Here is a 144,179-nt window from a genome sequence, read left to right on the forward strand (position 1 = left end):
GCCCCTCCTACTTGTCAACACTTGGTATTGTCAGTCTTTTTAAATTTAGCAATTCCAGTAAGTGTGTAGTCGTAGTTCGTTGTGGTTTTAATTTGCATTTCCCTGATGATTAATAATGTAGAGTATCTTCTTGTGCTTATTTGACATTTGTATATCTTCTATGAGAGTCTGGATTTAAATTAGTTAAAAATAATTAGCCCTCTTTAAAATTGGGTATTTGCCTTCCAATAATTGACTAGTAAGAGTTCTTTAGGTGTTCTAGATACAATTCCACTGTAAGATACATGTATTACCAATATTTTCTCCAAGTCTGATGCTTTTTTATCTCCTTAATGGTGTTAAAGAGTAGAAAATTTTAATTTTTATGAAATCAAATTTATCAATTTTCCTTTTATAGTTTGTGTCTTTTGTGTCCTATCTAAGAAATCTGTATCCATCCAGAGATGGCTGAAGTTTTCTCCCGTGTTTTCATCTTGCTGTTTTACAGTGTTAGCTTTTACATTTAGGTCTATAATCCATTTCAAGTTAACCTTTGTGTGGTGTGGGGTAAGGGTCAAAGTTTGTCTTCTTCTATATGATATCTTATTGTCCTGGAACCACTTCTTGAAAAGAACATCCTTTCCTCATTAAATTGCCTTGGCAAGTTTGTTGAAAATCAATTGACCAAATAAGTGTGGGTCTATATTTGGACGCTATTCTATTCTATTGATTTATATTTCTGTCCTTATGCCAATACCAATAGCTCCCTGACTGACTAAACAGACCCGTTTTGGCCAAAGAGACCCCCAAGAACCTTAAAAACTAAGTTTTCTGGCCATGATGAGATGGGAGGTTGGTCATGCCTCATTTACCCTCTCCCTTGCTAACCACCATTAGACTTTTTCCCTAAGAGTTAAACAGAAACCAGCCCTGGAAAACAAAGAACAGAAGACTCACTCAACAACCTGGTACCTTGGCCAGACTTCCCTCCCCTTTCAGTTTCAACAGAACAATCAACCAGCATTCCTTCCCGATAAGAGACTGCTGACCACGGACTGGCTCTGGCATGTCCACGGAGGCTGCACACAGAGCACCTGGGTGTCCTTCGTTTTAACTTTTGATGTGTAGAGCCTAATTTTACTGCATTTTAATGTTAAGTCTCCACCCCAAAGTGAACATGGGACATACATAACACGTTTGCTTACTATGCATGCATGCAACGTCCCCTCATGCATATTCATAGCCCCTCCTGTAACCTGTTAAATATGTAGGTCTATCCAATTGACCAAGCATGAGACTCCTGTAACACACTCCCTCCCTCGAAATGCCTGCTTTCAGTCTCTGCCAGAGGCTACACCTCCAAGTCTTCAGGTTGCAACCCTTTATAAGAAATAAAGTTATCCTTTCCAAACTTATAAATTTTGTGATTTTAAGTAAACACTACTATTAAGTCTTGAAATCAGGGCGTCTAAATTATGCAGTGGTATTTTCTTCTCATTTTTTTCCCAGCTAAGGTCTTTAGTGTTTTCTTATAAATTTTAGAATAATTTCCATAAAATAATAATTTTCTAGAAATTTTATAAATTTCTATACAAAAGCCTGCTAGGATTTTGATTGGGATTGCATTGAATCTATAAAGCAATTTGAGAATAACTGACTCTTTTTCTGTTTTTGTTTTTCAGACAGGGTCTTACTCTGTTGCCCAGGCTGGAGTACAGTGGTGTGATTATGGTTCACTGCAGTCTCAACCTCTTGGGCTCAGGTGATTCTCCCACCTCAGCCTCCTGAATAGCTAGGACTACAGGAACATGCCACCATGCCCAGCTAACTTTTTGTATTTTTTTAGAGATGGGGTCTTGATATGTTGCCCAGGCTGGTCTTAAACTCCTGGGCTCAAGTGGTCCACTCACCTCGGCCTCCCAAAGTGCTGAGATTACAGATGTGAGCCACTGTGCTGAGCTGACACTTTAAACACTATTATTTGTATTCATCCAAGTCCTCCAGAGAAACAGAACCAAAAGGATGTGTGTGTGAGCACATGTGTATGTCTTAGTCCTTTCTAGCTGCTATAACAAAATAACTTAGACTGGATAGTTTATAAACAACATAGATTTATTGCTGGAGGCTGGGAAGTCCAAGATCAAGGTGCCAAAAGATTCAGTGTCTGGTGAGGGCTAGCTTTCTGCTTCAAAGATGGTGCCTTCTTGCTGCATCCCCACGTGATGTAAGGGACAAAAAGGCTTCTCATAGCTTCTTCTATAAGGCAACTTTTTACCTTTTTCTATAAGACCTCATAGCTTCTTCTATAAGGTCACTAATCCCATTCAAGAGGGTGGAGCCCTCCTGACCTAATCACCTCCTAAAAGCCACATCTCTTAATACTACCACATTGAGGAGTAAATTCTAACATGTTTTTTTGGGGAAATCAACATTTAGACAATAGCATATATATATTTATTTAGAGAGATTTATTTTAAGGAATTGACTGATGCAATTATGGGGGCTGGCAAGTCCAAAATCTGCAGAGTAGCTTGGTAGGCTGGAGTTCCCGAGAAGAGCCAATGTTGCAGTGCAAGTTCAAAGGCCATCTGCTGCCCAAATTCCTTCTTGCTTGGGGGAGGTTAGTCTTTGTTCCATTAAAGTCTTCAATTGGTAGTATTAGGCCCACCCACTTTATAGCGTATAATCTACTTTACTCAAAGTCCACTGATTTAAATGTTAATCTCATCCAAAAAGAAATCTTCACAGAAACAGCCAGCCAGTACACTACTAGCCCTCCAGTACAATGTTGAATAGGAGTGGTGAGAATTGATACCCTTGCCTTGTTCTTATTCTTGGGAAGAAAGCATTCAGTCTTTACTATTATGGATGACATTAGTTATAGGTTTTCCCTAGATTTTCTTTATCAGGTTGAGGAGATTCCTTTTTATTTTCAGTTTGCTGAGAGTTTTATAATAAATGATGCTGAAATTTGTCAAACATGTTCTCTGCATCTGAGATAACTGTTTTTTATTTTTTACTTTGTAAAGATGACGAACTACATTGATTAATTTCTGAATGTTAAATCAACTCTGCATTCTTTAGATAAGCCCAATTTGGTCATGATGTATTATTTATTTTATATATTGCTGGGTTCTTTATGTCAATGTTTTGCAGGAAATTTTGTGTCTGTGTTTATCAGGAATATTGGTTGGTAATTATCTTACAATATATTTTCCTGGCTTTAGTATTGGTAATGCTGGACTCCTAAAATGAACTGAGAAGCATTCCTTTCTCCTATATTTTCTGAAAGAGTTTGTGTAGCATTTGTATTTCTTCCTTAAATGATGGATAGAATTTCACCAGTGAAGCTGCTAGGGGCTATATTTTTCTGTATGGAAAGTTGTAAATCAAAAATTGAATTTTTTTTTTTTTTTTTTTTTGAGACAGAGTCTCGCTCTGTTGCCCAGGCTGGAGTGCAGTGGCGCAATCTCGGCTCACTGCAAGCTCCGCCTCCCGGGTTCACACCATTCTCCTGCCTCAGCCTCTCCGAGTAGCTGGGACTACAGGCGCCCGCCACCATGCCTGGCTAATTTTTTTGTATTTTTAGTAGAGACGGGGTTTCACCGTGGTCTCGATCTCCTGACCTCGTGATCCGCCTGCCTTGGCCTCCCAAAGTGCTGGGATTACAAGCGTGAGCCACCGCGCCTGGCCTGAATTTTTAATAAATATAGGGCTAATTAGATCTTCTATTTCTTCTTAATTCAATGTTGGTAATTTGTATCTTTCAAGAAATTTATTCATTTTCTCTGCATTGTCAAATTTATTTAAAATTATTCATAGTATTTCCTTATTATTCTGTTTATAAGATCTTTTAATTTATATAGAATTCCTGATACTGGTAATCTATATTTTCTCTCTTTTTTTCCTTGATCAGTCTAGCTAGAAGTTTATTACTTCTATTGATATATACGAAGAAACAATTTTTTCATTGATTTTATTCTATTATTTGTTCATTTCATTGATTTCAATCCATTTCATTGATTTCTGCCTTTATTGTTTCTTTGTTCTACTTACTTTAGGTTAATGTACTCATTTTTCTACACTCTTAAGCTAGAAGTTTAGATCACTGATTTTAAAGCTATTTTCTTTTCTAATATAAGAATTTAAAGCTATAAATATCCTTCAAACACTGCTTAGCTGCATCTCACAAGCTTTGACATGTTGTATGGTCATTTTCATTAGGTTCAAATATGTTTCCATCCCCTTTGTGATTTCTTCTTTGACCCGTGGGTTATCAGAAGTGAGTTTTTACATTTCTAAGCATTTGCATATTTTCCACATCTTTCTGTTACTGACTTATAATTTAATTTCAAATTAGTATGACCATTCATATTAGTATTAGTACTCTGGATTATTTAAATTACTGTAAATTTTTTGAGACTTACTCTCCATCTCAGCATATAGTCTATTTTGGTAAATGTTCTATGTGCACTTGAAAAAGTGTGTCTTCTGTTATTGTCACGTGAAGTGTACTATATATGTCATTTCTGTCAAGTTAGTTGATAGTGTTAAGTCTTCTATATCTTTATTTGTTTTCTGATTATTTGTTCTATCAGTTACTGAGAGGAATTTTGGGGTCTCCAGCTACTTTTGTGGATTTGTCTATTTCTTCTTTCAGGTCTGTCATTTTTTTGCTTCATGTATTTTAAAGTTTTCATATTGGGTACATATACATTTTGGATTGCTTTGTCTTCTTGATCTATTGACCCCTTTATCATTATGAAATGTTTCTCTTTATCCTCAGTACTACAAAATTCTTTGTTCTGAAGTGTACTTTGATATTAACATAGTTACACTGGCTTTTTAAATAATTAGTGTTGTGCATGGTATTACTGCATGGTATATCTTTTCCCATCCCTTTCCCTTAATTTAACTGTATCTTTATATTTTAGGGTTTCTTTTTTAAGAGTGTATAGTTGGGTCTTGCTTTTATATCCAGTCTGACAATCTATGTTTATGAATTATAGTGTTTAGATAATTTACACTTAATGTGATGATTAAGTCAGATATATATCTACCATCTTGCTACTTGTTTTCTATTTGTCCCATCTGTTCTTTTATCCCTTTTTATTCCTTTTTGTCTTCTTTTGCATTCGTTGTACATTTTTTAGTATTCTACTTTATCTGCACTATTGACTTGCAAAATATATCACCTTGTTTTATTGTTTTTAGTAGTTGCAATAGGGTTTAAAATATACATAATTAATATATCACCTCTACTTTCAAATAATATTATACTAATTCACATATAATACAAAAACCTTCCAAAAATATACTTTCATTTTTATATTGTTGTCATACACTTACTTTACTGCTGTATGTTATTAACATCACAATACATTCTTTTGTTTTAAATCATTGTTTTAAAAACTAATTTTAAATAAAGGAAAAGGAAAAAGGCCTTCTCTTTTTATCTACATATTTGCCTTATCCTAGTCTCTCCAGTTCTTTGTGTTGATTCAAGTTTCCACTTGACACCATTTTCCTATTGCCTGAAGAACTTTCATACTTTTTTAAGTCCAGTACTACTGGAAATGAGTACTCTCATCTTTTGTCTATCTGAAAAAGTCATCACTTCACCTTCATTTTTAAATTGGGTTTGTGCCATAATCTTAAAAGACATAATCCTAAATGCCATAATCCTGTTAAAATTCCAAGAGGTCAAAAGCCCTAAAGTCTTGAAAATCATAATGCTGAAAGATCAAAGTCTGAAAATCTAATTTTGGGAAAACTAATTTCAAAAAATTCTTTAAAGACATTTATTTACATTTTTAAAGAGAGATTTACTTGAGAAACATATAAAGACATAACAGAGCACTTCACACTTTACCCAATAAAATAGGGAATCATAACATACATATTTTTATAAGCATAAACACTCAGGTATACTAACAACACATGGATGTAACAGTTATAAGCAGATGAATCATATTCATAAAGGAATAGGTGAAAAAGCAAAATGTATAAATGCATATCAGTATGGTCGGTAATTGTGTGCACCCAGCTTTATAACTGCTGTCATTTGAAATAACATGATGGGCAACCTAAGTCTTTTGATGGTATCAATCAAAAACCTCGGTGGGTCACCATTGTATATGAAGTGGCCCAAAGAGCTAAGATTTTGAGACATTTTATCTTTCTCAAGTGCAGATGTACAAAAAGAACACCTTTTCATTTACTGAGGAAGTTTCAATATTTTACATACATGGACAATGCTTATACAACAAAGTCAATGCTGTGATAATGCACTTTTGTGAAATTACATTTGCGAAAATTTCATAAAACAAATTAGAACTCACTAAAAGTCTTTATACAATTTATACTTAGTACTGGAAATGATGTGAAGATGAAATACATAGCATAGCAAATTGGTGTTATGTGTGAAGGGGCAGAAATCATACACAACTGAATAACTTAGCAGGGGAGATTTCTTGTATTTTTTGCCTGCATTTTCACTTCTATGATCTTTGAAACACTCATTGAACTTGCATTTGGAGAGTGGTTGTGGTGCACAAATTTTGTAAGTATATGATGTCCTTTTGAAATTCTGGTTATTGCTTGGCTGTTGCAATTAAGCAATTTTCTGTTTTTGCAGCGTCAAAAATAATTGTCTCTATTTTTTTTTCTTTTTTTCCCCCTGAGACGGAGTTTCACTCAGTTGCCCAGGCTGGAGTGCAGTGGCGCAATCTCGGCTCACTGCAACCTCCACCTCCTGGGTTCAAGCAATTCTCCTGCCTCAGCCTCTGGAGTAGCTGGGATTACAGGTGCTCACCACCATGCTCGGCTCATTTTTTGTATTTTTAGTAGAGATGGTTTCACCATGTTGGCCAGGTTGGTCTTGAACTCCTCACCTTGGATGACCCGCCCGCCTCAGCCTCCCAAAGTGTTGGGATTACAGGTGTGAGCCACTGCATCCGGCCATAATTAGCTTTTTTTTTTTTTTTTTTTTTTTTTTTTTTTTAGGGTCTCACTCTGTTACCCAGCACTGGAGTGCAGTGAAACAATCTCAGCTTACTGCAGCCTCGACCTCCTGGGCTCAAGTGATCCTGCCACCTCAGTCTCCCAAGTAGCAGCTGGGACTACAGGCTTATGCCACCAGGCCCAGCTAATGTTTTAAATTTTTTGTAGAGATGAGGTCTCTGCCATGTTGCTCAGGCTGGTCTCAAACTCCTGGGTTCAGATGATCCTCATGTCTCAGCCTCCCAAAGTCCTGGGATTGCAGGTGGGATTGCAGGTGTGATCCACCATTCCTGGCCTAAAATTAGCTTTTAAATTTGTACCTTTCACCATTAAGTAGCCTTGTACACTGTTAACTTTTCACTTTTTTTTTTTTTTTGTAAGGAAACAATTTCACAGATCTTTTCCATTGTTCTGTAAGGAATACAGTAAGAAGGAATGATATTTGGCTTCCCCAATACCAAATCTGTATTAGGCAGTGTTCTCCAGAGAGATAGAAGCAATAGAATATGTACATAGGTATATGAGAGGAATTTATTAGGGGAATTGGCTGATGAGATTATAGTGGCTGAGAAGTCCTACAACAGGCTATCTGCCAGCTGGAGACTGGAATATGGGAAGTGTGGTTCAGTCCAAGTCTGAAGGCCTCAGAGCCAGGGAAGCCAATGGTGTAATTCTCAGTCCAAGGCTTTGAAGCCTTGGGACCCAGGCGGAGGCTGCTGAGGTAAGGCCTGGAGTCTAGAGGCTGTCACGTCTGGATCTCTTATGTCCAAAGTGGTAGAAGAAAAGCCTATCCTAGCTCTCAGAGAGAGACTCACTCACCTTCTGTATCTGTTCTCTCTGGATCCCTGGATGACTGGATGGTGCATACCAACAATGAGGGCAGATCTTCCCCACCTAGTCCACTCAGACTCACACAGCAATCTCCTCTGGAAACACCCTCACAGACCCACCTGAAATCATGCTTTACCAGGTTTCTAGGTATTCCTTAATCCAGCTGAATTGACACCTAAAATTAAGTGCACAAGTCCCCTTGTCAATCTGGCACATACACGCATCTCTTTAAACCAGACTTAATTTCTAAATAAAGACAATAACAAGGTAATAGTTCTGCCTAACATGCTGCAACCAACATGATGCAACTATCTTGTGTACAAGTGAAGATGCACTAATCCCTTCTCCAGAATTTGGCTTTCAGAATTTCAGTTTGAGATTTTAACCTTTTAGGATTGTGATTTTTCAGGATTTTAGACATTAGGGATTTTAATCTTTTTTTTTTTTTTTTTTTTTGAGACGAAGTCTCACTCTGTCACCCAGGCTGGAGTGCAGTGGTGCAATTTCAGTTCACTGCAACCTCCGCCTCCTGGGTTCAAGGGATTATCCTGCCTCAGCCTCTGGAGTGGCTGGAGTAGCAAGTGCCACCATGCCCAATTTTTTGTTTTTGTTTTTGTTTCCTTGTATTTTTAATAGAGATGAAGTTTCACCATGTTGGCCAGGCTGGTCTTGAACTCCTGATCACAAGCGATCTGCCCGACTTGGCCTCCCAAAGTGCTGGGATTACAGGCATCAGCCACCATGCCAGGCCAGATTTTAATCTTTGGGATTTTGACATTCAGGATAATGGCATTCAGAATTATTATTGGCAAAATTTTAAATTACATTTTTGCTAGACTTAGAATTCTGGGTTGGCTTTTTTCCTTTGCATATTTTAAAATGCATTCCATTGTCATCTGAATTGCATTGTTTCTGATGAGAAGTCTGCATTAAGTTTTATCTTTTCTCCTTTGTACAAAGTGTTTCTTTTGTCTCTGGATGCTTTAAAGATGTTTTCTTTAGAGCTGTTTTCAGAAATTTGGTCATATATTAATAACATATTTGTGTAAGACATTTGGCTCTATAGATTTATATTTCTCATCAAATTTAGGGGGAAATTCACTATAAAATTTTGAAGCTTTTTTCTATTTCTTTCTCTCTCTTATCTTTGTGGCACTCCAATTTCATGGGTACTGGACTGCTTGATATTGTCCCACAGGTCATTGAGGCTATGCTGTCTCCCCCTACTCCCCTCTCAAATTTTCTTTCTTTCTTTTCTTTGGTTTAGATAAGTTTATATTGCTATGTCCTCAAATTCACTGTTATTTTCTTCTGTAGTGTCAAATACGCTGCTGTTAGTCTCATCCAGTGAAATACTCATTTTATCTCTTGAAGTCCCATTTGGTTCTTTTTCATATCTTCCATTTCTTTCTCATTACATTTATTTTTCTTTGCCTACATAAACTTATTTATAATAGCTGTTTTAAAGTTTTTGTGTGCTAATTTCATCATCTCTGTCATTTCTTAATTAATTTTTATCTACTGATTTTCTTCCTGGTTGTGGGTCACATTTTCCTGCTTCCTTTCATGCCTCGTAATTTTCTTTTGGATGCTGGACATTGCGGATTTTATTTTGTTCTGTGTTGGATTTTGTTATGTTCTTTTAAAGAATGTTGATCTTTGCTCTGGCAGGCAGTTAAGTTACTTGCAGATTAGCTTGACCCTTTTGAGGATTGTTTTTCAGCTTTGGTAGCACTTCCGCTAAGGTGTGACTCTTTTGTAGTCTCTAACTGAATGACCCTGGAGTTCATTGTGGTCTTTCTATTCTGGCTGGTTGAATACAAGTATCTTGTAGCCCTGTGTGACTGCTGCGAATTGTTCAGCTTATATCTCCCTAGTAGTTCTTTATTTAGTCTCATGGAGTTTCATCATACTCAAGTTCAGCTTAGTGTTCAGCAGCAGACTCAAGGGGACCCCTCTGCAGATTCTGAAAGCTTTCTCAGCATAACTCCCTTCTTCATGGTACTTTGTCACACAAATTCTGGCTGACTCAGCCTCCCTGAACTCTGGTCTCTGATAATTCAACTCAGTAAGACCACCATGCTCTCCCAGGATCCTACTCCCTGCAACATGGTCCCAGAAACTGTCCCCAGGCAGAAACCTGGGGCAATTAGAGGGTTCACCTCATTCGTTTTTCCTCTCTCATGTATCATAGCCCTGGGCTGACTGTTGTCTAATATCTGAACACAGTTGTGGTATATAATTTGTCCACTTTTGTAGTTGGTTATGGTAGGAGGCAAGTTTGGTCCCTGTTTCCCCAAAACAATATTTATCATTTTTAAGAAAATGAAAAATTACAAGCACATAGAAAAATATGGAGAAAATTTAACCAGTGAACATGTTAAAATTTGCCATATGTGCTTCAGAATTTCTTTTAAAGAACAAAAGTATTCCAGATACAGCTTAAGTGCTTTAAATCTTTTTTGATTTTTATAACAACCCCTGCCAGGTGGTGATAATTACTTGAATTTTATTCAAGGAAAAAGAAACTTTCCAAGGATGGCATAGCTGGTCACAGGCAGAGCTGGGTTTAGACCTTTTTAGGCCATCTTCAGGCTACAGAAATAGACTCTCAGGTGACCTGCACATAGCATGTTCAGGAGCAAGATGGTGTCTGGGCTGACCGGGTGGCAGTGGAAGGGTCCACAGGGAGTAGTGGGTGAAATGACTTTAGATTAGCTGGGTGTGCCCACTGACAGTCTTGAAAAGCACACAGGAAAGTGGCTTTCTTTCTATGAGTCAACGATATGTGAACCTCTTTAACAAGCATATGACTGGGCTTTTGAAATGAACTCCAAAGCAGTGTGACTTAGCCAGGGCCAGATGGCTGTGGGAGGACATGAATAGCCAGTAGGTATGGATGAACTCATTCCCGCACAGGATTTTTCCTCAGGTGCTGCCATGAATCAGGTTAAATAAGGCTCCCTGAAACATCCCTATTATCACCTGAAGTGACCATCTGTGGCATCACTGCCAAGGGGCTCCTCTCATTGTCTGTGATTTAGTGGCTGCTTTCTTCCAAATGGCTGCCTTGCTGCTCATGTGACCCACCCACAGACGGCATGGCTCAGGTCCATGTTGAATTTCACAGATTGTTTCATTATCAAATTTTAGTAGTTGGAGAGGAGGTGAAAGTTTTCACGCAGGTGTGCAAAGTTCTAAGGAGGATATAGGAGTGGGAGGTGTCATCTGGAGCCCTCCGTGGATGGAAGAACAATTCTTTTTAACCAAAGAGCCAGATTAAGCAAACACTAATAACCATGGATATCATGGAAACATTCTGTTTTGTCTGGAGTCCCCTCCCTACTTTCTGGGAACCATCCCATCCTCTCACTACACAGCTTCGGGGGGAGGGGGACAGTCATATTCTTATGTGGCTTGGCTCCTGGCCATAGTGGTTCTCTCAAGCTGGGCCATGAATCCCTCCCCAGGACCTCTGGACGTGGGACCTAGAGTAGCACTGGTGTCTCTCTGTGAAAAAGGAGCTGTGGGCTGTCAACTCTGTCAAATGTGGGGCAGTCTCCACATTTCCCACCCTGGGGAAGCAGAGGCTGCTGGTCAGCAGAGAGAAAAACAGAGCAGGTGCTTTAAGAGGTACACAGATAAAAGATGGAGAGAGCCCCATCCCATGGCTGAGAGCCTGCTTGTGTCCTTGGATCTTATGACACATCCCAGGTTGTTTCTTTTTTTAAAATCTCCATCTTGTGTAAATTCAATGTGAGATTATTTAACAATAAAATCTGCGATGGGTCTTCATAATAATAAACATTACATACTTAATCTCACCTAGGGCTAACAGCAACTATAACACGGCAGCTGCAACGGGCATTAAGAGAATTGTTGGGGGCAGGTGAGAGGGTTTCCCTGGGGTGGAGTGGGGGCTTTAGAAGAAGGTCCATTTTAGCTGGACTTGTTCAGGCTCAGCATGCCTGGAGGCAGGAGATTACGTGTGTTGATTCCTTGAGACTTCAGTTTCAGTATTGGAACGAATTAATGTGATTGCTAAAATATCTACAGTTCTTCTTTCTGGGGTATTTCAGTATAAGGCAGGGTATCCAATAGAAATATTTAATATAATGTGAACCACATATGTAACTGTAAATTTTCTAGTGGCCACATTAAAAATGTAAAACGATACAGGTGAAATTAACTTTAATAATATCTTTATTTAAACTGATATATCCAAAATATTCTCATTTTAATATAATCAATATATAAAAACTATTGGTGAGATATTTTACCTTCTTTTTTGGCCTTAAGTCTTCAGGGTGCAGTGTGAATTTTACACTCACAGCACATCTCAGTCTGGACCAGCCATAGTGCTACAAGTGCTTGAGAGCCACGTGTAACTAACTAGTGGCTACTGCATTGGACAAAGCAGGTTTCTAGCATTATCCTCAACTAGCCAGTAGACCCGCCCTTGATAAGCAGAGGTTCAGAAACAGAGACTTCTCCTTGGGCTGGCTCAGAAAAGAGGGGCTTTGTGCAGGGATCTATGTTGAAGAGATGGTGTCTCAGAACAGGAGCCTTGGCCTGGGGGGCTCTTGTGGGATCTGGGGCTGAGATGGCAAAGCTGTCCCAAGCTAGGGCCACATTCCCACCTTTCCAGGAACCTGTGGAGCATTGACCCTGCTCTCTGAACATCTGCTCCATTCTCCTGACTCTGCTCCTGGCTCCCTCATGTCCTCGCCTGCACATGACCATCATGGAGATGACCTGTTTCTCTTTGCTTCCCCGCTTTCTGCACCACAATCCTTCTGCTTTGCTCTCACTTCAAATGTCAACAGCCGCTCAGTTTCCCAAACTTACGTCCTGAAGGAGGAATCTTAAGAGGCCTGGATCATCTTGTTCACCAGGCCACAACTCAGTGGCCTTGGGAGAGGCTACCCGTAAGTCACAGCGCACCCTGATCTAGCTAGTTACAGCTAAGAGGGGAGGAGGGGCAGATTCCTATGGGGGTGGTCTCTGGGGAGGTGACACAAGATTGGCCTCTCATCTGACATCTTTCTCCTTGTGGAAACAAAGGAGACAAAAGCCACTCTTTTGAGGCTTCAAAGACAGCCTTCTCACAATACTCTATCCAAAGGGAAGAGAAATGTCCTTTCTACAGGCCAGGTCAATTCAGTGGCAAGTCTAGAGGCTTCACAGGGAAACAGTCTCTGTATTGCAGCAGCTAGACTCAGACTTGAGGGTTTAAAAGGAGCGAGAGATGTGAATTCCCAGTCATCTGTGCCCTTGTGGAGATCTAGGCACAACAGCACGACATTCACAATAGACTCTTATTAGAGAGCTTCCTTTTGGTCTGATTCCAGCAGAAGGGTTTCATAACTTGTATTGTTGAGTCCTCACTTTCCTGGGAGGAAGATGGAAAGGTTAGAGGAAAATGCTGGTCAAGAAAGGTCGTAATTCCCTGGAGTTGTTGGATGTGACAAAGAAGCAGATACTTCAGTAGAAAGGGCACCAATTTGCCTACTCCTTGCTCCCCAGTTGGGAGACTTCAGGCCACTCTAGGATTCGGAGTTTTCCCTCCACATGAGACTAAGCAGGACTGATCAGTGGGGCCAGGCCTGGAAGGACTTGGAGTCTGTGGTGGATGGATGGGGAAGGGTCCCCACTTCCAGCTCCACAGCTAGCCTTACCAGGAAGGCTTGGAGCTGCCCCCTGGCCTTGACCACCCCTGGGGAGCAACAAGCAAAAGGTTCTGAGCCAGGGCGTCGGTGCTGCCGGAAGGCCCCCAGCATCCTGCCAGAACTGAATCTGACATGGCCACCCAACAGCCAACCTCCCCAAGGTTGGGGAAAGCAGCCTCAGAGATCACATTCATTCAGCCTCATAGACTACACTTTATTAGTATTGCTTTCATCATATTAACACAAGCAGTAACAAGTGCTTTCAACATCCTAAACCACACATCTGGAAGCTGCTCTAGCCTATACAGATACAAACCCTTCAAAGAACTGGCCACTTGTCCAGGCTTTAAGAGGCTCTGATGGATTTCAGGCCTGTCTCATTTGATCCTGAGCCCAGCCCCACATCACCATGCTGCCCTGCCCATGCACGGCCAGGCCCCACGGTCATGACTGCCCAGGCACCAGCCGAGCTCTGATGTTCTATCCAAACGTTGCCATCCCTAGAATCAATGGGAAAAAAAAAAAAAAACAGGACTTGGAAATCTCCTTGGTAAAAGAGCTTTCTGCTGTTAGAAAGCCCAGCCGGCTGCAGTGGGGGCTCGGGAGGACAGATGGGTAGAAGAGAGCTGCATCTATAGGCGCTGGCTTTCTGCCCCTGGTGTGGCCAGCCCAGCCCACTCCTGGAATAGCTCTGAGTCCGCCAGCAGAGGGCCGACACCCTTGGGGCCTGCCACAGGAGCGAAGCCACGTTGACAGGCTCTGTGCACTCCCCCAACCCGTGCTACTCACAGCTGGGGCGCTATGAGCACATTAGCCAGCATCTCAGAGGCGGGCATATAACCCTCGCCTTGCTCATTGCACAGGGTGATTTTATCAGGACAAAATGGAAGAGCTATGTAAGTGGCTGGGTGCTCAAAAATGTAATGATGGCACTTGCTGAAATGCCATTTAACCTGGAGAACATATTTTATTAGCTGCAAAAGTGTAGTCTCCTCTAAGGAGTAAGGACAATGGAAATTCCAGGGCAAAAATGTAAAACAATAAATACTGGGCCAAGAGCAAGCCAGTAAATGGCATTTCCCATTCCACTCCTGAAAAGACTTGGCTGAGCCGCTAGGTGAACGTGGCCTCCCTGGCATTGGTCCTGGGGCCCACTGGCACAGTTCCCTTTGCTGATAGAGGCGGGTTCCCAGCCCTGATTCCTTCCCCACCACCCCCAAGGATGTCCACTGTCCCCAACCTCCCTCTTCCTCTCACACCTTCCATGCTAGGCTCCTGCCAGAAATGCCATCTGCCAATCTCAAAACCTCACCTCATCCCTCCTCAAGCCACACCCTGAGTGTCTCCCACTCCTCCAAAACTCAGCTGTGAGCCCCGGTCCCAGGGGGTCCCTCTGGCTCAGATGTGCAAAACCTTAGGATGGGATTGCTGTCTTCCTCGGTGTGCCCCCAGAAGCAGACCCTGAGACGAGGATTCGGGTGCAAGTCGTTTATTCGGAAGCTGATTCCTGGAATCATGGAGAGATGGTGAGGAAGGCAGCCAGGGAAGGAGGAGAGCTGCTGAGGGCCACGCGAGTGAGCTCTGGCCAGGGAGCCACTGCGAATCGGTGTAGGATGCACCTCGGAATCACACCACTAAGGGCACGGAGGCTGGAGTGGTAAGGAAGCTGGGGTATTTCCACTCAATCTGGGCCCTTATTGTTAGAGAGGTGCCTCTGGAAGGCATCGACCCCCTGAAACTTTCAGTCTAACCTGCCCATGTGCAGATGGTGTCAGAGAAAGCCCTCAGGGAGAGAGTCACAGGTCCTTGGGGAAGGAAGTCACCTGCATGTACAGGAACTGTCCTCCAGTAGACCAAGGGAATGTGTGATGGACGTAAACACCACCACACTGACCAAGGCCCCAGAGGAGCTCTGGAGCCGGCAGGCAGGCGCTCAGTGCTCGTACAGGTGAAGGCCTGCAGGATTCAGGGTTGGAAGAGCTGAGTGGGAATCCTGGCTCTGTTCCAGAGCAAATCTTGAGCAACTTCCTTTCCCTCTAAGCCTCACCTTCTTTGTTGAAATGGGATACTCATACTTTCTCCACAGGATGGCTGTGAGCCCTGAAGCCAAGACACCAGGTACTATTAGAAACTGGCTTTCAACCTTTCAGATAATGTCTTTTTGAAGTTACAAGTTGAATGCTTCCCATTCTTACCAAGAATTACTCATATTTCTGACTAACATTACTAATGCCAAAGCAATAATGCTGGGAGTGGGGAGTCTGAAGTTGAGAATTAGTCTTGGAAGTCATGTTTTAAATAAGCATTATTCCACGTTATCCTACAAAGAACTGGCCACCTGAGAGCCTGGTACTAAAATGCGTAGCAGCATGATATGTCAGTTCAGCTAGTGCCCACAATTATCAGTAAATTAGCTGATTCTGTCTCACCTTACTGTTCTGAACATATGATTTTTGCCCATCTCAAAATGGGCAAAATTACATTGGGATTAGTGGGGAAAATGACTAATTTTGCCATTATAAAATTCTTTTGGCAACAAAGATTTCTCATTAGAGGAAAATGGCTATATTTAGAATAAATAAGCCAACAGGTTGAAAATACAATTTGCTAATAATTGATAGACAGTATACTATTGAATGGAGAAAAGTAATTAAAAATATACATACACATATACGTACACATAAACATATATAGAGAGCACGTGTGTGTGTCTGTGTGTGTGTGTGTGTGTCTGTGTGTGTGTGTGTGTGTATTCAGCCCTGGCTGGGAAAATGTTACAGGTTGGATTCTCCAGAAACAGATAATAAGGCAGAATTTCGGGTGCAAAATTTTATTAGGGCTCAACACCTGTGAAGGAAGGAGGGAGTGAGTAGAATGGGAAAGAAGTTGAATGGCAACAAGGTCTTGGCCAGTCTAGCAGGAACTCTGGAGTGGATATTGTCCTGTAGAGCAAATGAGATGGCTGTGCTTTCAGACTCCTGCCTCTCCATAACAGGATGCAAGCTGCCACCAGAAGAGCATGACCTAGTGCAAGGCAGCTCTTTGAGCAAGGCAGCTCTTTGCAGGGAGGCGGCCCTTTGCAACAAGGCAGGCCCTGAAAGAGCTGATAGCTGGAGGCTGGCTGCTGACCAAGCTTTCAGTGGATGGGCAGCCAGTCCTTTAGAGGAAGGGGATCTAGGCTGTGCATCCCTGCGTCTATAAAGGCATTACCTCTTGGTCACTTTATTTCAATAGCTTCTTTTGGCCGACCATAACTCATCCTGGAGTTTCCCTCCCACCTCCCTCTGCTGCCCCCCACCATTTCTCTTGGTTTACTTTCGATCCTCCTTGCTAAACCAAAGGCAAATAGGGTAGGAGAGTGAAAAAGAAAAGAACTATTCCAGTCTGTTCCTTCACCTCTCAGCTCTGGATATGGCTGTCTGCAAATATTCACAGCACCAGTGACCTCCATTCCCTCAAGCTAAGCTCCATCTTCCTGCCTCTGTGCCCTCATCCAAACTAATATTCTCTTGGAATAACCCTTCTACTCTGCTTCTATCTATTTCTATTTATTCTTCAAGGCCTTTTTAAGTCTCACCTCTGTGAAAAACGAAACTCTTTTCATGGGCCCTATTCTCATTGTTTATAACCTACATTCAAGCATTTGGGGCAATATTTAACTACACATTTTCTTAAATCCCAGTCTGGAGTGTAGTGGTGCAATCTCAGCTCACTGCCACCTCTGCCTTCTGGGTTCATGAGATTCTCCTGCCTCAGCCTCACCAGTAGCTGGGATAACAGGTGCATGCCACCACACCCGGCTAATTATTGTATTTTTAGTAGAGACAGAGTTTCACCATGCTGGCCAGGCTGGTCTCAAACTCCTGACCTCAGGTGATCTGCCCACCTCGGCCTCCCAAAGTGTTGAGATTACAGGTATGAACCACTGCGTCCACCCGCAAAAATTAATAATTGAAGAGTAGGATATGCACCTTTTGTATTCCCTTTAGTACCTGGATAGTATGGATGCCTGATATGTACTTATGAATTTTTTACATTGAATCAAAAGAAATTGCTTTTAGAAGCAATGCTCAAAATGTAAAGTGATTAAATTCCAACCATATGCAACACTTCTAATTGCTGCAGTTTCCGCTTGAATGATCATGAAATGATCTGGAGAAGCAACATGTGGGAATTTAAATCCATTCATTTATCAACAGCAAAACAGCTATTTCCAGCTTTTTTTTTTTTTTTTTGAGATAGAGTCTTGCTCTGTTGGCCAGGCTAGAGTGCAGTGGCACAGTCTCAGCTCACTGCAACCTCCGTCTCCCAGGCTCAAGCAATTCTCCTGCCACAGCCTCCTGAGTAGCTGGGATTCCAGGCGTATGCCACCATGCCCAGGTAATTTTTTTTTTTTTCTTAATTTTTAGTAGAGATGGGGTTTCACCATGTTGGCTAGGCTGGTCTCGAACTCCTGATCTCAGGTAATCTGCCTGCCTCGGCCTCCCAAAGTGTTGGAATTACAAGTGTGAGCCACCACGCCCGGCCTATTTCCAGCTTTTTAACAAGGACTGAATCAGGGCTTCTAGACTCATGCTGCAAAGGTAGAAGGATTTAATGGATCAAAATGAGAATTCATGGCTCTTGAACTGTTAACCTCTGATGTCTCTTACTTCATTCAAAGCATCAGCAGCTCCTGAAATATAATTTTAGGTTCTACGAGGTGCATCAAATAAAGAAAGTGTAATAAGCATATTTAAGATAATTTAAACTCATTTAAAACTGATGGCTCCCTAGACCAATGATTCATCAGATGTAGCCTGGGGACTCCAGGGGGCGCTAAGATCTTTTCAGGAGGACTGTGAGGTCAAAACTGTTTTACAATAATATGAAGACATCATTTGTTTTTCTTACTTTCATCCTTTCTCAAGAATATGGCAGAGCTTCCATAGGCTACATGACATAGGATACTTTGTTCTGGCAACAAGTGCTTTTCGTATTCTTGTGTTCTTTAGAATTTTCTAAGGTGGTAGATTTAGAATATATATATGTGCATTTTCGGAGATTAACTCAGTTTGTTCTTAATACTTTGACTGCAGTATCTATCTTTCATTATACCTGCTATAATTTCTGTAACCTCATTATTGTCCAATGTATTGTTGCTTTGAAATCCCGAATTTCCCTTGCATCTATTTGAAAACTCAACAACAAATAATATACTGTGTTGTTTTGCAATATTTTAAATTTTTTTCAAAACTTCATAAATTTAAAAAAAATCATCTAAAACTGTTATTGCTTTAGAGTTCAATATTCTACAATAAAAAGAAAAGTTATTTATAGAATATTTTTCTTATCATTAAGGATAGATCATTGGCTTAAAAACAAAAGAAGGCTTGCTTTCTCAATTCCCACATGTAGCATCTACATATAAGATGCTGACATACCTGAACCTGAAATATCAGAGTTCTCTGACTCATGGAAGGGCGGATCAACTTCAAAAAAAAAAACTGGATGAAGAAATGAAAACACAATGAAAGATATCTTCCCCTCCCTTTGTGGATGCTAATAATTCCCCTTATTGTGTCTTATGCAACAAAACAATTTCAAATTGTCATTTTGAGACTGATAAGAATATAAAGGAAAAGAAATATTTTTAATGTACACAATATGAGCTTTTTAAAAGCTAAATATTTCTTCAGGTTTTCAAACTAGAAATGAAAAAGACACCAAAGCATCCTATAGGGTGACTTATCATATTGCATTGGCTGGAAAAGTACACATACTAGCTGAATGACGAAGCCTTACGCAGCTGACGTTGCTCAATGCCTGCTGAAGGACAAGTTGGTAAAAGAAACCAGTGCCACTTCCCCAAAACATGGTACCTTGTCAACTTTCAGATTTCACTATAAACATGAAGACTAATATACCATCTGCAGAATTGCACTTGTACTTTCAAAATGGACACATCTACAGATATGACTGTATTTGTTATTTTTCTTATTTTTGTTCTTATCAGCCCCACTTAATGATTGAAGATATTTTATTACATAAATGCTTGGCAACAAACACATGTGCTGAAATAGTCAAAGTGTTGAATAACGTTTTGAATCTTATGATTTATCCTGATACAACTGTGTTGAAATGTGCATGGACGGTGCAAAAGCAATTGTCAGCAAAAGTCATGCTTTAGCATCAATGAAATCAGTATACTAGGAGTTAACTGACTGTTTACTGCTATGGCCTGGCAAAAGCAAAAGAAAGCCAGCTTCACTCAAGAATATCCTGGGGCCAGGCATGATGGTTCATGCCTGTAAACCCAGCACTTTGGGAGGCCAAGGCTGGAGGATTGCTTGAGGCCGGGAGTTTCAGACCAACGTGGGTAACATGGCGAGACTCTGTCTCTGCAAAAAATTTCAAAAATTAACCGGGGTTGGTGGCGCACACCTGTAGCCCCGGCTACTCAGGAGACTGAGGCTGATCATGCCACTGCACTCCAACCACTCCATGTCAAGGAAAACAACAGACAGTATTTGTTGCTAATGATAAAATCTGAGTTTTCAACCAAAAATTGGAATTTGGGGGAAATTTGTATCCAATATTATGAGTTTCCCAGTACTTAAGGATGAGATCAGTGGTGCTATTATTAAATAGGACTTAAAAAATATTGTACACTGAAATGACTAAAAATTTGGAAGAACTGTGTGACTCAGTGAACCAGTATTTTCTAAATGATCAACGCAATGCATGATGCTACAAATCCACTCAGAGAACAAGATAGACCAGTGCATTTTAATGTAATACATTTTCACAGTTCAGTGATAGGGTTTCAGATTCTACTTTTCAACTGGCCTTTAAGAAACTATGATTTGTCAAGTTTTGCTCTAATATCACTGAAGAAAACCCACAATTATTTGAAAAGGCTATCAAAATACGCCTCTCATTTTCCAACTACATATCTCTGTGAAGCCAAATTTTCTTCATAGTCTTTAACCAAAGCAATGTATTGGAACAAATTGAATGCAGCGGCAGATAAGAATATCCAGCTGTCTTCTATTGAGTCAGATGTATGTCTGTGTGTGTGTGTGTGTGTGTGTGTGTGTGTGTGTGTGTGTGTGTGTCTATGTGACAGGGTCTCTGTTGCCCAGGCTGGAGTGCAGTGGTGCAATCATGGCCCACTGCAGCCTCAACCTCCCAGGCTCAAGCGATCCTCCCACTTCAGCCTCCCAAGTAGCAGCTGGGACTGCAGCCTCATGCCACCATGCCCAGCTAATTTTTTAATTTTTTGTAGAGACTGGGTCTTGCCATGTTGCCCAGGCTGGTCTCCAACTTCTGGGCTCAAGTGATCCTCCCATTTCAGCTTCCCAAAGTGCTGGGATTACAGGCATAGGCCACTGTGCCCAGCCTAAGCCAGATATTAAAGGGATGTGCAAAGATTAAAACAATGCTGTTTCTCTCATTTGTTTTACAAAATATTTATTTTCCAAAAACATGTTATCTATGTTAATGTATGTTGGGCTTATTGTTATTTATAACCAAATATATTTTTCTAATTTGTGTTTTAATTTTTAATATGGTAAATATTGGTAGGTAAATCCACAAATAAAAGTGTTTTGGGGTCATCAATAATTTTATGGCATGTAATGGGGTCTTGAAACCAAAGAGTTTGAGAAGCACTGTTCTAAACTGATGGGAACCTAGGATATGTTGAGAAATGGGCTCAAGTGACTTGAGGTGTGTATCAGTTAGAGGAAAGAAGTGAGTCCTCCTAATTCCAGAAAGAGACAAGAGAAAAAAGGCACAGGCCAAAGACCACATAACTGCCACACCTGAATGTGTTTCTTGTTACAAATGGTGGGGACTAGAGCAGAGCTTTCAAGGGTTGGGCCAAGTTCTTTCTTGGAGGAGTCATTTACTGGACATAGAGGTGGCAAGCATGAGATATCCTTTTCCTGAGATGTGAGGTTCAGAAATTCCAGATGGATGATATTTTTTTAGCCACTTAATATATTTAACCAAAAAATTCAAATTAAGTATATTTTGGGCCATTAGATTTTATCCTTTCATTCGATAGCAGAATAAAATTACCACAGAATCAAAGACTATATAAAGTTTTTAAACCTAAAAGAACTAGTCACCCAAAGAGCCAGCGAATCAGAGATAAAGGGATTAAGATTATTTACTTCTTTCCTCAAAATTTTTCTGATTTGATTTTGTAACTCACATGACATTAGTTTTCTTTCTTCTTCTTGTTGTTTTGAGATGGAGTCTCAGTCTGTCACCCAGGCTGGAGTGCAGTGGTGTGATCTCGGCTCTCTGCAACCTCTGCCTCCCAGGTTCAAGGGATTGTCCTGCCTCAGCCTCCCAAGTAGCTGGGATTACGGGCACACACCACTATGCCCGGCTACTTTTTGTATTTTCAGTAGAGGCGGGGTTTCATAAGGCTGGTCTTGAACTCCTGACCTCAGGTGATCTGCCCACCTAGGCCTCCCAAAGTGCTGGGATTACAGACGTGAACCACCGCAACTGGCCTTTTTTTTTTTTTAATCGAAGTCTCACTTTGTCACCCGGGCTGGAGTGCAGTGGTGCGATCTTGGCTCACTGCAACTTCTGCCTCCCAGGTTCGAGCAATTCTCCTACCTCAGCCTCCCAAGTAGCTGGGACTATAGGCGTGCACCACCATGCCTGGCTGATTTTTGTATTTTTAATAGAGACAGGGTTTCGCTATGTTGGTCAGGCTGGTCTTGAACTCCTGACCTCAAGTGATCTGCCGGCCTCAGCCTCCCTAAATTTGGGATTACAGGCATAAGCCCAGGAAGAAATATGTGCCTCTGCTGGAATAGCATGCACCTGTGACACACCAGGACCTAAGGATAAACATGCACTAGAAATCACAAACCATTAAGATCAAAAGACCACTTTCTTTCACTTGATCTGTGTTTGGGTGTTTGGAGGCATTTCTTGTAAGTGTAATACAGTTTTCAGGACATCCTGTTAGAAGCCTCCCCATCTAGGTCCTAAGGACAATACTCCAATACTCTAAACGTGCTGCCTTAGAGAAGGAAAGCATGATTCTGGTATCCATCCGGTGTAAACAGAAACATCCAGGAGTGACAGCTATGTGGCCTTTTACCTATGTCCCACTGTCTCTTGTCTTTTTTGGGGGAAAACTTTGTTAATAGGCAGAACTACTTTTCTCCATTTCCTGATACACAACAGGTCCCACTTCTCAACAAATGGTAGGCATTTCAAAGTAAAACAGAGATCTTCTAACTTCTAGCAGTTATAGAATCAAAGGATGTGAATCCCGTTTCTTACGGTTTAAGGGGGGTGTATAACCAGTAGAATGAAGTAATAAGGCCTAAAAAGGATGGGTCTCAATTTCAAAATTAATAAGGTCAGAAAAGACTTTTAACTATAAGGTAGTCAGGTGATTGAATCTAGAGTTAGAATAAAAGAATAAAGCATTACTTTTTTTTTTTTTTTTAATTTTTTGCAACAGAGTCTCACTGTTATCCAGGCTGGAGTACAGTGGGACAATCTCAGCTCACTGCAGCCTCTGCCTCCCAGGTTCAAGGATCCTCCTGCCTCAACCTCCTAAGTAGCTGGGATTACAGGCACGTACCACCACACCCGGCTAATTTTTTTGTATTTTTAGTAGAGGTGGGGTTTCCGCGTGTTTGCCAGGCTGGTCTTGAACTCCTGACCTCAAGTGATTTGGCCCCCCGAAGTGCTGGGATTATAGGCGTGAGCCACCACACCCGGCCAAAGCATTACTTTTAATTAAACTTTTTGACATGAGGCAAGGTAAAACTAGCAGACAATATTATCTTATTCTTTCAATTATTTTGAATTGAAGTGATTTAGTTTTGGGACAAAAGACCATGTTTTATGCCTTTAAAATATTTATACAGTAGATAATTAAATATTACTTTTGAAAATTAATTCATTTTTCAACAAATATTTACTGAGGGCCTACCATAAGCCAAGCACTGGGCTGGGCTCTCAGGATGCAGCAAGAGCCAGGATGGTAAGGTCCCCGCCTTCAAGGAGCTCCCCGAACAACTAGCAAGCATGTAAAAGGAAGGAGGGACTAACAGAAATTAGATGAAAAGGGACACTTGGGAATCTTCCCAGAAATTTGTTGTAAAAGGAAGCACACTGGTTTTCAAAGTCTTAAGCAGCAGCTGAAGACAATGTAGATTTCCCAGAGATGACACACCTGTGATGATTAGTATTCGTGGGAGAAGATGGTAAAAGAGCTCTTAAGGCTACTGTAGCCATGCCCCAGGTCATGTCGTGTGTGTGTGTGTGTGTGTGTGTGTGCGTGTGTGTGTGTGTGTGCTCGTCCTATACTCATAACCAAGGTTACAAAATAGGATGGTGCATTTGGAGAAGAAAATCAATGAAACTTTTATTTTTATGTGTATTGCTACATTTCTACCAGGATGTAAAAGCATAAACTAAATTTATAATAACTATATTTCTATTCATTCCAAAGATAAATTCTTTCACTTGATGGAAAACTAAAACATTTTATGAGTATTAAAATAAAAATTTGAATAGAATTATGGTTTGCTTTTATCATATCTGCTTCCTAGTAATTTTCTAAGTAAGATGTTTTATAGAATTTTTTTTTCCTATGAAGATTTGGAGATAATGTTTCAACATTTTGCCTCCGTCCTTCAATAAAACTCCACAGTAAACCAATAGTATATGGGAGAATTACCTGCTGAATATATATTTTCGCCAAGCCTTAGGTAGAAAAAAGAAAGACTGCAATTTTGATCAGGACCCTTGGATTCCAGGACTGCATTTCCACAAATGGACTAGCATGCATAGATGGATGTAAGCACAAAGAAAACGGTAACATTTACCAAGCACATATGCTATGCCGGGCCCTGGGCTACGTATCTCTCAAAGATTATTCAGTTTACATTTCCACACCACAATGAGGTAGGTGATGAAGAATCCACGCCTGGGAAGAGTTAAGAAACCCACCAGTTAATAAGTAGCTGGGCTGAGCACAAGCCAGGCAGTCTGACAGCAGTTCCACAGCTACGGAAGAAATCTGAGCTCTTCAGAAGAAAAATGTTGCCGAAAGAACAGCTTCTCAGCTCAAAAATTATTTTAAGTAAATCTGCTCTGTCTTAGATTAATTCATATACATATGTTACAAAATGTCCATTCTTCCCAAGTGTTACAGTTCTAAAAACTAATCACTGGTACTTTATCGGTCATTTCTTATCTGAGATGATTTCCAAATAGAATTCAGTGGTGTAGGCAGGTATGAGAGGAAGAAACAAAAGTCATTGGAAACTGTGATCTGATCAAGATGATGGGGGTGACAGCGCCCAAACCTTGAGTCAGCCCAATTTGCCTAACCCCAACATACCTCGATTCCCAAAGATCTCATAAAACTTCACCCAAGGTTTATTCAAGGGTATTGTTTTTCATTAAAAAATAAATAAACGACTTTCAGTATCATATAACTTAGGACCTGTAGTTAGTTTCACAGATACGGTTACCTCTAATTACATGAGCCTTAGTGTTTTCCAGTGTTCATTTGTTCTGTGTATTATCCACAGGCTTCTCCATTCATCACAGGAAGATCAACATGTTAGTTATCTACTTGTCTCTTTTTTAAAGACAGTTTTGTGTCCATACTGCGAGAGGACACAGTACCCATACCTACATTTCATCCATTCAGATGTGAACATAGGGTTAGGGTTCCCTTGAGCCTCATTTATTAAGACTGAACAAAGAGTAAGCCTGCATCCGTCCACCAGAGGTTAAGATCAACAAATTGAGACTATAATCACAATTCACTTGAAAACATCACACCATACTTTTGAATATTTCTCCATTTTCAAAACAGCACTTTTTCATGGTTTTACTGAAGTTCTAAATGGTTTTAAGGTGCTAGTATAAAAGCAATCACTTTTTATTTTTGTATTTATAATACACATACACCGCTCTTTGTGTTGGAAGTCACAAGAAATTACCCAAAGAAATTTGAAAAAGAATATGTATACATAAAAAATCTCTTAATGTGGCCGGGCGTGGTGGCTCACGCTTGTAATCCCAGCACTTTGGGAGGCCGAGGCGGGAGGATCACGAGGTCAGGAGATCGAGACCACGGTGAAACTCCGTCTCTACTAAAAGTACAAAAAAATTAGCCGGGTGTGGTGGCGGGCGCCTGTAGTCCCAGCTACTCGGAGAGGCTGAGGCAGGAGAATGGCGTGAACCCGGGAGGCGGAGCTTGCAGCGAGCCGAGATCGAGCCACTGCACTCCAGCCTGGGTGAGAGAGTGAGACTCCGTCTCAAAAAAAAAAAAAAAAAAAAAAAAAAAAAAAAAAAAAAAAAATTTCTTAATGTATAAAGGAGAAAAAATATGAGTGTGAAAACAAGATTGAGGAAACAGGGGTGAAGAAGGAAAAACAGATTTGTTCATTTAATTTTATCACTCATCGGGCCCTGTATTCTGGATATTCAGGTAGAGAACACAATCTAGATATTTTTTTCCATATGAAATCTCTTCCTAAACACTTTTTTTCTTTTTCTTTTCTTTTTTTTTTTTTTTTGAGACAGTCTCGCTCTGTCATCCAGGCTGGAGTGCAGTGGTGCAATCTCGGCTCACAGCAGACTCTGCCTCCCAGGTTCAAGCAATTCTCCTGCCTCAGCCCCCCGAGTAGCTGGGATTACAGGCACCCACCACCATGTCCAGCTAATTTTTGTATTTTTAGTAGAGATGGGGTTTCACCATGTTGGCCAAGCTGGTCTTGAACTCCTGACCTCAGGTGATCCGCCTGCCTTGGCCTCCCAAAGTGCTGGGATTACAGGTGTGAGGCACTGTGCCCGGCCTATTCCTAAACACTTTCTAAAGTTTCAGATGTGGCAAATTTTCGATTTTCTAACTTCAGTGAAAAATACCACTCTGCATTCTTTTAAATATCTAGTTGTACTTATAGTAGCTACTAAAGTGTATTTTATCTTAAAATGCAGGCTTTTCAAGAGGAACTATTTTAGAATTACCTGTTTTTGCTAGACTGCTGTGGCACATTTTAAAATGCACTTATAAAGATATTTGATCTTATTACCTTTGGGAAGTATTTTGATTACACACACACACACACACACAGGGTTTTAGTTATGTCTGAGACAGATTATAAAGGAAATGGTAAATGATACAATGTTGATGAATGATGGAAAGCTCAGCTATCCAATTCCTATTACACTTCTACTTTTTCTGGAAAAAGGCAGAACAAAAGCTGGCAAGAAGGAATCAATGGTCTGAATGGGTGAAAGGATTCTAGAAAAAAACACAGTTACTATAAATATGTTACAATATCCTGGCCTGGATTAGTTTCTTCCAGAGAACTAAGAGTCTCCAAATGAAGTCTCTGCAGGTTGTCATCAGAGGTGCTGAGGCAAATGAAAGGCAGGCTGGAAGACCAGAGAGAGGTGATTCTTATCTTTAAATAAGGGGAGTCAGGTGGTTCCACAACCTGCAGACTGATGAACTTGACATCATCCTGGGCAGCATTCTGTGATGGATTATTAAAGGTAGGGCCTGTGAGTATTTAGGGGAAAAAGTGTAATCTCCAGGAACCAGCATGGGTTCACCAAGAATAATTCATGTCAGATTAATCTTTTTTTTCATAGGATAAGTGGGAGATTGCGGAAATATGTGAAGCAATCTAGACTTTAGAAGGACAAGTAATAAGGGTTTCATGATTTTGTGGGTAGACAGGAGAAATAAATACAAATGAATTAATTATTCATTCATTTAACAAATATTGGGTTGGTGCAAAATTGTGTTTTTTGAAATTAAAAGTAATGGCCAAAACTGCAACGTTGCACCAATCTAATAAATACCTGCTCTGTATTAAGCACTATCCTAGGCATTGAGGATAAAACAGCAAATTATAGATATGGTCTCTGTCCTCAGAGTTTCTCAAGAGGGACAGTCAAAACCCAAAAGCCCAAATAAATAACATATGCGCAAGTTTTTTGTAATACAGACTATAAAGAAAACAGAGCCAGGGCAGAGATAAGAGAATAGGGGGCAATCTCCTTTAAATGGCGTGAGCAGGTCTCTCTGAGAAGGTGGCACTTAAGCTTAGGTGTAAAGAATGAAAGGAATCTACCTTGCTACAAGAACAGTGGGAAGATGACAGTTTCAGGAGGGGTAGCATGTGCAAAGGCCCTGAGGTGGGAAAGATAATGGAATGAAGGAGGTTTGAAAGGCGGCCAGCGTGTCAGGAGAGTGGTGAGTAAGGGGGATAGTTGTACTAGATGAAGGTTGGAGACATGGGCAGGGGCACTCCCCAAATAAACTGCAGAAGATGAATGAAGGAGATTCTAGTGGCCGGTTCTTTCAACTCTTTTACCAGTGGTTTAGAATCCATTTTTATCAGTTATGTATAGCCTATTGTTTTGAAATACAATAAAAGAGAACAAAGCATTGAAAGAAATGTTAATTTGGTTGATAAAATTAGACTCCAAAGAGCAAAGTACAGTGGATCAGCACTTAGGCTCTGGTCTCAGACCAGTGTTCGAAAACTAGCTCTAACATTCTCTCTACGGCCTTAGACAAGTTATCTAACCCCTCTAAGCCAGGTATCAAAGACAATATAAGGGCTGGCACAGTAGCTCACACCTGTAATCCCAGCACTTTGGGAGGCCAAGGTGGGCAGATCACCTGAGGTCAGGAATTCGAGACCAGCCTGGCCAACATAGCGAAACCCCGTTTCTACTAAAAATACGAAAGTTAGCCGGGTGTGGTGGTGCATGCCTGTAATCCCAGCTACTTGGGAGGCTGAGGCACGAGAACTGCTTGAACCCAGGAGGCAGAGGTTGCAGTGAGCCAAGATCATGCCACTGTGCTCCAGTGTGGGTGACAGAGGGAGATTCTGTCTCCAAAAAAAACAAAAATAAAAATAAATTTAAAAAAATTCAAAGCAGTTTTCATACTTAGTAAAATTGAGAAATGAGAAAAACTACAATTACAATAGTGTTTTGGGGATTAAATTCAGTCACTCCCTCTTAAGATTTAAGATTGTGCCACCCTTTCTCAGCACTTTTGTCAAGTAAGTTTTTTTGATGTTGGTTTAACTTTTCTTCATGTTCCTATTTTCTCACGTAAACATAGTTAGCAGTGATAGTTTTCCTTATTTGATCAAATCTTATATTAATTTTTTTGCATTAAAATGTGCCTTTTAAAATGTTATCCATAATTAAAATGTTATCCATAGAAAAGTCATTCTATTTTCTCTATGTAAGCATAGTTAGTAGTGATGAAGTTTTCCTTATTTGATCAAATATTTTTTGCATTAAAATGTCTTCTAAAATGTTATCCATAATTGGATATCTATAATATCCAATACACGTCTTACTTTACTGTAAGCTTATGATTTACTTTACTGTTGGCTTATGATTTGCTTAAATTTGGAGAAACTATGACATATTTAACTAGAAGTCTCCTAGGCAAGCAAACTGCTTGTTTTTCCTTACTGAAAATTATGCTAATTTTTCTTCTGCATGTGCTCCTGTTTGATTCCAGCGCTAGCGACCTGATCTAGGCAAATTTCACAGGACTTCCTAACTCCAATCCCTCTTGGTTATAGGCTATCTTACACCTGCTGCCATAATTTCTAATTCTTCCTTGCTGCAGAGCCTAGATAATTTCAGACTGTTCAGTCCAGTGTATGCTACAATCACCTGATTCCTCCACCTCAATCCTGCTCCTCTTCTGTTGCCACCTGCCACTCTACTTCTGCACCTGGCCTCTCCATCATCTGCTAAATGAAATTCTCATTCTCGTGATAAAAGAAACCCAATACCTTCCCAATCATCCCTACTCCACTTGGGTCACTTTTCTGTTTTTCCTTATCACCAGTGAAACCAGTTTTTACTTAATTACTTTATTTCCATATATTCTCATAACTATACATTTATATAATTGCCTACATCCCCACCAGTTTATAAACTTAGTAAAATAAGGGTCTTAATCTTCGACTGAAATCCTATTTCAAAAAAACCCTTCAGTAACTGATTCAAGATGTACAACTTTATCTTTCATGTGATTTTTTTAAACTGTTAAAAATACATGAAAAAATATGAAAGAGAATGTACCAAATATTAATAGCAGTTACCTCTGGAAAATTTCAAAACGGGAGTTGGAAGGGGCAGGGGTAGGGTTGGTGGTAGTAATGTACCTCAATATATACCCATTACCTAAAACTGTGACTGGCACATGGGTCTTCAATTAATATTTGTGGAATGAATGAATGGTCAGAGTCTAAATATTCAGTCAACAGTATGAACTTTTTTTGGTAGGTTCTTTTATAATCTTTAGTACTTCTTGAATATTCCATAATGAACTTGGATTTATCATATAAAAACTCAAACTAAAAAAGACACACAAGCAAATTTGACATGGAAAGTATGACAGCCAAATTTGACATGGATAAAGTTTTAAGATTCAGCGCAAGGTCTGATTCCAGTATCTTCAAAGTTTTTGGAAGACAAGTCCTCTATTGAAAGCAGACGGCTTTTAAAAACAACTAATGATACAGAATCTTGAACTGACAAACTAAGAGAAATGTTGTCATAATTATTTCCTCCAAAGAAATTCTTAATCCCATGCAAAATCCCTAGCTGTTGCATCCTGTTCTGTGGCTTCAAATACTATCAATATAGTGACTCCCCATTTCATTTTTAATATTTTTTTAGAGACAGGAACTGGCTCTGTCTCAAGTGATCCTCCTGCCTCAGCCTCTCAAGTAGCTGAGACTACAGGTGCAGGCCAACCCACCCAGCTAATTTTTATTTTGCAGGGATGGGGTCTTGCTACATTGCCCCAGCTGGTCTCAAAATTCGGGGCTCAAGTGATTCTTCTGCCTTGGCCTCCCAAAAGTGCTGGGGCTACAGGTGTGAGCCACCATGCCTGGCCTAGTGATTCCACATCTTAATTTTCTCCCCTTAACTCTACACTCATATATCCAACTGCCTACTATACAATGTCTCTGCTAGAATTAATAGGAATCTCACAACTCAATCACCCTTCTCACACCAAAAATTGGAGTCATCTTTTGATCTTTTTCTTCTTGTTCACATCTAATCCATTGCCAAGTCTTATCAGCTCTACCACTAAAACATACCCCAATTCTGACTTCTCCCGATGACTATCACCCCAGTCCAAGGTCCCACCATCTCTCACCTGGATGACTGTAAAAGTCTTCCTTACCTTGTTCCACTAGTCTTTTCTCCACTGACCAGAAAAATTTACAACACACCACACATCTACTTTGCTTAAAACTCTCCAATGGCTTCCCATCACACTCAAAACATCCTAAATCCCTCACTACAGGCTTATAGCCCTAAATGATCAGGCCCTTGCCAATCTCTAAAACCTCATCACCTAATATTCTCCACACTCAATGGACTTACCTTACTGGCATTCTTTCTTTCTCAGCAAGTAATTCCATATGTGCTTTGGGGACTAGTTTTATTGTTCTCTTCATCTCGAACGTTTGTTCTTTGGTCTTGGTCTAATTTTCTTATATCATTCAAGGTTACGACCCTATAAAATTGTGCCCCAGTCCCTCCACCACCATATTCTGCCTCATTTTACTCATAGCTTCGGAAATTACCATTTCATTGCTGTCTTATCTACTAGAATTCAATAAACTCCGGAAGGCAGTAAAGCTTTGTCTTATACCTCAATGTACACCCATTACTTAAAATAGTGAGTGGCACACGGGTCTTCAATACATATTTGTTGACTGCATGGCTGAAGAGAGTCTTAATGTTTAATCAAGCGTCCAGGGCATGAAAACAAAACAGTTGCTCCAACTCATCTATACTTTGCAATAGCAACCTCTCCTCCCGTCCCCCACAAATAACCAGTTACCTCCCACAAAAATTCCACCCCAAACCTCTTTAGAATATACTATTTTAAAAGCCTATGTTCTGGATCAGCTGTTGCAAAATTATAAAACAAAACCAGAGCCTCAAAAATATGTAGCTTTTATGCACATGGGCCAAGCAGCATTGCCCTCTTTGGAAACTTTCTCACCCTTGAGTCAGCCCTTGGTATGCATTTCTATCTAATTTCATCAAAGTAAAACTGTATGTGCTGGGGTACAGGTAAGCAAACAAATTGGTGCTATTTGCTCTATGTTAACACTCTGAAAGACAGACCTAGCTCTGTATCCTTCTTAGGAGGGTCCTATGGCCAGGCGCAGTGGCTCACGCCTGTAATCCTAGCACTTTGGGAGGCTGAGGTGGGCGGATCACCTGTGGTCAGGAGTTCGAGACCAGCCTGGCCAACATGGTGAAACCCCATCACTACTAAAAATACAAAAATTAGCCGGGCGTGATGGTGGGCGCCTGTAATCCCAGCTACTCAGGAGGCTGAGGCAGGAGAATCACTTGAACCTGGGAGGCAGAGGTTGCAGTAAGCCAAGACTGGGCCACTGCACTCCAGCCTGGTGACAAGAGTGAGACTCTTGTCGCAAAAAAAAAAAAAAAAAGATTCACTCACAGGCTCTTTGGCTCTACCAAAAAACAGTATTTGCTATAAAAATAAGAGATCTAAGACCAGTCTCAATAAAACTTACCAAATTAGTGTTTAGTGCCAGAGAGAAAAGAAAGCTTTGAAATAAATAGCAACCAGATCAAAATGTGAAATAAATTCTTAAGCTTTGGATTTTTGTCAAATGAAGCTTAAAATTCAAGTATCAGTTCTTATGGTTCTAGCCATTATAAATCTTATGTAAACATAAGAGCTAAAAACAGATTGGCGTGTGGAGAATGATTATTTGGGCTCGAGTTTTGTCTAAGAAACATAAATTTAATTATAACTCTTAGTAACTACTTAATCCAAGCTGGTTTTCTTCAAATACTTTGTACTGTGTTTAGCCAGAAAACGAAATACAGATGAACTCTTTCTCTTTGTAAGGTGACTGTATTATAAACAAGGCTAAAGTAGCAAGGCTAAACTTTTAGTGCAGATAATAAAATTTGAATAGTACAAGAATACTGTTTAGGTAATACCTATAGAATAAGATCTCTAAATGTTTTTGTATCAGGTGGAAGTGCCATCTAAAGTAATATTAACAACATAAATGTATATATGTGCATACATAAATATATAATACACACTTATACATATGGGGAAGGGAGAGGTGTGTGTGTGTGTAAGGGAATGAAGAGAATGAATGAGAATGGGTACAAATCAAAGCAACCTTTTCTTGGGTTAATTATTTCAACTATAAAGATGTATCTCAACTTCTAAAGAAATTCCTGGTCTGTATTTAAATGCACTTTAAAAAGACTGTAACACTCAAATTTAGTTGACAGGCTACAGTGGGATTCAGAAAAGGACACAGTGAATATAGACTTAGGTGCAAGTTCATGCTGGTGATTTTTCTTTTTTAAAATGTAAGCCACTAATATTTTAAGAAAAAAATTAAACCAAAAATTGCATATTAATATTATACACAAACTGAAACGTGACTTTTAGCACAGTGTATACATGCTTACATAAACTCAAACACATTTAAAACAATTTCCATTTAACATATGAAAGTTTTAAAATACATAAAAGCATTAATACTTTCTATAAAACTACAGTTAGAACATCAATTTGCTACAAGCATATAAAAAGATCAAGTGCTTTCTTGGAGTTTCAAGTTTCCTCTCTAAAACACAATCTTGCTCACATATATAGTCCTTTTCCAATAATCAGTATGAACTTTTTTTTTTCTCAAGAGGTTTATTTTCCAGGTACATTATAAGCTCAAGAAAACAGACCCAACAATTATGCAATATAATTATGTCATAACAACTTAATTGCACATAATGCTTTAAAGTAGGTTTGGATGAAGTTCTCAAACACTTTGGTATATGATCTTCAGGGACTTTAATTAGAAACGACAGAAATTATAAGTCCCTTCAATCCCCATTTTGCTTTAAAATGGACAAGTCTTTGGTTAAAGTTCTACATTTTGGGCATTTATTTTTAATTAAGATGGTCCCCAAACCAATAAATGGTACTGATCTATTACAAATTCACAAGACTTCATTTAACCTGCTTCTGATGCAGTGGGAGGTTACAGATACTCGTTTACTATAATATGTCATTGGATAGTTTCAATCTTTCACTTATAAGCAGAGAAATCAATAGGTTTATTACTTCTCTGTCAGTTTTCTGTTATAACCTAAACTGTACAGTAATTTGCAGTAACGACAGATACTGTTCCACAGTATATATAATTATGACTGATAAGATGTAGAGCATTAAATTTAGAGTTAGCTTATTCTGATAAGTCAATATTAGACTGTTCAGTAACTCTGCATTAACTATAGAAAGGTTGTTAGTTAATGCTTATTTAAAAACCCCAAACCATTCCATTTACAAGAGAAATTGTTGCAAATGTATAAAACAGCAGATATACAAGGAGAACACCAAACATACTTTATTAGCACAAAAAAAGCAGCCATAACAAGGCACAGCAAGCAGAAACATTAGCAGTCAAAAGGTTAGTGTTGCATACAAATATAGCTTTTCTTTTTTGTAGCCTTGGCAATAGCCATAGGGATGCAAAATAACATCTGTAGCAGCAGGTAAGGAAACTATGGAGCACTCACCAGTGGTACAGAGCACATTAACGAAAAGACACGAGAGTGGATTCGGCTACTTTAGTGCAAAATGTCTAGGACGGAACTGTAAATACAGTTCAGTTACTAAGAAGCAAACACCAGAACTTGATATAACTTCCAAAAGAGCTCACTCAAGTAGTAGTACATATTATTCTAAGTGACAAAAAGGTGCTAAGTAAAGTTATTTACAGATATAATGGTTGTACAGTACCTTTTAAATCTGCAATTTAGGTTTCGGATTTTCCATCAAGAATTAACTGCACTGAAATTCTATAAATTATACTTAAGCAATTCAGCTATGAGAGTTTACAAAAAAAGATAAATTCTGCCATCCAAATTATTAATTATAGTTCAACAATAATCTCAACATCAGCAACCATTGTAGTTACTATTATCTGACTTGTTTGGGCGTCTTCTAGTCTCATGTACTTCATGGTTCACAAAATCATCCTGGGCATAGGAACAGATCCAACTTTTATGAAACAACAATTAGACTGCACATCAACTTAAAAAAAAATCACACGCAAGACTACATTGCAGCAACTATTCCAAACGCCTGTTTTAAGTTAAAGCACTCATTTAAAATTTAGTACCTAGCGCCTTTCAATAAAATTCTACTACTAGCTTTGTGAGTCTGAAATTTTAAGAATGCCTATTTAGAAAATCTGGTTTACTTAACAGTACCTTTTGCAGAAGAGAAAAGGCATCTGATTATAAACTACATCAACACGTAAGTGAACTGCACTATGCCCTTGTGGCCAGAAAATTGCATTTTTTTCTAAAAGGAAGGCAGTCTTTTATTCTTTTTGGACTTCCAAAGCTTGATTTATAGTAACTACAAACATCACGACTTTTGGAAGGTTATAGAAAAACTCTTAGAAAAAATAATTTCAAACATTAGTCACACTGTTGAAATACTCATCCAATATTAATAATTTGTTCTTCAGTAAGAAATAGAATTCTTCATAACAAATGCCCCAGAGTTGCCTCACTCAAATACTACAGCCATTAAAAACCAAACTATTAGCGAAATCGGCAAAATGTTTTTGTAGTCTTACTGAACACCTGTAGCTCTATCCTCTGTTGTTCCAATAGGCACCATGTTTATCTGAATAAGTAACAGCAGGTAGCATCTGACAGATACTAACACTAAGCTTACATACTGTATGAAAAAGCCTAACACTGCTACGTGTGCTTGCTATAGGTGTACTGTCTGATGCACATGAAAGCGGACCTAGTTAACACCCTTTGGGGACCGGAAAGTTTACTTTGCCTTGACTGGTTCTCGTTCTAACCAGCGAACTCTAACTTTTTGTTTATAATGATACTCTTTTAAAAAATCCTGTAACATTGAGGGTAGAGGGAGCCCATCAATTCCATCGTACGTAGTGCACCTGCAGATCACCGCGCGACAGATATACTGCAGGCTAAAAGGGAAAGTCCTGTTTAGTGATATAGTAAGCAATGGTTCAAAAAACATGCACGAACTGGGATCTTTATAATGTTCTAAAAGTCCTGTTACAGTGGAGGAGTGAAATACACACGGGTCATGGGCGTCGAAACTAAAGTTGTGATTCCACTGCTCAATTCGGGCATGCAGGGATCTGTTGTAGCGGCGGAAGCTCACAGAGAAGAGGTAGTCCTCTTGCGCAGAGTCCCTGAGCAAAAACGTGCCTTCAGGTTTCCCTTCGAGAAGGGCTTCTGCTTCATAACGGTCCATCACTCCCCAGTAACAGGGATTCCCTGTAATCTGAAGCAAATCAGGCACGAGGCAGTGTATGTAATCAATCTGTGTGTGGACTTTCCAAGCTCCCTGTCTGCTAACATGGGTATGGCTGTCTCCAGATATCTGACGCTGCTTCTGCCTCCGTGACTGCAGACACAGGGTGGTTGTATCCTCTTCCGAGTCACAATTAGCTTGTGGAATTGCAGAACTGTCCCCACTTATTTCAGTCATTCCAGGAGCTAACTTTGGTCCCAGTTTATATAATGGATTAACCTGTGCAGTAGCTTCAAATGTATGTATTTGTGCATTGGGAGGGGGATCAACCCCTTCTTCAATACTAAGCCGCCTTCTCTCTCTAAGCCTATCTTCTTCATCTTCTGTAGAAACCAAAGATGGATCAAATGTATCAAAAAATGTTGAATGTGGGCTCACAGGAGCTGTATGCTGTTTAATCAAATGCCATTTTTGGGCTAAATCTGAGCCAGCAGGAAAAGGACATTTCTCAAGCATTAATTCAGAGAGATGGATTTTTCTTTTATTGGAAAAGAGAGGCTTTGACTGCTTGCTGTAAGTTCTCATGGGAAAACACAAGCCCACAGTATCCTGCAACCTCTGTCTTAGAGAGCGACTTCCTACAGTTCTGCTGGGAACACTGTCCATGTCGTGTACAGAACTTACGCCGTAGCGCCTCTCTCTCCTTTGAAGTCCACTTCGAGTTCTACCAAACTTTTTATCAGCATCCAATGAACTCTGGGTCTTTGTAGAACAGGAATGTTTTTTCTTCCCACCCCATGGAGCATGTCGAGAGTAGGAATCTCTTCGTGCAAGTTTTGTTCCTGGGGTAACACAAGAATCATTATCCTTTTCGATGCTTATTTCAACAATTTGAGGGATTTCTGTGGCACAATTTTGATTTCTCCTTGAAGAATTCTTTGAAGGGCTTAATCCCAGTTGTAAGGCAACATTTTCTCTTAAGGGACTGCTTTGTTGCTGAGGAGTTGAGTCTCCTATGCTGATGTTTTTCTCTTTGACAGACAAACATCTGTTGGAGTTCATGTCCACATTTTCACTACGGCTTCCTCCCTCATGACCGAAGAGATTCTGACACCTGTATTTGAAGTTATTCCACATTTTTCCCACTTTATCCATTGATTATAAAATCTAAAGACAAAACAGCAAAAAAAGAAAAATAAATTAATCAAAGTAGCATGTGAAGGTAGCTAAGGCAGTGCCCACACCCCTTCCCATTGGGAATTTCAGTGATACTGGCCAAGAGTTCACCTACACTGCCCTGCTGAAGTGATGAGGCCGTGCGTTCTGTTGGGCAGCAGGAAGGCCACCAGGCCTTTTAGGCACTGACCTTGTTCAAGCCAGTCCTTGCTTCCCAAGTCCTTTCAGGTAGAATATTCCGAACTCAGGTGAAAGGAAATAAACGCTCTTAAACTGTTTTCTTTTTCCCGTGCTTCAACCTGTCTCCTTAATTTGAATATTACAAAGGCAAAATATGTTCCATATTGTTGAAACACATTTGTATTCAACTTTTCAAAAGTTGTAACTAGAACCACATTTGTGTAACACATTAAAATTAGTTCAAAAACCTTTCATTAGTAGCAATCTTCCCAATTTTACTTAACTGGTTCCTTGCAATTCTAAGGTTTACAGGTTTATCACTTGTAAAAACCCGTATCTTCCCTCCCACCCTATAATGTATCAAATTTATCCATGATTTTGAAGAAGCAGTTTGAGTAGAAAAGGAAGAAAAAGAATGTAATATTTAGGAAAGGTGTCTTTTTTCTTTTTTCCTTTTTTTTGAGATGGAGTCTTGCTCTGTTGTTCATGCTGGAGTGCAATGGTGAGATCTTGGCTCACTGCAACCTCCACATCCCAGGTTCAAATGATTCTCCTGCCTCAGCTTCCCAAGTAGCTGGGATTACAGGTGCGCACTACCACGCCTGGCTAATTTTTGTATTTTTAGTAGAGACGGGGTTTCACCACGTTGGTCAGGTTGGTCTCGAACTCCTGACCTCAGGTGATCCACCGGCCTCGGCCTCCCAAAGTGCTGGGATTACAGGTGTGGGCCACCACGCCCGGCCAGGAAAGGTGTCTTTAAACTTCCCAATTCTTTAATCCTGGAAGAGTTGGGAAATTATAATAAAGTAATAGAGAAAGGCTATGATACTGTAGTACTCGCAAAAACAAAAACCAAAAACATACAATTTGGCATCTTTATTCTTGTTCCTTAAAAAAAAAAAACTAAAGCAGTTTATAATACTTTACATATAAATTATTTTAAGACTACAATATCAACAGGCACACTGTCTAGTTCAGTAACTAAAAGTCAACATTAGAAGAAATGGAAAAACCTAAACTTAAAATTCAATTGGTTTTGTCACATTATGATGCAGAAAACTTTAGCTGATCTTGCCATAACTTCAACTAAGTATTTTTGTCATAAACGCTTATATTTTCAAGAAGTTAACTAGGAATAAGAGAATAACAGAGAATAAACATTCTTAGAATGAATTATAGGTCTTCCCATTAGTTTCTCACAGAAAAGGCTCTTGGACTAATGGAAACACAACACAGAAAATTAATGTCCATGATATTATAAAATATACTTTCAGATGATTTAATTCTTTATTAAAAGCACACTGTCAGGCACATAGGAAGTTTGCACAGTAGTTGGTATATATTAGAATAAAATGTATTAGAACTGTTAAATCTCAGTAATTTTAGAACACGGCCTCCTCTGTCGTGCAAAAATCTTTCTCGTAAGCATTTTTATGAGGTGTACGCCATTTGAACTTCACGTGCCTTGTTATCATTTATTCTTCTTCTTAAATTAAGATTTCAGTTCCTTGCCCATAGTCGTTAATACAGCTGAATTCCTGCCATATTCTTGGTGACTCCATTATCTTTGTAGATGTTCTCTTCCAATATCCTAGCCCCTTTCCAGCCTAGTTTCTTCTCATTTATTTTAAAGTTAGTTTTTATTTTTACCTAATTCATATATTTGTAGTTTCAAGGTCAAATGCCACTACAAGACTCTTAACAAAAAATAGCACCACCCACCATGTGGCTACTAGAAAATTTAAAAGTGACATATGTGATTCAGGTTATATTTGTATTGAACATTACTGATGCAGAGCAAGGGCCAGCAAACCAAAGCCTGAAGGCCAAATCTGGCCCATGGCCTGTTTTTGAAGGGATCCCAGCTTAGAAAAATTTTTACATTTAAACACACACACACAAAGAACATTTGACAGAGACCACATGTAGTCTGCAAAGCCTAAAATATTTTCTATCTAGCCCCTTTCAGAAAAAGTTTACTGACCCTAATCCACCTATTTGAGATAAACCATGTCACTCTAGACACTAGAAGAGCCATATTCAAGAAGTCCAAGAATTTAACTCTCTTCTCCGTGTTTATAAATTTTGTAGCTATCTAAAGATACTTCTCTGACAAGCAAATTATACCCAAAAAATAACTTTTAAAAAGTGACCTAACCTAAAACCACTCATCTCCTTATATAGTTCTTTATAAGTTGTATGAATTAGTATGATATGCAGAAAACATTTGTACTTGCCAGGGCACAAAACGCAGTTTCTAACACTGAACCCCCTGGTTCAGTTTCACAGAGCATGAAATTTAGTTATTTCTCTATTCTTATTCTGGAGCATGTTATCAGACTGCATCTTACTCCATGCAGAAAGACAGTTGATTTTTCTTGACATGTGGAATGTGATGTGGGCAGCTTTAATATTAGGAAGGAAAAAATACTGACAGTAATTCATAGACTAGTCGACATAACAATCAGGAAGGCATTTCAACTATCTTGGTATTAACAATGTCAGATTTGAAGTTCTTTTGTTTGTTTTGTTAAATTTTTAGAAATGTGTTTAAGATAGAGCTGAAACCCTTTGAGATCTAAATTGCAACTCTACTACTTTATGGTTTTATATGAAATTATACAGGGCTAAAAAAAAGTGTTAAATTTTAATTGCATTGATTCTAGAATAAAAGTTTATCATCCATTACAATCTCTTACATTTCTACACATGCTTGGCTATTCTTAAAACTATCCAAAGCAAATTTCTAAAAAGTTATTATTTCTCCAAAGGAATAATAATTTAAAACTGATTTTACAATGCTTTTGGAAGTTAAAAATAGCTTTTGTTGAAAATTATATTTAACTGGATAAGCTACAAATTAGAATTATGGAAAATTAGGTCAAATTCCATTACTACATAAGTTTACATATATAAAAATGAAATAGTACAGTCAATGGCCCTTCTTAATGCCAAGTAGTATCTATTACAAAATTTACACAAAACAAAATAATTGAAATAGCTCCCAGGAGTTTATTTCAATGGGACTTAACCCATGCTTTATGAGAAATAAATTAAGTTTAACATGTTTTAAGAATACATTGAGAGAGAACTATTATACTTACATAATTATGTTATATTGTTAAAATATACAGTTATAACAGTTATATTCTTAATGCTGAATGCCATAAAGAGGAAGAATGTGACAACTCAAATCCTTCCTCTTCTTCAGTCTATCTAGACTTCTTAGCCATAACACCTTTCCAATAAAAGTCCTTCAGTTACAGTAACAAAAATTGGGACAGGTAGACTGATTAAAAGTACTTCTGTATCAAATTCAGGCGCAAGAGGCAGTTTAGGAGACAAGTTTTGATTGATATTTTGGTGGCATTTCAATAATTTTTAGAAAAAGATAATACAACGTTTGACAGTAAAACTGACCCAGAATTTCAGGAATGTGTGGCTGTCATAACTACAGCTTCTTAAAAGAATCTAAGAATCCCCTGGCCTTTTAAAAATGATTTATTTTTAATTGTTATTTACACACCATATTGTGACATGATCTATTATTATCTAATTGGATGGCCATTTATCCTTTATACTGTTATTTAATATTAGGTTGAACCATATAAAATTGCTATTTTGTGGGTAAAAAATAAACATATAATTCAACCTTAGAGTTACACTATTACAGTGTAGATAATACATTAATACAGTAGACCATGTACACTCAAAAAAAGGTGCAGCCCTCTAATCTAGTATACCCAGACACTTCTGGTTCCCAGCAGTGAGTTACACTTTTAGTTATCTTAGGTTCCAAACCTGTTCATGCGATTTATATTAGTGTCACTATGTGATTTAATTAAATGTCAACTAACCTATGAAGTATGGAAGAGTGGGGAGTTTTATAAAGTTGAATGACTCTGAAATACTCAATAAAAGTGAAATACTTCTGCTGCTGAATTAGGTACAGGCCAAGAAAATAGTTCAAAGAAATGGAAAAAATATTGCAAAGATCTATAAGGATTTTAAACTAAGAATTCATCTGAAGAGCCTAAATTCTTGTTCTACGTAAAAAAACCCAAACTGGAATCTTACATGATACATTATGGGCATGGCTTCCCCAATACAGACAATATGGATCTATGACTAGTAGACCTACTCTGAAAGAAAAGGCCTTGGCTCTTTCAGAGGTGTTTGAACCAGAGCAACCCCATCTTGAATAGGGGCTGGGTAAAATAAGGCTGAGACCTACCGGGCTGCATTCCTAGGGGGTTAGGCATTCTAAGTCACAGGATGAGACAGGAGGTTGGCACAAGATACAGGTCACAAAGACCCTTGATAAAACACAGATTGTGGTAAAGAAGCCAGCTAAAACCCACCAAAACCAGATGACAACCAAAGTGACCTCTGGTTGTCCTCACTGCTCATTATACATTAATTATAATGCATTAACATGTTAAAAGACATTCCTACCAGCACCATGACAGTTTATAAACGCCACGACAATGTCAGGAAGTTACCTTACATGGTCTGAAAAGGGGAGGAACCTTCAGTTCCAGGAATTGCCCACCCCTTTCCTGGAAAACTCATGAATAACCCACCCCTTGTTTAGCAGATAATCAAGAAATACCATAAGTATACTTAGTCAAGCAGCCCATGCTGCTGCTCTGGCTATGGAGTAATCATTATTTTATTCCTTTGCTTTCTTAATAAATTTGCTTTCTCTTTTCTGTATTGACTCACCCTGAATTCTTTCTTGCGCAAGAAAGAACCCTCTCTTGGGGTCTGGATCGAACCCCTTTCCGATAACAGCTCCTTAATCAAAAGACTGGCAAATGAACATAGTTATATTCTTAAAATTAGAATAAACTACTTCAGGTATGTATCCCTTCTATGATTTATTGCTTTATTAGACTTTACAGACAACTGGTTCTGACTGAATCAGATAAGCCTTCCTCAACAATCATAATTAAAATTTATAGTAGTACCAGGATTGAGTAGCAAGTAACAAAGTCCTAAAGATAACAGGGAAACGTGACCTAGTTTCGGGGTTGGGGAGCAAGTAAGACTTTTCTGAGGAGGTGATGTTTCAAAATTTTATCCTGAAGGATAAGAAGAAATGAATCAGGACAATGTTCTATAGGCAGAGGGAACAGCATTTGCAAAGGTCCCGAAGCAGAAATGAGCATGACATGAACAATGGCTGAAGTTAACACAACCCAGTGAGTGAGGGGAAGAGTGTCAAGATGAAGTTGGAGAGGTAAGCCTCATAATTCATAAGAGAGCAAGGGTGGATGCTGATATGGCACTGAAGACTACCGCAGGAGTCCAAGTAAGCACCCGACTAGGATGGTGACAGTAGAGATGGCTATGAGATGTTCAGATGTCAAATCTATAGGATTGAAGATCAACTGAAAATGGGAAATGAGGAGAGAGTGGTGTTGAAAATGACACTAGGAGTCTAGCTTAGGCAAATGCATGAATAGAGATGCTGTTTCAGAGAGAGAAAACATGAAAAAAACAGTTTTTGTCAGGTAGGGGTTTGAAGACAGTCAACAAATTGAATTTTTAAAATGTTGCTGTTGTGGCTGTCATGGAGATATGTAAGTAAATGATAATTAGTCCATTAGTATACATTCATACAATGGAGCACTATATAGCAGAAATGATCAACTATAGCTACTTGCATCAATATAAAACGTAACACTCAAAACATAATGCTTAGAGAAATAAATTATAAGAGATGAATATATCCATAATGAAACAATTTACCTTTTAAACAAGCAAGCCCTCAAATATATTGTTTAGGTATACATACACATATAATAAAGATACAAAAGCAAGGGGATGTCAGCAAAGTTAGGATAATGGTTGCCTATTATGGGGAAGGGTAGAGAATTAGAAGAGGCACTCAGAGACTTCTAAAACAGCAGTCCCCAACCTTTGGTACCAGGGACTGGTTTCATGGAAGGTTTTAGGATGAAACTGTTCCACCTTATATCATCAGGCATTAGTTAAGATTCTCATAAGGAACACGCAACCGAGATCCCCTGTGCGCAGTTCACAACGGGGCTGAATCCTATGAGCATCTAATGCTGCCGCTGACTGGACAGGAGGTAGAGCTCAGGTGGTAATGCTCGCTCGCTGAAAAAAAAAAAAAAAAGAACAAAACACTGAACTAAATAGGTTTCTCTAATGTGGTACAGGGCTCAGCAAACATTTTCTCTAAAAGGCCTGGCAGTAAATGTTTTAGGTTTTGTGGGCCGTACAGTCTCTATGGCAACTACTGAACTCTGCCACTAGCCTGAATGCAGCCATAGGCAACATGCAAGTAAATAAGCATAGCTGCATGCCAATATAACCTTATTTATGGTCAGTGACACTTAAATTTCATATAATTTTCCCGTCACAAAATATTATTCTTCTGATTTTCATTAACCGTGTAAAAACGTAAAATCCATTCTTAGTTCATGGTGGGCTGTACAAAAACAAGTGGTGGGCCAGATTTTGCCCATACGCCATAGTTTGCCAACCTCTGATGTACTACATAAAACATTTAAGATTATGTTTACCAAATCTAACAGTCATTCTACGGAAGAGTCTGAAGATCAATACTCTAAGAAGATTATCTTTTTTTAATTTTATTTTATTATTATTATACTTTTAAGTTTTAGGGTACATGAAGTGCATAAAGTAAATGGATGATCACTAGAGCATAAAGTGATAAAACAGAAAACTTTCTTAGAAAAATAATATACACACAAAATAATTAAAATACTCTAGAAATATTTTTAAAAATCTAACCCTCACTTGAAGTCCCACCACCTAGAGATAATCACTGTTAATATTCTGGTGAGTATCTTTCCATATGTTCTCTTTTATGCAAAACCTGTACATAACCTTCTCTTATAATAAAAAAAAAACGCATGTCTGTGTCTACATTCCTTTTTATTTCTTATAAAGTGTATTTTTTTTAAGTAAACTATGTCAGAGATGGAATCAGACTAGCAAAAGAGAAAAACCTCTGGCAATTACATTTTTTAACGGTAAATCTAAGATTCTCTGAAGTGAGTAATCAAAGAAATAAAACTCTGGAAAAAAGCTGAATCTTGAAAAAAGAGTAATAATCTGGACAGTAATGGCTGTGATGACAATTTACATTATTGGAGGCTAACAATGTACCAGGCTCTGACATAAGCATTTTACTTCTCCCAACAACCCTACGAGTAATAATTATCTTAATTTTATAGATGTAGAAACCGATATAGCTGAGAGATTAATAACAACTTGGACTTCAATTTCTTCTATTATTAGTCTATTCAGCTTCTCTACCTCTTCTTGAGTCAATTTTAGAAAAGTATATTAATTATTCTAAGTCCAAGTACAATAGTGTCATTAATAAGTTCTTTAAAACTTCAGAGAATACATCATATCCATATTTTGAATTATTGGAGAGCATAAAAAGACGGAATGTATCTCAAATTATTATACAAACTCAGCATCACTCCAACATGAAAATTTGACAGAGGTAGCACATGTATACTCAAAAGAAAATTTCTAGCCTATTCTATTTTAATTGTAGTGAAACAATACTCTGACCAAAAGAATCTCAAGTATATTCATGGGCCTACCAACAATGTTTCGGTATCTGTACTTTATATGTCTATCAACTATTAAACCCATGACCCTTGTGTAGGCCTGTATACCGCTCAGAAATGTTCTGGTATTATTGTAACAAATGGTTCTATATTAGTAAGTTCTACTGCTTCTCTGAATACTACTTTTAATTATACGGTCAGTTAAGAATGTATTTTGTAATCAGATGCCTAATTTCAAGGGGATGGAGTTTAATAAGTTCTTGTATTTTTCTCTGTACATTAATATAATGGTCCAGTTTTAAAAAGAAGAAAAAAGAAGACACAGAACCAAATTGTCATGTGTTATATAGTCCCTGCAATCCTACTCTCCAAAAAAGACAATTTTAGGGCTATTTCTTTTTCTAATTAAAAAAAAAAGTAAGTATTTAATTTTACATTTCCAATTCCTAAGTTTTATCCACACAATTCTAACTTCTAGTATCTTGTAGGAGGGCACGCCAAGCCTAGCAGAAATCCTATTCTTAAGCCCAAATCTCACGTACAGATACTGCCTATGCTTTGCTTAGGGCACCTGAATGAAAAGCAGATAGGCAATAAAATAATCAAACATTTGGGAGGCAAGAGCAGAAAGGATGAATTCCGGCATTACCATTTAAGAATGCTATAACCTTGAATGTCTTTCTTCATATTTCTGAACCTAAATTAGCCCCTTGGTACAATGATGATAATATCTACCTTATGGGTTGGATGTGATGACAGAAATAATATACATAAAATGGCTCATAGGAGACATTCAAAAGACAGAGAAGTTTTAAAAATGTTACCAGCATTATCTAGCATCTTTAGCTTTTCTCTCTTTTAAAAAATACTTCTCTCTTTCAGTTCTTCTGGGTCATGCCACAAATGTCATTTTCCTATGTACAGTGTCTGCCAGAGTGAAAGTTCTATCCATGACTCCAACTTCCATATTATATCCTAAGAAACACTATGGACATTTCAATGTTCCTGAGCCATTGACTCTACAGCTCATCTACAAAAACTAAGGATAGCTAATCTGTACCGTACTGGGTAAGGTCCAGGAACACAGTCCTTATTCATTTGGAGGGGCTTCTGATTCCTTTTTAGTCTATAAAACACTATCACAATTTAAATTTTGCTCTATAGATACCGAACACTAGAGAAGCCTAAAATCCTAAGAAGTTATGCTTCATTTTCTTATGGGGAAAATATCTTATGTAATATACTAACAAATACACCATTCATTGAAATGTTTCTTATTTGGCCAGCATTATTGGCAGACTGTGGTATAACATAAATAACATAAGCCTTAGATTTATGCAGGACCTAAAATCAAATTCAAGCTCCCACTAGCTGTGTAAGAGACCTCAGTCTCGGCCTTCCCAGGATAACATGACATAAGGTAAGAACAACTGAGTATACAACAGGGCCTCGAAAATGATAGCTTCTGATATACAACCAATCCAAAGCATGTTAGTTCATGTTAGTGACAGTAACAAAAAGTAAGGCTGTTTTATGTCTAGGGAGAGATTATTGCTGAGTCAGTTCTGCATTGATATCCCATCTCCAGGGAGACTACTTCTGTTAGGCAAACCAACTTAGTAAAGTAAATAACATTTTACTCAGCATTATAACCACATGTGACTAGTACTGTCAGCACTGCCTCTACTGATCACGCTTCCTAGAGCAAAGGGCATCAATGTTTCCCACAAATCTCCCTTAATATAAAAGGTGGTTAAATATAAACAAAAAAACCAACAAAGTAAAACAACTCTCAGTTGAGGAATTTAGCAGACAGCTTAATCCAGAAAAGAGTCTCTGACTGGGGGAACTACTTAACAGTGAGCTCATTATGATCCTGCTAATAATTTACAAATAACGTTCAGTTACCAGTGGTAAGTGAGCAAATGGAATCTGCACCATTTCCTTCTCTAGGGAGGATAATCAATTTATAACCCCAGCAGTTTAAATCAAGTATCACAAGAAATACAAAGACTCTAAGGACTAAAATAAAATAAAATAATGTTTTGATAATAACAACTTTTTTACTTTTTATCTAAAACTGCTTAGACTACATTTACTAATCTTTAACAAACTTAAAAGATACTACTGTCTCCTATGCCAAATTTTAGCTCTAAAAAAAACTAATGGAAAATAATTTGACAACTTGTAATGAATCCAAGAAAGAAAGAAAGAAACCGATCAGGACAATGTGTGCCCGTTCCTGACACCATAAGAAAAAGGAAAATTTGTCCAGACACAGTGGCTCATGCTTATAATCTCAACACTTTTGGAGGCTGAGGCAGGAGGATCGCTTGAGCCCAGGAGTTTGAGACCAGCCTGAGCAACAGGACCCTGTCTCTACAAAAAGATTTTCTAAAATTAGCCAGGCCAAGTGGCATGCATCTGTGGTCCCAGCGACTCGCGAGGCTGAGGTGGGAGGATCGCTGGAACCTGGGAGGCTGAGGCTGCAGTGAGCCAAGATCGTACCACTGCACTCCAGCCTGGGTGACAGAGTGAGACTGTGTCAAAAAAAAAAAAAAAAAAAAAAAAAGAGAAAAGACAATGGAAACATCTTAAAATTAGTCTTTAGCAGGATATTTGAGAAGGGTATCAGGAGAAGAGGCAAATAAAGATAACTTTTAATCACGTAAGAAAACAAATGTAGAGAAGCATATTGAACAAAATCATCAACTAGAAACTCCAAATAATACAGCTTAGTTTTGGTTTTACCAGTTAGCATGTAACATACAAATTTAGTTTTTAGAAATCGGACAATCAAGAAATCTTTAGTTTATTAACAACTAAAATTAAACCTAACCTTTCAAAAGCTGAGAAGCTGAAAATATTTTTTAAATATTCATTTTAACATTTGCTGAGTACCACATGTGGGCAATATGACGATAAAGTTCAAGCTCTCAGATGTAAATATTTAAAGCTCTTTCTCTATGCCTATTTACTCTAAATTGACCTTCAATTTAAGCAAACTTTATTTGCTAGACACCAAGTGCACAGTAGCTTAGAAACTGCAAATTAGAAGGGTTGGCAATGTGGTTATAGAAGAGTACTACGTGTAAGTACAATGACCACAGGAAGAGAAGAACAAAGAAACCTTAAAAAGTGTAACAGCCCAGGGCCACAGACTACATGGACACATTATGCAAGACATAAAAAAGGGAACACATGGAGATATAAAACAGAATTAAAAGAGACCAGCTGGGCATAGTGGCTCATGCCTGTAATCTCAGCACTTTGGGGGGCCAAGGCAGGCAGACTGCTTGAGCCCAGGAGTTTGAGACTAGCCTGGGCAACAAGGCAAAACCCTGCCTCTATATACAAAAGTTAGCCAGGTATGGTGGTGTGCGCCTGTGGTCCCAGTTACTCTGGAGGCTGAGGTGGGAGGATCACTTGAGCCCTGGAGGTCAAGGCTGCAGTGAGCTGTGACTGCACCATCGCACTCCAGCCTGGCCAACAGAGCAAAATGCTGTCTCAAAAAGTAAGAGACCACTATGAACAACTGTAAGCAAATAAATTTAAAAACTAAGAAGAAATGACTAGATTTTTAGAAAAACATAAATTACCAAAACTGACTCAAGAAGAAGTTAAAAATCAATAGCCGTTAAAGACTTTGAATCAGTAATTAAAATCTTTGCTCAAGGAAAACACCAGCCCATGCAAAGTGTTCTTCTAGGCAGAAGAAACAAATCTGTCTAGCAACCTTGATGTGTAATCACTGATGGCCAGAACAAGAGATCAAAAGAGATGCAACAGCCAGCTCAATAAGGCAAAAAAAAAAAAAAAAAGAAAGAAAGTCATGCAAATTGGAAAAGAGAAAATAAAACTCCATTTTCTGATGATGTGATTGTCTACATAGCAAACCCTAAGGAATCTTAGAAAAGAAAGAAAAGTAAACTAAGTAGGTGAGTTTAGCAGGGTCACAGGATACAAGATCAACACACAAAAATCAATTACATAACTATATACCATACTAACAACAAACATGTAGAAACCAAAATTAAAAGAGATGTAACAAAAAAATATAACCTTAAAGGAGACAGGCTGATGGGATCTTTTTTTTTTTTTTTTTTTTTTTTTTTTGAGATGGAGTCTCTGTCGCCCAGGCTGGAGTACAGTGGCGCAATCTCGGCTCACTGCAACCTTCGCCTCTCAGGTTCACACCATTCTACTGCCTCAGCCTCCCGAGTAGCTGGGACTACAGGCATCTGCCACCACGCCTGGCTAATTTTTTGTATTTTTAGTAGAGATGGGGTTTCACCGTGTTAGCCAGGATGGTCTCAATCTCCTGACCTTGTGATCCGCCCACCTCAGCCTCCCAAAGTGCTGGGATTACAGGCGTGAGCCACCCGGCCCTGATGGAATATTTCTATACTCCAAAGGAGAAGATTCAAATGGCAGGAGAGAAAACATGCTGGATATTCTAGAGTTACCACTGCCTTTGTACTCACTCTGGGGAGTGGTGAATAATAAGAATGTGAGTCGATAGTCTACTTCACAACCATATCAGGCCTATCCCTCCTCTCCATCTCCACTGCCCCCTAACAGGTTCAGTCTTCATCATTTGCATGGATGAATCAGATGCCTAAACAGTCTACCTTTCGCCACTCTCACTCCCTTCTGGAGCATCCTTCATAATATTGATCCCAGGATTTCAAGCATCAAAGAAAAAAAAAAAACTCAAAGGGCTCCGTGTCTGGCTACTTCCTCCACCCTTTAAAAACTGGGAAGAAAAAGTACAGCAAAACAACAGTTAATGGTATTATAATTTAGGAATATTGAGATAATATAGCTGGAATTATGCCATCTGGAGAATGAAGGTGATCAAATGTTTGTTTTTACATATACAGAGACTCTTTCTTTAAAAATGGGAATTCTGATTGGCCGCTCTTCAATCCTTCTAAAGACCAAGACAAAGAAACTCTCAGGAAAAAATTAAATTTCAAATGGTTAAAAAGGTAAATAAACAACCGAAAGAGATTTGTGCAGAGTCTTTCATGGGAAATGTTAGAGAGGATAAACAACCCTCTGTCTCTAGCCAGCCCAAGTAGTCCTTCCTCTACAAGCAACTCAATTAGCTAACCTCAAAGATCTGTGATTTTTCTTTTAATATTAGAATTTTTAAAATAAGCAGAGCACTCCACAAATGGAATCAAGTTATTTAAGGTCTAACATAGCACAACAGTTACAACTAATTCTGATCATACTACTCTCCAATTAAATTAAAGAAAAATCCTAATGTAAAATACTGAGTTATTTAAATAGTCTCATACTCCATAGCTAGACATGTTTTCGATCAGGTACAATTTTATGTTCAATTTAAACAATGTAAATGTAGTGTCAGCCCCAAAAATACGTAATCGAAGAAATGCTATTCTTCCAACACAAACTTTCCTTTTCCTGTCTCCCCCTAAAAGAACTTCCTACACAGTTTAAGGTATAGTCATTTCCCATAAACATGGCTTAAAATTGAGACTTCTTTTGCAGATAAAGAAACGCAGGTTTAAACAGTCTCAAAGATGAACTGGTAGTTTAAAGCAGAATTCTCAATATTCTTTGACAAGGATGTAGTGCTACATTAATATCCCCAAAATTCTTAGACATTCTCTGAGATCTGAGATGAATTAAGACTTACTATTAAACAGTTCGCACCATAATTGTTTGAAGTATAGTGGGTAAAAATTCTTTGTTATTGCTTGCAGGTCAATCCTGGAAATCCACTTAAATGGGATAATTCTACACCTTGTTATATAGATTTTCTAATTTTCACAATAAAATGTAAAACTTTCCAGGGGAAATACTTAGGTCTAGTATGGATGAACCATTCCACAACTATTTCCCAAGCACTAAATAGAAACCACAAATAGACGTAAAATAAAATCAGGTCAAAAATCTTGATTACGGCCGGGCGCGGTGGCTCACGCATGTAATCCCTGCACTTTGGGAGGCCAAGGTGGGCGGATCACCTGAGGTCAGGAGTTCGAAACCAGCCTGGCTAACAGGGTAAAACCCCGTTTCTACTAAAAATACAAAAAATTAGCGGGCATGGGGGCATGCGCCTGTAATCCCAGCTACTCAGGAGGCTGAGGCAGGAGAATCACTTGAACCTGGGAGGCAGAGGTTGCAGTGAGCCAAGATCATGCCATTGCACTCCAGCTTGGGCAACAAGAGCAAAACTCCATCTCAAGAAAAAAAAAAAAAGGCTTGATTATTATTTTGAAAGAACTAGTTTGGAAATATCTCATCACCCACACTGATTTGCTATGTTCTAACTGTTATCAAATTACTTCACCAGAAAGATATATATGTGGTTTGTATTATTTTGGCTCCCTACACAAATACTTTACCAGAATTACAACTTAATGTTATGCTCTCAACTTCTTAAGAGTTTATCAAATAAGTGGTCTTGTATTATTCCATGTTCTATAAAAACAGTATCAAAGGGCTGGGTGTGGTGGCTCATGCCTGTAATCCCAGAACTTTGGGAGGCCAAGGCAGGCAGATCACTTGAGGTCAAGAGTTCACGACCGGCCTGATCAACATGGTGAAACCCCATCTCTACTGAAAATACAAAAATTAGCCAGGTGTGGTGGTACATGCCTGTAATCCCAGCTACTCAGGAGGCTGAGGGAGGAGAATAGCTTGAACCCGGGAGGGGAAGGTTGCAGTGAGCCGAGATTGCACCACTGCACTCTAGCCTGGTGGACAGTGAGACTCCTTCTCAAAAAAAAAAAAAAAAAAAAAAAAGTGTAAAAGACATCACCACCCCTGATATAAAGACCCACACAAAAAAATTCCTCTTTGACTTTACTGCCAAGGTTTCTCTTTAAAAAACTGATATGCTTCCTTTATGCAGAAAATGAGAAAAATATAACTCATTGTGTTTCTCCTTTTTTCCTATTACCAACAGAAAATACAAATGGAAGGCCTTTGTTTAAATTTCGGATACATTTGGAGATGCCCCCCAGTCCCTTGTATGACACTTAATCAATTATAATTATACTAAATGTTCAAGTATACATATGTTTGCCAGAGGCATGTGAACCATCCTGAGTAGCAGTTGGGTAAAATGAGGCTGAGACCTACTGGGCTGTATTCCTAAATGGTTAAGGCATTCTAAGTCACAAAATGAGATAGGAGGTCAGCACAAAATACAGGTCATAATGATCTTGCTGATAAAACAGGCTGCATGAGAGAAGCCAACCAAAACCCACCAAAACCAAGAAGGCCACAAGAGTGATCTCTGGTCATCTTCACTGTTACACTCCCACCAGTGCCATGACAGGTTACAAATGCCATGGCAATGTCAAGAAGTTACCCCATATGGTCTAAAAAGGGGAGGCATGAATAATCCACCCCTTGTTTAGCATACCATTAAGAAATAACCATAAAAATGGGCAACCAGCAGCTCACGGGGCCGCTCTATGGAATAGCCATTCTTTTATTCCTTTAACTTATTAATAAACTTGCTTTCACTTTACTCTATGGACTCGCCCTGAATTCTTTCTTGCGCAAGATCAAGAACTTTCTCTTGGGGGTCTGGATCAGGACCCCTTTCCTGTAACATGTTGAATATAATATATATACATAGTGGAAAGAGGGAGGGAGTAGATGAAAAACTCATAAAAAGTTAACAGTCAAATTTTCTGAAACTAAAAAACCATACTTTGGGGCCTAAAATTAAGTAATCTCAAATGTTCCCATAAGATGAATAGGTAAGAATTTCAACGGATTGTAAGAACATAAACCTTCCATTAAAAAAAGTAGTAAGTAGGCCAGGCGTGGTACATCACGCCTGTAATCCCAGCACTTTGGGAGGATGAGGTGGGCGGATCACAAGGTCAGGAGTTCTAGACTAGCCTGGTCATCATGGTGAAACCCCGTCTCTACTAAAAATACAAAAATTAGCCAGGTATAGTGGTGTGTGCCTGTAATGTGAGCTACTCGGGAGGTTGAGGCAGGAGGATCGCTTAAAACTGGGAGGCAGAGGATGCAGTGAGCCAAGATCGTGCCATTGCACTCCAGCCTGGGTGACAGAGCGAGACTCCGTCTCAAAAAAAAAAAAAAGTAGTAAACATAAAAAAACTTATGACTTCTCAAATAAGAGATGAGAAGGTGTACTTAAGCAAAATGCTGAAGCAATAAACCAAAAGGCAATGATCAAAAGACTAAATGACATAAAATTTAAGACTTCTGTATATCAAAAAATGTCATAAACAAAGATAAATGATAAGCTGAATAAAACATTTTCAACATATGACAGACATATGGAGACATGATATATGACAATGTTGTCATATGTTGAAAATTAATATATATAATTTTAATATATAATATATAACTTATAAGAAAAAGATATGCCGGACACAGTGGTGTGCGCCTACAGACCAGCTACTAAGAAGGCGGGGGTGGGGGTAGGGGTATGGAGAGGATGCTTGCTTGAGCCCAGGACCTCAAAGTCCAGCCTGGGCAACAAAGCAAGACCTGTCTCTATTTAAAAAAGAAAACAAGACAAAGAAAATGGTAAAACACAACAACTCAATTAAAAAACAGCAAAGGATATCTCTAGAATAATCACAAATCAGATGTATACTTGGCCAATAAAGGTCATTCTTGGAATTTGTCAAAGACATCCAAATTAAAATGTGATACAAATTTATCACGTATCAACCTGGCAAAGTTTGCTTTTATTTCTTTTACATTTTAATGGTATTATCTAGTATGGGTATTGAGAAAGTAGCATTGTCACACACTAATGTGAGAACATAGATCCACATGACATTTCAAAAAGGAAATTGTATATTATGTACTAAAGCTTTAAAATTATGCACATCTTTCTATCCAAGGCTTCACAATTAGAAATTTATTCCAAGAACATAATCAGATAAGGATGGAGATTTATATGCAGGAAATATTCATCATAGCATTAGTTATATTAGGAAAAAACGCAATAATCATATTGCTCAGTGCATAGAAGACTGGTTAAATAAATTCTGGTGCCTTTACATGCTGAAATAATAGACATAAAAAACCATGTTTCTGGAGCACTTAATATTCTGGTAATGTTCATGATATTAAATAAAAATGGTTATAAAATAGTACAGCTAAATAGACCTCAACACACATATATATCACAAACATTTAAAAAAATATATAGTTAGGAAATACCACTGTGGTTATCTCTGGATAGTTTCTATTTATTGTAATTTCATTTTTTTTCTTTGTTGTACTTTCCAAAATATTAGATACAATATTGTTAAAATGTTATTTAAAAAGGAAGTAGATCTTGGGGCCAGGTGCAGTGGCTCACGCCTGTAATCCCAACACTTCGGGATTTGTAAAAATACAAAAATTAGCCCAGCATGGTGGCGCACACCTGTAATCCCAGCTACTCAGACACTGAGGTAAAAGAATCACTTGAACCTGGGAGGCGGAGGTTGCAGTGAGCTGAGATCACGCCACTGCACTCCAGCCTGAGCGGTAGAGTGAGACTCCGTTTCAAACAAATAAAAGAAAAAGGAAGTCGATGTTGAAAAACATCAATCTAATTTCATATTATAAACTCAAAGATATATGCAGAATGCAGAAGAAATGAATAATGAAATATTTTAAAAACTTTGTAAAGATGAAGCAACGGTGAGGAAGGAAAGCGACACAAATAAATGGGTTAGAGGGGCAGAGAACACAATCCATGGAGAAAGGAATCGCAAATACAGGTCTCCACTCAAGCCAGCGTGACTTTCTCAAACAGTATTAGGAATTAGTGGTAAGTAATATCACGAATGAATTTCAACTCATTTATGAGTCTCTTCTGGTTGCAAGGTTCTGACATACTCAAATGTAGGTGTGTATGGCTGAGGAAGGATCCTGATTAATAAGCATGGATTTGATAAGGAAAACACGTCAGAAGTCCAAGAACAAAATCAGTAACACAACTGGGTCTGGGCCTCAAGGATACTGGGACTGAGAATGGGTCTGGTTCCAGGGCTGCCCTAGGAAGCAGCAAGAGGAGCAGTAGGCAGTGGCAGATCCTCATTCTAGAACTCTGGTTCTTACTGGGACCCAACAACTCCCTGGGTATCAGCTTTAGATATGTGATTTGCCTCCAGCCACCAGCTGGTATCTCTGCTTGTAGACTCTGTATTCTTCTTCTTCCTCATAGGTGCCACTTTCTCATACTTTTTGCTAATTCTTGGTCTATCACAGGCCCCTCCTATCTCTCTCTTGATTTTTCAAAATTCTGCTTCCAATACTTAACTGCCAATCTCTATTTCTTTTTGTGAGTTTTATGATACACATCATGCGTATCCTTACAGTAACCAGCACTCCACCGTGTCTATCTGGAGTACATCCAGACAGAAAATTAGAAGCAAAAGCTATATTTCTTTAACCAAATATAGCCAATTGTAAGGCCTGTCAGAACCTGATTGGTTAAGCTCATTCCCATGTGAAGACAACTTTCTGTGCTTCCACCTGGTTGGGCAGTGGCTGACCAATCACTGGTGACTTTAATTTGGATACCCATGCCAGTCCAATCACCTACGGCCAGGTAAGGTAAGGTCATTCATGATCGAAAGCACAGCTACCTTGGTTTACTCCCTCAGTGAATGTTCTCCTTAGACATGATTGTAGGAATAGCAGGCACTGAAATTACTCAGTGACAAAATGTAATAACAAAAGGTCTTATCCAGTATTTCATAACTCATGTTCCCTAGAATTCTAGTATACCACATGATATTAACAAGTATTCTACAAATAAAGGTTTCTATTTGAATACGTTAATACCTTAGTTCTCTGAGAGAGGAGATCCTCCTGGGCATTATTGCCTAAACTGGTCACAGCTGCATTTTTCAATATTATAAAGTAGAGCAGAATACATATCTTACAGTATATTGATACAATGGAATAGTATATGCACAATGGATTAGAGAAATAAAAATATATACACAAATGCTGTCATGTACACGTATATGTGTACACATGTGTACAAAAGAGGCAAAACTAAACTATACCATTTAGGGATGCACATATAGATGGTAAAAGTTTAAAGAGAAAAAATGATGTTCACAAAAGTAAGAATATGGTTACTTCTGGGGGATGAGATGGGGTGGGGACAGATGGAGTTTGACTGGGAAAGGGCACACAGCAGGCTTCTGGTTCACTGGCAATATTCTATTTCTTAATCTGGGTAGCAAATATGCTTTATAATTACTCATTAAACTGTACCTTTATAATATATTCATTCTTTTATATACGGGTTACATTTTACTACAGAAAAGGAGAATAACCAAAAAGCAGCATATGCAAGAGACAACGAAGAAAGCAGAAAGCAGTACTGTACTTGTACTTGGAGGCACTTGCAAAGTGCTACTAACAACCACCTCAGGTATCCTTCAGTGAAACCCCAATAATAGTTCACCCCTACACAAGACTATTATTTCTCTAATTATATTACCTTTTGAACTGTCATTCCTGTAAGATATTACATCTTAGGACAATTTACAATCCAGTAACAATGGATATAGTCTTCTGCCAAGTTTTTTTTCTCTTTGACTCCATATGGTTATGTATGTTTTGCTAATTACAAAAAGAGCCATTCTGAGAGAGATAGCCACACATAAAATTGGCACAGTTGACCCAATTAAATATTCCACCAAAGAAAAACATGAAGCACCCACTTTCTACTGGTACATACTTCAAATGTTGTAAAAATTAAATGTGTTAACTAATTCAATAATTTACAATATTTAAGAATATAATGCTCCTTGATATAACATTATTCTGCCACAATGTTTATTCTAAGATGTTCCTTAAAGAATCTGAGTTCTTATCCTGGTTCTGCATCTTACTTACTGCTAGCAAGATGCAGCTTACTAGCTTTCTTATTTCACTGTATGGGAAAAAACTTCAGTTTCCTGGATGTGATTGATGAACTTCATCTATTTAACCAACCTAGTTCCTTCAAGTGAAATGATGCTAATGGGAAAAAAATTTTATTTGACTTAAAGATTTTTTAACATATACATAGAAGCTATGAGAACATATGTTCCTGCCTTTACAGTTATAAACAAATATTCTCTAGGACCAATTTTCACCTCCTCAAATACAACTGGATGTGTATGGGAAACACACTTGAGTCCACACATTCAACACACTCTTCAGTCCACTAACAGCCTAAAAGTCTGTCCCGATCTGGCTATTCTCCATTGCACCTCAAATTAACTATATCCAAAATTAACAATATGTCTCCCAGGTTTGTACTTGAAATGTTATTTACCAGGTTTGTACTTGATTTCTTGGGAAAATCTTAGAGTATCTTGCTCTTCCTCCACTTAATACCACCATATTTAATGTTACCTAGTTCAACAGTTTCTTTTTTCAAGATGTCCCTCCAATGTACCTTTTCTGTCTACTTTCACTGCCAGTAACTTTGTCCAGAATTTTTTTGTCTCATTCCTAGATTTCTACAACATCTTAGTCTCTCTACTGTCTTCCTGGACTCATAATACTGCCAGATTCTGTTTCTTTTAGGAACATTCAACAGTTAGAGCATCTTGCGCCACGCATTCACTCATTACCACCCATTATCAGGCCCTGCTTTATCCAAACTAATTTCTCCTTACTCTGAAATACCTCCCTTAGTTGGCCCTCTACCATTCAATTCTATTTTTAACATCTACATCAAGTTCAAATGTCTCCCTGTTGATTTCTCTAAAAGGGTTTATAGTTAACATCACAATTTGTTCTCATCTTTTCAGATCATTTCAAGCATATCAATTTTATCTCTACAACTGTAAGATTCTAAAGATAAAAAATGGCCTTCTATTGCTTCTTAAAACCCAAAGCACATAGGAGAGGGATGGAAATTTACATCCCAATTTTTTTTTTTTAGAAAAGACAGAAAGGTATCAGAGCCAAGGTACTATCTTCTATTCTGCTGCTTTGATCTTGGCTCAGGTAACTGATTATATCAACAGCTGGTGTGTGAGTTGGCCAGTAAAGCATGACTCACCATTTTGCCAAACAATCAGCTTCAATGGGAAAGCTTCTATGAAATTCTGTTTAAGCCACTGGATATATATTTTATGTAAATGCATGAATTATTTGAAAGCTTGATCAGATAATTTTAGTAGAAGAATCTGATTGCTAATTTGGGCTATGTGCCCACTAGAATACAGACCCCAAATCAGAATTTTCTAGGCATCAGGCAAATTATTAGCAACCAAGCATCCAAAAGTAATTATTGTCACCAAACTGATAATAATCAGTTATCAGATTGCAGTAGGAATGGAGTTAATTTTTCTTACTTTACCCATTAATAATCTTTTTCTCTTCAATATCAGAAGAATTTTATAAAAGCAAAACCATCAAGCTACAGCTATAATATTTCTTCTCATTGACCAGTCATGATAAAATCTCCATAGTTCAAAAGAATAGAAATTCACAGATTGTATTGTCCTGTGTCTCTCACCAAATAATTACGAGACTCTTAAAATCTAGTCTTTTATTGTGAAAGGCCACTGTATTTCTCTAATTCCACTCTTGGATCTACTTTTAAGATTTAACACCTGGATAATGTTCTTCATAACTTTCTTAGTTTACATTTCAGAAGCTAAGATTGGGAGAGGTGATAAATTACTTGCTAGAAAAATAAGTTCTTAATATAGGTGAGTGTACTTTTCTTAAATTTCCTTTCAAGAAGCTATGTGAGTACAGGTTGGGCATCCCTAAACCCAAAAATCTGAAATTCAAAATGGTCCAAACTCTGAAACTTTTTGAGTGCCTACAAAATGCTCAAAGGAAATGTTCATTAGAACAGTTCGAATTTCCACATTAGGGATGCTCAACTGGTAAACATAATGCAAATATTCAAAAAAAAAATCTGAAATCCAAAACACTTCTGGTCCCAAGCATTTCAGGTAAGGGATACCAACCTGTATGTGGCTTGTGTTTGTGGGTAACAGGTGTTTGGGGGTAGCACAACAACCCAAGCGTCCATCAACATATGCATGGACAAACCAAATGTGCTACATACATAATGGAATATTATTCAGCCTTAAATAGGAAGGATATTCTAACACATGCTACAACATGGATGAACCTTGAAGACATTGTGCTAAGTGGAATAAACCAGTCACAAAAGGGCAAATACTGATGATTCTTCTCATGAGGTTCCTAGAGTAATAAATTCATAGAGACAGAAAGTAGAATGGTAGTATCCAGGGGCTGGGGAGAGGAGGAAATGAGGTTAGTTTTTAATGAGTACAGAGTCTCAGTTGGGGAAGATGAAAAAGTTCTGCAGATAGATGGTGATGATGGTTGCACAATAATGTGAATGTGCTTAATGCCACTGAACCATACACTTAAAATGGTTAAAATGAGCCAGGTGTGGTGACTCACATTTGTCATCCCAGCATTTTGGGAGGCCACGGCAGGAGGATCGCTTGGGCCCAGGAGTTCAAGGCCAGCCTGGGTAATATAGTGAGGCCTCATCTTTACAAAAAAAGTTAAAAATCAGCTGGGCATGGTGGCACACACCTACAATCCCAGCTACTTGGGAAGTCGAGGCAGGAGGACAAATTGGGCCCAGAAAGTCGAGGCTGCAGTGAGCTATGATGGCACCACTGCACTTCAGCCTGAGCCAGAGAGAGAGAGACTGTGTCTCAAAAGAGGGAGGGAGAGAGGGGGAAAGAGAGGTAGAGAAGGGGAGAGAAGGGAAGGGGGTCGGGGAAGAGGGAGAAATGGTTAAAATGGCAAATTTTGTGTTTTGCATGTTTTACTACAATAATAAAAAAAGTATAACACAGAGAATCATATTACCTTTTAAATAACTCTATGCTCTGTGTGGTCAATTTTGAGGCATGCCCTCTACTATTGACTGTGTCTATTCTTTTCACATAATGGAGAAAATAGGAAAAAAATTAAGTGTAAGACAAGACATCAATGTCTACATAAGCAATTATCTTTGTACACATGGGTATTTAAATACTGCCATCTGCTTATGTCTGATATTTTTGCTGTACTCTTCCCAAATGTCTTTATCCATTCATTCAACAAGTATGAACATGGACTATGTGCTAAACTTTATGTAAAGTGCTAGGGATAAAAAGATGAAAACACAGTCTCTGATAAGTCAGAATCCAGCAGAGAAAGCAAATGACAGTATAGCCTAAATGTGAAATAATTAGAGTGCTCTGGGAACACAAAGCGCAAAGCAACTACCTCTAGTTGGAGTAATGTGGCAGACTGCCAATTGTCCCCATACCTGTTCTCTTTTCTTCCATAATAATATAATCTTCCTTGCGGCCATGGACTAAGTTCTGGCCAATGAGATGCAACCAGATACATGGTGTTGGAGGCTTTAGGGAAGCTTTTTAAAGAAATAGCTGGTGTATGCCCTTTGTCTCTTTTTTCTTCCATACTGCTGCTTAAAATAAAGATACTTCAATTTTGAACCATGAGGACAAGGGTCAAATCTGAGAGCTTCCAAAGCCACGAGCTGAAAATTACTTCGTGGAGTAGAGCTGTCATTTTAGCCCTACACTGCAAACTCTGAACTTTGACAGGAAATAAATTCTCATTTTTAGGCCATCCTTATTTTGGAGTTTCTGTTACTTGCTACCGTACCCAACTAATCCTAACTAATGCAGGGGGTCAGGAAAGGCTTCGCAGAAAAGGTGATCATGAGCTAGGTTTTAATGACTGAATAGCTATGTGCCAAGTGGAAAATGGAATTTCAGGCAGATACCGCAAAGGCATGGGGTGGATGATGTCAAGTAAAAGAGAAAGCAACCTGAAAAGTGGGGAAGAGAGAGACTCTCAAGGGTCTTCCATGCCATGTTTAAAAGGTGCTTTTATTCCTGGATGTGGTCTTATTAAATGACTAAGACTTCATTTCTCTGCATATGCTAGAAGAACCAAACGGCTCAGCTGGAAGACAATCAAAGCAGTATGGATTAGGTATGATGAGGACAGGGGTTCAGGAAAAAAAAAATCTTATTCCTGTAAGAGAAGGGTACATTATTATTTTAGTAAATATTGAGGACTAGAAGAAATATTATATGACATGAAGAAAGATGATGACTCTGAGAGTTAAGGGAGAAGAATATGGATAAATGTATACTTTGGTAATGGCTAGATTAAGTAAAGATTCAAATATCTGCCTATTAAAATGAACTAAGGCCAATGAATTATGGTATAACTGTAACCATCTGGCAATAATAAAACTCCTTTTTATTATATGCCTATACCTATATGCAGGTTTCCTTTCACAAATGGCTGTCATAGGTTAGTAAGTGATAGCTGAATAGTACCAGAAACTTGGTGTTTGATGATCTGACCCCTATCAAAGAGTTATAAAGAAAAATCAGTGCTTTTAAAGGTTACTAAGAGCTTTAATTTTTATTCATACAAGTGGCATTCTTTTATTTTCCACAATGATTGTATATTATTTTTGTAAATTTTAGTTTTCTAATTAAAAAAAAAACCCCACCAGTGTCCTATTAAGAAAATAAAAAACAGCACCAACTATTGCTCCACAGAAGTATCAGAGACAAATTACTGAAAGGGTATATGGCCTCTGTGAATCCATAATCCATTAATTATACTCTCCAAAGTGTCAAAGATCAGAAAATTTGAAAAAGTCCCACAATGTTTCCATTATTTCTTTCTAACTCTCCCTTAAGTACTACATTTCAGTCTTTTAATAAATAGTTACTGCATACTGATTACATCCTAAATAGAGTGTGGGATAGTTTATTAACTAGAAAACTGTAGGACACGGTTTTTATGTTTTAACCTGATATTCCTGCTTTCAATTACTTCTGGTGTGTCATTAGTATCTTCAACCAGATTATGAGTTTTCTCAGCACCTTACTCTGTAACAGGCACCAAAACACTTGCTAAGGAGCACTGTGGGAAAATACTGATTTTTTAAAGAGTGAGATATATGGCTTTCTTCATTTAGATGTGTTATTCAAATCATTTGTATCTAACTGTAACTTTTGCTTGAAAGAATGTTATAGCTTTTTTCAACCTTGAATTTTACTTGCTTATTATTTATTCATCCCATACAATGGTTATTCCTTTTTTTTTTTTTTTTTTTTTTTTTTGAGACAGGGTCTCAGTTTCACTCTGTCACCTAGGCTGGTGCAATCCAGGATCACCGCAGCCTCGACCTCCTGGACTCATGCGATCCCCCCATTTCAGTTTCCCACAGTGTTGGAATTACAGGCATGGGCCCCACACCCAACTAGTTATTCTTTATTGTAAAATAATCCGGGACTGGGCATGGTGGCTCACGCCTGTAATACCAACACTTTGGGAGGCTGAGATGGGTGGATCACCTGAGGCCAGGAGTTCAAGACCAGGATGGCTAACATGGTGAAACTCTGTCTCTACTAAAAATGTAAAACTTAGCTGGGCATAGTGGCATGTGCCTGTAATCCCAGCTACTCAGGAGGCTGAGGCAGGAGAATCACTTGAACCCAGGAGGCGGAGATGGCACTGAGCTGAGCTCGCGCCACTGCACTACAGGCTGGGCAACAGAACGAGACTCTGCCTCAAAAAATAAATAAAATAAAAATAATTTGGGCAAAAATAGGAATCTAGTACATAAAGAGGCCTTTGACCCATGTAATTATTTGCCAGTGGATACACATTAAGATGTTAAAATCTCTCCAATTATGATTCACCACACAATTTTTAAACATTGTAAGAATAAAGCTAACAGTGAATAAAGCTATTGTGAAAGCTGATTATAAATTCACCTGACTCATCACCATATAAAAGGCTAACTCGCATGGCCCTGGCCCTTAATATCAAAAGATGAAATTACAGTGATAATGATTTCTAGGAACAAAGAAAGGACACAGTTGCCGGTGAGCATCTATAGCTTTTATAATATTCTCAAAGGGGTCAAGCCTATTAAAGATACACATTAGTTCTTCCTTACCTCCAGATTCTCAGAGCCCAGCTGGGCCTGCTTCAAACTATCTTCCATACTGTCTGCAGGAGTGCCACATTAATCAGCACTGGGAAATAGTTTCTGTTCAAAATTCCTCAGTGGTCTCCACCCCTTGAAGGATAAAATGTAAATTCTTTCAAGTGGCACACTGGGCCATGATGAATTTGGCTCCTGCCTAACCACTAAGTTTCATTAACAGTGTTTCTTTTTCTTTCCAAGTTCAAACTACATAGGAGTTTTCTGGAGACACCAGGCTTCCTTCTGCATGCTATTCCACAAGCTGCTGTTCCCTCTGCTTGGAATGCCCTCCCTCTACTTACACTATACCTGGCAAAAACATTACTACACTCATTTGGCAAGTCTCAGTTCACTCATCATCTTTCCTGTAAAGGCATCCAAGGCTCCTCCAGGCTGACTGACAGCTCCTTCCAGTGGTGTGCTCTCGGAATGGAATAAAAGCCCTGATACAGTCAGTTCCACTATAACGTTTATTTTGAAAACTACAATTTGTTTCAATGTGCTGGTTACACTAGGGCACAACATGAGCACATGAATCCCATTTGCTTATGTGCCATTTAACACTAGACGGATGAAATAAAACCGCATCCAGCCACAGAGCCTGAACATAGGAATACACAACACATATACTTCAAACATCTCCCAGCTACCTCAGTACATCTCTTATGTTACCAGCCACAGCCATCCACATCTGGTGTTAACTTTTCCTCAGATTTCAGGCAACTGTCCTTCCACCATTTCATAGTAACTCACAAGAGGCAACTTTTCCCATGACTACCTTCACAAGCAAACTTCAGGTCTTTTTTAAGGTAAAGTGCCATATTTATTGTAGTTTTTATGTTTCTCTTATGTAAAACTGTTAAAATGGTGCTATCATTTTTATTAGGTTCCTACTTCTTTTAAAAATGTGTTACTGATGAAACTTTTATGTGTTGTGCCCCAGTCTTATTTCTCCCTACACTTGGTGATTTTTAAGAATGTATACATCTCATTACAGCAGAACTGACTGGACGCAATATTTTGCTGTTTCTGTGGTATATGTACCACCAACAGTTCAGTTCTACTGGCCAAACCTGGCTCCAACATACCACATCCACAGTCCTTTGTACATATCTGTGTCATAACAATCACATTTTTGCATAAGGCCTTTCCTGTTTATTTCAAGACAGTAAACTCCTTGAGGGCAGCGTCCTTGTCTTAGTATTAGTATTTTCTGGCTGTCATAACGAAAACACCATAAACAGGGTGGCTTACACACAAAAGAAATGTATTTCTCATAGTTTTGGAGGCTGAAAGTCTAAGATCATCATAGCACTGGCAGATTTGGTGTCTGGTGAGGACCTGCTTCCTGGTTCAGAGATGGCCATCTTCTCATTGTAATCTCGCATGGTGGAAGGAGAACTCTCATCTTTTCAGCTCCGTAGAAAGGCACGAATCCCATTCATGAGGGTACCACCCTCATAACTTAATCACCTCTCAATGGCTCCACCTCCTTATACAATCACACTGGGGATTAGGTTTCAACATATGAATTTTGGGGGGAATACAAACATTCAGTCTATAGCAGCCCTTTCCACCTTAGTACTGATACTCCTTGAAGAGTATCCAGCAGATAGTATGCATCTTGCTAATGCAGACACAATGGAGTAATGCACTTAAAATCGAATACAAAAAGAATGGCTATAAAGCCTATTTCTACAATGGAGAATTAATAACATCTGCTCTGCTCCAAACCCCCACCAACCTTATTAGTAAAAGGAGAGCTCGGATTTAAACAGAAGTGTTTCTGACCCCAAAATTTAACACAAAAGAGACAATGGTCCATAATTAACCTTCGTATCTGAATATACCTACTAATGCAATATACTAGCCTACATATACTTCAAGGTAAATGAGAATTATAGACTAATTAATAAAGCAGACTCTGGAAATGTGGTTGACAGATTTTTTTTCCCATCAATTGGCAAGTGTATATACGATGTCTTATAAGAATATGCAAATTAAATTTAGTTATACATTAAATATTTTGTGGGAAAAAATTGTATGAAATAGGACCCATTCTCCAAATATGGGACATTTAATCTTTTTGAGACAGAGTCTCACTCTGTCGCCCAGGCTGGACTGCAGTGGCACAATCTTGGCTCACTGCAATCTCCACCTCCTGAGTTCAAGCGATTCTCCTGCCTCAGCCTCCCAAGTGGCTGGGATTACAGGCGCCCACCACCACGCCTGGCTAATTTTGTATTTTTAGTAGAGACGGGGTTTCAACATGTTGGCCAGGCTGGGCTCAAACTCCTGGCCTCAAGCAATCCACCCACCTCGGCCTCCCAAAGTGCTGGGATTACAGACGTGAGCCACCATGCCTGGACAACCTAATCTTAATCTGAGCCAATCTCAAAAGTTACCCTGAAATCTAGGACAAACAGTATTAATATCCTGAAACTTAAAATACAGGGCATTACATGGCATAGAAGTTACAAGACGTGAAGTGATTTGTCGGCCAAAATCCGTATCTAAGATTGATTTCTTCACATATACAGTCATGTGCTGCATAATGACGTTTGGGTCAATGAGAGACGGCATATATGATGGTGGTCCTTTAAGATCATAACAGAGCTGAAAAACTCCTATTCTAGTGATGTCTAGGTGATCCTAACCAAGTGTATGCTCAGGACAATGTGTGTGTTTGTATCTTAGTCTTTAACAAAAAAGCTAAAAATTTAAAAACAGAAAAAAGCTTATAGAATAAGGATATAAAGAAAAAACATTTTTGTACAGCTGTATATGTTTGTGTTTTAAAACAAGTACTACTACAAAAGAGGCAAAAAGTTATAAAGAATTAAAAAGTCTACAAAGTAAAAAAGTTACAGGAAGCTAAAGGTCAATTTGTTATTGAAGAAAGAGATTTTTAAGTAAATTTAGTGTAGACTAAGTGTACAGTGTTTATAAGATCTACAATATAGTAATGTTCTAGGCCTTCACGTTCACACATCCCTCATTCACTTACTCACCCAGGGCAACTTCCAGTCCTGCAAGCTCCATTCAAAATAAGTGCCCTATACAGGTGTGCCATTTTTAAATATTTTATACTGTATTTTTACTGTACCCTTTCTGTGTATAGATGCTTAGATACATAAATACTTACCATTGTGTTACAACTGTCTAGAGTATTCAGTACAGTAACATGCTATACAGGTTTGTAGCCTAGGACCAACAGGCTACGCTATACAGCCTAGGTGTATAGTACGCTATACCATCTAGGTTTGCGTAAGTCTTGTCTATGATGGTCGAACGATGAAATCGCTTAATGACATATTTCCCAGAACGTATCCCTGTTGTTAAGCAACATATGACTACTTTTGGATCCCCTATTATATGCCTACATTTAAATTTTTTAAGTCACAGTATTTATATTTTAACTACTGTTGTCTTGAGTAACATAGAAAAGTGTGAATTTCAAGCTGTATGTCAGTGATGTTAGTAAAAAATTAGATTTTAGCATACTAGCATATGTCTCAAACAATAGTGAAAAACTAGTTTCTTATATTAAGGTTTTGCTAAGAAACTAAACCACATATAGTGCTTGTGAAGTTATACAGCATGGAGAAATGGTTCTCAAATTAAGCATGTATCAGGATAACAGAGGGCTTGTCAAAACAAATTACTGGGTCCCACTCCCAGAGTTTCTGATTCAGTAGATCTGAGGTACAGCCAGAAATTTTGTGTGTCTAACAAGTTCCCAGGTTGATTCTGATGATGCTAGCCCTGGTACCACACTTTGAGAACCACTGGCATAGAGGCAAATGGCAAAGCTTTGGGGGTCAGAAATACAAATCCCTGGCCAGCGCGGTGGCTCATGCCTGTAATCCCAGCACTTCGGAAGGCCGAGATGGATGAATCACTTTGAGGTCAGGAGTTCAAGACCAGTCTGGCTAACACGGAGAAGCCCTATCTCTACTAAGAACACAAAAATTAGCCGGGCATGGTGGGACACACTTGTAGTCCCAGCTGTTCGGGAGGCTGAGGCAGGAGAATGGTTTGAACCCAGAGGTGGAGGTCGCAGTGACTGAGATAGCAGCACAGCACTCCAGCCTAGGCGACAGAGCAAGATTCTATCTCAAAAAGGAAGAAATAAAAATCCCTGCTTGTATTTAACATCTATGGACACAGGTTAACAGTTTTACCCTTCAATTTCCTCATGCCTAAAATGAGGAAAATTATTGGAGAATTAAACAAATAATATATGTAATAAGTGCCCAATACATAGTAAGCACTCAAATGATAGCTACGTGTGTTGGCTTATGAACAAATGAATGTCATACTTAACAGTACACATTGCTCCAATGCAAACCAAGATAGAGTAAAAACACTCCATCCTGTCTCTCCTACTGAATATAGCTATAAAACCCCAGAATGCTTGGAGCAGCTATTTAAAGATTCTGAAAAGTAAATGGTGGGAGGTAGATGGCAAAATATCAAAATTCAGTGGTAGCATGGAACCAGTGGTAAGTTTACTTTTTTCTCCTCTTGTATCCTGCCACCTGGACTTGGGGGAAACCTGGAAGTGGAAATCAATGCAGAGATCCAGGAGAAGCCCTCCAGTTCAGGCTTAAGAAACTGGGAAAAGGATCCTGGCAGTTAACAGTTGGGCGCCCACAGGTACCTAAAACTCTGAGGGAGAGAAACATTCCTCCACAATCCCAGAAGCTGTCGTTTCAAGAGAGTAGGCAACCTCTTTCCATCAACTTTTTTTTCCTCTCTGTACTCCTACCACTTAGCCCTGGATGTGGGTGCAAACACAGGAAGTGAGCAGAGTAGAAAAAGACCCAGCTTTTCCTCTCAAGGACTGAAAAGAGGTCGGGAGCAGAAAGTATAAAGGAAATTGCTGAAAGGGAGGAACTCACAGAAAATTGAATCCATAAAGTTGATTATAAACTCCTGGCTTCATCGCAGAGCTGAACATGGCATGGGTCTCAACCTAAACAGCAAACCAAAAACTATGAGAACTGAACTAAGAGAGAGATTACCACCTATCTCAAACTGGAACAGTATCAAACTGATACTGCATATAGGACAGACCCAAACAGCGAAGCACTACAGGCTTTGAAAACAAACTGACATTGAAATCACCACCCACAGAAAGCTGGCTGCAACTTGAAGGTTGAACCCAACAGACTCAACTGACTGCTAAAACACAAATAGCAACATTCTCCATGGAATTTAAGTAAGATCCAGAGTCTTATAATGTAATATTGAAAATGCCCAGGATGCAATCTAAAATTACTTAGAATATGAAGGACCCAGAAAATATCAACTTGCATGGGACAATAAACAGACACCAACGCTGAGATGACACAGTATTTGAATTATCTGACGAAGACTTTAAAGCAGCTATTATAAAAATGCTCTGCTACTTGGGAGGCTGAGGCAGGAAAATGGCGTGAACCTGGGAGGCGGAGCTTGCAGTGAGCTGAGATCACGCCACTGCACTCCAGCCTGGGCTACAGAGCAAGACTCCGTCTCAAAAAAAAAAAAAATGCTCCAACAAGGGAAAACACTCTTGAAACAAATAGGTCTCAACAAATAAATAGAAGCCATTAAATAGAACAGAATGAAAATTTTAGGCTGGGCACGATGGCTCATGCCTGTAATCCCAGCACTTTAGGAGGCTGAGGTGGGCAGATCACCTGAGATGGGGAGTTCGAGACCAGCCTGATCAACATGGAGAAACCCCATCTCTAATAAAAATATAAAATTAGCCAGGCATGGTGGCAGGTGCCTGTAATTCCAGCTATTCGGGAGGCTGAGGCAGAAGAATTGCTTGAACCCAGGAGGCAGAGGTTACGGTGAGTCGAGATCACGCCATTGCACTCCAGCCTGGGCAACAAGAGTGAAACTCCACCGCAAAAAAAAAAAAAAAAAAAAAAAATTTAGAACTGAAAAATACTGTAACTGAAATTAATCACTGGATGGGCTTAATAAGCAAAATGGAGATGACACAGGAAAGTCAGTGAACTTGAAGACAGACTGGTAGAAACGATCTAGTCTGAACAACAAAGAGAAAAATAGTGAACAGAGAGCCATAAGGACCTTTGGGATATCAAAAGATCTGACATTCATGTCATTGGTATCCTGAAAGGAGAGTGAAAGACAGCAATGGAGAAAAATATTTGAGGAAATAATGGCTGAAAACTTTAACAAACTTGGTAAAAGATACAGTGTATATCAGATTCTAGAAGCACAGAGAAACCAAGTAGAATAAACCCAAAGAGGGCCAGGCGCAGCGGCTCATGCCTTGTAATCCCAGCACTTTGGGAGGCCAAGGGTGGATCACAAGGTCAGGAGTTTGAGATCAGTCTGGCCAGTATGGTGAAACCACATCCCTACTAAAAATACAAAAAATTAGCCGAGCATGGTGGTGCACGCCTGTAATCCCAACTACTCAGGAGGCTGAGGCAGAAGAATTGCTTGAACCAGAGAAGCAGAGGTTGCAGTGAGCTGAGATTGCACCATTGCACTCCAGCCTGGGCGACAGAGTGAGACTCCGTCTCCAAAAAAATAAATAAATAAATTTTTAAATAAACCCAAAAAATCCATGCCCAGACATATCATAGTCAAACGGGTAAAAAATAAAAACAAAAAATTTTGACAGTAGCAAGAAAAAAAAAAGTGATGCATTACTTATAGGGGAATAGTAATTTGACTGCCTATAAATTTCTAACCAGAAACAATGCAGTTTGAAAGGAAATAGCACATTTTTAAAGGGTTGAAAGAAAATAATTGTCAACTCAGACTCTAGGGAAGTAAAATGAGGACACTTTTGAATAAAGGTAAAATTATGAGAATTCATTACCAGCAGATCCACTCTGAAAGAGTTACTAAAGGATAGAAGAGAAATGATATCAAGGGAAAAAAATGTATTATCTATAATTAAGGCAGAACAAAGAAATGGTAACCATCCAATGGATGCTGAGGTTTAAAAAAACAAAAAACAAAAAAACAGTAACCATTGGGTTCAAAGCAGAAACTATGTAATTGTCTGATGGGGTTTTATATGTATATAGATGTAATATAAAAGACAATACAACAAACAAGGAAGAAGGCAGAGAAATACATATGGTGTTAAGATTTCTACAACCTACTTAGGTGGAAAAATACTTATTTTAAAATAGAATACTAAAAACTGTTTAAATAACTCAAAAGACAGCAGGAAGGGGGAAAAGAGGAACAATAAACAAAGAACAAACAGAAAGCAAATAATAAAGCAGCAGAGCTAAATCTAAACGTATCAGTAATTATATTAAATGTAAATAATCTAAAAATATCAATAAAAGACAGAATTGTTAGATTTTTTTGAAAAGGATGACCCAATTGTATGCCACCTACAAGAAATTTATTTCAAATATGATGAGATAAGTAGGTTAGAAGTAAAAGGATGAAAAAAGATATACCATAGAACTATTAATAAGAAGAAACCTGAACTGGCTATATCATTATCAAATAGGTACATTTCAAAGCAAAGAAAATTACCAGGAATAAAAAGAGCCACAACATAATAATGAAAAGGCCAATTCACCAAGAAAATATAATCCTAAATGTGTATGTACCTAACAACAGAACTTCAAAATATATGAAGCAAAAACAGACAGAACTGGAAGGAGAAACAGACAGATGTACAATGATAGTTGCAGATTTCAACACCCTCCTCTCAAAAAACTATGCAACAAAAATCTAACAGACAAAAATATCAACCAGAAGATAGAACACCATCAACCAACTGTATCTAGTTGACATCTACAAAACATTCTACCCAGCAAGAGCAAACAAAATACACTTTCTTTTCAAGTACACGCAAAATGTTCACCAAGACAGATCACACCCTAGGCCATAAAACAAATCTTAATAAATTTAAAAGAACTGACGCAACATAAAATATGTTGTTTGACCATAATGAACCTAAACTACAAATAAATAACAGAAATAATCTCCAAAAATTTAGATATTAAGTGATGTACTTATAAGTAATCCACAAGTCAAAAAGGAAGTCTCAAATGTAGTTACAAAATATCTCGAACTGAAAAGGAAATAAAAATACATCATTTGTATGATGTAGTTAAGCAATGCTCAGAGCAAAATGTATGGCATTAAATACTTATATTAACAAAAAAGAAACTTATCAAATCAGTAATCTAACTGTCCACCTTAAGAAGCTAGAAGAAAAAAAGAGCAAAACAAACCCAAATCAGGTAAAAGGACATGCCTAGAGCTAGCGTCATGCTTAATGGTGAAAGCCTGAATGCTTTCACTCTATAATTGGGAAAAATGCTTTCCCCTCTATAATTGGAATCAATGATATTTATTCTCGTCACTTCTAGTCAACATTGTATTTGACGTCCTAGCCAGTGAAAGGAAGCAAGAAGAAAAAAAAAAAGCATACAGATTAGAAAGAAATAAAACTATCTCCATTTGCAGACATATTTATTTACACAGAAATCCCAAAGACTCTACCAAGCAAACCTCTTAGAACTAAAGAGTAAGATTACAAGGTCACAGGATACAGGTCAACACACAAAAGTCAATCATATTTTTATATATTACCAATGAACAGTCAGAAACTAAAAATTTTAAAAACCAATCATAATAGCTCTGAAATACTGAAATATTAAATCTAACAAAACATGTACAAGAGCTTGTTTGCTAAAACTAATAACAGTATGAAAGAAATAAGAAAAGATGTAAATAAGCAGAGAGAGATACCACATTCAAGGGCTGGAAGACTCAACACAGTAAAGATGTCAATTCTTCCCATCTGATCTACAGATTTAACACAATTCTAACCAATCCCTCCCCAGGACATTTTTCATTGATACAGACAAACTGATTCTGAAACCAAAGGCAAAGGAACTAGAATAGTCAAATAATTTTGAAGAGGAATAAAACTGAAAGAATCATAAATCATGAGGTTTAAAAACATAATAAAAACCAACAGTAATTAAAACATTCTGTAGTATAGGGAAAAGACAGATACACGAAACAGAATAGAGCTGAGAAAGAGATCCACACAAATGCGACCAATTGATTTCTGATAACAGTGCAAGATGACTCAAGGCAGAAAGGGTAGTCTTTCCCTAAACAATAGGTGTTGTAACAACTGGACACCCATATACCAAAATACATGAACCTTAACCTAAACTTCACACCTTATACAATAACTCAAAATGGATCACAGATCTAATGTTTTGTAAAATGCAAACCTATAAAACTTTCAGAACATGAGATAAAATCATTGTGACATGGAGTGAAGCAAAGAATTTTTAGACATGACACTGAAAGTACCATCCATAAAAGAAAAAAAAATTATGAACTGGACTTCATCAAATTAAAAACTTTTGTTCCATGAAAGACAATGTGAAGAGTATGAAAAGCAAAGTCTGGGAAAAAATATTGGCAAATGACATATCTGACACAGGATTTGTATCCTGGATATGTAAGGAACTCTCAAAATTCAACATTAAGAAAGCATATAACAGCCATTAAAAAATGGGCAAAAGACTTGAACAGAGTTCACTGAAAAGAACAGATGGAAGGCAACTGAGTACATAAAAATATTCAACGTTATTAGATATTAGAGAAATCCAAATTAAAGCCAAAATGACATAAGAACAAATAAAATAAAAAGTGGTGATAACACAAAATGCTGGCAAGGATGCAAAGCAACTAGAACTCTCATAACATTGTGAGTGGGGCTGTTTTCAGCTATTCTTAAAAACAGTTTGGCAACTTTTGGTAAAGTTAAACATATATATGCCATATGACCTAGCAATCCCAACCGCTGGTATTTATCCTAGAGAAATGAAAACTGTGTTCACACAAAAACCCATATATAAATGTTTATAACAGTTCTATTCACAATTGCTTCAAACTGGAAATAACCCATATGTCCTTCAACAGGTGAATGGATAAACAAACTGTTAGTGCAGCTATACAAAGGAATACTCTTGAGCAACAAAATGGAATCAACCATTGATACATGCAACAACCTGGTTGATTTTCAAAGACATTATGATGAATAAAAGAAGCCAGCTTGAATATACCCGCTAATCTAACCTACTGGCCTACATATACCTCAAGTTAAATATGAATGACAGACTAATTGAAAAAGCAGACTCTGGAGACGTGGTTGACAGATTTTTTTCCCCTTTGACTGACAAATGTATACAAAATGTCTTAAATCTTTTGAGTATGTGTGCATCAGTGAAACAGGAGAATGAAGATAGCTGGAAGGAGACTTTAAAAAATTACTTACAAAGATATGACATGGGTATAAACTCTAGACTGAGACACAAGTATATCTTTCAACCACCCACAGAGGCTATTAATATCAACTAAACACAAATATTTAATATCACCATGTAAAAAAGAGAATTTAAGACAAAGCAAACAGAGTATATACAATCAAGTAGAAGTTTAAATAAAGATTATATGTTCATACTAGATATTCATTGGGTCCTTGAAATAGAAATGACAATACTGTCCATTATTAATATGGAATGTGCCTGTTTTTTCTAATAGTAGTTACAGATTTATACTAATCTATCCATATTTTTTTCACCCAATTCCCTCTGACACCAAAAACATGCACTTTGAATGCGGACTGCGATCAAGTACTAAGACTGGTCACAGTTGCACCCCTCTGTAAAACCATCCTAAGAAGGCATGAAATATTTCTTTTTCCTTCAAGATAAACCCACAGCAAATCAGTAAAACAAAACACACAGAGGATTATAATTCAAAGAAGACAGCTAATTCGTTATTTGTAACTATATATATTTTGGGATGATGCCATAAAAGTTAGTAGACTAACCAGATGACTAAAAACTATTTAAATAAGTGACCTATCTCACTCTTCCTAATTTTAATTCTTAACGTATTAAATATAAGTCTAATGTGGAAGCACTAGGCTCCTTTTAAATGACAACAGCACTAGATAACTTCTCTATCTTAAACCTTCTGAGGATATGAGCTTTAAGTGGCAAATCCAGCTCTTCATATGTTTTCCATTATGCTAAAATGTAAAATTTGGTGCAATTAAAAAACTGATAACAAATATTTACCTACTAATCAAGTAAATTATTGAATGTTTAAAATATCCCATGCATTAAGGGTCATACAAAAGAGAGATCAAAATGATACAGGGCCTCAGGGACTTGGCTAAGGAGACAATGCAGATCTGAGATAATTAGACACCAGGACTGTGCATAATAAAGTACTATGGAGTACAGTCAGGGAATAACATCTAAATAGATGTCAAAACATTCTTTAATAAGTCTCCCATATAAATCTCTTCCATGGAAGAGAAAATAAATTCATTTAAAGTAGACAGGCACTGCGATACAAAGGAGTCTCAGCTCTGCCATGAAAATGCTCTTAGATAAGTCTCAACTGCTGTAGTGTCTAGGTAGTAGACATGACACCTGACACAAAAAGGACATTTGTTCATTCACCTCTGATTTGGATTTGGCTAATCAAGAAAGCAGGGGCAGGCAGGGGTTCCCCGTAGAACGGACTCACTCAGGACGTCTGCACCTCGGGACAGCAAGCTCGCTGCTTAATTCAATACTGCTTTCTCAGAACCGTGTGAAAGAAAGGATGCTGACACCCAAAGGAGGACTTGGCTCCTCTCCTTGCCTCCTCCAGAGTACACACACTTATATTAAGGGCTTCACTGTCCTAGGCCCAGCTGCACTGGCACCTCACAGTCCCAGGGACCCCCTATGATGCATCGGCTGTCTAGCTTAGTTGCACTCTGGTTCTCTGTAAACTCATCTGAAAAACAGGGAATTGGACCAGATCCCTTACAATACCACAATCTACAAATACAATGAATTAGAAACACTAACCACAGAACACTAATCTTACAAATTTGTCAGCTATTAGTAAAAACAGCTTATTAAATTTGCTACCTGGATTTTACTTCTGGTTTTATAAGAAATATCAAGCTGTTTTAGAAAAGCCAAATTGGAAAAGCAAATACTGCTGAATTCTTTAAAAGAGATTCTAACCATAGACACAAAGTAGTAAAATAGCCAGCTCTCACAGTAGGACATAATCTATGCAAAAACTCATCATAGTTTAGTATTAAAGTTTTACCATTCAGAACAAGGAATGTACTAATCACTTTACTTGGATTATCTTTAGTTCTCACAATAATCCTATGAGGTACAAGTTTTTATCACAGTTTTAATGATGAGAACATTGAGGCTCAGGTTAAATAAGACTTCAGAACAACATGCTCTGATCAGTGAACCCAATCACTCACATCCTTTCAGCAGATATAACCCTACAATGAAAAGATGGGCCATCAGACTATCATAGCTTGATATTGTTTCTTAATATAAATTTTTAAAATTAGCTTTGCTTTATCAGTTTTCCATAAATCTGCTTAGAATAGAATCAGTTCCCTGACCAAACTGAATTTCTGGATCTACGACTGCCGAGGAATAGACTCTAGACCACTTAGGTTAAGGTCATTCTTCTTTGAGGTCTGGTATGAATGATGCTTCCCTGAAGGATGCACCTATTTCTTTGTTCATTCACCACAACAATGCTTTGACTTTTAATCATCAATTTTCTGCTATGGATTTCCAACAAGTTCTATATATAGCAAAATATGTGGAGCTGAGTCACTACAGTGAGTTCCTAAAGAGCACCAGGTCCATATGCTTAAGATGCCAGGGATACAGACAGCAAACATAATATTTTACTGAGAAAACGAAGACCATGACGTCCACTCTTTCTTTAACATAAGGACATCCACACCTGCAAGGAAGTGGGCAGGAACACTGGCTGAGAAAGCAAGATCAAAACTTCTTTAAAACCAGCTCTAGAAAAAAGAAAAAAGGAACGATAGCAATATTAAATTTATTCAAGTGCATAAAGAACTGTTTGATAGAACTCATAATTTTAAACTACAAAACATGAGAGACTGCCTTAGTTTGGAAAAAGTTTAGGATACATATTACATGTACAGTGTAAGAATAAGTGTTCCTTTCATTAAATCTGGTTATAAAGCTCAATAAAGCTCAGGCTAAAGTATTTGCAAAAATGGAAAAAAGGATCGGACATGTATCATCCTGCTTTTATCATTCACTATATTGTGAACAGTTTCTTATAACCCTCAAAATCCAAAAGCTCATAATTTTTCATCTCCTGCCAGTTATTTTTATTATAATCAGTATAGTACACTAAATAAAAATTTTAAAGAACATATCTGTAATAGTTTTATGGTATTTGGTTACACAACTATAGCATAACGTAATCATTTGAGGCTTCTAATTTTTTCAACACTATAAATACCATTGTAATGAATAAGTAACATACACATTTGTGTGCATCTCTTATTTCCTTATAATAAATTCCTAAAAATTAAACTTGGGCAAAGGGTATGAACATTTTAAGGATTCTGAATATTGCCAAACTGCCATTTAGAAAGCTGTATCACTGTATGTTCCTACCAGCAACAGATATTTGCCAATACTTTATTCTTTTCTATGTGAGAGACCTATTGGAGCACACAATTATTGTTATCTAACTCTAAGCTCTTTGGCTTTTTCTGTAATCTTATTTCTTAAGCCTAGAGAAAAATCTTTTAGAAAGTATTATCTCTGGTAGTAAATATTTATCTGTGGTTGAGCAGTTTTTCCCGTATTGTTTTCATTTAACAAATTTAGCTCTGTTAATTAAACTTAAATGCCTTATATCAGAAATAGTATGAATGGCATTTTAAAAATAAAATAATTATCCTTCTATGAGTAGACGTGCAATAAAAGATGCCCAAAATGATGTTCATATAACTGGTAAACTTTGGGTTTGGGGATATTGAGTTATTTTTCCTTTTTTAAAAAATTTCTGTAACTCTCTATATCATTTGAAAATTAAAATATGAGCTGACATGATTTTTAAAAATAAGGCCATAGTCTAAAAAGTATAATATACCAAAAACTGTAAAGAGTTTTTAAAAAGAAGAAAAAGTAAACTCCTAAACTTCCACTTTCAATTATGATGGAGTAAACTGTATTGGGCTAGATCTTCTGTAAACAACTATAAAACTCAGCAATATACATGAACTATTATTTTCAGATGTTGGACAATAGGCAGCACAGGACTGTGATTCCTGAGAAAAGAGAAACAAAGACTCACAAATGCCCTGGCTTTCTGCTTATACCCCATACAGGGGAAACACACACACACACAAGAAAAAACAATCTCACTGAGTTGAGGAACTAGAGCTTGAAGTTTGAGGCTACTGAGGTTGCTGGAATTTGAGCAGCAAAACTAGAAGATGGGAGCCGTGGAGACAAAGTTTCAGAAATCTTTAAAGAGGTCTCCTGAATCTTTGCCTAGAGACTAAGTTGCACATGTGCAGGCGATACTCCATCAGTCCAGTGAAACAATAACATCTAGGGAAAGAGCAACTAAACAGTAAGAACCAAACAACTACCGAAGCTTGTAAGCACAGGTCCGGGAGACATTAAAATTCCTAGCAGCTAAGCTAGAGTGAAAAGACCTTGTTGAATACCCCATGCTTTCCACACAGACTCAGAAAAGGCATGCCTCTATATTAGAGGTAACCTAACCCTAAAATTTACAAAATTGCATAAAACCAAAGATAAAAAGAGAAATCTTTAGAGCAGTGGGATGAGAAAAAAATACATACTGCATTAAGTGAGCAATTGTAAGAAATGCCACTAACTTCTCATCAGAAATAATATAAGCTGGAAGATTATGAAATGATGACCTTAAAATGTTGAAAGAAAAAAAGGACTGTTAACCCAAAATTCTATATCTGGCATGAATATCCTTAAAAAATGAAGGCAGAAGACTTCTGACTTCTAGTCATGAGCTAGAGGCAAAGTCCAGAATTGTCCTGCTGTTATAAACAAGTAGAAAACTAGACAAAATATCAAACAATAGTTTTCACACGAGATAAGAGGCAATATGAAAATATGATCCCCTAAAGAAGGAAAACAAGTAAGGGGAAATCTATGATTGCTCCAGCTTTCTGCCTAGAACCAAAACACAGGGAAAGGAAGCCAAATAGTCAGTAGTCTCACTAAGTTGACGTGAAAGAGTTCAGAATTTGTAAAGTCTGAGGCAGCTAGAATTTGCAGGGCATCTAACCACAAAGGAAGAAGTTACACAGAGAAAGTGCTCCAAAAACATGCAAAAGGGGTCTTCTTGATTTTCTGGCCAAATACCAATCTGCATACATGTGGTGTGTAACTCCATGAGGCTACACAAAGAAAAACGTCCAAGAAAATAAATACTGGGACACTCTCCAACAATTTAGAGTTCACACAGGGCCAGGATCAATAACCAGCTGGGATGAATAAACCTTCATGAATACATGCGGAAATTAAAGGAGACACAAAAAAGTGCACACCTCAGTGGTGGGCCCAAATAGGCCCTAAACTAAAAGCTATTCCATATCTGTCCAAAAACAAAAATTCCCCAAACAAAAAACCCTGAAAACAAAACTTGGAAGTTCAAGTTGATCCATAAAATTGGCCAAGCGCAGTAGCTCATGCCTGTAATCCCAGCATTTGGGGAGGCTGGGGCAGAAGGACTGCTTGATAAAAGTTCAAGACTAGCCTGAGCAACACAGAGAGGCCCTATCTGCACAAAAAAGTAAAAATATTAGCTGGGTGTGGTGGTGTGCACCTATGGTTCCAGCCACACAGCACGCTAAGGCAGGAGGATGTCTTGAGCCCAGGAATTCAAGGGTGCAGTGAGCCATGTTTGCACCACTGCACTCCAGCCGGGGTGAAAAAGTGAGACCCTGTCTTAATTAATTAAATTTACTAGTTAATTAAATAAAAATGTTTAAAAGTTGATCCATAAATAAACTGCCTCCCAGGACAAAACTCAACAATCAAGAAACACCATACGCAAAAAAAAAAAAAAAAAAAAAAAAAAAAACACTCAACATCATGAAATCCATTAAAAATTACCAGGTCTATGACAAAGAAATAATAAACTATAATAGGGACCAAAAAATGGCTGGGGTAAGTAAAGGACATTTGAGTACATGACCTTATAACAGATATTAGAAAAGAGTTTAAGGACATAAAGAAAAACATCAACACAATGAAGAAAAAAGGAAATACTTCATAGAGAAGTGGAAACCATATATATGTAAGAGGACTTCTAGAACTAAAAAAAAAAAAAGGGGTATCTGATATGAAAAACTGACTGGACAGACACAACAGCAAATTAGACAGAGAAACTATTAACAAAAAAATCAGTTACCCTGAAGGCAGGGCAGCAGAAAATTTCCAACTAAAGGAAAAAGAAACAGATTGGAAGAAAAATGGACAGGGCCTCAGTAACCTGTGAGTTAATATTAAGTGGTTGAACATAGGTGGGATTAGAGTCTGTGGGAGAAAGACACCTGAGAAGAAAAAAAACTTCAAGATAGATGGCTAAAAATTTTACAAATGTGATGAATACAATACACCCACAGATCCACGAAACTCAGTAAACTTCTAAAAAGCCACACCAAGGCTCAACATAATAAAGTTGCTGTCAATCAGTGATACAAACACAATCTTTAAAGCAGCCAAAGGAAAAAAACATATTATATACAGAGAAACAAACACAAGGATTACAACAAACTTCTTGTCAGAAACTATACGAACAAGAAGAGAGTGGAACAACATCTTTAAGATGGTGGGTGGGAGGGGGATCCTAAAAACCTAGAATTCTATATCCACACCAACAACTTTCAAAACTGAAAACAAAATGAGAGGAATGTTGAACTACAGGAAATGTATCAGGAAGTTTTTTAAGCAAAGGGAATATACTAGACACAAACTTGGATGGATACAAAGAAATAAAGATCTAAAAAAATGGTTAAATGAAGGTAAATATTAAAGATATTTTTCTTTTTTTCGACAGGGTGTTATTCTCTGTCACCCAGGCTTGAGCGCAGTGGCATGATCTAGGCTCACTGCAGCCTCGACAGCCCAGGCTCAAGCAATCCTCCCACCTAAGCTTCCAGAGTAGCTGGAATTACAGGCACGAGCCACCATGTCTGGCTAATTTTTGTTATTTTTTATAGATACTGTGTCCTACTATGTTGCTCAGGCTGGTCTTGAACTCCTGGGTTCAAGCAATCCATGCACCTCAGCCTCCCAAAGTGCTGGGATTACAGTATTTTTGTCACTTTTAATTGCTTGAAAAGGTAACTGCCTGACAAAGCAAAAAGAACACTTAAGCTCAAAATGCATGACAACAAAAGCACAAAATATGGAAAAGAAGAAATGGAAATAACTATCATGATTCTTGAACTACACATTAAGTGGTAAAATATTAGTTGAAGGCAAATCACGATTAACTAATTAAGGCTGCCAATAAAAAAAATTGAAAGAGATATAAGTTACAAACTAACAGGAAAGATAAAATAGAATCATAAAAAATAATCCATCCAAAAACAGGTAGAAAATCAAGGAAAAAAGAAACAACACCAACCAACAGAAAACAAATAGTAAGATGGCACATTTTCATTCAACTATATCAAAACTACATTAAGTGCAAATGGTCTAAACCACTGGTTGGCATGGGGGCATGGCTGTGTTCCAATAAAATTTTATCTACATAAACAGGTGGCAGGCCAGATTTAACCTGCCAGCCATAGTTTGCCAACCCTGGTCTAAACACATCAATTAAAGGAGAGATTATCAGAATAGATAAAAAAAAGCGAGACCCAACTACATATTCCCTACAAGAAATCCACTTTAAGTATAATGATATAAATAGGTTAAAAGTAAAAGGATGAAAAAGATATATCATGTAAATACTAATCAAAAGAAAAGCTTGTATCAGACAGAGACTTCAGAACAACGAAAACTACCTGGGATAAAGAGGACCATTTCATGATGACAGAGGGGTCAATTCATCAACAACACTTAATCTTCAATGTGCATGCACTCAACAGTGCTGTAAACTATGCTTGCAATAGGAAACAAAACTTAATAGAACTGAAAGAAGAAACAGACAAATCCAAAACTGCAGTTGGAAACTTCAACCCTCCTCTCACAATAGTTGACAGAACCATAGACAGAAAATCAATAAAGATGTAAGATATAAGAATATCAGACTAAACCTAATTGGCATTTATAGAACACCCCACCTAGTAACAGGAAAATAAACATTCTTTTCAAGTATACATTGAACATTCACCCAGACATACCATATGTTGGGCCATAAAACAATCAAAAAGTTTATATTGGTTGAACTTGTTAAGAGTATGTATGCTCTCTGATCACCATGGCATTAAATGAAAACATAGTAACAAAAGGATACCTGAAAAATACCAAATATTTGAAAATTATTTGGAAACATTCTTTCAAACAACCCATGGGTCAAATAAATTACAAGAGGAATTTAAAAATATTTTGAATGGAATAATAATTAAATCATATCAATATCTGTGGGATGCAGCTAAAGAATGCTTACAGGGAAATTTATAGCCTTAAATGTTAATAATTGTTTTTTAAAAGGAGTTTCGAAAATCAATGATCTAAGCTTTCACTTAAAACTAGAGAAAAAAGAGCAAATTAAACCCGAAGTAAGGAGAAGGGAAGGAATTAAAGAGCTCAAATCATGAAACAGAAAACCGATAAATCACAAAGAAAAAGCAATGTCAAAAGTTGGTTCTTTGAAAGGATTTATGAAATTGATATTCCTTTCTCAAGTTAGATTAATCAAGGGGAAAAAAGGAGAAAAGGCATTCAATCTCAAGAATAAAAGAAGGAATAGATCCTACTGACATAAAAAGGAAATACTGTTTCATAAAATTTATAATTTATTTTCATGCTGATAAATTCAACAGATTCTCCAAAACACAAATTACCAAAACAGACATAAAAAAGAAAAAGAAAATCTGAGTAGTCTTATATTTGTTTTAGACCCAGAGACTCACTCTGTCACCCACCCTGGAGTGCAGTGGCGTGATCACAGCTCACTGCAGCCTCGACCTCCTAGGCTCAAAGGATCTTCCTGCCTCAACCTCCTGAGTAGCTGAAACAACAGGTGTGTGCCACCATGCCTGGCTAATTTTTAAATTTTTGGTAGAGATGGGGTCTGCCTATGTTGCCCAAGCTGGTCTCAAACTTCTGGGCTCAAGTGATCCTCCTGCCTCAGTCTCCCAAAATGCTGGGATTACAGGCATAAGCCACCATGCTGGGCCTATATTCATTCTTTTATAAATTAAATTCCTTAATTAAGAACTTTCCACAAAGAAAACTACAGGTCCAGATGGCTTCATTGATAAATTCCATCAAACATTTAAGGAAGAACATCAATTTTACCCAAACTCTTCCACAAAATAAGAGGAAACGCCTCCTAATTCATAAAAAAAAGTCATCATAACTCTGATACCAAAACAACAACAAAAAAACTATAGACCAAGAGTAATCCCTCATTGAATCTAGAGGAAACAAAACAAAAAACAAAAACAAAAACAAAAAAATGACAATACATCTCAACCAAGTTTATCTCAAGAATGCAAGGTTGGTTTAACAATCAAATACCAATCAATGTAATTCACCATCTTAATATAATAAAGAAGAAATACCACATAAGCATCTCAATAGCGCAGACTCATTTTTTAAGAAAGCTGAATAGGCCGGGCGTGATGGCTCACGCCTGTAATCCCAGCACTTTGGGAGGCCAGGCAGGCGGATCATGAGGTCAGGAATTCGAGACTAGCCCGGCCAATATGGAGAAACCCTGTCTCTACTAAAAATACAAAAATTAGCTGGGTGTGGTGGCACGTGCCTATAGTCCCAGCTACTCGGGAGGCTGAGGCAGAAGAATCGCTTGAACCCAGGAGGCGGGGGTTGCAGTGAGCCAAGATTGCGCCACTGCACTCCAGCCTGGGTGACAGAGCGAGACCGTGTCTCAAAAAAAAAAAAAAAAAAAAAAAGAAAGCTAAACATCCACTTGTGGGGAAAAAAAAAGCTCTAAGCAAAGAGAACTTCTTCAATCTGACAAAGGGCATCTATGAAAAATGTATAGCTAACATATACAATGGTGAAAGAGTTCTCTCTACACTAAAAAAGATCATCTAAATAGAGCTATATTATGTTCATGTTAAGATGTTAATTCTCTCCAATTCATAGATTCAAATGCAACCCTAATAAAAATTCCAAAACGCTTTTTTGTAGATATTGATAAGCTGATTACAAAATTTATGTGGAAATGTACAATACCTAAAAAAAAGTCCAAACAATCTCAAAAAATAAGAACTAAACTGGAGAAGTTCTATTACCTTATTTCAAGACTTAATGCTATGGTAAATCAAGACAGTGTCATAGTGGCAAAAAGACAGATGAACAGAATAGAGTTTAGAGACAGATCCACACTTACTCCATTAACTAAGCTTTAACAAGGTGCCAAAGCAATTAATGGGGAAAGGAAAGTATACTGTGTTGGAACAATTAGCTATCTATACGGGGGCAAAAATCAAATCTTAACCAATAACTCAGCCTCAATACACAAAAATTATCACTATAAAGCATCTGGAAGAAAACACAGGATATCTTCACAACTGTGGGGGTGGCAAAAAGACGGGACCCAGAAAAACAGTAGCATAAGAGGAAATATTGATAAAATAGACCACTAAATTCAAAACTTTTGTTCATCGAAAGATGCCACCAAGACAATGAACAGTGAAGCCACAGACTGGGAGAAAAATCTCTAACACATTTATGTGACAAAGAAGTTGTATCCAATTAGTATACAAATCCTAAAACTTAACAGTAAAATGACATAAAATTGGTAACTGGTTAATGTCTTGAACAGACATATCACTAAGGATGATACGCAAAATAGCCTATAAGCACATGACAAAATGCGTGACATCAATAGTCACAAGGAAAATGCAAATTCAAACCACAATGAGATCTCCCAGTAAGATGACTAAACCAAATATTGATGATAATAAGAAACAGAACTCTCACAGATTGCTAGTGGGAATGTAAAATGGTAAAACTATCTCAGAAATTAAATTGTTCTGCAAGTTTCTCATAATGATAAACATAGACCTATTTTAAAACCCAGCAATTCCACTTCATGTATTGACCGAAGAGAAAAGAAAACGTGTCACAAAAAGACTTAAACAAGAATGTTCATGGTAGTTTTATTCATAACAGTTGAAAACTGGAAACAATTTTTTCCACAATAACAATATTCATATAATGGAATACTACTCTACAACTAAAAGGAACAATTATTATATGTAACATGGATGAACCTCAAAAACTTGCTGATAAAAAGAAGTCAGACTCCAAAGAGTATATACTGCATGACTCCATTTATAAAAAATTCTAGAACAAAGTTAATCTTCAGTGAAATAAATCAGAACAGTGACTGCAGCCATGGAAAAGGAGAAACAGCAAGGACTCAATGGGAAGGGAGCACAGGGGCTCTTTCTGGATGACAGAAATCAAAAATTACAAAGATGTATTAATTGTCAAAACTAATCTTGAACTTAGGTATATCCTGAACCTGGTATATCCCTATTTAGATCTTTAAATTTTCTTTTTTAGTGTAGAAAGAACTCAGTCTTTCACCACTGAATATGTTAGCTATAGGTTTTTAATAGATGCCCTTTATCAGACTGAAGACTGAAGAAGTTCTCTTCTATATTTAGTTTGCTTAGAGTTTTTTTTCACAAGTGGACATTTAACTTTCTTAAGGTTATTAAAGATATTTGGTGTATGGAACTGTACATACACAATATCTGTGTATTTCACTATATGTAAATTATGCTTCCACTTTTTAAAAAAATTACAGGAGGCCAGGCACTGTGGCTCACACCTGTAATCCTACCACTTTGGGAAGCTGAGGTGGGTGGATCACGAGGTCAGCAGTTCGAGACCAGCCTGATCAACATGGTGAAACCCCGTCTCTACTAAAAATACAAAAATTAGCTGGGAGTGGTGGCACACACCTGTAATCCCAGCTACTCAGGAGGCTGAGGCAGGAGAATTGCTTGAACCTGGGAGGTGGAGGATGCAGTGAGCCGAGATTGCGCCACTGCACTCCAGCCTGGGCAACGGAGCGAGATGCTATCTAAAAAATAAATAAATAAATAAAATAAAGGAAAACAACAACCAAAAACTGAAATTCTATCTTCTTACTCTTTGGCCACCCTCTAGAACAGTATCTCCTAAACTCTGGTCTGAGGACCATATATATCAGAATCACTTGAACCCTTGCCTTAACTTTTACTGAACCAGAATTCAAGCATGGGGGTTGGAGACTGGAAATCTGTATTTTAAAAAAGAGCCCCAGGTAATTTTCATGTCCAGGAAAGTTTAAGAATTGCTGTTATAGAAGTATGTAAGGAGAAAACAAAAAGATACAAGGGATTTAAAAATAGTATGTAAATTAAGTAATCAGTGCTACAAACATCATAAACTATAACAGTTGTCACTGAAGTCCTAAACTGCTATTTAAATTATGATATAGTATCCTCTGTTCACGTTCAATTTTCTACATAGCGCTTTAGGGAGTTGCAATTCCAAATTTTAGTCTTCAATCATCTAACTACCCGAATTTCTCATTAATCCCAACTCAAAATATGCATTTTAGATAAGAAATCTTGTTCACCAGGTCCTTCACTTCCCCCTGCTGCCCCACCCTTAATGTTCTATTACTTTCTTGGTACTGTTTTTCCCAACTGTTAATAGTGTTATTCCTACTTTTCTCTGCACAGCCTTGTCTTTCTACCTCCTTTAAAACCGAACCCAAAACTCATCTTTTCCACTAAGTGCTAAACACCACCTAAGTCAGATTCTTTCCAAATTCCCTTCAGCACTCGAAGATCTTCCTCCTAACAGACATATTTATTTTACTGAAATTGGACACCTCATCTTTATGACAAATTAACTCCATCCCTTGCTTAGAAAGTAGAACCTCTGGGGGAGAACTGAAAAGATTACAGCCTCTTCTCTCAAGCTGTTTTTATTTTTCCCTCTTTGAGTTGCTCTAAGAGGCTGGAGAGGTAAAGAGGCAAAGTGCTAGTTGCTTAGGGATGCTCTGGAATAGATACTAAAGAAGGTGAAAGCCTGTAATAGCAGCACTTTGGGAGGCCAAGGCGGGTGGATCGCGAGGTCAAGAAATTGAGACCATCTGGCCAACATGGTGAAACCCCATCTCTACTAAAAATACAAAAATTACCCGGGCGTGGTGGTGTATGCCTGTAGTCCCCGCTGCTACTTGGGAGGCTGAGGCAGGAGAATCTATTGAACCCAGGAGGTGGAGGTTGCCATGAGTTGAGATGGCACCACTGCATACCGGCCTGGCAACAGAGCGAGACTCCGTCTCAAAAAAAAAAAAAAAAAAAAAAAAAGACTTCAGGATTCAGTATCTGTTCAGAGACCACTTCACCAGCCCAAAGAAGCAAACACGGATTCCAAAAAGAAACTCTAGTTGAGGGATAAGGAAGAGCATTTGTCTAAGAATCCTGTGTTGTACTGGATGGCTAGCCAGGATTCTGAAGGCAGGAAGAAAGATCCCAACTGGTACAGTGTTTCAAGGACACTCAAATATTTCTGGCTTTCTGGCAGCAAATATTTTTCTATATTTTTTGTAACAGAGTTTGGGGTGGCAATGGGTAATAGGTAAATATTATGAAATGTCTACACACTCTTGAACTAAGTACCAGTAATGGCAGTTACTTTTTGTTCTGAACGCATTATCATTTAGATATTATGGGCATTACTCATCTATTTTCATAATTTTCAGCTACAAAGTATATGCCTTCAAAATCATATCTATAAACCTGACCACACTCCTGATCCAGACCCGTATTTCCAACTGATATTGTGGTATCATTACTTACCTTAAAAAGCATTATTACTTATCTGAAATTAAACTCAGTATTCTCTCTCTCCCAAACTCGCATATATTAGTCTATTGCCAAGCCAGGAACCTTAGACTCATACTTAACTTCTAACACCTTCTAACATTAACAAAATCTGGAGGACTCAAACTTTTACGTATCTCTGAAATCAGCAGTGCTCTTGTTTCCAACCCCACTACAAATTCCTTAATTCAGACCATCATATAACTAGTCTCTTTCTTGAACTAGAGCAGAGCCTTAAATGTCATCCTTGACTGTCATCTATCTACCACAAGCCAAAGAGAATTGCTTCATTCACTCACCTTGCCATGTGTATTATAGCCTCTGACTTACAATTTGGTTAAACTCACAACCATTCTGTTTTTCATTTTCAGTACAGTATTCATTAAATTATATAAGATATTCAACACTTTATTATAAAACAGACTTCATATTAGATGATTTTGCCCAACTATAGGATAATGTAAGTGCTCTGAGCACATTTAAGGTAGGCTATATTATAAAACACACTTCGTGTTAGATGATTTTGCCCAACTATAGGATAATGTAAGTGCTCTAAGCACATTTAAGGTAGGCTAGGCTTAGCTATGGTGTTTGGTAGGTTAGGCATATTAAATGCATTTCTGACCTAATGATATTTTCAATTTAGGATGGGTTTATCAGGACTAACCCCATTGTAAGTCGAGAAGCATTTGTATTTGCTCAGTAATTATTTGGTAAATATCTCCAATCTTTTCTCCTCCAGACTATTCTCTTTATGACTGCTATGATCAATTTTCTAAAACACAAAACTGTTTGTGTTACTTCCCATCGATAAAACTAAATAAAAATCCAAACTCCTATATGGCTACATACAAAACCCTTCACAATTTGTTCCCCTCCTACCTCGGTCCTAGTCTGATTTCCTAATTTTCTTTTGCACTAGTTTAGAAAAATCAAACAGCATCTTCCTCCTTAAACACTCTATGTCCTTTCATTTCTAATAATCTACAATAAATAGTAACTCAGTCCAGCTTATTTCGTTTTCATGAGCGCTCTTATACTATTTACAATCATTAGCTAAACCTATACAGAAGGAATGAGTGAAGAAACAATCAGACAACACGCCAACTCTCAATTAGCTTATTTTCATAGCCTTATTAACATGGTCAATATAGACTAAATGAAAGTGATTAAAATGTTTCAACTATCTCCTGAGCTTCCACTTCATAGTAAATTGATGTTAAAATTCTTCCGTTATAGATGTAATACCTACCTTTTGATTCACAGGCACAAAGAGAACTATAATTCCACTTTCTCCACATTTGTCCTTTTCCTCTCATCTTTAACACCTCCGTTCCCCACTTCTCCTCCTCTACCTTCTGTGCTAGTCCTGCCACCTAAATTTTCACTGCATCCTCTTTGTCCACTCTTCAAAGGAACATCAGTATTCCTCTATCCTCATTTGTACAGCATTTAAAATTTGTAAAGCATTTTTACATATACTTACTCACTTGATCCTTACAATCTTACTTTTTGAGATTCCAAAATCAAATGCTGCCCTTCGTACTTTCTTATATTTTATCTCAATTTTGAGGAAACTGAAGTTCAAAGAAGTTCAGTGACTCATCTAATATACTGCTATTCCCTCTGCCTGCAACTCCACAACCCCTCTTCACCAGCTGATCTCTCAAGACAGTTCAAGCTTTCCTCTACCTCCAGGGCAAGAAGAATGTTATGCTTATTTCCATGCCATCCTAATGTTTTTCACATCACTACTTTATACCACTAGAACAATCCAGGTCTCTGGACTCCTATTCTGTTGACTTTTCTATTAAACAGTATTTTCCTTGTTAATTAATGTTCCTTTTATTAATGTAACCATTCAGCATTTTATAAAGTCAAGCGGAGAAATGTCAGGGGTCACCAGAGGTGACTAAAACTGTACACCAAGACATTCCTAGCTTTCCTTAAAAATCAAGAATTTAAGGAATGTCTCTAAATCCTCTCAAAGTATTTAGATACCATCCTTGTGGTAAAATGACATCCAAAGCCGACCACAGCAAAGAGTAAAAGAGCACTTCACAAACCTTAAATTAAATTACTACAAGTTTTAAGTGCTGCCTCCTAATATTCTGGGAAATGTCTAGGATTAACAATCAAAAGACTAACACATTCGTCCCAACTCTACCACACATGGGCTGACTTGGGAAAGTCACTTAACCTTCCTGTGTCAAACTTGCTCTTCTATAAAATGGGATAATGCCACCTACCTTTCTGAACTAAAAGAATTAAATGAAACAGCGGTCATAATAAATCACTTAGCCTGGAACATAATAAACAGTCAAAATATGATAACCCCTTTATTATTTTTATATAACATCATTTTTGTTTTCAGAACCACGCCCACCAATGTTTAACATATTCTTAGACTTCCTGGCCCAGCAACAACCACAATAAATGCCTTCAAGGAAGTCATCTACATAACTTCTGGATCCCCTTCCTGGGTCACAATTCAGGTCCTATAAATATAATTTGGAGTATCTTCCCCTAAATGCATTATCTTGTTCTGTGCCACATGAAAACTCATCAGAGGATATTCCTGTAGCTTCTCCTTGCTGGCTTGGCTTTTAACTACCTGGAACGGCACATAGAGTCAGCTGCAAATCTGGCAACTGTCACTGCCAGTCTGTCTTTTAAATCATTTATAAAAATGTTAAATAAACTCATCCCAGTACTGATCACCTGAAGGATAATGGCGTTGGACTGCTGTTCTCACGTAAATAGCCAATGTCAAAAACTAAATAATTAGATAAATGAGCTCCCCTTTGGTCACATGCATATTTTAACCCATAAGAAAGTGCTTGAGCTTCTCCTTAACAGATTATATTTAACATTCAGTGGGTTTATCCTTTAGCGTTAAGTATATTTCAGACGCTTTCCTGTCTGGTAATCTGTAGGAAAAAACAAACTCAGTTTCTTCACACTGTCCCTCAACAGTCAACACAGAAGACTTTTGTGACCTCAAAACGTATGTGTAGGGATTTCTCTACCGAAAAGCAAGTAATCAATTCTAAAGCAGCTACCAACTGGCTGTCCTCTAATTCAAACCAATTCTGACACCAGCTACACCTAGACATAGCGTGAGATTGCACAGGTTGAGGACCCAGACCCAAAAGACTGAGCCCCACTTCCAATGCCAATCCCAAGCTCCATTATTTTACCTGTGCTTCTGACCAACCGGCTATAAACTAGGGTTCCCTACAACCCTCTCCTTGAGTTTGATTAATTTGCTAGAGCAGCTCACAGAACTCAGGGAAACACTGTAAAGTAAGTAAAAGTTGCTGGTTATTACAAAACATATTTTAAGGATACAAATGAACAGCCAGAAGTAGTGACAAATACAGCAGGGTCTGGAGTGCAGGAGCTTCTGTCCCCATGGGGTTGGAGTGTGCCATCTTCCCAGCACATGGATGTGTTCTTGTTCACCTTCCTGGAAGCCCCCACATGTCTGGCCCTTCTCTTCTCCCCTGTGGTTGGGAGGTGGAGTTGAAAGTGCCAACCCTCAGAGCCCAAGGCTGATTTCCCTGGAGGATCAACACCTCCAACCGGTGCTTACCTAGGGACTTTCCAAAAATAGCCTCATTAACATATGCCCAGGTGTGTTTGAAAGGGCTTGTTGTAAATAACAAAAGACTATCTTTCACCTTTATTGCTCAGAAGCTGTTTCAAGCTGCTTCAGGAACCAAGGATAAGAGGCCAACTACTTTAACAAAAGATATTCTTACTGCTCTAGTCACTTAGGAAATGAGGAGGCTTACAGGAGCTGTGTTGAGCCAGGAACCACCGCCGAAAAGCAAACTGTATACAGTACATAATAATATTACATCCTGATACAAAGACGTGTCAACCTGTGGGATTCAGGATTTACACTAGAGCTAAATTCCTACAAAATCCAGTTTACCTCAACACTTTTCTCTACCCAACCTCCGATTCTTATCCTAACTCCCCTTCCTCCAACTACCTACCATATACACAGGTCTAACCTGCAGTTTCCGTACCATTTCTATTCCATCATTCTAGTTCTCATTGTTCCATTTTCCCTATATCTATTATTTAAATAAGCTTCCACCCTTTTAAATTGCTTGAAATACTTCTAACTCAAGGATACTGCTCAGAATAGGAAGACTGGACATTGTTCCTGTTTATGGTCATCTTCAAATAAAATAAGGAAGTCAATTTAAAGACAATCCCAGAGCACATAAGCCCATTTCAAATACAATTTTAAAAATATTATCTTCATTACTGCTTCCTCTTACTAGCTTTGATAAAAAGATTACTGTATGAAAGCTCATCAAAGTAAGGTAAATTTAATTTTGGTGTTAAGCAGCATATGAAACTGTGAAAATATATTCTTGCTATATTATATTTCATAATACAGTATGGTCTCTGAAATCATTCCCTACAATTTTTCACCTACATGTAAAGGCAGGCAACTAATTTTCAGGTCACTAAGATGCAAATTTATCCAATATTAACACGAGTCAACAATCCAGCCTAATTACCCTTTCAAGATTACTTCTGCTCTAACCAGATTCAAAAGCCCTCCTCGCTCCCCTTAAAAGTATGATAGCTGGCTGACTCAGATGAGGAATTTGTTAAGATGGACAATGAAAATAATTCATATTTTCCCTCTTTCATTCTCTAACAACTGCACTGAAGCTAGGAAAGTGATTTGTACAGTCTACACCTACTCAGTTCACATAACCATGAATTTTAAATATGAATAACAGTCCATTCACAATGGCATAATTATCTTTAAATGTATAAAGAAAACTCCAACCTAATGAAAAAATGAGCAATGGTTGGTTATATTTTAACATGACATGCCTTCTAAAACCATATTTAACTAATTTATTCACATGATTAGATTATGTAATAGACTTGAAGAAAGTACCTATGAAATTCCTAAAAGTATGTCATGAATGCAATAAATGTCCAATAAATTGTGGTAACTTCATAATCCTTATTATGAGAGTTAACCAGAAGAATATTAGAAATTGGTCACTCTTCAAACACTAAAATTCTGTATCAGTGAAGAAAAAAAATAACTGTGGAAACTTGTGATGGCTACATGTGACTTTCTTAGCCCTGCTAGCATCACTTTGGACTAAAGAGTTGGCCCAGGTATTTATCATCTGAAGTACCACCAACAGCATGCCTGCCTGAGATCTAAAACAATAGCAAGACTATTACTAGTACAATAACATTGCTTTTGAGCTATAGCTTGTTTCTAATTTTAATCCCTCACCTGTAAAATACTCACTTCAATGAAACTCTACAAATAAGGGCAATTAAAAGACATTATGTGAGATACATTGAAAAAATAATGAAAATGAATGTTAAAACATAGTCATTAAAGAAGAGCTCTTGCATGACAGATAAGAAGTTACATATTGTGACAGAAGGCAAAGATGCTGTAAGGAAAGACCACAAAGATGCATGAGAATCAAAGTTAAAAGGACTACAAATGGAAGAAGGGCTGTTACAAGAGCAACAGAAAAACCTGAGAAGGCAGAACCACAGAACACCAGAGAAATTCACCATTCTTTAAGTGATACACCATTAAGGATTCTGAGATAACTTATGACTCAAACTGTCACCGTCAAAAACGTTTGCTAAAACACATGGTCATGACAATAGTTGGACCTGGGTTACAGCAAATTAAAAAGAACCATATGTTATAAAATTGGAGTCACACACATTTTATCACTAAAATCTCACAGCTTAATGAATGAAGTCATCAAAATATTCGCTTAATAGAAAACAGGGTTCAATGATTTTCCCATGGTTCCACTGGCAGAGAAGAGCTAAGATCAATAATAGACCTTATAAATTCCTGACTTCCTCACCTACGTGTACCCAGCAGGTCTCTAGTACTCTAGTACTGTATTTTCACTAGAAACCTGCAAATCAATTATTAATATTTTTGTTCTAAAATAATGAAACTGCAACAAGGATCTCCCAATGACATTCAAAAACACTAACACATTCACTCCAATTTGATATGCAGACCTAATTAAAGGTCCAAGGTAAGCAGAGGAAGGAGAGTAATACCAAAAATCAGAGCATCATTTGTACCAAGTACCCCCTTACCGAAGAGTATGATTTGATCGTGCATTTTTCTAGGAATTTTTGTAACTTGAAAGTGCGTGTACAGCAAGGAAATAAATGGGCACACAACTGCCTGCTTACATCTAACGAACCACAGAGAATAATGTCTAATATTTGCTGTACCCTTTCTATGTAGTAGGTAGGCACGGTTAAACCTCACCACTATGCTGTGAGGTAGGTACTTTTAACACCCTCCCTTTACAAATGAGTAAACTCAGGTACATAGTGGTTAAATCACTTGCCTAAGATCATGTGAAGGGGCTGGGATACAAATCCTGTCTTTCTCTATTACAACTATGATAGGAATGATGTATTCATAATGATCATGTAATTCTACTCTCTTTTTAAAGGTACTAAACACATTTTAACAAAACCCCCACACTAACTGAAAATAATAATTTTCATATAATTTACTTTCAAAATATAAAAGCCTTCTGAATTTTGAAAATCTTTTAAGCAATTAATTTTAGCATAAAAATTATAGAAAGCTAAACTACTCTAGGGCATTCATTTAATATTTTCATCTAAATGACAGTTTGTTTTTTTCCAATGACAGGGAACTATCAGCACTAACAATGCAGCATATTGTTTTAAACTTTTAAATAAAAACTCACCCAGTTTTATAAAATTTCATGGATAAAAGTAGTCAACTCAAACTTCTTCATCCTTAGAAGGGAACAATATCACAAATAATCTAAAAACCATTAACAGTTGGCACGAGAATGCTTTAGAAATAAACAATGTGAAAGTGATAAAGAAATCTCTGGACTGGAGTTCACAGACCTGCCCACCAATCCTGGCCCCACCATTAAATAGCAATTTAATCCCTTCAACTGCTCTGGGCCTTGGTTTCCTAATCTGCAAAATATCATCTCCATGGTCTACCCTTCCAGCTCTAGAAGAAATGTGACTCATACACATACATCTTTTTTCCAAACCTCCCATTCTCATTCTGTTTAGTTATTACTAGTACTTCACAGCCAGTAAGTCTTACTTTTCCTTAGTTCTACAAAAGGAGAGAACAGCCCAATCTAAACAACGGTGATAGGGGAAAGCTTTCCTAACCACTGGTTTGCCATAGATGATTCTCAAGGTGAATAACGTAGAAGCTATTATAATGTTAAAAGGTGTTAGGTTTCAATATTTTAGGCTACTGTTTTGTAAGCCAGTACATTCTCCCTGAGGACGAATAGTAAAATTTAAGGACAATAGGGAGAAAATATATATAATTATCCATTAGTTATTCAAGAACTAAGAAGGTGCCAACTGAAAATATTAACACCTTTTTGCAGAAATGTTTTCTCTGATGGATAAAAGGGACAAAATATGATATACAAATTTTTCCAAAATATGTTTAAGTACTAATCAGCTTTCATTTTGTAAACTGTAAAGTACTCTACAAATGTGAAAAATTACTAACATATATAAAATTAAGAAAATATTCATAAGATTAAAGAACTCTTCTCAGTGAAATGAAGAACCGCCACGGACTGCCACAGAGGTGCACTCTGGGGACCACCACTGCCTAAACCCGGAGTGCATTTTCTATGTTCTCAAGAGTGCTATATAAATGAAAAATTATTAAAATTAAACTAAACAACTGACATTAAGATTACCAATTGTTAGGAAACTCAACCTGATTTTAGTATTGCTTAATAGAGCTGCTAGCTTACCACCTTCTTCCCAGTCAACACAAGTTAAAATACTTTAAAACTTATATAGAATCCGTAGTACAATTTGGCATGATCTTGTAGAGAAACGAAAGTGAGGAAAAGAAAGAATGTGAATTACTTATGAGTCTTCTAGAATAAAAGTCAGTAGTACATAATAGCACAACACATTCTAAATGTTAAACGGAAGAAGTAAGCCACCACTATGGATAGAGAGGTTGCTACAAGAATTTCAAGGTGTAGTTATGAGAATTTCCAGGAAAACTTGTGACTGATAGAATACCATCAAACATACACATACATTTTTCAATAAAAGATAATTGACAAAGTCCAGCAGCCAGGCACCCTTCAGTTGGAATGCCACAAGAAAACGTCAAAATTTCCTTGTGACTCCAATCCCTCAAGCCTTTCAAAGTTCGGAACCAAACCAAGATGTACCTACACGGTGTTTTAGCATCCTTCTTTAAATGCAATTCCCTCTCCACAAAAATCACTCCGCTTCTGCTACTCGGATGCCCAAACCCCACATCAAAGACTCTTAGGAGCCCAAGTAGTTGCAGAGGGGTCTTTCAGCTCCCGCCTCCGCATCCCTTACCCACCTTGGTTAGTTAAACCTCCCGGGGCACTCAATTCATTTCCCACATCTGTACTCGTTGGTTCCCTCCCTCATCCCCAAGAGGATCTTTTCTCCTCGACCTTGAAGACCCCCAGATCGGGCTCTTGGAGCCCCAAGTGACTTGGTCGGTGCTCCCTTCCCTGCAGCCTGCGTTAACTGCTTCAGTCTCCGGTAGCCTCCCCGCGACCCACCACGACCCGGATCACGAATGCCCTCCTACTGGCCCCAGACGACCCCCTTCCCCTTAGGAACCCCACGTTCCTCCAACCAGAAAAACAATTCCACAGAAATGCATCGAGAGCCTACTAAGCGCAAGCTCCCACTGTGAGCGGCGTGGTCTGCACGGGGCTCGCGGCCCGGGCTAGCAGTCCTTTTCCTGGCCAGCCCATCCCAGCCCGAGGCCGGCGCTGCCTCCGCCGGGGTGCGGGGGCGACAGCCGGGGGCGGAATGCGCCGGGCGCGGGCACTGGGGCACCGAGAGGCGGCCGCGGACGACGGCGCGGGGGCCGGGGAACAGGCGGTGGGCCGGGCGCGACCGCGGGGACACTCACCGTTCGGGGCGCGCGGGGCGGCCTCATCCAGGGCACCTGCGGCCAGGCAGGACGGGCCCGGACGGCCCAGTCACCGACAGGGCGAGTCCGCCTGCCCTCCAGTGCGTCCCGTCCCCTCTGACTGCCCAGCGAGCGCAGCGTCGCTTCCTCCGGACGGAGCCCGGGGACCCCAGCTCTGCCGGATGCCCCCGCCAGGCCCCCACCCCCTTCCCTGCCGCCTCCCCCTCTTCACCCGTTTCCCCTCCCCCCTCCCCCCAACCCCCACCAGAATGGAAAATACCTCCCGGGGCGGGGGGCGGGGGGCGGGGGGCGGGGGCGGGCAGGGGCACGCCTCTCTGAAGGGCAGCCTACCGTGACCAATAGCAGGCGGGGCTTTAGAGGGGCGGGATTCCTAGCGGCCAATCCGGAGGCGGGTAGGTGAAGGCCGAAGGAGGGAGGCAGGGCGCGAGACCGGGGCGGCCCGGGAGTCAGGGAGGTCCGGCCGCTTGGGTGCGCGCTGTGCGCGGCTGCCATTTTGGAGTCGGGCAGCTGCGACGGCGGCCGTGTCCGGCCGGGGAAAGGGAGGAGCCAGTCAGGTGGGAGAGAGGCGGTCACGTGGACTTGAGAGGCGGGGTAAAGCGGGCTGCGGCCCGAAGGGAGGGGTCGACGGCGGGGAGTCTCGGGGGTAGGGGGGAAATGTCACGTGGTCGGAGAAGGGCCAGCGATGGGCTTGTGGGTGGAGGGTGAACCTGAAGTAGGAGTTGGAGGAAAGCTTTGTGCCTGGTGTCAAGTCTTAGGGAGAAGGAGAGGAAAGTGCTGAATGGAGGGCGTGAGTGCCGAGTAGGAAAATGTGAATGAGTCTCCCTAGCGCCCTTCAGCATGGAGCCACCCAGTTAGCAAGTTCCAAGATCCACGGGAAACCGGGCACCTCCTGCAATTCAAGTATTCCCATCCCCGCCCCCAGCTGCCACAAAAATGACTCACAAATCGGAGGGAGGGGTGTCGGTCTCCCTCGTTTTGTCTGTATTTTATATGGAAGGGCCCCCTCCCTGGAAATGGCTGAAAGGGTGGAGGAAGAGAAGCATAGTTCACGCCTGCAAGGGCTCTTCCCGCTGGCTTTTTTTTTTTGGTAGACAGTGTCTTCCTGTGTTGCCCAAGCTAATCTCGAACTCCTGGGTTCCAGGGATCCTCCTACCCCGGCCTCCCAAAGTGCTGGGGTTACAGGCGTGAACCACCGTGCCCGACCCCACTAGCCTTTTAGAAACCTTGTCGTCGTTCACAAACTTACTGGTCACTTCTTAAGTGTTAGACATAACCTTGATCATGTTCCAACGCCTCAACTTAATAAACCAAAAAGCTCTCCTGTGAGACTGTCTGGCTCTCATCCTTTATTTCAATTCATCCCTCAAGTACTGGCTAATTTATTCTCCAAACTAATCCACTAAAAAGTGCTTCTGTTAAGGCTCGCAGTGACACCCGTATGACCGGGTTCAAAGTTGGATTTTTAGTCATCCTGCTTGGTCTCCTGCAGTGGATTTTGTGGACTACATGAAGCCTTTTTCTGTTCCCTGATGCACCCCTCACCCCACTTTTCCTAACACCCTAAACCCTCAGATTGTCTTTCTGTTCAGTTAGCCTTTCTAAATCTGTTCTCTGTTGACTCTACGCCCAAGGATCTGACCCTCAGTCCTCTACTTAGTGGGCATGCAGTCGTTTCTCTCTCTGCCCACTGGGTGATCTGACCATTCTGATGGCTCAACAGCTGAATGTATGTTTAATGACGTCCAGATCTGCAGGTATAAGGGCCTCTTGGGCATCTGCACTTCCAAGCCATGATGTCTCCACGTGGGACCTCATATACCCTCTGAGGTTCACAAAACCTGCTCCTGCTTCTCATCCATTCCTTATCTTTTTTTGTTGATAACAACCATCCACTTACTTGCCCAAGCCAGGAACCTGGGAGTAACCTTTCATGCCACTTCCTCACTGCTCTAACATCTCCCTACCTCTTCTAACTTTATTGTGTTGGTAATATTTGCTAAATGCTTTCTCCTGTTCACTTCTACTGCCACTGCCACTGCCTCACCTGCATCATTTGTTTATTAGGCCAGTACTTAACTGGGCACCTTACTATGCACCAGGCATTGTTTGAGATGCTCAGGATGTAGTGGTGAACAAAACCGAGAAAGTTCCTGGTGGGACAAGACAAATGGTAAGAGTAAATTAGTAAACAAATGAGATAATTCAGGGAATGATAAGTATTATGACGACAATAAAGCAGGGAAACCGATAAGAACTTCCCAAGTTGTTGCTCTGCTCTTCACTGATGTCCATTCCCCCTTCCTTCTGCTTTCTTCTTACTCTCCAAGAAGAAATTGCCTTGATCCTTTCACTTAGTGTGTTGATTCCATGCCCTTTCATCAGCCAGGACTTTCCTCTATCTTTGTATTTTTATATTACAGCTACCTGAATACAAATCCCTCAACTAGATGATAAGCTATTTGAGGTCAAGGATCATATCTTACACATCTTTGTGCCCCCACAGTGCCTTAGCTCAGAATAGGTGCTCACAAAATGAGTGTTGAATGAATTGGTGAGCCCCCTGACACCTGAAACAGGCTACCACAAAAGTATCTCCAGCCCAAATCAGAATGAAAAGGTCAGTGAACTCGCCTACTTGAGTGTAGTGGCGGTGATGCCTGAGGGCAGGGGACAGAATTATGAATGATATCACCTGTTTTGGTCCCTTCCGGGCCTGGGACTCCACGATCCTGTGCCCCATGTGTGGCAGTAGTTGCTTCATAAACGCTACTTTACTTGACAGTGCCAAGGACATGCAAGCAATTTAAAAGTACTCTTTGTTTCTGATGATGAGCTTCAAACCCAGAGAACCCTGGGTGAACTGCCAGGATAGGCCCTGCAGGAGAAGGCTGCAGTTGCCACTTCATTTTGTATTTCCAGGCCCTTGGGTATTGCACCCCAATAGGGAGCAAGATGTTGCCAGTTCTGTCATAGTCATTGTAATTAAATCCAAGTTCTGGCAAAGGGCAGTACGTAATTATGAAGTATTATTATGGATTTTATCATTATTAGGCACCCAGCTGCCCAGCCCAGGAAACCACAGTAGTAAAACACTGAGAAGCCAAGCTCCTTTCCCAGCTGGCATGAACCAATACCAGGTGTACTGGCACATCATCCTGCAGCTTCACACTCATCAAGATGAGACTTTCTGTCCCCTCTTTTTGGCAAAATAAAATTGTAAATGAATGGAAAGAGGAAATGTAAAGAAAGACCTTTGCCACCGCCTCTGAATCAAATTCCTTTTTTTCATCCCCTAAGAATGTTCTCTCCTCATCCACCTATTTATTGCATGAATCTTTTTCAATTTTATCCTTGACCTGCTAGCTTTGTAAACATCATTCCACAATTACTCCTGAGAATATACTCCACTGCATTAGGGTGAGAGTACAAAGCACAGGAAAGAGTGCTTTCACGTTCAAGAAACTTAGAGACTAAATATTTAGGAAAGGATAGTCAGGTTTGACAAGAAATTTGCCACGTATTGAGCACCTACTCAATGCCGCCATTGGCATTTTCACATATATTATCTGACTTAATTCATACCACCCTGCAAGGTAGGTTTCATTATCCCCATTTTCTTCAAGGTCACAAAGACTTATTAAGTGATGGAACCAAGATACCGACATACTTATATAAGTTTGATGATTGTATACTCACAGTGGATTTGTCCATACTGGTAGCTGAATAGAGGTAACAGATTTCTGTTACCTCTTTCTATCAAAGTGAAAATGGTTTCTTGTACAAAATAGATTTTAAGCTGAGCACTGAAAGGACAGTTCATAAGTGATGCTGAGGGAATTATGCCAAATGAGGAGGCCAAATTGGCCATAAGCCTAAAATTAATCAATAAGGAAAGATTTCTTGTTCAGCGATGAGTCACATTGTATTCTTCAAGTACCTTTGATGTCTCAACCACACCAAATGGGGAAGTCAACCCATGTGGCACTGAGTTGGCAGGCATAGGCTGAGGAAGAGTGTGCTCAGGGTGGAGGCAGGTGGTTTGGGGAGGGAATAGGTCTTTGAATGGAAGGATCCCCCAATGGCCAATAAACTGGCACATCTAGCATGGCTTCTGAAACAACTGAAACCATGGCAACTTTCTTTGCTGCCAATCACTTGTTTTTAACTGATGTGTGTAGAACAATTTCCCCTTAAATAGTTATATAGTTAAACTTAGTTAACTATATAACTTCAGTAGTTAATTTCATCTTTAAATAGTTTAATGTTTGTCAATTTTTTAACTATTCAGTACTTATATGTTGTACAAGGCAGTTTACTTCTACTAATTTTAGTGGGGTTTTCTAAGGAATTTAAGTTTCAGTAAAATAGACACGTTCTAAGTGTACCAGTTTAATCTGTTTTGAGACATACATAACCCTGTAACTACTACCATAATCAAGAAATAGAACATTTGCATTACACCAAAAAGTTTCCTTGTGCCCGTTTACAGTAGAAATTTTAATAAAACTTGTATTTTGATGACTCTAAAATTTAGATCTCTAGCTTAAACCTTGTTTTCGAAGTCTAGAACCATATTTTTAGCTACCTGCTCGACATACCTACTTACCTATTACAAACAAGCATCTCAAACCAAACATGGCTAATGGTAAATGCTTTAACTACAAGAAAACTCCCATCCCCCACCTACCATTTCCTTCTCAAACCACTTTTTCTGTACTCTCCGATATGGTTGAGCTAATCATCATTTATCAAAGTCACATATGCTAGAAGTTGTCTAAAATAATCTTCTCTTCCCTCTCTTCCACCTCCCAAGGTCAGTAAGTGACTAACTCACACATACATGTTTTAGTAAGTATTTTCCATTTTCACTATCCTCATTCAGACACTTACCTCGCTTGCAAGATCGCAAAAACTCCTAACTTGTTTCTTCATGCTCCAATTCATCTACCAATCTGCCACTCCAATTTTCTTTTGAAAGCCGAGATCTGACTGTTTCAGTCCCCTGCTTTCATGGACTACCCAACTGCATACAAAATGGCACAAAATTGCCCCAACCTTCCCTACTGGACCTCTCTGCTACCCACTATATAGAATGTGCTGTTCATTTTCATCTTTCTGTGCTTTTTCATCAAATCTTTGCTTAAAATGTGACTCTTTCTTTACCTGAAAAACTCCTGTCTGTCCTTCACAGTCCCATTTAAATGACTTTTCCTCAGCAAAGTCTTCCCAGACTTTTCCAATAAAAATAGTCCTCTCAGTTATACTTAACCTCCTATAACAGGTTGCACATACATTTATCATACTAAATAGACATGGTGATGAAGTAGAACAGGAGACCTGCGTCAGAAGATCTGGGCTTAAATTTAAAATCTCAGTTATTTGCTATGTCATCCAAGACAAATCACATAACCTCTCTAAGCCTTGGTTATTTCACATATAAAATTGTAATAAAACCATAGTAATACCTTACCTCATGGGACCCTTGTGATCAAATAATTATAAATATGAACATGATTTGCTCTATGCAGATATTAGATATTATAATTACAGAACTATATCTCCTGATAGATTTTGAGTGCCTTCAGTAAAAAACCAGTGTCCAATTATCTTTGCTTTTTGTTTGTTTGTTTGTTTGCTTTGTTTTTGCTTTTCTGTTTTTTGAGCTGGCATTTCACTCTTGTTGCCCAGGCTGGAGTGCAATGGCACAATCTCAGTTCACTGCAATCTCCGCCTCCCAGGTTCAGGTGATTTTCGTGCCTCAGCCTCCCGAGTAGCTGGGATTACAGGCACCCGCCACCATGCTCAGCTAATTTTTTGTATTTTTAGTAGAGACGGGGTTTCACCATGTTGGCCAGGCTGGTCTCGGACTCTTGACCTCAGGTGATCCACCTGCCTCGGCCTCCCAAAGTGCTGGGATTACAGGGGTGAGCCACTGCACCCGGCCTGTCCAGTCATCTTTACATGCCTTCTACCTGACATAGTGCCTGGGCCTCCGTAGATTGGTTTATGACATAAATTATTGTTTTTTGTAGAATCATATTCTCCCAACTAGTCCCTCAATTAACTCTCTTAGCCTACTTTCTTTTTTTTATTTTTTGAGACAGGGTCTCACTCTGTCACCCAGGCTGGAGTGCAGTGGTGCAGTCACGGGTCACTGCAGCCTCAACCTGCCAGGCTCAAGCATTCCTATCTGCCTCAGCCTCCCGAGTAGCTGGTACTATAGGCACATACCATCATGCCCAGCTAATTTTGGTATTTTTTATAGAGACAGGGTCTCCCTATGTTGTCCAACCTGGTCTCCACCTCCTGGACTCAAGTGATCCTACCGCCTCAGCCTCCCAAAAGTGCTGGGATTACAGGCATGAGCCACCATGCCCAGCTTCTTAGCCTACTTTCTACAGTGTTTCTTCAAAAACCAATCATGACATCCTCATTTATTTTAATAATTGTTTATTGCCTTTATAATTAAATAGTGACATAAAAAGGTCTCTAAAGAAATGAAATAAACATTCTATCCATGTTTAATTTTAAAGGCCTTTATTTACTCAACAAAAACTTTTTAGAGCATTATATACCCGGCCCTATTCTAGGCATCAGGCATGCAAAGATGACCATGAGTCTTCATCAAACTTACAAGATAGTGGGGGCAATAAGCACAAACCAACTAAGATTTTCATCTATATAGTTAAAGGTGCTACAAATAGCACAGAACAATAATGTAACTGGAGTGGTCATGGTGGGCTTCGCTAAGGAAGTGGTGTTTGAGCATCGATGACTAGAAGGAAGCAACTATACGAAAATCAAGAGGAGGGCATTTCAGGCAAAGGGAAGAGTGCAGAGACTCTGAGACAGGAGCGCGCAAAGTAGATTTGAGAAACTGAAAGAAGATCTTTGTGGCATGACAGAAGCAAGGGGCAGTGGTAGGAATTGAAATCAAAGAAGCAAGTGGGGCCAGATCATGCAGAACTTTGAAGGTCAGGGTGGATAGTTTAAATTTTAGTCTAATTGTAACAGGAAACCATTGAAGGGTTTTACGCAGAGATGTGATATGACTTATTTTTTAAAAGAGTGCTCTGGGCTAAATAATTCCAACACTTTGGGAGGCCTAGATGGGAGGATCCCTTGAGCCCAAGAGTTTGAGGCTGCAGTGAGCTGTGATCACACCACTGCACTCCTTCCTGGGTGATGGAGCAAGACCCTGTCTCTAAAACAACAATAAAATTGCTCCATCTGCATATGGAGAATGCATCCTGGGACCTTTGGGAGTGAGGATCAGAAGGAAGATTAGTTGTTTTGGTTCAGACTACAGATGTCAGTGGTCTGGATTGGGTGGTAACACTGAAAATGGTGAAGAGAAGTGAGTTTTAATGTATGTTTTGCAGGTAGAACCGAAAAGTCTTATTTAATGCGGTGAGTGAGGGAAAGACATTCAATATGACTCTTAGGACTTTGGCCTAAGCAATTCAGTGAATGAAATATCAGTTTGTAGAGTGCCAATCTTGTGGCAGGCACTGTGATAGGTTCTGAGAATACAAAACTCAATGAATAAGACACATTGCTTGCCCTCAAAAAACTCAGTCTAGTGGAAAAGACTGCTTCATACCCCAGTGATTCCCCTGGAATGTTTTAAGCTCAGTAACAAAGCTACACACAGGTGACCATGAGGGCATGGAGAAGGAACCCAGTGCAGATATGTGAACCAGGAGTCTCACCCTCTTGGGAAGATAACTAGGGAACTTTCTTGGCATTTATGAATACATGCAATAACCCACATTCTTAGTAAAGCTTTAACTCTTTATTATATTAATAAATGTATAATCATTGTCATCAGCATCTTCCAGAATCTCTGATTTCTTAGAGGAAAGAAAGCGATGAAAAGATAGCCAAGCGCACTGAAGATATTAGGCCAGGTGCTCAGTGAATGGGACACTCAGAGAATGGGAATCAGTATGGTCTGGGTTTCTGCTGCAGCCCCCAACTTGACCCCTACCGACAGAATGCCTTTTGTTGTGGAGGGTGGATTCAGGTTTTTTGTTGTGGTTTTAAAAGCAACTACAGCTTTTGTGAAATTTCCCTCTGACCCCTTTAATGACTTCTCTCAAGCATTTTCCTTTTTAATATTTATTTATATTTAACCAGCTGATACATTCACATTTTACAAATCAAAACCCCATCCATGGTTTTGCTTTCTGTGATTTGTTACCTCTAGTCAACCGTGGTCTGAAAACATTCGATGGAAAATTCCAGGAATAAACAATTCAAAAGTTTTACATTTCATGTCGTTCTGAGCAGCATGATAAAATTTCCCATCATCCCACTCTGTCCCATCCAGCAGGATGTGAATCATCCCTGTACCCACCCATTAGTCACTTAGTAGCATCTCGCTTATCAGATTGACCGTTGCTGTATTGCAGTGTTTCTCTTCAAAGAACCCTTATTTTACTCAAAAATGGCCCCAAAGCATAAGAGTAGGGAAGCTGGAAATTCAGATATGTCAAAAGAGAAGCTGAAAAATGCTCTCTTTAAGTAAAAAAGGTGAAAGTTCTCAAAGAAAGAAAACAAAATAGTAGGCTGAGTTTGCTCAAATCTGCAGTACAATAAGGTATTTTGAGAGAAAAAGAGAGACCATTCACATAACTTGTATCACAGCATATTGTAATTGTCGTTTTATTATTAGTTGTTCAAATCTCTTACTTTGCCTAATTTATAAATTATAGTTTATCATAGGTATGCATTTATATGAAAAAACATAGTGTATATAGGGTTCGGTATCATTTGCAGTTTCGGGCATCTACGGGGGGTCTTGAAACACATCCCCAAGGCGGATCAGGGAGACTACTGTAAAAAGGTGGAGTGGAAAGTCTCTCTCCTTCTTTGTAAGAGCTGGCCCTGAAAAATAAAAAAAGTCTCTCTCCTACGCTGCCCCTTTCACTCTGTTCTCCCCCTTAACACACTCTCATAGGTAGAGCTATCTATTTATATTGGTTTATCTGTATATCCTTTCGGTGTTTCTTCATACAAGTACAAGCAATTCTTACATTTCTTCTCTTCCCCTCTTCTTACATAGGAGGTGGCATATTGTATCCCTGATCTATATCTTGCTTTTCTAACAATGTTCCCTGGGGATCTTTTATATCAATACTAAGAGAGCTTCCTCATTCTTTCAACATCTGCATGGTGTTACACTGCATGATATGCCATAGTTTATTTAATCGTTCCCCTCTTGACGAACACTTGGGTTGTTTCCAGTCGTTGCTATTTCTTACAAACAATTGTGTAGCGAATAACCTGGCACATCTCTGTGCAAATATATCCTTATGATAAATCCCCAGAGGTCTCCCAAACTTTAATAAACTGATAACATCTTCCAAAGGAATGTTCTAAGATGTTGGGACTTCAAATTAGAACTTCAGTTTTCCAAGAATTAACTTTCTCATTTCATTAAGAGTACCCTGTACAGGCTGGCACGGTGGCTCACACCGGTAATCCCAGCACTTTGGGAGGCTGAGGCAGGCGGATCACGAGGTCAGGAGTACGAGACCAGCCTGACCAATGTGGTGAAACCCCGTCTCTACTAAAAATACAAAAATTAGCCGGGCGTGGTGGCGTGTGCCTGTAATCCCAGCTACTTGGGAGGGTGAGGCAGAAGAATTGCTTGAACCCGGGAGGCAGAGGTTGCAATGAGCCGAGACCGCGCCACTGCACTCCAGCCTGGGTGACAGAGTGAGACTCCATCAAAAAAAAAAGAGTACCCTGTGCATTCTTTGTGGGTTTTGTTTTGATTTTGTTTTGTTTTGTTTCTGAGACAAGAGTCTTGCTCTGTCATCCAGGTTGGAGTGCAGTGGCACCATCTCAGCTCACTACAACCTCTGTCTCCCAGGTTAAAGTGATTCTCATGCCTCAGCTTCCTGAGTAGCTGCAATTACAGGCGCCCACCACCATGCCCAGCTAATTTTTGAATTTTAAGTAGAGACAGGGTTTTGCCATGTTGGCCAAGCTGGTCTCAAGCTCCTGGCCTCAAGTGATCCACCAGCCTTGGCCTCCCAAAGTGCTGGGATTACAGGCATGAGCCACCGCATCCAGCCATATTTTTTCTAATAAGGAACATTTAAAAATATTTAATCTGCCTCTCCTGCAACCAATAATAGTTGGAATGATGCTTTAAAAGGGAAGAAAAAAAATACTCAAAGAGAATAAAATTCAATTTGATTATGCCCCAGCTAATGAATTGCATCCTCTAGAAAACTTGCATTTTCTTAATTCAACATATAGAAGCATCTCTGGAATGAAGTCTCAAATAGGATTGACGGGTTTGGAATTGTAAAGTATTCCCCGCCCGAAACAGCTCTAGTGCTACCCTAGCCCCAGGGCCAAATACCCTTTGACCATTTTTCATTAGCATTGCTTCTCATTTCTCTTAGTAATTTTTCACTTTCCCATAGTTGCTTTTGGAAAATAGATTTTAGGGCTTGGTGAAGTGGGTAGACTTTTGTAAATGTGCTTTATAACTGGGCCATGTAGAGCAGGTGTCTATCTTTACATTAGTTCCCCCCTCTACTCCCAAAAGACCTTTTCTTATCAGATTCCAGATATCCAAGATGAGGATAGAAGGATCCTAAACTTACATGAGTTCTTTGCGAGAATATATACAGATGTAGAAATGTGTATGAGTGATGTGGTAGCGTGAGCTGCCATTTAAAAAATATATACATCTTAAGAAGCTAGCCCAGCCACATCACTATGATTTTTATTTTATTTTTTATTTTCTATTTTTTTTGAGACAGAGTCTCACTCTGTCACCAAGGCGGGAGTGCAGTGGTGCAATCATGGCTTACTGCAGCCTCAACCTCCTGAGCTCAGGAGGTTCCCTCCCTCCTCTGCCTCCCAGTAGCTGGGACTATAGGCACGTGCCTCCACATCCGGCTAAATTTTTGTATTTTTGGTAGAGGCAGGGTTTCACCATGTTGTGCAGGCTAGTCTTGAACTCCTGGGCACAAGTGATCCACTCACCTTGGCCTCCCAAAGTGCTGGGATTACGGGTGTGAGCCAACACGCCTGGCCACTATCATTATTAGAAAATAAAATTATCTTTCCACATAGAATTTCTCTTTGGTTCTGTTTCATGTGTATGGAGGTTTTTTTGTTTTTGTTTTTTCTTGTTTAATTATAGCATAAGAGAAAGTATTTAAAAATAGAACATGAAGTTAACAAGATACAGCAAGTAACCATCCAGGAAGTTTTTCTTAGCTCCAGTGCACATCAGGAATCACAAAATCTACAAATTGTAGAACTGTCCAAACTCTCTGAAGAGTATCTAGTCCAACTCTAGTTGAAACTGTCTTCCATTTTTTAAATGGTACAGTCTCTCCTTTAGCTATTACCTTTTTTTCTTCCTCAGCTGGTAAGACTTGGACTTTATCTATCCAGAATTCCCTCTTATGTGAAAAATAATATTTTCTGAAATTATTTGTGCGCATGGTCCCAATGTCTGTTGAGAACATCAGTTCTACTGACCACACTCTCATGGTCTTCAGGGAACTCCCTTACTCTCAGTCCATGGGATTGACAAGGGGAATGATGTTCCCACATCTAATGCTTCCCTGCCTGCCTTAGGGGTGAAGCATGTGACTTTGGCCTATACCATCTAGTGTGTCCTATTCCCCCAGTCACAATAATCCATTCTGGACTCACAAGAAAAAGTCAACTTGGATCTGAGCCTAGGTGCAAGTAGTCCCTGGAGTAGCTTGCATCCATATTGGGCGTACAAAGGGTGAACTTGCCCAAGGATGGAACCAATATTGAAGATGCTGAATTGAGAATGGAGAGAGAGAAGTCAGGTCCTGGGTCACACTGTTGGAGCCCTAGATCAAGCTTCACCTCAATCAGATGCCCTAAATTGTTCAGTTACAAGAACCAATAAATTAACCTTTTTGAACTTTTTTTCTTTTTAAATTTTTATTTATTTTTCTTTCTTTTTTTTTTTTGAGATGGACATCTTGCTATGTGGCCCAGGCTGGTCTCGAGCTCCTGAGCTCAAGTGATTCCCCAGTTCTTGGCCTCCCAAAGTGCTAGGATAACAGGCACGAGCCACTGTGCCCGGCCAAATTCACCTTTTTCATTAAGTTAGTTTGGATTACGTTTTTAAATCTCTGGCAGAGGATTTTTAGTTGATGTAATATCTTCAAGCAAAATTAGACAAACTGAACTCATGGTGTTCCCATGGTTTGACAAATGATTTCTCTAGTTAATTCCCAGAGTCTGCTTTTCATGGTAGGAATAATGCTACTATTGCAGCCCTACCCAAGGACTGAACACTAACCCAAGCCAGAATTCCTTCCCCTTCCGCCAAGGACTCCTCCAGGTCTATGATTAAACTCAGCCCACTGGTGAAGTTAAAGAAGGAAGGGAACAGATGGTAACCTGAGGGAATTAAGCCAATTTACTTTAGGGGTCAGTTGCAGTTCACATTCAGCAGTGAATGAAGTTGTTTGAATCAGTTTCTGGTTCAGGCCTGTACTCATCTGGACAGATCCAAAATTCTTCACATGGGACAAATATTTGGAGGGTTAAAATGTTATTCCAATTTGAGAGAACTATGAAACATGGAATCAGGTAGCACCTGTCTTACCAGGTCTTTAGTACTGAAAGAGGTAGCATATGAGCAGGGTAGAGGGACATTGATAATATAGTTAACACTTTAAAAAGTGAGTCTAGACTGCATCCAAAATGAGCAGTGTCATAAAGCCTACCCTTTGGATTTACTTTTAATATTTCTAATCCACATGAGAGCATACTTTGAAATATATCCTATAGTGACCACTAAGTTACTAAAATATAGATTAAAACATCTTTTGTCATTTTTGCCTCTTTTAGAGGAACAAGAATTGTATAGGTGAAACATTTATAGCCTGTATTTGAAAATTATTTCTAGTTAGAGTGATATTTCGTATCTTAAGGCCTTAAGACCTAGTGAGCAGTCTTGGGACAGAATTATTCTCTGGAAAATGTCATTAAAAACATAGGCTCAGAATATCAAATAGACCACTTTAAACTACTTCAGGTAATCTATTGAATATGCTCTGATATGAAGGATCATTTGTTCCATTGCTTCCATAATTTTTTTAAAATTTCAAGACACTTACAAAATGCTCAGCTTTTTCCAGCATATATTTTGTGAGTGGGTGGTATGCAAACAAAAGATAGAATGACAGATGCCATCTATATATTTTACAAAAACACCTCTTGCTTATGCATGTGTAAGCAGATGTTGGATTTGACAAGATGCAAAAAGATGTCTTACAGATGGTACATGTGAGCAGGACAGGTCTTCCCAAACTGATGGAGCCATCAAAAGTTGTCATGAATATGTGGACGTCTGTCACACCTGTTCTTCTACAAAGAAATGCCCTCTTGTAAATATGACCAGATTTTCAGAGGGGCCCAAGGTTAGCTAAGCTTAGTTCACTTTTCCATTAGCTCAAGAGAGACTATGGCTACCAAAGTGGATTGCATGTCTTTCTGTGGTTCTGAGATTCTTATGTGTTCCTTGGTTTTGTATTATTTACAGTTAAAGTTTAAGATTTAAATTCTTTTACTTGGCCCTCAAAAGAGTAACCATAATTAATCTTATAGCATTAAATTCATTGGAAATCTGCTTTGGAGGGAATAAACTCATGTTCTGCAAAAGGGCTTGGATATACAGAATTTCAATGCTTCAAATGATGTAATTGTCTATAATATTTAGCCTGCCATTTTTAGTTTGGTATTCGTATAATATGAGATTTCGAAGAAAAAGCTAAAGAGAGGCTAATTTGCCTGGTAGTGCTTCTGTTCTTTTGTTCTTTTAGAATCTAAAATTAACCAACATCTGCAGTGTCAACAAGGACTCCATATGGCATTCAAGTTTGTACTTTTCCTAAATAATGCATTTGAGGCAATGTAATCTGAGAGGAATTCTGAGGTAATAATGAGCAGAATGTGTTATATTGTATAGCACTTTATAGTTTCAAAGTGATTTAACAACTAGGACCTTATTTGATCCTCACAACAACATTAAGAGGCAAGGAGGTGTAGGATATTTATCATTTCTGTTGAACAGATGAGAAGGCAGAGATCCAAAGTATTGAAGAGACATGACCATAGTCACAAACCTGGTAAATAGCAGGGTGAAAATAAAACCCAGGTTATCTGATTCCTAATTCAATGCCCTTTCTACCATATTACTAGAATCAAGTTATTGACAACCCATGTTATGATAGCATGCTTTGAAAATAATAGATTCCACAAACAACTCTGCAGGTAGATAAAAAGAACTCAATCATGCATGTTTGATTTTCGAAAGTTTAATGGATTTCATTTGCTCAATTAAGTTAGTAGATGATTTCTATAGGAGTTCATCTATAGTTACACTTGTGATTTTCTATTTTACCTCCAAAAAAAGTTTTCACTCAAATCCTTTTTCTCCTTGTGAAGTTGTACCTCCTAAATTGTTATTAGTCATATCTAAAAAATTCAAAAACTTTCCTGTAAGAGATGTTACAACTAAGTATTTCCCTCACAGTAATAAATATAATTTATGTCCAGCTGAGTTTTGAAACTTTTTGTTTCAGTTCAAACTTCTGTAAATTTCTGTATCACAGCAATCAGAATTTCTGGGACAAAAAGAAAGTTGTTTGAAGCTAAAGAACCTTCTAGAAACATAACTTGTGACTGGCACACAAATGTAAATTTAGAAGGACTCATTTTTTTAAAGCATAAATAATGTTACTGCCAATACATACCTGATAGAAATTTCTAGCTATGTAATAGTACCATTTCTACTTTTAAATGCAGCGAAATTCAATTGCTTCCATTTCTTGAAAGTTTGAGGCTTAAAAATTATGAATGCTGGCATTCTGGAAGAGGAGCACTGTGAGTTCGTAACATCAAAAAGGTGCTGGCATTCTCAAACATTGACAGGCAGATGTATTTCCAACAAGTGGAAACACAGGACTGCACTGGCAGAAGGAGCAGACAACAAGAATTTTCATCATGATTTGGCTTGGTCTATGCTGGTTCCGCAGAGACTTCACAAAGTGCATCTTTAGGAAGCATCTTCTACCAAGTGGAAAACTGGCAAGAGGCAGCAGTAGAGGCTGCTGACACCAAAGCAACAGAGCTTACTTAAAACTTAGAAAAAAAATTGTTTCCATTAGTTGTTTGGATATGTCTCAAAGAACCACAAACAGAAAAGCAATATTTAAAGTTGCTACTGTCCAAACATTCTTGCAACTCTAGTATCCTACCTACTCAGTGTCTGAGATTTGTGGAAATACACTCCACATTTTTGAAAAGGAGATCATCTAACCTAAGTAGAAAGTTGTCTCTCCACACATGAGCATACCTAGACATGGGAGTGGTAAAAAAGAGAGAAAGAAAGTGACAAAGAGAACAATATGGAATGTACAAGGGAGTGAGAGGAATTGAGGGGAGGTGGAGAATTTGGGGAGGAAAGCCTTGAGAGAGGAGGTTTAAATCATTTGAAAAGGCAATAATTCTGTCTGGCGAGTCCTGGGAATCTGTGAGGAGGGAGCGAAGGGTGACAGAAGAGAGTGGCTGCGGCGGTAGCATTCAGAGGGACTCCAGTTGCAGAGAGACGGCAGGGGCAGAGGCGGGGCATGAGGAAGTACCCGAGCCACCATGAGAACCTCCACTGTGGCTGTTTGCTCTTCACTTATTTGGTTAGGTCTAGTTTTGGCCTCCCTTCCCACCACACCTCTGCCCCCGACTGTAAGAAAAAATTGTGTTCAGTAGGCTCAACTTTGTTTAACTTAGTTTTAATTGTCCACCGAGTGATTTGTGGAGATGGGGACTGGTAGTAACTTAGCAATGACTTCAGAATCCAGAATCAGAATTGGAGTGATAGAACTTTGTTCCCAGTCAACCCACTCACAACCACAGACCTCTCTGTTCTACAGCAAAGTAATGTGGTCCCTTGACTATTCTGCTGCTGGTGAATGGATTGGACAGAAAAGCAATGGAAGGGCCGATGCAACTCTCACAACAGTCCAACTCTTTTCTGCCAGATTGGCTTAAAAAAAAAAAAGGCAGTTGATCATGGCAAATCAAGTTAGCCAATACCTGTATTGTCTGCCTGAATTATAAAGCATAACAGTACATCCTGTTCTCTTGCAGTCTTCCTCTTAAAAGAAGAGGAAGAGGAAGTATTGGACCATGCCTATAATAGACAAAATAACTAGAAAACCTCCTACACTACCCACTGGAACTTGTCATTTGCACACTGACACAGTAATGATTACTCTCAAAGTTAGACACAATATCACCCCCTCTTCCCCTCGTTGCTTAGACACAGCTAAGCAGTGACTCTCAGAGGCAGTGGGATGAGGACATGGCCTTGCCAGCTGATGCTGAGAAAGACTAAACACTTAACTACACAGAAATAGCTCATGAACCTGCCTTTCCCAAAACTCCCAGGCCACATGCATCATTGCCACAGGAAAAATCAGGTCCCTAAAGTCATCCTAGAGATGTCTGTGGTGGGTGGCTGGACCCATAAGACTTTGCCTTCATCCCTTAGGATGGCCTTTCGGAGCCTGGAGACTCTCAGGAAACTGATTTCTTATGTGGGAAGATATTGAGAGCCAGGAAGAATGGAGCACAATGTAATTTATTTCTGAATCTTTCATCTTGTTGGATATGCCCCAGGGTGGAGTAATTCTTTCGATCATGGATAATTCAGCCCTGGATGGATCAACATGCTTAAGAGAAGTTTCCAAATATGTCTAAGACTCTAGTTGCAGAGACTTAAGTGCCTATTAACAAGGGCAGTTTAGAATAGAACAGAGGTTGGAAATTAGAAAAAATGAAGAGGTACCATGGTATAATAGAAAGAGCCAGCTATTGTTGGCTGTTAGTATCTGTCAGTAACTAGTAGCTGTCAGTAACTGGTTGTGTCACTGTATGTAACTAGTTGTATGCCTTTGGTCAGTATGCCCATGTCTCAGTTGCCTCAACTCTAAAATAAGCACTAAAATGAAAGGAATTTCATTTTAGAAAAAACTTAAGAGGAAAACCTTTGAGATACTGATTTAATTTCTCTCTCTGTATTTTCCCCTTTCCCTTTTTCATTCTGGCTGGCTCTGTGTCTCAGCCTCAGGAGAGACTTGTGGCTGGACTTCCAGGCTTTCATTTCACATAAACCTGCTGAGAAGAATAGGGTTTGAGGAGGGCTGTATTTTCCTAAACTAAAAAGGTCTGTGAATCCAGAAGCCTCAAGGATGTCACCTGCTTCTTGGCGGTACCCCCTTGCTGTATGTGCCTCAGGGAGGCTGGGTCTTTGCCAAAGAGTCCTTTTTTTTTCTCCAGAAAATATTTAATAGCAGAGGGGTAACCCCAAGGAGACCATGCAGACTGGGACGTGCTCATGTGAACTAATGATGGGAAGGGCCTCCGGATGACCTAGTGCTTCTTAAGATGCCTGGTTCCTAGCAGGGCCCTCAGCAAGTGTGTGAAAGATGTTCCAGGGGTGACCTGGACAGCTGCACTTCATACACGGGAGTCATGACCTGGACAGTTCAATTTCCTGTCAGTCCAGCAGGGTAGGGGCTCTGCGTTTAAATTGAATTACCATGTTCTAAAGATCCTAAGGAGCCATCTGGGGCAAGATCACCTTTAGTTTGTTTCATTGTGTCTCTTTATTATTTATTAAAACTAAGCCTAAGCAAAGCTTGCACACTCCAGGAAATCTGCTTTCTCAGGGTTGAATTCACCATAGGTTTACTTTGCCGGCCATCCTTGTCATATTTTTCCCACACCAGCCCTTTCTGGGTTCCATGTTTTCCCATTGGAGATGTTTTATTGAGAAAGGCTGGTGGCACCTTGAAGAATATCATGTGCCTGATCCCCGATCCCTGGACATTTTCTTCAAAGTTGGAAAGGAGTTTCTTTCATCCACAAGGACAGCTATCTGATGTCTGAAAAGCAACTCAGGTCTGTGGTCCTCTTATTCTCTGGGGCCATGTGTGTTTTGGGAGTTGCTAATAAAACAAACAATACAAAGCAAAATACAAACTTAAAATAAAACGTCTCTTATACAGTTGTTTTTGTTGTTGCTGTTTTATGGTTTGATTGGTGAACAGTATTTTCATAGGCTGGGTGTGGTGGCTCACACCTGTAATCCCAGTACTTTGGGAGGCCAAGGCGGGTAGATCACCTGAGGTCAGGAGTTTGAGACCAGCCTGGCCAACATGGCAAAATAACCCCATCTCTACTAAAAATACAAAAAATTAGCCGGGTGTGGTGGCGTGTGCCTGTAATCCCAGGCTGAGGCAAGAGAATGGCTTGAACCCGGGAGGCAGAGGTTGCAGTGAGCCAAGATTGCGCCATTGCACTCCAGCCTAGGTGACAGAATAAGACTCTGTCTCAAAAAAAAAAAAGCAGAAAAAGAAAAATATTTTTGTAGTTTCAAGACTGTTGCAGTTGGAAAGGGAGAAAATACTTAGCAGAAGTGAAAACCCAGGTCCCGGGCTGCCAGCTTTTTTGACTCTGAAAGCACTTATTTGACATTATCTCTTGTATCTTTTTCTGGGTAGAAGACACAAATTGCCATGTTCTTCTAAGAACATTTTCCTACTGTTCCTTGCTTCTCTCTTTAAATAATTTCAGGAGGAAAAAGTAATGTCTTTTTTGTTTGTCTTGTTATTATTCTTTTTTTCTTTTTTTGTAACTTAGGCGCCTATGTTGTTGATTCAGTCAAAATAATCTTTGGATCAATTTGTATTTCCTGCCAAATAGGCTTTCTCAGAACTTGGAAAACAAAGTAAAATGGTACCCCAAATCTTCTCTTTCCTTTTATCCTCGAAATTCTCCCATATAGCCAAGGAATTGCCATTCTGGAGGGGTGGGAGGAAGCCTCCCTCTAATTTAAGTCCTTCTAAATCTAGATTTTTTTATGTTGTTCAAGGAACTAAGTAATCTAAAATTTCTACCGAAAAAAATAATGCAAATAGTCTTCTCCCAATAGAAACTACTAAAATAGTCACATGGCCTACCTCTCAAAGTAGAATATATTCCTTCTTTCTTAATTAAATGAGAAATAAAAGGAAGTCAGGCACAAGCTTTCAGAGCAATGACTATAATATTAAAAAATGTAGTTCTGGTCAGAAAATAAATGTTGAAAATGGAAACAATGTGAGATTGTACTCAAGTAGATCTTTATACTCCAACCAAATGCTGGAAGAATCAAGAAAAGCTCTAAAGCAAGGTAGAAGAATGTGAATGGAGAAAAGCAGAGGAGTATAGAAAATCACTAACAAGTGCATAAAATCATAAAGCAGAGTCTGAGGTGGCTCTTAAATTACTCTCAAAGTTTTCAAATAAAACATGAGATTGAAAAAACTCATTGCCAGGAAAGATAACATCAATATATTTTATTTTATTTTATTTTATTTTACTTCATTTTATTTTATTTTTGAGACAGAGTCTCACTCTTTCACCCAGGCTGGAGTGCACTGGCACCATCTCAGCTCACTGCAACCTCCGCCTCCAGGTTTCAAGCATTTCTTGTGCCTCAGCCTCCCGAGTAGCTGGGATTACAGGCGCACACTACCACACCTGGCTAATTTTTGTATTTTTAGTAGAGACGGGCTTTCACCATGTTGGCCAGGCTAGTCTTGAACTCCTGACCTCAGGTGATCCACCTGCCTCGGCCTCCCAAAGTGCTGGGATTACAGGCATGAGCTACGGCACCTGGCCAACTGGAGTGCAGTGGCACAATGTCAGCTCACTGCAACCTCCGCCTCCTCCTGGGTCCAGGGGATTCTCATGCCTCAGCCTCCCAGGTAGCTGAGATTACAGGCTCCCACCACCACACCCAGCTAATTTTTGTATTTTTGGTAGATACGGTTTTACCATGCAGGCCAGGCTGGTTTCAAACTCCTGACCTCAAGTGTTCTGCCCACTTCAGCCTCCCAAGTGCTGGGATTACAGGTGTAAACCACTGCACCCAACCAGAAACAGAACGTTTTCTTGCCACATAAGAAGCCAGAAGTTCTCCAAGTGCTCTGCTGTGAACATGACGGTCTCCCTCCCCTATAAGTAACTACTATACTGACATCTACAGAAATCACTTCCTTCTATTTTTGTGTGTGTTCTATTTTTGTGTGTGTGTGGTTTATCACCCAATTGGCATCCCTAAGCACTGTAGTTTAGTTTTGTCCATTTTTGAAAACTTTGATATGTCCTTAATATCTCTTAAACCTACAGTTTTCCTCTTCAAACTTTTCTTTTCCATGCAATTTATCTGTTGAAGTACCTAGAGCATTTGGCCTAGAGTTTCCTGCAGTCTGGATGGGGCTGGTTGCTTACTCCTGATGCAGTTCGACACATTCTTCTGTCTTTTACATATTTCTTGCAACCTGCCGCTGGATTCGGAGGCTTAACCAGACTGAGGTTTGATTCCTCTGGCAAGACAGTGATGGGTGGTACCTCTAAGGGCACACAACATCTGGTTGTCTCTCTTCATGACATTAGCAGACATCAGTGCTCAATGTCTGGATCTATTAATTTATTGTGGGCTATAGAATATTCCAATTCTGTTATTTCTTTTTCATTTACTAGTTGGGATAGTTCTATAAAAAGATACTTCCCTTCATCTATTATTTGTTTAATCATTGGTACAATTCAGATGGGAAAGGCAAAGTAAAAGCTTGATTTTATTTACCAGTTTTCAAGACAATGAATTTTTCCTGTCATCCTACAAAGGTGACCTTTCATTTTAGTTATCCTGATCTCACGTATGTATGTATTCACACATGCATTCAACATATTTTATGGGTTTTAAGCCATTGCAATCATTATCTTTATTGCAGCTCAATTTGACCTATCTTTGGATAGTAAGAGCCTCTCCCATTGGCACTTGAATCCTTTTGATTTGACCGTAGTAGCCTTTGATAGCTGCCTTGCTATCTGACATGACCAGATATTCGAGGCTCATCTTGTGCAGCTCACACCCCAGACCTGGAATCTGTCATTTCTCCAACAAACACTGATTTCTTTTCATGGGAAATAGTATTTCAAAACCAAAATCCAGGCACTAAACATGTTCATCATTACTATGTTAGTTATAGTTTCTAAGCCTTTTCAGTGGCCAGAGCTAGAAAATCTCTCTCTCTCTCTCTATATATATATATTTTTTTTTTTTTTTTTGAGATGGAGTCTCTCTCCGTCACCAGGAGTGCAGTGGTGCGATCTCGGCTTACTGCAAGCTCTGCCTCCCGGGTTCAAGCAATTCTCCTGCCTCAGCCTCACGAGTAGCTGGGACTACAGGCACGTGCCACCACATCCGGCTATTTTTTGGATTTTTAGTAGAGATGGGGCTTCACCATATTAGCCAAGATGGTCTTGATCTCCTGACCTCGTGATCTGCCTGCCTTGGCCTCCCAAAGTGCTGGGATTATAGGCATGAGCCACCGTGCTTGGCCCAAAAATATCTATATGTTTTTAAAATATAAAATACCTTTTGAATTCATTTTGATATTCCAATTCAAATTTAGTCCCATTGGTTTTTATAAATGCAACAAGCTCAAAACAACAATGCTGCAGTACCTCGACCAATATGATTACTAAGAGTTATGCCCAGGTGTGGTGGCTCATGCCTGTAATCCCAGAACTTTAGGAAGGCAAGGTGAGAGGACTGCTTGAACCCAGGAGTTTGAGACCAGCCTGGGCAACATAATGAGACCCTGTCTCTATTTTAATAAAATTATAATAAAATTTTTTTAATTATTAAGAGATACATTTTTTCATTTGCTGTCTGCATTTGCCTCTATTTTCTAAAAGTAACTTTTACTGTATCTACATTATCAGAGTATGTAGCCATTACACACAATACTTGATCTCTTTTATCCCTCACTTAATCTTTTTTTTTTTTTTTTCTTTTAAGAAACAGGCTTTTGCCTCGTTGCCTAGGCTGGTCTCGAACTCCGGGGCTCAAGGGATCTTCCCACCTTGGGCTCCAAAGTGCTGGGATTACAGGCGCAAGCCACCGCACCTGACCTTAATCTTAATTCTACAAATAGTTACATATTTAATGCTCACCAGGAGTCTTTATACTGATGTGTCTCTGGTCATTCTGAAGTTTGTTTTCCAGTAGATACACAGGAATAGTTCACAAGAACAATATTTCCTGAATTCTTGCATATTGATAGCAGTTTGTATTATGTGTAACTGAAAGTCAGTTTTTCCACATATAAAATCCTCAGATCATATTTTCTTATGAATCTTAAATATGTTACTCCATTTTTTTAGACATAAGTGTTCTTGTTAAAACATATGAGGCTAACTTAATTTTCTTTCCCTTACAAGTCACTGTCTTTTAGAACCATATACCAAAAGACTTTTTCCTTTTTTTAGATATTCAGTAATTTTATTAGAATGTGTCTTGGTTCATCACTCTAAGTCAATTCTCAGGTACATGGTGTGCTCTTTCTACACGTAGTTTTAGATAGATAGATAGACAGATATCTTTTAATTTCAGGAAAGTTTCTTGAATATTCCTTTTAAAAATATTTATTCTGTTCTCATGCTTTGAGTTTCTTCTTCAGAGACTCCTATTATTGTATGTTGTGTCTTCTTTGCCTACCATGGATATTTGTCACTTTCTCTTGGATCTTTTTACTTCTTTCTTCATTTCATATGGATTATAAAGATTTTCCTCCTTTTTGCTTTATATGTATTTTAAAGTATTATTTGTTGTATTTGTTTGCTCTTTTGTTCCTTCTTATTTAGTATTATTTTTGAACTAAATTTTTCTTTCATTTCTAAGTCTTTCCTGAGTTCTGCCTCACTTCTGAGCTTTTCTAATTTTGATTTGTGTTATCCTTTCATATGTTATATAACTTTCCTAGTGTCTTTCATTTCATTTTGAAATGGTAGGTTACAGTTTTGATCTTATTTAATATTTGAGGACTTGCCTTATTGAGCTCCTTATTCTCTTTTTTCTAATAAAACTTGTATGGGATTTAACCTGGATGCTTTTCTGTTGTTCATTTCTATGTAAAATTAGTTTGCCTAAATTTTTATCCGGGGGCATGTTTAGTTAAAAGACATGGATCAGGATGGGTGCAGTGGCTTACCTGTAATCCCAGCACGTTGGGAGTCCAAGGCAGGAAAATCAAATTACTTGAATCCAGAAGTTCAAGACCAGCCTGGGCAACATAGTGAGATCCCATCTCTTAAAAAAAAAAAAGTCATGGCTCAGAAGTTAGAAAAGCTAACTTCACAGAGTTAAAACAGGGACCTGTTTTGTAACCTTTGTGAGGTGTTCAAAAACACAGTGGCCAGCTTTCTGAGATGTCTGGCTGTGTTCTTCTCCCCTTTTTAAATCAGAAATTTATCTTCCTTTGTCTCTATTATCCTAATCCAATTTTTGGTTCTACTACAAAAGTAGTAGAACCACAATTTTGGTTCTACTCTCAAAAGTTTCTCCTCAGTGTGCGGCCCTGCCTTGGAAAGATGCTCTGACTTTTCAGTCTTAAGAGTTCATAGGGGTTACATTGCTTCAGCCCCCTTCAGTTCTTCTCACTGTGGACTCTATGCACTCATCCACTATTGAAAAGGGTGAAATTCCTCCAGATTCAGCCGCTGTTATCACACCGGCCCACTGTGCCTTCCAATGAATACCTATCATATTCATAGCTTTCCTGCTCCCAGATGTTTTAGATACTCTATTCTTTCCCTCTGCTTCTTCCTGCACAGGTGTTAACAGCTTCAGGTCTTGTGGCCATCCCCTATTGCTAGTGTTTTGAAGTTTATGGAGACACTCTGTCACCTACCTTTATCATATATATTTCCAAGAGTTGTGGGCTTTGCTATTTAGTTACTCTTTTTGTAAAGGGATCTGGGGAAATTTACACTGATGTTTCCTCCTCTGCCATCTTCCAAGAATCCTCTCCTGATTTAAAAATTTGATAGGTATTACCAAACTTCTTGGAGGATGATATGCTTCTTGTGGACATTTGCTTTAAATTAATAAAGGTTTCCTATTCCTAAACAGCAAAAGGAAAACTATGAACATTCCAGGAAGAAGCCACATGTCCTATGCTTCTCATTCTGAACCCAAAGTCTGCGAATAGTATCAAAGAGCTTTGCAAAAAAGGGCTGGTAGGATTGTAAATTCTGTGGAATCTTTATAGAATCTTTTTGGGCTGCTCTGAGGTGATTAACGCAGCTGGAGGACAGGGGAACATACTGACTTCCAGAGTCCCAGTCAGAGGAAAATGTATATGAATCCTTCCATGAGCCATCACATCTACGAAACAGAAATCGCAAATCTCCGTAGGGTCAAGTTTGTATCTAAATACATTCGAGGAGTTTATTTGGGAATCTGTCAAACCACAGGTCACATGTCAGTGTTTCTTCAGCTTTCTTCAAAAATTAAGTCAGCTGAGAAGGACAGTTGGTTTTTATTATATTCTTCTATTCCAACAGGCTTTTCATTAACAACAAGCAGCTTCTGACGGGGACTTTTAGTTATGTTCTCAAAAAAGCTAGCTGTTTTGAACCTCATATTTAGTTTATGCCTATACTGTAAAAATGAGTCCAAGGCCTCTAAATTTAGGAACTGACAGTATTGTCTAGTCAACTAGTGCAGATATTTAGGTTACAAAAAGAAAATATTCTGTATGTGACTTATCTTTCCAGACTGATATGTGGATTCTTAGTTGTTGACAAATTATATATTTTAGAATATTAGATTCAACAATCTTCTTCCTTATGCTTGGGTCAACATTATTCCTGTGAATTTCATGTTTAGTTCAAATTCACTGAAATATAATGCCACCTACTAACTCAGTGGCCTGACTACCTAGAGGTGAGGATCCCACCTACATCTCCGTGCAGCCCTGTGGCATTGAACCTGCCACTGGCAAATTCAGGAAGAAAACTCAATAGAGGCTTTCTTTGGGGAGTTCTAGGCCAGTGATGGTTTTGCAGACTAGGCTAAAAGTACTTAGAGTGGACCAGTTTAATGAAAGATTTAAGACCCCTGGAGTCCCATTACTATCAAGTTTCATGGGCTTTTTTTAAGCTTCTCCAGTGAATGCGTACAACAGCGAATGAAATCTTTTTGAGGACACGCCAGTGAAACATTAAAAAGCATCAGTTTCTAGAACTCATTAATTTATTTAAATGTATATTGCTCCCATATTTGCATGAATTCTACAGAACACTAGCCCACAGACCATCTGGATGGTACCAAAGGACTATTACCTCCTAAAAAGGGAAAACCCAAACACTCCATCCCATTCTTCACCAGGCCACCACATGATTCCCATCCATTCATCAAAAACATTCACAGAGCTAACTAAACTTCCACCAGATATCTGCATTAAAAAGTACAACCTACAAGATAGTGGGATATTTTTCATGTAGTCATCAGAATAAAGACTGATCAAGTATTTAATATATATTTCCTGCACCCGAGGCATCATCATAAATCATATCCAATGTTGTAGAGTCTAGTTTTAAAGCAGTTAATTATTACCTAAATACACGTTTGCAATTGGCATACATAAAATATGAAATGTCAAGAGGTTTTTTTTTTTTTTTTTTTTTTTTTGAGACATAGTCCGTCTCTGTCACCCAGGCTGGAGTGCGGTGGCACAATCTCGGCTCACTGCAACCTCCGCTTCCCGGATTCAAGTGATTCTCCTGCCTTAGCCTCCCGAGTAGCTGGGATTACAGGGGCCCACCATCATGCCAGGCTAATTTTTGTATTTTTAGTAGAGGCAGGGTTTCACCATGTTGGCCAGACTGGTCTCAAACTCCTGACCTCAAGTGATCCACCCGCCTCAGCCTCCCAAAGTGCTGGGATTACAGGCATGAGCCACCGCGCCCAGCTAAAAGCTATATTTTTAAGTTCCATGCACAGAAGATACTGTTGATTGCTAAAATTTCTGTGGCTTAAGAGACCTATTCACTCCTCATTGCATTAGCTATGCATTAGCTGGGGAATAAGCAGTCTTTTCTTTTTGTTATGTTTTTAACATACACTACGTGAAAAAAAAAGATGACAAAGAACCCCTAAAGACCAGAAGAGAAAATGGAGTTTAGGGAGGGAATAGAAATAGGTTAAAGAGAAAATAAGGGATATGTAAGGAATAAGGAGAAGGTTTGTTTTTTGGTGTCTTGCCAGGAGGAAAGGAGGGATATATTATGTTTTGCTCTGTTTTGCTCGTTTGTTTTAAGTACATAGATGAGTGCTGAAGTGTACACAGAAAACCAAAATCAGGGAAGAGAATGCAACAACAGACAAGGAGTTTTAAAGGAATGTGCTAAACAGGTGTCTGTTACATTAGGGCTGTATTATTTGTTTGTTTGTTTTTGCAGTAAGGAAGTTCATATAGCAAAAATGTGTCTGGATCAGAAACATGAATTAATGATAAATAATTGTATGACATACTGACCTATGTATTATTAAGTAATCATGGAGACATCAACCTAAATATATACAGAATCACACTGTCTACATTTGTGTGTTTATTGCCTACTCTTTTGTCAACCACACACATCAATAAAAACATGAAAAGCTAGAAAATTTTCAGGATGGCCTCAAAAATGACTTAAGGACTGATGGCTTACTGCAGGGGATAAAGCATTTTGGAAGGAAGACCGAATAGGAACATGATTACATTTCATGAAAATATGAAGTTTATATACTGTGTAATCAGGAATGGTTCACCAGATTATGCAGCACTGAAACTGAAGGGGAGAAGGAGCACTTGCGTGTTGAAAGAAGTAATTTTAGAACATATAGAAGGAAATTCTACTGTACTCTTTGAGTTATACATTCATCATACCAAGCAGTGCTAGAGACATGAACAGAATACATGCTGAAGGGATTCAGATAACTGCATGGATAAAGTACTCACAATGAGTTGTTAAAGGGAGATAGAGCAGTTTAGGATATGTCTACACTTTTGTAAAGATGATTTACTGAAGATTATTTTTGTTCTTCCACAAAGACATTTCTTAGCTTGTCTATCACAGTAGTCTTCTGAATGAATTAAGTGTCACAGTACCTAGGACAATGCCTGGTAGGAAGTAGGCTACAGGTCTTTGCTTGATTTGTTGAATCCCTTTTGTACTTCAGAGAGATATCACCTTCAGAAGACTGATGTTGTTGACTTAATATGCTAATATTTAATTTGGATGAGGAAGTTATTTGAGCAATGCATATAACTGTCATTAATAAATAAACAAATGGGATGAATTACTATTAGCAATGGGATATTAATGCATAGGATGCCAGACTTGGTTAAGACTCCTGAGTTTCTCTGTGGCTTCTGCTACTGCCCAGGGAATGGTTCATTCCCTTTGAAGTAAATGGATACAGATAAGCAAGACTAGACCAAGACAGACAGCTGTCTGTGTAGGCCAATTTAGTATTGCTTCAAGCCCATATTCTTTAAATATGTGCTTATTATTTATTTAAAGACAGCCTGATGAGCACAGAGTAAAGAGGATAGGATGGGCCTCTTCTCCACTGGCTTGAACAATTCAGCTCTGACTCAAACTTGTACCCTCTGCTCAGCAGAATGTGACAATAGCAGTAACCAACACCCACAGCCCTCTTTGAAGGCAGGTAGGTGAAGGGAATGTCTGTTGTTACTTGAGCAGGCCCTTGGAAGTCTCAGCGTTCCATTGCTACCCCAAACAGCTTCCTGAGAGGCTCCTAGTAAGCATATTATCTGTTTTATTACATATCAGTATACAGATTGATTCAGTATACTATTTCCATTTTCAATATATGTTTCATTTACAGAATGGTGCCTGGAGTTCCTTTAATTCAGTTCTTCAGCTGAAACAAAAAGAAGAGTAAGAACGATTATCCAGTAAATTTGAGAATTTTACTTAAATTGTTTGCAGTGGCCACAGGTGATCAGTAGATTGGGACTCTATGAGGGTAGAGATTTGTGTTATTTCTGTATTCACATCATCTAGGCCAGTGACAGAACACGCTTAGTCAATGCTTATGGAAATAGTGAACGGATGACTGACGGAAGACACAACACCAGGTCACTCCCTCATTCTCCTCTTCATTTGGTCCATGGATACACCCCAACGACCACTATACTTTATTCTCACACTGCTCATGGTGAGAACTAATACAAGTTTATATGAAAGAAGGAAGCCTTCTTGGGAGGGGATACCCATTTAATGCTAGCCAACGATAGCACAGGAAGTTCAGTTTTCAAGCTCAGCCATTTAAACTATCTTATTCTGTCCAAACAGTTCAATATGCATTGGGTTAGACTGCACCATATGAAACAGCCTATTTTCAACCGTGATTGGCCTACAAAGAGGCAAATCATAGTAGAAACTGCATTGCTTTCAGAATGACTTGGTAGAAGAAACATGGAGATCAGATTCTGGGGTTCTGAATTCAGCTCTCAACACTGAAAATCACTTTCATTGACTCATTCAATAAATATTTATGTCATACGCAAGACTGTGAGGAATACTAAGATGTGTGAAATACAGTTGCTGCCTTCTTCAGGCCCACAGTTTACTTGGGGAGATAAAATTCACCAACAAAACACTATGATCCAAGGCAGAGTACGATGGCACCAAAGTTGCCCATTTTTTTAATTAACTGCATTTCGAGCAAGAGAAATTACTTCCTGCTGTAATAATCAGCAAGGCAATATAGAAGACAGGACAGTTGAACTTGGGATTAAAGGATGATTAAGTTTCATTAAGCAGAGAGTTGGGGGAGGGTGGTTCAAGCCAGCGACAAGGCAGGAGCCAGGGTGCAGAGGCTGGAAGCACAGTGCTATTTTGGTTTGGCTGGACAGATGGTTTGTGTGGGCGGACTGTGAGAGATAAGACAAGAAGCCTGTTTCTTCCATGCCATGTAGTAGGCACGTTTTCATTTGAGTTGGTACATTGAATAAATGAAATAAGAAAGATCAGTAGAAAGAATCCCAGAATGGAAATCAGGAGACCAGATGTCAGCTTTGTCACCAATTCTCTGGGCTTCTTCAGACAAGTCACTATGGGGCTGCATTGTTCTCGTTTGTCAAATGCAGGTAATTTGACTAGTGTCTACATGGTCCAAAGAGGTACAAGGACAAAATGAATAATGATAAGGAAAACTCTCCAAAAAGGAAAACTGGTGTGCCATTTCCCCTAACACGAGTTGTTATGGATTAAAGTTAAGTTAGACATTCTTGGTAACAACAAACATATGTACCTTCTTCTTAGAGTACTTATTGCATGGTAATCTAATTTGTCAGTAACAGGCGATTGTGATCACCTGGGTCAACCAAGCATACAACAAACTCTTAGAGATGGAGGCATGGACAGAGACAGTGTGGAAGTAGCTGCTCAATATCAAATGAAAGGCCCATCATGGTACCTGGGGAGAAACCAGGGAAGGAAGCCTCCTGGAAGTAGGAGACTGGATGGAATAATTCCTCGAGCCCTAGGAATGTTATCAGACAGCAGAAACCTCCTGGTGTCCTTCCAGTCTACCCTCGCTCCAGCAGCTCATAATCCAGGCACAGGTTGCCGATGCAAAGCAGGAAGAAGTGCTCTTTTCTTTGCCAGTAGCCTATCTGGAACTCATCTACAGTGCCAGCCAGCCATTAGGGCAGCATGGGCATGCCTCCATCGCAGCTTCTTGGGTGAGTCTTGCTTTTTTTAGCCAATTTTCCTCAGCTCTTAGGTCCCGGGATGGACCCTACCAGAACAGCCTTGCATTTCCAAAACAGGATTTGTTTTGACAGATTCTCCTCTGATGACTCCAATCCGGTCAGATGCCTGCTGAGACATTTCCTATGCAGGTCCCAGGGACTGCGGCTTCTTTTGGTGTTTACATTCTGTGTATTTGAGAAGGCTACCAGGTAGACTGACCCATCTGTGTGGCACTGCCACCAAAGCCACAGGGAGGAGCAGCCATTTTCTGGGGAATTGTCCTTGACACTCCTGATCAGTCACTGCCATCTGTCTGATGAGTGACTGGATGAGCTCATTTTCGCCAGTGCAGTGAGTTGTCCTAGAAAATCTAGGCCAAACCCCGAGGGGGCAGAGCCTCAGGGACTCCAGTTTCTGCAGAGTAGCTCCCCAGGCATCTGCTTTCTAAGTTTGGAGTCTCCATCTTACTTGGAGCTCACAGGCAGTTTCAGGAAAGGAAATGAAGACTAGGTGGCCATGGAATTTGGAATTGCGCAGATGTGGGGCATTGCTTCACACCGTAGGCATCTGCTTCTTCTGTTCCCTGGGCAGGGTGAGTCTTAGGTGTCTCTGATTGGGAGAGCCCCATGCTCCTTCATTCAACCTGGGTCACGTTGTGGAGAAGCAGGAGTCGCAAGGGGAGAAGCCCAACCACAGTAGGAAAGTATAATATCGTGCAGAAGAGCAATGCTGCCACTTACCAGGTATAGGTATGATGAGAACAAGCAATGTTGCTGCATACAGAGACTTAGAGCAAAACAGCACTTGTCTGGACCCCTTGGGAAAGTTTCTCTTAAAATTCAAGTGAGCAAGAAACATCCAATCCAGGGAAATTCTCCACCATGTAAGTTTCCTGGTCTGGAACAGAATACCAAAAACTCTCCTTTATGTCTGGAAGTAAAAAATACCTGTCATTTCCTTGCATGCCTGTCACTTACAACATAACTTCAGGAAGATTGGCTGGTGCTCATGGTGTGCTTCTGCTACCACGAGGTGGATGAGTTTCAGAAGAGTATTGTTTATAGCATTTGAGAGTCTTTCAGTGTTCTATTATTGTAAAAGGAGATAAAGGTTAGGCCTGAGTTATAACTCCAAGTCGACATGAGCCCAACATTGAGCTATTAACAGGGCTGGCATTTCACAGCAGAGCTGCCACGAGTGGGATCAACATTAATTAATAATACGTTGGCATATAGCAGGGAATTGTTTGGCAGCTCAGAAAAGTCCTTGTCAAGACAGGCAAAGGTCTAAGTCTTCAGGCTGTAGATCTGCATGCTGAACCATCCAGGAGAACCAGGGTTGAATTAGGTCTCTGAGTGATAGGGATAATGATGCTCTTGTGACTCCTGAGGACATAGTGAGATTGGGCAGTTGGGAGTGCATGGATATGCTGCATAAGGATGTATCACCATGTGTTTGCAGTCTATGGACTTAGGTATGTGATTATTCATGGCTTGTTTTCGTGCAATGATACATAGTTACAGTAGATATTTGTGTATTGGGTGTTATTATTTTCTACCAGTGTAGACTAGGCCAAATATTTTCTATTCCTCAATCAAGGCACACTTGGAGAATTGACTGGATGTGTCAGATTTTCATTTTCTGACACATACTTTCTAGATATGTGTCCGCATAGCTTCACTGAAGTACAATTCTAATAGCCACAGAATTGAAATTGGAATGGCTGGGCAAGATCTGTACCTGGGCTTCCTTTGTGTATGACTATTGGATTGGAAAGGGTTTTCTCTTTTAGCAACCTTTTTCCTTCCAAATAACCCCAACCTATTCTGTTCACTCCTTCACTGTGTCCACTCGATATTTTTAGACTCTTTTCCCTTGGAACTTTCTAGCACATGGTGCTCTGTGACTATTCTTTTCTGGTAAGCCAAAAGCTCGCCAGCACTAGGACCTACCTATGCCTCATAAGTTGGGATTTCCTAAGAGCAGGAAGGGTTTCTCTCCTTTTTGACCATGGGCACTCTTGGGGTAGAGGCTCCTGCCTCTCGCCTCCCCTCAGGTCCTTTGGAGAAGGGGCTGCAGTTGGCTGACTCAATTCAGGTTACTATTCAGCCACGTGGTTGCAAGGGACCTGCAGGCCAATAGACCTGTCTTCACAATAAAGAATTCTGTCGTGGCCAGAGCAGGTTCACAGACCGTGGAATTTTCAAGTGGCTCAGTGGGTCTGTTCCTGCTCCCCTCTCTCTCTCTCACATACTCTCTCTGTCCTTCCTCTCTGTCTCATGCTGATTTTCCATAACTTAGCCTGAAATCCTTGAATATAAGAGACAATCTTCCACATCTGACTTGTATATTTTGTGTAAGCTAAAACAAAACAAAACCAAAAAGTAAAATATATTGCAAATCCCTGGCATTGCCATGGAGTCCCTGTAGCGGGTGGCATCACTGCCAGCTGGTGAATTTGGAAGGTGGGGAGTGGGGTGATGATCAGATGCCTGTTAGTTTTGGAGGCTCTTCTCTGAGCTCCACTATATCATATAGCCCAAAATTATTTGGATCCACTTTGGGGCAACTGCTTGGCCTAGAATGTTCCCCAAGTGCTTTTTTTTTTTTTTTTTTTAAAGAAATGAATTGGCTGTATTTCGCAGAGTAGAGTTAGTGTTTTTAAAAGTCTGAAAAATGATATCCAGATGTTCAACACAAAGTTGGGGGGTGGGGGCTTTCCTCCAACTCCAAGCCTGCCACAGTGATCCTTATTTTGGTTCCTCCCATCTGGACAGCTGCCCTGAGCTCTCTGGGGGGCTACCTTGGGAGACCGCCCGGGAGCTCCAACTGGCCCCAAACCTAAAGAAGGAAGGCAGGCCATCTGGAATGCATCGTCCAGATCGGCTCCACGCTGCCCAGGCACCCTGACAGCTTTTTGGGACTGCGCGAAGCTTGGATTTAATCCATCAGGCTCTCTCTCCAGTCGGAGGCCTCCAGACTTCTCTTTGTCTCCTTCCAGAATTTGGATTCCATAGAGGCATGATTAGACCTGCTAGTCACTTCCAAGTTTGGCTTTCTCAGGAAAAGGACCAAGGTGTACTCTGAGAGACACTGTCCAGCAGCCCTTGGGCTGGGAACAAAGGAAGGGGAATGGTTTAGGCAAGAACCGTCTCGCCACCTCCTTTTATTCCCACTGCAACATCTCAACCATCCACTTCAGTCCAATGATCGACGCTTATTTGGACAGGAGAAAGAAAATTTGTCCAGGATACTATGGGAAGCCTTACAAAAAATGGCAACCTGACTTTCCATATCATTTCCACACCATGGAAGGCCTGGTTGGGAGAAATAAAGGGATGAAAGTTATGGGAGAGAAAGCGGTTAGGAAGAAGTTTAGAACTGTCCTCAAACCAAATTGCAAAAAAGGATTGAGGGTTTCACATTTTAAAAATCCATAAATTCCTGTAAACTATTGATGGATTTATTGCAAATTATTTTTCTAGGGCAAAAAACACTTTGTTAGTATGCAAAAAGTACTGACTTGTTCCTTTACAAAATCTAAACCTTCTCCCTCTCACTTTGTTTCTACTTCTGATTTGTTTCTTCATAGACAAGACAAAAGATTATTTCCCCCAAACTTCTGACCAAGGAAGCACAGATTCCAAGTTAATTGGATCTAAATGAAAGAGAATCTACCGGCTGGGTGCGGTGGCTCATGCCTGTAATCCCAGCACTTTGGGAGGCTGAGGAAGGTGGATCACTTGAGGTCAGGAGTTTGAGACCAGCCTGGCCAACATGGTGAAACCCTCGTCTCTACTAAAAATACAAAAATTACCTGGGCGTGCTGGTGGGTGCCTGTAATCCCAGCTATCCAGGAGGCTGAGGCAGGAGAATCGCTTGGACCTGGGAAGCAGAGGTTGCAGTGAACCGAGATTGTGCCACTGCACTCCTGCCTGGGCGACAGAGGGAGACTCCTTCTCAAAAAAAAAAAAAAAAAAAAAAGAAAATATACTGTGTCTCACATCAGGCTAGTTCTCTCAAATGGCTAGAGTGTGCTGACAATAAATTCCAGAATTATCCTGTACTGTCATCTAAGAGTTGCCTTTGAAGCCTCTAGTATGTTTGGCAAACATACTAGAGCAAACTAGGTGTATGTTTCATGCATCTACTCAAGTCACCCATCTGCTAGCTGCCAGTTGCATTAAGCTCTCCTTGCTTCCTCTTCCAGCCCCATTTCCAGCCACTGCTCACTCCTCCAGGTTCACCATCTAGAACTAGTAGAGTGCAACCTAGAACCAAGTTACAATGCTGCTAGTTACACGTAGGTCTCAGCAGAGGTGAGTGGAGCAGGCCACACTTCTATATATGGCCCTGCTCTTTCACCTTCTCCCCCAACCCATGCCACCACCACAAAAGCTATACATATGTATCAAGATTTGGAGCAAGAAGGAGGTCATATTGTCCTACAGTGGACAAATTAAAATTGAGCAGCAAAAGTCCTCTGGTTATTCCACATAGGGAATTTTTTATTCTGCTTTCCCCATCTATGTTCCAGCCTCCTGCATCATTCAAACTGCTCCAATCTTCTCCAAGATTCTCTGTTGTATTTTCTCCATTACCTCCAGTATCTACCAATTCTTTATGCAGAACAATTGAGTCAACCCTTTGTCTCCTTCCAGATGACCACCTCCCATATCAAAAGAGACCTGCAAACTATTACAACAGACAGGTTAGTGTACTCCTTCCCCATGCTGGGAAAAAATCACTTGAAGCACTTGTCCTCTGCAGGACATCTTTGTGTTAGATCTCATTGGCAGATGAAGGCATGTGGCCAGGGTGAGGTGGGGCTGGGGAACTGATCCAGTGCAGAAGTTGGCCCTGGAAGTGCCAGTGACAGGTAGACAAGCATCTCAAGGTCAATCTCAGCCTTGATTTCATACCAGGTTGAGCCTGAGGTTTCTAATCTGGCAGGCAGAGCATAGCCCAGGGAATTCGAGAGGCAGTCAGAGCTCAGAAAGCCTCTGGGTGGGCAGATACCACATGGGCAGTTGACCCGTGGGCTGCAGGACTCAGCAACCAAGTTTGGGTATAGACCAACACTCCAGTTCAGGAACGAGGACCAATAGAAATAGAGTCTCCTATCATGGGATCATCATTCAGAGTGGAGCTCTAGCCTTAGCAGAGGATTTAGGTGCTAGGCAGAATAATGAGCTGAAATGTCCGACATCAAGGTCAAAGCCTCAGGAGAACATGGAGAATGTAGAAAGAGCTATATATAACTCAGGGCCAATATGCACACCCAGTAGTCACTACAAAGGCCTCAGATCTCCAATTCATTTACCAGCAATAACCCTTGGACAGTAACATAGACACCAGGTGCTTAGGCACCTGGCTGTGGGGCATGACCTGATTCTAAGCCCCACTGGTTGGTGGGTGAGTGGGCTGGGCTAGGCTATTTCTGTACCGAGCCAGCAGGGCGGGCTCTGTTGGACTGGGGAAGGCAGAGGAAGAAGAAACCATGCAGGGAATGGTACTCTTCAACCATGAAGGCTAACATGTTTATTATTAGAATAGCAACTCCCTGGCATCCTGGCCAGGTACCAGCCGGACGTGGTGGAGAAAGCACCAGATTAGGAGTCCAGGAGTCTGTTCTAGTCTGGCCTTAGCCAGTAACCAGTTGTGGGTGCCTGAGCATGTATTTTCATTAACTGTTGGGCTTTTGGGCTTCAGTTTCCTCATTTTTGAAATCAGGAGGTTAGACCAAATCACTGGTTTTCAAAATGTGATCCTCAGACTGGCAGCACCAGTGTCACCAGGGAGCATACGGGAAATGCAAATGATCGGGCCCTGCCCCAGACCAACTGAATCAGGAACTCTGGGGGTGGAACCCAGTAACCTGTGCTTTAACATGCCTCCGGGGGTTCTGATCTACAAGATTGGAAACTCAATAGGATGAATAATTTCTAAGTCATCATCTGTTAGGAGAGATGAAATCAATCTCTGTTTCTCTATGTCTTCTCTCTCTCTCTTTTCACACACACACACACACACACACACACACACACACACACACACACACACCCCAAGCCACATATAACTTGGCCAGTAAGACAACCCATCTTCTAACATCTTGCAGTTAAAAGCCCCATGAGCAGGTCTTGGCTGCATGTACCAGAGACCCAGCCCACAGCTTCTCTCTCCTCAGCCTGTCCCTAAAACCACAGCCTGCCTCTGCAAGGGCTACATTAGCGTTCTAGCCAGCAGGAGGCAAATTGTACAATAAATTCTTGTCTCTTCTACCTCCTGCCAAATTAGCCAGAGGTAAGATAGGAAGATTTAGTTTTTTCCACAAGCAAGGTCACAACCTGAAGTCGTAATAGAAGCCAGTTTCCATCCTGGCTCTCCTGAGGCTGCGGCAGCGGATTGGCTGACACACAGATGGCTCTGCCTGGTAGCAGGGATTTAATAGGCAAAGCGATGCAGGGAGGAGAACTGAAAGGGAAGAATAGCTGTGCTAAGCCTGTTGCCTTCTGGTTAAAAAAATTTATAGACCTATTTATAACCTGCCTTGCTCCACAAAGGATTTGAGGCGGCTGCCTTCTTGTTGGGAATTCCTTGATGCCAATACTTGGCATCTGATACCATGGACTTCCTGGCCCACAGCAAGGGGCCAAGTCTTCCTTGTTCAAGAAACCTCTGTGGAGGATAGAATGGCTACTCCTCCCAGTCTGTTGTAGAATATTCATCTTCCTGCTCATCCCCTTCCTTCTGCCTGCCTCCCCTCGGAGAAGATATGGTCACCATGATCCTGTTTGGTTTTTGTTTTTAAATGATAGAACCTGACTCCTGGCTTTACATTTTTCCATTCAGGCCAAATAAACAAGATCCACAAGGAAAATGTTCAAAACCCCAGTTTGAGGAGTGGTTGTCAAAGGTCTATACATAAAGGGAATTCTTTACCTTTCCTCAGTGATTTATTCCCGATGGGAAATATGCCAACCGATCAGTCATTTGTTGGATACATACTCTGAGTTGATTTGGATTGGCAGGAGGCATGGAAATAAGTTAATACATATTAAATGCTTAGAAGAAAGCCCGGCCCATAGTAAAAGCTCAATAAGTGTTATCTTAAATGAACAACAAAACCAAACAACAAAAATAAACCCCAGTAATGAACATGGATTTGTACTGAAACCACCTAAATTCCCTTTGGGAAAAAGCAGGCTGGAGCTATGGATTCAGCTAGGTTTGTCTCTTTGTGATACTAATTGATCCCTGTGAGTCTGAATTCCCAACTCTGGCCTCTTTTCCATTTTCACTTATCTTCTTAGCCTAGAGTAATATTTAACAATTAAGTCCTTCCTAGCTTTTTTCCTCTTTCAGAATAAATAATTCCATTTCCTTAATGAACCTCCCAAAGGAGGCTTATGATAAAGGTTTAGTATCTTTGTGATGTCCTTGGGCCACTGGGATAATAGTAAGCAGAGACTGCCACCCATCATGTTTTGACATTGGCTGAGCCTCCCTACATGGGGTGGCCTTGCCCTGGACTGCAGACATGCTGTGGTCTCTGACACTGCTTTGCATGGTCTGGCCCCTCCTCTGCCCAGCACTGCTGCACCGGCATTATTGATCTGCACGTAGATGCTCATCCCTGCCCTTGCTGTTTACCCATGACACTGCCTGCTCAGGCTCTTTTTGGAATCTGATAAATCATTTAAAAAATTTCACAGGGAAGAGTCAAGGGCAAAGAATAGACAAGATACTTCCAAAGAAGAAAAAAGACTTATCCTGACAGTTATCAAGACTTATTTCTAAGCTATAGAAATGGGAACTGTGGGCCGGGCACGGTGGCTCATGCCTGTAATCCCAGCACTTTAGGAGGCCGAGACAGGCAGATCATGAGGTCAGGAGATCAAGACCATCCTGGCAAACATGGTGAAACCCTGCCACTACTAAAAATATAAAAAATTAGCTGGGCGTGGTGGCATGTGCCTGTGGTCCCAGCTACTCAGGGGGCTGAGGCAGGAGAATCGCTTGCACACAGGAGGCAGAGGTTGCAGTGAGCCGAGATCATGCCACTGCACTCCAGCCTGGGTGACAGAGCGAGACTCCATCTCAAAAACAAAAAAGGAAAAAAAAAAAAGAAATGGGAACTGTGTTGTTGGTGCAGGGACATAATAATACACCAGTGGAATAGAAGAGAGAGCCTAGAAACAGACCCACATATTTATAAACACGTGGCAGAGGAAGCAGTAAAGATGGGCAAGCGGGGCTGGGCGTGGTGGCTCACACCTGTAATCCCAGCACTTTGTGAGGCTGAGGTGGGGGTGGATCGCTTGAGCCCAGGAGTTCAAGACCAGCCTGGGCAACATGGTGAAACCTGGTCTCTACAAAAAATACAAAAATTAGCTAGGTGTGGTGGTGGGTGCCAGTAGTTCCAGCTTCTTGAGAGGCTGAGGTGGGAGGATTGACTGAGCCTGGGGAGGTTGAGGCTGCAGTGAGCCGTGTTCATGCCACTGCACTCCAGCCTGGGCAACAGAGCGAGACTCTGTTAAAATAAAAAGAAAGAAAGAAAGAAATATGGGCAAGGGGGCTGATAGTCTATTCAATGAATGGCACTGGAAACTTGGTTTCCATGAATATGAAAAAAAAATGAATCCCTGCCATATACCAAAAAATGAAACTTAAATGTAAAAGGCACAATTTTAAATATCTTTTAAAAGAAACTACAGAAAAACTTTATGAATTCAGCATAGGAAAGAATGTCTCTGATAAGTCACAAAAGACACAAACCAGAAAGGAAATGGTTAATACATTTTCTCCATTAAAATTTTAAATGTATATTCATCACAACTCATTTTTAAAATAGTGAAAAGACATGCCACAATCTAGGAAAAAATATTTGCAGTTTATGTAACTGGCAAAGAGTTAACATCTAGAATACATGAAGGCAACTAATGAATCAATAGGAAAAAATGAAACACTGCAATAGGAAAGTGGACAAAAGACACAAACTGGCATTCACAGAAAAGAAAACCAAATGGGCAATGAAGAAGTGGAAAGATGCTCAATCTATCAGTAATAAGCAAAACGAAAAACAAATCTACAATGAAATACCTTTTCCATACCTACCAGACAGACAAAAATTTAAAAAGTCCAGCAATAACAAATGCTGGAAAGAATGTGGAGCAACCAGAACTCTCAAATCCTATTGGTATGAAAATAAGTTGGTATCATTACAGGAAAACAATCTGGCATTTTCTAGTAAGGAGAAAAATAGGCATACCCTACAATACAGCAATTTTACTCCCAGGTTTGTACCCTAGAGACTCTGTATATGTATATTATGTATATGTATATCTGTGTCTTTACCAAAAGATATGTACAAGAATGTTTTGTGCCATGTGTTCAAAATAACCAACCCAAATATCCATCCCCACCACTAAACAAACTTGTAAATTTGTGTATGTTCATCCAATGCAATACCATATGGCAGGAAAAATGAACAATAACTACACGCATCAATATGGGTGAATCTCACAAATATTGACTAAAGGCCAAGAAAAAGAAAAATATACTGTGTTCCTTCACTTAAAGATAAAAACCTGACAGAACTAAAATATTGTTTATGGACACAGTATATTGTTATATTATTTATTATATGTTTAACTAATACATATACTATAACAATATGTTGCATAACATATTGTTATATATGTTGGTGTCTTGGCAAGAAAGAGATAGCACACTGGAAATGGGTGACTGAAGAGAATGTATTAGAGGGAACTACACAAATATGAGCTGGGTTAGGGTATACATTCCTAATAAGGTCAGTATCACCCTCAAGGGGTGAAATTGCTTCTTGGTGAGCAAAATATAGTATTCTTGTCATATATAAAACACAAAGATATCTACAGTACATAAATAGATCAACAGTATATGTGTGGTACTAAAATTTCATGGCAGGGAGATGATTGGGGGAAAAAGTCTGAAACAGGTATTTAGGAGAGTCATGATTTTTAAAAATGATTAAGAAACACTAGGTTTGGGAAACCACCAGGGAATGGTTCAGCACCCTAGGGCTCGCAGAGCAGCCAGGAAGCTTTATCATCACTAGACCTGAAGAAGCCGGGGAGGGCAGGGAAAGGGGTGCAGGGTGGAGGGGGCTACCTGCCAGAGCCAAAAATGACCTTGGTAGATGAACACAACCGATTCATGGTGGGTGCCCCAGCAGAGAGGGAGCAGACACCCTGGCCTCATTCTCATCCTCTGCTTTCCTGTCAGTGTTTCACTTTGGCCAAACCCACCAGGAAGCCAAGGATCAAGGGAGCTGCCTGGTGCAGTCCAGATGGGCCAGCCGCATGGGACACGTGGCAGTATGGAGAAGCCTGGAGATGGAGCTGGAGGGGCAAATGGAAATTATTCAGCAGACGTATGTGGCAACATTGTAAAGGGTAAAGGAGTCATCAGCAGACATTTCAGCATCATGATCGCCTCTGAAGGGTGACCTTCACGCTACCTTCGATAGCAGTGGTAATATTCTATGCCTTAAACTGGGTGATGGGGTCACAAGTGCTTATTTTATTCCTCTTCAGCAAGACACATATATTATTTACATTTATTTGCAGATAGAACCCATTTCATATAATATTTTTAGCAAGTTAATATGGTAGCAACTAGGTAGGCGAGGTAAAATGAAAAGAGCATTCACTAGGCCTGGAGACAAAAGGTGGATGGAATCTAGGCTTTACCACTAAGTAGCTCAGATTAAGCAAATAAATAATCTTTGACGAACCCTGTCAGAGGCTGGGGAACCACTGTCCCTAGCCCCACCTGAAATTAAGTACTGTTGTATCAGCAGCCTTTTTGGGGCCTAATCCTCAACTGAAAGTCAAGATATAGTACTCTTCTCACATGGTTGCTATGATTAAATTAAAGTATATACAGGATATGAAATCATGTGCTACACTAACTGGTGCCTACTTACATATTTTTGCCTCTTCTCTATCCTACCTATGTCCTGTTGTGTATTTCTTTGCAAGCTCCTGTGCTCTGGCCAATCTGATCTCCCTGACCCCCGACCCTGTCCCACTTGGTGCTGTATCCAGACAGAAGTCCATGCCCCAAGTCATTCCCTAGCCTGGTCCTCCCACATGTCCATCAACCTGGCTCAAGCCCCACCCTTCCAGGGCACTCAGCACAGTGTCTCCGTAGTCCTTTACAAACTAGATGTTAATAAAAATAGGAGTTAAGGTATCATCACACACGCTCTCATTGAATGCAACTGGGGCCGGGTGCAGTGGCTCACGCCTGCAATCCCAACGCTTTGGGAGGCCGAAGGTGGTGGATCACCTGAGGTCAGGAGTTTGAGACTAGCCTGGCCAATATGGTGAAACCCGGTCTCTACTAAAAATACAAAAATTAGCCGGGCATGGTGGTGCATGCCTATAATCCCAGCTACTCGGGAAGCTGAGGCAGGAGAATTGCTTGAACCCGGGAGGCAGAGGTGGCAGTGAGCTGAGATCGCGCCATTGCACTCCAGCCTGGGCGACAAGAGCGAAACTCCATCTAAAAAGAAAAAAAAAAAAAAAAGCAACTGGGACTGTTGACCAGTTAACAGACAATGAAACACACCAGCCTTCAACATCTTATTTTAACTTACAATGTACAAATACGTGCTTCTTTGCCACTGTTTTGGTGAAAGATCCAGGCATTTTATTTAAGCATGAGCTTGTCATCATCTTTCTCGCATCATTCCAGTTTCTGTAAGTTGGAGCAAGAACATAGTCAAGTGTTCTTGTCAAGTCTGTGACCTTGAGAAGTGCAAGAGCTTGCAACAGACCTGGTACCAGAAGGACTTTGTATTCCTAAGCACAGTGCTAACTGGAGTAGTGTCCTATAAACTTAGTTGAATTGCACAGAGCTTCTTGGATGGGGGCCGGAAGAGGATTGGGACAAGAACAAATAGGAGAAGCTGTAAGATATGGTGAGTGCCAAAGGAAACTCGTCTTAAATGATAACACTGCCTCTGGTGGTCAATCTCTAGATCAATAACTGGGCACAGTTTCACAGGTACCAAAGCCTTCCACCAGGTCTGTCCCTCTCATATTCAGTTGCTGAATCCTCTTTTCGGGTGTGTGTATAGGGGCTGGGGTTTGGGAGGCTGGGGAGAAGAGAAGGACAAGGATGGTGAGTGGGGTAGGCTTCACTTTCCCTCCTGAACTCAGCTTCCTTGGCATCTCTGTGCCATTGTTTGTCCACTCTTTGCTCCCAGGTCAGAATTCAGTTCTCAGCAATTTACAAAAGTCTTGACTTGGCCCTGGAATGCTGGCAAGCTCCAGTGGAATCAGAGACCTGAGCACAGTTCCCTAGGACTGTTGAGGCTTCATGTGAGAGGCTTGGCAAATCCCAAGGAGAGAGTCAGTATACACACGTGCATATACATATGTGTGTATGTGTGAACAAGTATGTATGTGTGTGATTCTTCCCCCACCTAAGCCAGGTGAGTAAAAACTGTAAATTGCAGGGATTAAAGAAATGCCCTTCCAGTTTATGGCCCCAGGAATTTCAAGGTGTGCACATGGCTGCTATAGATTATATTTTTTCAATAAATACAATCTTATTTCCCCCACATGGACAAGGATCTCCCAGGGTGCAAGGGAGGGCAGGAAAGTCCAGCTTGTCTGGTGGGGATCAGTCCTTCCCATAGTGCAGCCAGCTATGGGGGGCATGCCGGCTGCATAGGGAAAGACAGCCAGGTGGAGGCATGCTGGCTACAGTGGCTGGGGCAGAGGGTGGGCAGCGGTGGTGACATAGAAATCCAGGCCCCTTTAGCACTGTGTTTCTCATCCTCCTGCCCACCCACAGATCCTGATTTAGGAGAGCTGGGGCATGGCTGTGAAACTGCTGCCTGGCAGGAAAAAGGAAGGGAATTCCTGATGTGCTCCTGATTAGCGCTCCCGGGGTGCTAGTCATTTATTTCTTGTTAGCGTGACTTGGGTTCTTTAAAGATTTGGACTGGACACGAAGAAGTCCTTTTTGAGAACAAGGGCAATTACAACCTGGGTTAAAAGCTTGTAGGAGTTAGAACCTTCTAGGACAGGCTCCTGACATTAAAGATGTTCAAACTATAGCCCAGAGAGGTCCACTGACTTGCCTCAGGTCACACAGCTCATTGGATGGCATGCTTCATGTTTTTTTTTTTTAAAGACTGAAACATTCAGAAAAGTTTCATTGATTTTTACACTAAATGAAGAGCAAATTTGTAACTGGTTTCTTTGTTGACCAGCTTTGGAACTTTGGGCAGTGATTTTTAAAAACTTATTATTTTTTTGTAGAGGCAGGCTGGTCTCAAACTCCTGGGCTCAAGCAATCCTCCCGCCTTGGCTTCCCAGAGTGCTGGCATTACAGGCGTGAGTCACTGTACCCAGACTGTGTAAGTGATTTAATTTCCTTCTCTGTAAAATGGAGTAAATAACACCTCCCAAGATCATTGTGAGGATGCATAAGTTAACGTGTATGAGGCATCTATCTCAAGAATTCCAAGGACTCAATAAATGTTAGGTCTCCTTTCCTTCCCTCAGTATTCATTTTCTCCTCCCTGCCCTTTAAAATCACAGTAAACAAAAAATAAGTTCACAGCTGATTTCATAGGCAGGCTCACCTCAGTCCATATTGCAATGCAATGCAATGCAAATAGAGATGTCCTAGCCAGTCTGGGTAAGTCAGTGGCATAGTGAAAGGGATTGTGAGCAGGACGCTGAGAACAAGGGATGGGATTGGGTGGGGCGGGGATTGACTGAAGAGAAAAGGTCTCCAAAGGGAAGGTCGGAGGAGACTTTTACCAGTTATTAAAAAGATGTACTACAGAAGGACAGGCCTTGAGAGAGAGAAAGGGAGATGATAGTGACAGGACCAGAAGAGGAACTACTCAGATGGCATGGGTGGAAGTCCAATTAAGCAAGGAGGCCTGGGACGACTGTGGAGCCCACAGATCCCAGGAGCAAAACAAGCAGTCATTCAACTCCAGTCCCCCAAGGCAGACAGGTGAGCATCAAAGTGTGTGGGCTGCCTGGGGATGAAGTCCAAAGAAAGACACCTCCTTCCTCTGCAGCCATATGAGCTAAGGCAAGGATATGCCCGACCTTCTGCAGCTTTGGCAGAAGGGGCCTTGTCAGCTTCACATACCAGCTACAAAATGAGTGATTCTAAAAACTGTTTTATGTTCATTACACTTCTTATTACAGCTCCTGTGCCAAAGATGGTTGGCAATGGAAAGCAGAGTACTTGATTTGTGTAATAGATATTTTCATATGCAGCGTACAGAAAAACAAAAACAAAAGTGTCATAAAATGTTTGATCTGGTCTTTTTGTAGCAGCAATGGAAAACACAAAGGTTTCATCATCATGATGTTCCCCTATAGGATCTGCAGAACACAACAAAACATGAGTGGAAGAGGGTGTTACTGCTGTGTAAAATTGGACTGAGGGAACACTGGAGCAGAAATGCAGACCTGAGTGCTCAGTGTGGGTGGCCCACCTTTCACACCCAATGGAAGTCTAGCCTTTTCTTGGAAACTTTCCTAGCGAAATCTTAGAGGCACATGATGACTTTAGGGGTGTCTCTCCAGGCCACATCAGCCCTGAGGGGTAACCCAGTTTGTGCGAACAATTCAATCACCTTTGGCCTCCTGGGTTCCCAGGTGCTCATTTCCTCACACAGAAATCCCTCCTTACCATTGGAGGTAAATCTCCTTGTTGGGTTCCACCTGCCACATCCCAGCCACAACCTCAAGACCCAAGAAACCAGGGTTGAAATGCAAGGCACCAAGGCTGCTGCAGCCATCATCCAAATGCTCCACACAGGCCAGGGGCTGCTAGGCACTGGCCCAAGGCAGGGTGTAGCATCCAGACAAGAGGGGAATGGAATTTGCCAGATAATGGATGCCAGTGATTTGAGGAAGGCAACAGCCAAGGGAGAAATGAAAATGCAAACCAGGTACTGTCCAACACAGCCGTCTACCTGAAAGGGCTCAGGAGAGGGAGGGAATCCATCTGGAGGCAAAGCAGTACAGTCAGGTAGAACTCCCCGAGCCTGAGAGCACAGCTCCAGTCTCTTTTTAAGAGGTGGAAGAGGAGGAAAGGGATCATGGCTTGGCTGGATGATCACTGTCCACTCAATGCTTACTGCTGTTATCACTTGCCCTAGAGAAGAGTTCTTGTTCTCTCCCTGCTGCTAATTACAACTCTTAACAGGTTTCCAAAATGCAGCTAATACACCCTCTGATGAAAAACGTGGGGTGAGTTCCTAGGCCTTTGCCAAGAATCTAGAGCTATTAGTGAGTAGCATTGCTATATCTCTTATCACAGATATTCCTTTCATCTCACCACAATTCCTCATCCCTGGCCAATCCTCTTTGCTGACAAGGTTCCCAGATTGGGGCTGATGGAGTGAATGGAATGTCTTTCCTGGAATCAGGGGGGCACAGTAAAATAATAGAGCAGGTGAAGGGAGTGGGCTGAGGTCAGTGAGCCAAAGATGATCTAAATGGATGAAGTCAGGGAGATCATGTCAACAAACAGTGGTTTCAAGCTGGCAAGCAGGAGGGTGGTCATGGCAGAAATCTGGAACGTGGGCTGGAGCTGCGGCCCTGCCCAGGCTTTCTGCAGCAGGAGTCAAGATGGGGCGGCACTGATGGCCCTCCACAACCGGCCCAGCCCTGGGCCTCAGTGTGGGCTTTTCCAGACACCTCAGCTCTCCTCTCTGGGCTGCTGAGGGCTTCTTCCCAGAGGTGAGGGCTTGCTCAAGGTCCCTCTTAGTTCAGGGAATGAAAGCCTGGAGTTTGGTGGCCAACTCTCCATCCTTCAAGTCCTCTTCACAATCTCTCCAAAGGCCTACAAAGTGTCTCATGCAAAACAGATTCTTCAGACCTGACCCCCTGTTCCTCAATTCCTATGGTATTTTATGTCCCCTGCCCTACCCTAGACTTTTACTACCTTGCACATTTGGCCATTTTCTTAAATTACCAGCTATATTTTTGGTAATTATAGCCTACGTATCTTATCACACCAATTACCTAGTGAGTGACTTTGGGTTTAAGTATGAGTGCTTAAAATGTTTCCGATCCTTTGCTAAGTGCTGTATATAGACTATCCCATCTAATCTGCATAACAAATCTATGAGGAGATGTCATAACTTATCACCCTCATTCTTTTGAAAGGAACTAGGGACTAGAAATGTCAACAAACTTGCCCAAAGTTCTAGCTCGCTCTGAGTTGAGCAAGTTATAGCCACTGTGCACCCCAGTCTCTTCATCTGTAAAATGGGGTGAATAACAGTGCCTACTTCATAAGATTGCCGGGAGAACTAGATGAACTAATGCATAAAGTGCTCAGGACAGCGCCTGGCCCATTGGTGTTTGTACCTGGTTTGCCTTTCCATTTCTCCCTTGGCTGCTGTCTTCCTCAAATCATTGGCATCCATTATCGGGCAAATTCCATTCCCCACCTTGTCTGGATGCTCCACCCTGCCTTGGGCCAGTGATTGGGCCCCCTGGTCTGTGTGGAGGGTTTGGATGATGGCTGTAGCAGCTTTGGTGCCTGGCAATTTCAACCCTGGTTTCTTGGGTCTTGCGGTGGTGGCTCGGGTATGACAGATAAATAAACATCTAAGAGGCAGAGCTGGATGTAATCCAGGGAGTTTGATTTCAGAGCACAAGTTCCTACCTACTATCTGTGACTTCTTTCCTTGTTGACTGTGTTTTGTTCTGTTTCTTCTGAAAGCTTTGGCAGGGACTTTGATTATCATTTTACAGATGGGAAAACTGAGCTCTCATAGACATGATCCAGCCAGGGCCACACATCTGTTTCTCTTCCTGAGAATTCCATGGTGATACTTCCTATATTCATATGGACCAGGCACCATTCTGAGCACTTTACACTTATTAACTAACAGAGCTTACATGCAGTTTTAGGCACAAAGTGCTATTTATCCCATTTTGCAGATAAGGAAGCTGAAGCACAGAGTAGCCTGATTCTGCTGTCATACTTGTCCTCTGCCTGAGCCCTCCCTCAGAACTGGGGCCAACTAATTCTGCATGCAAGGCCTACACCAGGTGATCTGGGTTGGTAATCTAGGGACTGAGTACCAAGGTACTCATTGTACCACCCTTTGCCCACCTTTTGTGCATTGGTCTGTGGCCAAGGCCTCAAATTGACCCCAGATTTCAGTAAGTGTTTCGGCCTAACTTCCACAGGTACATCAGATCCTCCCAGTCTGGCTCACTGCCAGGTGACCAATCGTCATAGTTTGCCATGAGAACGTCCCAGTTTTGAAGCTGAAAGTCCTGTGTTGCAGAAAACCTGTAAGTCCTGCAGCTATTTTCTGACCCAGCGATGTTTTGCTCCTTAGCGGTTATTAATCCTTGCAACTTCCTATAGATTTCCAGAGGATAACCTCTCTTCTCCAAATGATCCCCCAAATCATTTTAATTTAGCAGCAGCTGCAACACATTTTAAACCACAAGAGTATAAGCAACATTACTAGGGATACGCTCTTTCCTGATGAAAGGGATCTCTTGGGTTTACTTTCCTAAAATCACACCAGAGGAACATAACTAGCCAAGTCAGCAGTTTCCTCTCCGCCCTTCACACATGACCCACTGAGCTGTTATTTAATTTTCCCTCCCTCCCTCTGCATTTTCGTTTTCCCCAAGCACTTCTCCTAATGGTTTCCTTTCTGCCAAGGCAAGCAGCATAATGCAAAATAAAGATATCTGGGCTTGGCATCCAGGAGACAGCTTCAGTAGAGGAAAGAGCATGGGCGCCGTGAGCAGAAAGATCTGGGTGTGAATCTTGACTCTGACATGTCATTTTATGTCTTTGTACAAGTTACTTAACCTCATTGCACATCGCCTGTAAAAGGATAACATGAGAAAGTCTGCAGTGGTGTATGTAAAGTGACTTGCACAGTGGGATGTGATAGACATTAGATGATTGATGAAACAGGCCTCAGTTCAAGATGGGAGCTCCTGACAGACTGGAAGGATCCTGATCCTGATGGGGTAAATGTGTCCAGGGAGGTGCCGCCGGGCGGCTGATACATGCCTGATGTGGTCTCCTGGCTGGATTCTATGCTTCTTACCTTTAATGTCACTTCCCTAGGGAAGCCTTATTATAAACTCACAGGCTACTGTACTCTTTCATAGTGCTTTTCATAAGTTGAATTCAAATTTTATTTCAGTACTTATTTTATTTCTATCTTCCCACCTGACCACAAACTCCCTAAAGGCAGGGACCATGTCTATCTTGTTCACTGTTGTAGCTTCAGCTGCCAAACCAGTGTCTGGCACACAATAGGCATTCAATAAATGCTTGTTGAATAAAATGAATAAATTAAGTGGCCATTCAAAGGTACCTGAAGAAGACAGAATTCTGTAAGGAAGCCTAGGCAGTAACACACCACTAGATGGCGCTAACGCCATGCACGTAAATTATCCCATCAGCTTTCTCAAACCAGAGTGATGGGTGGCTAACACTCAATTTCCAACTTGACTTGGAAGTGATTCTGCTGAGAGTGTAACATCTCATACTGAGCACCATGCTAGGCAATTTACCAGTTACTACAATTCTTACAACAATCACAGAAAGAAGTAGCCCATTGTACAGATGATGAAATAAATTCCCAGTAATTTTAAGTAAATTTTCTAAGGAGACACAACTTGTAGGTGATGCAGTAAAGCTCTGAACCCAGATCTGTTG

General features: G+C 39.6%; 1 protein-coding gene across 4 annotated transcripts; it reads right to left on the reverse strand.

The window, feature by feature from the left end:
* Nucleotides 1-28,532: 28,532 nt before the first annotated feature.
* Nucleotides 28,533-96,246, reverse strand: SOCS5 (suppressor of cytokine signaling 5). 4 transcript variants are annotated; one of them, XM_032176721.2, is made up of 2 exons: nucleotides 96,072-96,246; nucleotides 28,533-37,014 (listed from the first exon to the last, which is right to left on the reverse strand). In XM_032176721.2, the coding sequence occupies exon 2, from the start codon at nucleotides 37,000-37,002 to the stop codon at nucleotides 35,392-35,394; it is 1,611 nt and encodes a 536-aa protein (XP_032032612.1). In that variant the 5' UTR covers nucleotides 37,003-37,014; nucleotides 96,072-96,246; the 3' UTR covers nucleotides 28,533-35,391. The 4 variants fall into 4 exon arrangements, with proteins under 4 accessions (XP_032032612.1, XP_032032611.1, XP_032032613.1 ...); XM_032176720.2 differs by lacking the exon at nucleotides 96,072-96,246 and adding an exon at nucleotides 95,721-95,956; XM_032176722.2 differs by having other exon boundaries at nucleotides 33,978-36,961; nucleotides 96,072-96,210.
* Nucleotides 96,247-144,179: the final 47,933 nt, after the last annotated feature.

The sequence above is a fragment of the Hylobates moloch genome, unplaced genomic scaffold, assembly GCF_009828535.3.
Source record: "Hylobates moloch isolate HMO894 unplaced genomic scaffold, HMol_V3 SCAFFOLD_15, whole genome shotgun sequence".
Classification (NCBI taxonomy): domain Eukaryota; kingdom Metazoa; phylum Chordata; class Mammalia; order Primates; family Hylobatidae; genus Hylobates; species Hylobates moloch.

What these genes read in the sequence shown, in the direction of transcription:
- SOCS5 (XM_032176721.2), bottom strand. Translation starts at nt 37,002, where the DNA reads ATGGATAAAGTGGGAAAAATGTGGAATAACTTCAAATACAGGTGTCAG.